General features: G+C 43.6%; 4 protein-coding genes across 7 annotated transcripts in view; 2 read left to right on the top strand and 2 right to left on the bottom strand.

Moving 5' to 3' along the window:
- The first annotated feature begins 314 nt into the window (after window positions 1-314).
- On the top strand, window positions 315-63,704 carry gjc1 (gap junction protein gamma 1). Its single transcript, XM_056407420.1, has 2 exons — window positions 315-682; window positions 59,234-63,704. The coding sequence occupies exon 2, from the start codon at window positions 59,288-59,290 to the stop codon at window positions 60,740-60,742; it is 1,455 nt and encodes a 484-aa protein (XP_056263395.1). The 5' UTR covers window positions 315-682; window positions 59,234-59,287; the 3' UTR covers window positions 60,743-63,704.
- A 12,261-nt stretch (window positions 63,705-75,965) lies between these two features.
- st8sia6 (ST8 alpha-N-acetyl-neuraminide alpha-2,8-sialyltransferase 6) lies at window positions 75,966-89,202 on the bottom strand. The gene is made up of 7 exons (XM_056407647.1): window positions 88,563-89,202; window positions 83,421-83,495; window positions 83,239-83,313; window positions 82,082-82,226; window positions 77,656-77,768; window positions 77,456-77,548; window positions 75,966-77,376 (listed from the first exon to the last, which is right to left on the bottom strand). Exons 1-7 carry the CDS (start codon window positions 88,655-88,657, stop codon window positions 76,899-76,901), a joined length of 1,074 nt encoding a protein of 357 aa, XP_056263622.1. The 5' UTR covers window positions 88,658-89,202; the 3' UTR covers window positions 75,966-76,898.
- A 7,499-nt stretch (window positions 89,203-96,701) lies between these two features.
- Window positions 96,702-99,684, bottom strand: rpl19 (ribosomal protein L19). Its single transcript, XM_056407264.1, is given in 5 exon segments — window positions 96,702-96,900; window positions 97,317-97,427; window positions 98,378-98,498; window positions 98,620-98,742; window positions 99,260-99,684. Coding segments are annotated over 5 exon segments (588 nt in total). The 5' UTR covers window positions 99,366-99,684; the 3' UTR covers window positions 96,702-96,773.
- Window positions 99,685-104,494: 4,810 nt separating this feature from the next.
- cacnb1 (calcium channel, voltage-dependent, beta 1 subunit) overlaps window positions 104,495-121,896 on the top strand; it is a 28,039-nt gene continuing 10,637 nt past the window's right edge. For 3 of the 4 annotated variants that reach the window (XM_056407404.1, XM_056407403.1, XM_056407402.1), the window contains exons 1-2: window positions 104,495-104,717; window positions 110,160-110,246. In XM_056407404.1, the coding sequence (XP_056263379.1) occupies window positions 104,628-104,717; window positions 110,160-110,246 (177 nt within the window). In that variant the 5' untranslated portion in view covers window positions 104,495-104,627. Of the gene's footprint in view, window positions 104,718-110,159; window positions 110,247-116,361; window positions 116,651-121,896 lie in introns of those variants that run through there. The other variant, XM_056407405.1, reaches the window with a different exon arrangement.

Raw genomic sequence — 121,896 nt, 5'->3', positions numbered from 1 at the left:
CCCGTCGAGCCAGCGTCAGGCGGTGTGCGGCACACGTCGGAGAGCCCGGTCCAGATAAATACTAGACAAAGACACACCGCTGGATGTGGGTGGACCTCCAGCAATCAACAGATCGGAAACTCCACTGTCCACTCCTCCTGCGGGGAGGAACACGATGAGGAATCCGAAAGACAATACCGGAGCCAACTGGCCCATGTGAGCGATATGTAGGACCACATTGAGCTAGTCGCGGCGGTATGGTCAATAGCTCTCAATATTTGGTTGCAATTATCCGATACAAATGCTGCTGGCAGCGGCGTCGGTTCAGCCCCTGCCAAAATGACCAGACTATTGTTTAGCTTATTTGTAACGGAATGGGCCCGCGGGAATTTTGGCACCGGTTTTACGCAGCAGACCACTTAGTTTAACCGACGTAGCTCGACTGAAGACAGAATAGTGAGACTGCTATGGACAAAGAATGCGTCCACCTCTTCTATTGATGCTATGAGATATACAAATATATTAATAAAATAAAATAAAAGACCTCTGTGGAAAGACCGTGCTGGTTCCCCCCGAGAAGCGGAGCCGATAATCAACGGTGGGATTCAAGTTTGGACCTCATCAAGTCCAAAAACGACCACCCCCTCCCCTAAAAAAAAGGACCATCCTACATATTAAAGCATCTTCACAGACTCGCATAGCGGTAAGATATTCTCCTTTAATTCGTGATATTGTAATGATTTCCTATGCCTGTTCATAATGTGCCAGTTTCTAACCCAATGGACCCCCTGGTGAGGGGTTTTGGGGGTCATGGGCGCACTATAACGCGCAGACGACGGTTGCATCTTTGTGATCCATTTGTGTTTGAATGTGCACTGGAGTTGTCTTCTTCCTTTGTAGCACGTTGTCCAGGGCCAAGCTGTGAGCAACACGAGAGCAACTTCTCTCTAACGTGCTCTGGTGAAGCTGAGGCGAGCCGCGCGTAGAAGCTGATCATTTGGAGTCCCCGTGTAAACCTGCACACCGGCTCCAAATGAAATGCAATTTTAGCCTCAAAAAGCGATGCTAATCGAGTTTATAGACTGAACCGCCGTGTCTCGTGATCTTTTGTTCTCACATCATTTCAGCATGAGCGTGGTGTAGATGAGCGGGTTTCACTCCGGGGTTCGGTTAATCCTGAAGGGGATGTTCAAATTAGTGCAAGTACATGCAGACTGTATCATGACATCATTGGCAAACTCTGGAGATTCATTAGTGCTGAATATATTTCACAAGTTTAGAAAAGCTTTGCCAACAATGCCTTTGTATCTGTGTAGTAATGTGTAGTGAACAGTGCTGTCTTGATTATCAACAGCTACAGAGCTGCATTCTTTAAAATAGGATGACACAAGTGGAGCTTATTAAATGGTAAACGGTGTTTGGTCAACAGAATACCTTCAACTAAATATTTGCCAAAAGAATATAATACCAAATTTCTACAATTACCGTTCACGTTAACGATTTTGCCCAATCAATAAAAAAATAAAAAAATTGCAATTAAAAACAGTTCAGATTTGACTTATCCGTGAGGGTGCTGTTACCCATGGTGCTCTTGCTCTAAACGCGTTTTACCTCTCTTCCAGCAGAATGTGCGAACAAAGGCGTTGACACAAACCCCTGCTTCAGTGATTATCTCATCTATTTTTAAGTCAGTATATCAAAACAAACACTCCCACCACTCGGTGTCGTTAACCTGGTCAGCACCGGGCATTATTCACAATGATGAAAACTGTTATTCTGGACGCCTTTGAAATATATGCCACGTTGGTTTCTTTGTGAAGCGTTTGTCAACGCCACAGCAGCAATGGCTCAAATATGAGCCCCCGTAATGAGTCCCCCCCCCCCCCCCTGTGCTTTCAAAAACCGTCTCTATATGTTAAGTCATAGTGATGAGTTTGGAATATTGCCAGCGGAGAGAGCTGGGTGCTAGTGACTGATGCTTGCTTTGCATTTGGATGGATGATGGGCATTTATTCAGAATGCATTTGTTGGTAAGCTGCCAGTAGAAGCATATCTACCTCCATTTGCCCTCTATTCCTTCTTGATTTTCATCCAGTAAGTGCAGTTTGGCATTCTACAGCCTTACATGTAGATTTAAATATTTTCTTCTGTATGTGAAGCTATATTTTAGCCGGGCAGTCCATCTCTGTCAACCGATACCTCGCCCACCTTGTTATCCCAGCATCCCCCCCACAAACCATTATTTCACTCCCTGTGGATTGGAGAAGGAACTTGTACCCATATGTGAGATGAGGAAGTCAAGAGGAGAGAGGAGATAGGAAAGAGGAGAGAGATGAGGAGCATATTCTGTGTGGCAGCAATGAAATGCCCCATCACTTCAGTTATAATCATGAACAATGTGCTGCTGTCTTTTTTTCATTTAAAATGCATAGCGTTTTCTGTATTATTACACTCTTGGAAAGAAACATTACTGCTACCCAAAAAAAAAACATAACTTGGCACATAAGCAATAAATTGTGCATGGCTGCTCATCAGAAGATGTCCTAGAAATGTTTTGCTTTTCAGCTGGCTGGTGAATTGATTTATAACACATTCAATAGCACATATGCAGTCTGACACTAAAATATTGCAGCTGTGTTTCTTCTAAAAGAGGTAATCCAAGCAAAGGCACCCCAAAATGTCTTTGTGTCTATGTTGTGCATAACAAACACTGACAATGCTTCAACTATTCAGCAAAGTCTTGACTTACACATTGCATTGTGAAAGTATTTAGCCCGTGAACTCACAACCTGCAAAATATGCACGTAAAATGTAAAGTAGGGGTGAAGGAAGTATTCAGCTGCTACACTTAAAGAAGCAATACTGTAATCTAAAATGCCAAAGAAGTACACGATTACAATACTCCATTAGCTTGAAGTCCTGTATTTGGGACTACAGATGAAAAATAGCCTCTTGGCTAACTCTGGCACATTTACTGAAATGTTTTTATTAATGTGCACTGATTATTAAATAAAACCAGTAATAATAATCAAAATGTTGTTTTTAATACAATACATGCGTTTATACAAAAATGCCTCCTGTAGTTTTTTAATATTATTTAATGTTCACTACTGATGCAGTCAGTATAGCACAGTAACAGGCAGATCAGAACTAGCACTAGGAATTCGCTGGAAAGTTTGGCGGTGACACACAAGACAATCTGGCTGAGGACAAGTGGAAGTGAGGGATCTAAATAGTGAGGGACTAATGAGGGGATTGGCTGCAGGTGAGAAGGGCGTGAGGACCAGGTGAAGGAAATGAGGGACAATCAGGTGAATATGACAGGATCTGGAATGACAGGAGGATGCATTTAGCTAGGAAGGTGGGGAATTCGTGACAATCTTGATCTGTAAAGTACCGAATGCTTTTATGAAATGTAATGACCAGAACTTAATGAGCAGCCCACTTGACTCAATGCATATATTCACATTGTACAGAGAAGCGCACTCTTCAGCAGGTTCCATCACAATAAATTCATATCATGAAGGAATCCGCTTCCTTTCATCATTCTAGGCCTGATGCAGCGCTCGATAACAAGCTTTATGATGCCTTGGTTTAAATACCATATTGAATTCTTAATGTATTAAAATAAAAGGAAAGTCAATATAGCCATATACTGTAGAATTTATTATTCTGTTCCCGTTTCAATCCACAGTTAAAAGCTTGAATAATATTCCTCGGGTTTGTAATCGATAAGTGTAGATTAAATTAAAAGTGCAGAAGATTTGTTTGCAACCCTTCAGAGTTTTGTAGAGAGCTTCATGGTTTCATCTCGCACATGGAAATATGAATGGAAATAAAACGGGTTCTTATTGTCACATCAAGACAGAATTTTAATATCAGGTTAAACTGCGGTGTTTGTTCCAAATCATTCAAGATATGATCAATAAGCAAGCTGTGCCACTCTCACCCAGATGTTCACAATACAGTAAAATACAGTATTTACCAGAATCAGTCGTGTGATAGTTTTAAATCCTCGTTCCCTCCATTAAAATACCTTTAATCTCTAAACATCACCAGAATATTATGTGTATCAAATTATCAATGCTGTTATTCTAATGTTTTTATGTTAATCACTTGCAATTAAGTCAGGCATTCATAATTATCATAATTGTCCAGTGAAATGTCTGCGGGATGTCTTCAAGTCGATTACATGCTTTATAGGCAGCTATTTTGAATAATTGGAGTAATTCACTTCCTGTTTTTCCCAATTATTCCCTTCAGAATGTGTGATGTGGAGCCAGTACAGTAAGAGGTAACTTTTACGATTTTAGTCACTCCATCAAAAACATACCCACTTGTATATGAGGAGCAGATGTTCTGCAGCACAAACAGTCAACATGCTATCGTACCGGCGACAACAACAACAAAGTATATGCAAGTGTTGGGTAACTGCAGTGATGAGGATGAGTTGAGAGAGGCAGAGATGGTAGGAGATCCTTTACCAGCCTTCCCGAACTGGCTTTGTGCGACATGAAATATCAAAGGTATTAAGTCTATATCTTGTTTAGCAGACGTGAGGAAACGGCCAGCCTTAATCCTCCGAGTGCAGCACGCAGAGGCGAAACTGCATCTTCATGCCTGCCAACTAGTCTGGATTCCCTCGGCTTGACACTGTGTACTCTACTTTGCATTTTTCTGGTTGCCAGTTCCTGTAAACGACATTAAAGTAAATGCAGAGGGAAGGTGCCCCGCTCTCTCCGTGATTACCGGGTGATTAGACTTGTTCGAGGTCATCAAATGCTGCCACGTTTACTCCCCGCGTGTAGATTTCCTTTCTTTTAAATGTTGGTTCAGCCCTCAAAAAAGTACAGTTTGTGATTTATGACGTGATGGACCTATTTCTGTAATGTGTAATTGGTAATTTTCTGGGAGAATAGCTTCATCGAGAAGATTGAGTGAATAAAGTGAAATATGTTCCACAACGTTGGTTTGAAAATAATTAGTGGTGTTCTGAGATGTGTCCGAGTGTTAAGATTAAAACTGTCATTAAATTATAAAATGATGAGCTTCGCAGTGGGAAATTATAATGGATTTTACCCTCATTTATTCTCCTGTTGAAGACATATTGAAGAATCTGTTATGTATTATAGCTGACTGTGTGGTTTTAAGTACAGGAGTACAGTTGGGCGTGCTGTGAGTTCTCCACGCCAGATATTTAAAGGGAGATTCCAGATAGCGGAGGTTGGCGGGGCGCCGCTGTGTCGTGCTCTCTGTGACTCACAATGACTCCCCGGGAACGCGAACCTCGCAGTCGGCCTGATCCTTCGCTAAACAGACGCGTTTCCAGTTGTGCCGGTGCACGTGTTGCGGTGACGCAGCAGCAGTTGAGTCTTTAATTTCCTAAAAATAGACGAGAAGTGTGTGATTTTCGCTAACAAGGAAACCGCCTTGATTAATGTCACCTGTGTACTACCGCTGATGCATGTGCATAGTGACGCAGCATGTTGGGCCACATTACATTTCAATGTTATATTCTACTTTCACACATTTAAGTTGTCCTCAAAGTAAGAGCACACACACTTACATTTGGTTTATTTACCGTAGAGATGATTTTATAGCTGTTTTTATATCAGTGTCAAATAGATTATTTGGAAAGATAAGGAATCTAAAGATGTTACTTTGGTTAGTGAGAAGCTTTAATTTACATTTAAAAAAATGTAGATTGATATTTTCTAGACCAGGGGTGTCAAATTCATTTCCACTGTGGGCCACATGAGCATCATGGCTGCCCTCAAAGGGGTGAAACTGAAACACTCGATAAATGACTCGAACATGCTGTTAAATAACTCTCTTTGCATTTGGTTATTGTTTATTTGACTGTAGAAATATTTTACATCAGAAAATGTCTCTGATATTATAACATAAATCCATTTAATTTGAAACCTTCAAAATAAAAGCATGGGATATTTTTCTTCAATTTCCTTAAGAAAAGGTGATCATGTGTCTTTTAAGCCGCCAGGGGCCACATAAAATGATGTGGCGGGCCGAATTCGGACCGCGGGCCTTGTGTTTGACACCTGTGTTCTAGACTAAACAAGTATTAGAAACAATAATAGAGAGATGAATTGATAATGAGAACAATTATTTGTTTCTAAAACAAGTTTACTTTCAACCTTTCTGCCATATTATGTGAAAGTATCACATGATTGAAACTCCTACTTTAAACATTTTCATTGTTCATTGCCAACAATCTAAAAACTGTAAAAACTAATATTCTATGAAACAGAGAACAAGCAGAACTTCCTTACTTGAGAGAAGATGTAAGCAGCAGAGTCACGTGCAGTAAGAGCAAAATATAGAGACAGACTGAGAGAACCGCAGAGTGTGGATGAAATGTCACTTCCACCCAGCCTGCGCTCATGAAGACATACGGGCGGGCTAAGTGGAAACAGTCTCAGGCTCCTTCCCGACGGGAATGTCACTATAACATACCAGGATCAGCTCAGACAGTATGTATCCCTGTGTGCCTGGAAACACACACACACACACACACACACACACACCAATGCACTGAGCCCTGCACGTACAGAGATGTTTACGCTCGTCAGTGTTGAACATGCATATTCAAACTGATATGTCATTCTCGTGGATCTGCGCATGCCGACACATTTACATACGAGCTGGGCCGCTGTGGGCCGGGCTGTGATTCGGGGTGACAGGTCTCATGCCGCTTCCCTCGGGTCACGGGAGCGGCGGACTCGCAGCGTGACAGGGATGAAGCCAGAGAGAAGCCTTTCATTCACTGTCAGCCTCCAATGACACAACCTTGCTCTTTGTTCCAGTCACATTCCTGGGCTCAGCGGCGGGGAGCTAACCGTGTGCTCGTGGGACTCGTGCTGCGGCGTTTGTTATGAATCACGGCGCGCAAGCTAACGTGGAAGAAATGGCAAATTTGATTGAAAATTGATGCAGTGACTTATTGCTGGCAAGCAAGCAGCAGCTGGTGTGCATGGCCTTGTGGACGGTGGAGTGAGCGCCGGTCGGCAGGTAGAGGGTGACAAGCAGACAGGTTATTGATTAAATCAAGAGCCCAGGCTGATTCGTTTCTCTGTTGGGCATTTTCCAATATTTCATGAAATGTTCCCGATAAAAACAATGAATCATCCGTCATGATTACCAGAGCCCAATTTGACGGATTCAAATAGCTTGTTGTGTTTGAACAAAAGTCCAAATCCCAAGGACTTTCAATCAACTATGAATGGCAGAGAAAATGATGTAATCCTTACATTCTGACTTTAAAAAGAACGTGTGATGTATGAAACTGGATTATTCCACCAATCGTTTCAGCGTTATTAAAAATATCAGGTCTGTTTTACTGATCACTTCAATATTACTCGTCCTTTTGCACATTAGCAGCAGCAGCAGCAGCAGCTGTAAATAGCATCACAACCTGAGACAATAAATATAATGAACTGCTCTGTTCTAATACAGAAGAAACACATCTCTTATTGTGCAGAACTCCCCCAATGGGTCACAAGTAACTCTCGACTTAAACTCCATTACATCCACTTGAGGTCCTGGGAGATGATGGAGCCCAGGAAGCGGTAGGACTCCACAGCGCGACGGGGAGTCACACAGGATGAGAGGGCGGGTGGGGCTGCATTCCTCCTGAAATCCACAACCATCTCCACTGTCTTCAGAGCGTTGAGCTCCAGGTTGTTCTGGCTGCACCAGGTCACCAGGTGGTCAGTCTCCCACCTGTAGGCGGTCTCGCCCCGCCAGAGATGAGTCCAATGAGGGTGGTGTCATCCGCGAACTTTAGGAGCTTGACGGACTGGTGACTGGAGGTGCAGCTGTTGGTGTACGGGGAGGACAGCAGAGGGAGAGAACACAGCCTTGGGGAACCCGTGCTGGTGGTCCGGGAGCCTGAGACGTGTTTCCCCAGCCTCACGTGCTGCTTCCTGTCGGTCAGGAAGTCTGTGATCCACCTGCAGGTGGAGTCGGGCACGTGCAGCTGGGAGAGCTTGTCCTGCAGCAGGGACGGGATGATGGAATTGAAGGCAGAGCTGAAGTCCACAAACAGGATCCTGGCGAAGGTTCCTCGGGAGTCCAGATGCTGGAGGATGTAGTGAAGGGCCATGTTGACTGCATCGTCTGCAGACCTGTTGGCTCTGTAGGCGAACTGCAGGGGGTCCAGGAGTGGGTCGGTGATGGTCTTGAGGTGTGACAGGACCAAGCGTTCAAAGGACTTCATGACCACAGAGGTCAGGGCGACGGGCCTGTAGTCATTGAGTCCTGTGATCTTGGGTTTTTTGGGGACGGGGATGATGGTGGAGGCCTTGAAGCAGGCTGGAACGTGGCATGTCTCCAGGGAGGTGTTGAAGATGTCGGTGAACACCGGAGACAGCTGGTCAGCACAGTGCTTCAGGGTGGAGGGGGAGACGGAGTCCGGGCCCGCTGCTTTGCGGGGGTTCTGCTTTTTAAACAGCCTGTTGACTGCTCTCTCCAGGATGACGAGGGGCGTCGCTGAGTTGATGGAGGGTGCTCCAGAGGTGTGAGCCCCTGATGGGCTGGGGGAGGGTGGGCTGATGGTCTGTGGCTTGTTGGTGGGGCTGTGGGGGATGGTCTCAGGACTGCTCCATTGTCTTTCAAAGCGGCAGTAGAACTCATTTAGCTCGTCTGCCAGAAGCACATTGTTCATGGAGTGGGGTGATTTGGGCTTGTAGTTGGTGATCTGCCTGAGCCCTCTCCAGACAGAAGCAGAGTCGTTTGCTGAGAGCTGCTGTTGCAGTTTCTCAGAGTACAGTCGTTTAGCATCTCTCACCGCCTTGCTAAACCTGTATTTGGACTCTGTGTACAGGTCCTTGTCCCCACTCCTGAATGCCTGGTCCTTCTGCAGTCTTAGCTTCCTGAGCTCCGCTGTGAACCAGGGTTTGTCGTTGTTATAACTCACCCTGGAGCTGGATGGAATACAGCTGTCCTCACAGAAGCTGATGTAGGAAGTTACAGCCTCTGTGTACTCATCCAGGCTGTTGGTAGCAGTCCTGAAGACATCCCAGTCAGTACAGTCAAAGCACGCCCCGAGATCCTCCAGAGCCTCACTGGTCCACTTCTTGAACTTCCTCACCACAGGTTTGCAGAGCTTTAGTCTCTGCCTGTATGAGGGAATCAGATGAACCATGACGTGGTCAGAGTTTCCCAGTGCAGCTCGAGGGACGGCGTGATAGGCCCTGCTGATTGTTGTGTAGCAGTGGTCCAGAATGCTCTTCTCTGGTAGGGCATTTAATTAACTGTCTATATTTAGGAGTTCGTGGCTGAGGTTTCCTTTGTTAAAATCCCGAGTACAATAACTAAAGAGTCCGGGAAGGTCCGCCCACACGCCGTATCTGTTCAGCGAGGTCTGTTGTGCCTCGTTCACGTTCCCGCGGCGGCATGTAAACTCCGCCAGGATGAATGAAGCGAACTCACGGGGAGTAGAAGGGTTTGCAGTGGATGATAAAGATTCCAGGTCCGGCGAACAGTGCTGTAGAATCACCGTTACGTCGTTGCACCAGCCGTTGTTGAGGAAAAAGCAGATTCCTCCACCCTTTTTTACCGGAGAGCTCCGTGACCCGGTCCGCCGAACAGCTGGAAGCCAGCGAGCTGGAGCGCAGAGTCTGGTATCGAGCCACTAAGCCATGATTCCGTGAAACACAGAACGGAGGATGAGGAGAAGTCTCTGTCTCTCCCCCCCAGCAGCTGGAGTGCGTCCTGTTTGTTGCGCAGTCGGCGGACGTTGGAGAAATATGCCCGCAGCGCTGTACGAGATCCCGTTTCCGTAGCCGTAAGCGCTCCCGAACGTTTCCTCTCCGCCGGCGTTTCACCACGTGGCGAAGGTGAGCACACCTTTACAAAATGTCCATCTACAACTTTAAAAGAACGTGTGATGTATGAAACTGGATTATTCCACCAATCGTTTCAGCGTTATTAAAAATATCAGGTCTGTTTTACTGATCACTTCAATATTACTCGTCCTTTTGCACATTAGCAGCAGCAGCAGCAGCAGCTGTAAATAGCATCACAACCTGAGACAATAAATATAATGAACTGCTCTGTTCTAATACAGAAGAAACACATCTCTTATTGTGCAGAACTCCCCCAATGGGTCACAAGTAACTCTCGACTTAAACTCCATTACATCCAACAACAACTGGGTAAAACAGAGGAAGTAAAAATATGAACGTTAAAAAGTCATCATTGACTATACTCGCTTTAGGAACCAGTCATCTTCTCAAGGCCATGTTTCCACTGCAGATAGTACCCGATAGAACCTGGTAGAACCTGATAGAACCTTATAGAACATGATAGAACCTGATATAACCCAATAGAACCTGATAGAACCTGATAGAATATGATAGAACATGATAGAACCTGATAGAACATGATAGAACATGACAGAACATGATAGAACCTGATAGTACCTGATAGTACCCGATAGAACCTGATAGAACCCAATAGAACATGATAGAACCTGATATAACCCGATATAACATGAAAGAACATGATATAACTTGATAGTACCTGATAGAAACCAATAGAACACGATAGAACCTGATAGAACCCGATAGAACATGATAGTACCCGATATAACTTGATAGTACCTGATAGAAACCAATAGAACATGATAGAACACGATAGAACCTGATAGAACCCGATAGAACATGATAGTACCTGATAGAACCTGATAGAATCTTATATAATCTTATAGAACCTGATAGTACCTGATATAACCTGATAGTACCTGATAATACCTGATAGAACCCGATAGAACATGATAGAACATGATAGTACCTGATAGAACCTGATAGAATCTTATAGAACCTGATAGTACCTGATATAACCTTACAGAACATGATAGTACCTGATAATACCTGATATAACCTGATAGAACCTTATAGAATATTATATAACCTGATAGTACCTGATAGAACCCGATAGAACATGATATAATCTGCCCTGGATGTCCTGTAATGTGCTTGTGATGATTCTCTCTGACCAATCAGTGCTTCTATTGACCATCTACAACTTGTTCTAAAAGAAACACAAACATGACGATGTCAACACAAACATGACGATGTTAACGTGTCACGAACTAAACTGGACTGCTTGGTGGAAATGTTCCAGACGTGACATCCCACCACCTCTCCTAAAGGCTCCAGTAACTTGTTTCTTTTCTTTCCAGGTGGTAATAGTTGGAGCCATTCCTACAAACAGCTCGTTGTAACCGAGTCCCCCTTGACGAGCTCAATACACCCCGTCACACCCCCGTCAGTGGGTCAACCAGCCAGCACGGCTGACCTCATCAGTCAGAGTCGTGATGTCATTCAAGTTTAAATCCTGAGCACCAATTACATGGGGGATATGTTTGAGACGACACCCAAAAGATAAAATTCAGGCCCCAAATACTCTGACTGGTTTCAACTAAACACCCAGAGTCACCTTTATTCTCTGAACACACACACGTTGGAGTGATCAGCAGAGGGACCGGGAGGGGGTCTGTGCCACAGCGCTGCAGACGGCAATGTGCGAGCGCTCGCGCCTGATTGGCCCAGCTGGGGTAGCCATGCTCCGGGCGACGTCCTGCTGTCACTCGGCGAAAAAAACCAGAGCTGCCAGGTTCAAGGACCGAGGCAGACACCCTGTCACCGCTTTGACACACTCACACACACAAGGAGACATTTTTAGGGGTATTTTTGTCGTAACAATTCGCCATAACAATATAAAAATGTCCATGTGTCTGATTTCCTCAGTGCTGTCCCCCCCTCTTTCTCCCTCCCTGCCACTGCATGCAACAATGCAAACGGTCCCAACTTCCATTGGGTCCCAGAGCTAATTATTTCGGTCATGATAAATGCATTTGAGTGTGAGCATTTCTTTTCCAGTACAACATAAGAATTTGTGTTTTTTAGACTGTAGAATATTTTCTCTCTCTCTGAAAGCACTATCTGCGATGTTATTTCCACCTTTGCTAACATTAAGTGATGAACCCTGTGAACAGCTCGGTCTATTTCGTGAGTGTGCTGTGTTTTGAAACTTTACGCTGTGAACCAGGTGGCTCTTTAAATGTCGTAGAGAATCGGCTAAAAAGCAAATACAAGGGGTAACTAATAAAAAGTTAGAAAAAGACGGGCTAGCACCGGGTTATTTTTAGCTGCTGTTCCATATACAACATGTTCCTCCAGGCTCTGGGATGCTCTCGGGTCATTTTCAGTGTTTATTTCGTCTCTTATGGAAACCTCATACCACTAGATTTAGTGCTGGAGCTTTACTGAAGCTTTGCAAAGGTTTTGAGGATTTGTTGCAGGAAGAAACTGAATTAATGTTTGATCTAGGTTTTAAATGTACAAAAATACCCCTAAATATATTCATGAGCTCATATTTCACCAAAAAGATCATAGTGACCGGTGTTATCGTTCAAATAAGAGATACTTTTCTGAAATACTGTTGGACTAAGATGGTACAATAATAACAGAATATCTGTGCTTCAATATCCGATCATTTCAGCTTTGAGGAAGTTACTTTTATTCCAAACAAATTGATACTTTCTGAATGCTGGTCACTGAAATAATAAGCTGAGACGATTGATGAGAGCAACAGTTAATAGTAAGAACATGTATTGATTGCAGCTTCTCTTCAGTCAGATATAACTAACTAATGTTTTTGCAACATTGACAATATTAACAAAAGATTCATTAAGACAATAGACAAATGAATTAATGAAAGAACTAATATTTCCGTCTCTAGTTTACCATTAAAATGAGTTCATCTTAACAAATGTTTTACTTTGAAATTGAACTCCTCTGCCATATATTGTAAAATCCCATCAGGGATCATGAGTGACCCCATTACTGTGTGGACTGGATACAATGGAACAACAGCGAATGCAAAGACCATCAAAAACTTGAAAAATATTTACTTAAAATATCGTTTTATAGAAAGGTTTATTGCTGATGGATTTACATAATTCAATTACATTTCAAATACAGAGGTTTCTGATGAAGTCCCCATACATACAACATGTCCGCTTCCTCTTGTCTCCATATTTTTGGGCAACAAAACCACAAAGCAGCGACTTCCTTTTGCTTTTCTCTCTCCGGTTACATCAGCAACACATGATTTGTCTCGTAGGACAGTCCTGTCCTGTCCTCTGCGTCTTCTCCGGGAGTCATGTTTAAACAAAGTAACATTCACACATGAGTGGATCTCCATGGCCACGAGGCCTCAGGACCGGATGGTACTACGTGATGGGGAGGAAAAAGCCCAAAGCAGCACACACATGCTCTCGTGCCTCTAGTGTAGCCTTGATGATCGCCTCACGGTCTACCACTTTGAAACCCTCCAACTAAAACAGAGGAAGAAGAAGAAAACACAAAAGATTCATTTGACATAAATGCTTACGGCATGACTTTAAATAGCTCAGTGCTGTTTGGGTTTATTGTTGGACTGGGCCTTTGCTGCACAGTCTTGAATGCAGTTTGCCCGGAGTCGAGGGAACCGAGCGTCTCCCCTAAAGAAACCCTCAGACAGGTCGTTTACATAAAGACTACATAAAAAACGAGTGTTCTGAGAATGATAATGACTTTGTGATCGTCTGTGCCGGCCGCAGGGGAGAGCAGCGGCAGCTTCCTGGGCTGGCAGTGTGTTTGTCTCTGGATCTCATCACTGCTCTCTTACCCCCGTAAGCGTCAGCCCACCTCTCTTTCTCACCCTCAGGGCAGACACACAACGCCCCCCCCCCCCCCCCCCCCCCCGACGTCCGGGGACCTTTCTCGTGCGTTAACGCGGATGATTTATTCGTATTCCTTCTGTCTTGCTTAAGATCTTCTAATTGGCAACACACCGAGCAGGATCACAGCAGTTTGGGTTTTATACTACCGTAAACACTCAATGTGCAGCTGCTTGGTCAGAGTACAACAGACACAACTAGAACGGGCACTCGGTAGAGCGCATACCTTCGCATATCACAAGATTGGGCATTGAATTATGAACATTTTGGCATTAGTTGCATGCCAATTGGACACAAATGTAGCGTGCTATGGTAAAAAAAAGATGTTGACCTTTCCATGACCTTGACCTTTGACCCGATTGATCCCAAAATCTAATCAAATGGTCCCCGGATAATAACCAATCATCCCACCAAATTTCATGCCATTCAAGAAGATTTGACCTGTTCATGACCTTTGACCTTGACCTTTGACCCGATTGATCCCAAAATCTAATCAACTGGTCCCCGGATAATTACCAATCATCCCACCAAATTCCATGCGATTCGGTTCAATACTTTTTGAGTTCTGCGAATAACACGCATACAAATAAATAAATACACGGCGATCAAAACATAACCTTCTGCATTTTCAATGCGAAGGTAATAAAGGTGCAGCGCAACCAAATGAGGTCTTCATAAAGAAGTTGGACAAATATAAAAGCGCGATCTGATTTCATGCAATTAGTTTGACACAGCGGCAGTGGGCTACCTTGTTGAGTTGGCGGTTTGCAGCTCGTCATCCGACAGCTCGCCGCTGCTTCTTCTTGTTACATGACTTTGTCTCATTCTTGATAAACCACGGGGACGACCACGGGGACCAATGCATCGCATTTCTTCTGGCTGCTTCACCATTCCCCCTCTTGTTTCATTTATTTTTCTTCATTGCTTTGAAGATTTCTTCTTGAAAACACATCTGTGTGTGCTTTAAGCTTACATGGCAGAGATGAGGCAGTAAAATACGTAACAAAGGGAGCAAGGCCTCTCGTTTGGCTGAAGTGATTTGCACCTGAGAAGGGCGTGGCCTATCCAGGCAGGAGTGCTTGTATATGGTATATGGACCTGTACTTGTCATCATTCACCCATTCACACACATTCATAAATTGTCAGGAGGGGCTCAGGTTCCACCTGCCCATCAGGACTTACTAACATGCACACACACATTCACACACCGTAGGTACACCTATAGGCACAGCACTGTGTGGTCTCTACTGGGATGTATTTTGTTTTATATACTCTACAAGAAGGCGGCCTGAAGGAAATTGCATCAGGAAACAATCGATTTATGGAGTCTGTACTCTCGGCTTAGAGAACGAGGTTGAGATTTCGTATCTGTGTCAGCACAATCACATCTTTGGGCAACCAGACCAGTCAGTTGACATGGCAAATGTGATTGGATGATACAATTTGCATTGGAGCCAGTGTCGCCGTAGGCGAGGACATATTGCCGGGGAGGGACTCTTCCTGTCAGTCGGTTTCCTCCTCGGCTCCTCCAGCGTTCTCGTGCCTTTTCAATCTCGTCTTCGCTCCCTTTCTCTGCATCCGTTACGGTTTTGGAGGGAATTTGATTGCTCAGTTCCGTTTACATTCACTCACCATCTGCTGAACTTGGCTGCGACTGTGAATCAATTCTTAATGTTGGCAACTTTGCATTCACTTGCCGCCTCAATTTCTCGGCGCTTCCATTTCATCTTTTGCGATTTATCGTCGCTGGCACGTTTTGATCCCTAAACACGAAACACAAGTCTCAATAAAGAACGGTTCATGGAGACGACACTAAGAAAGAAAGAGCCCGGGTGTTTCCGAATAACAAACATTGACAGAGCAGAAAACAACGGCAGCAGCATGCGACATATTCTTTGGAGCAGTTGTGTTGCATCACATTATGGATTTATATTGAAAGTTCATGGTCGCAGATGATAAAGTAGGACATGTCTTCTCTTTAATTAGTGCAGTTACTGCATGTGAATAATAACCGTGTTTTTTTTTAGTTCGGGTTATTATTCATTTTGTGGCACACAAAATAATTTAAACTTTAAGATGCACTGATCCAACTTGTTCAATGTTTCTATACTGATGCTGATACCTGGGCTTATTGATTACCAATCTGATACCAGTGTTTTATTAATAAGCGTGTATGCCTGTGGGGAAGAAGAGACTAGGATCATTATTTTAGGTAACATGAGGAAACATCAGGCATGACTCAAACATTGATTTCTTCACGTTACAAAACAAAATGTAGGCTAACAAATAAATGCTTTATAATATTTATTGTTTATATACATTGCTAACGGAGCATTCTGATAATTGGAGGATGAGCTCAAAAGAAGAGTGCGCAGCCATGCAGCTCTGTGAGGCTTAATGCCAACACATTAGAACACTAACATTCTCACAATGACAATGCGATCATGCTGAATGTCCACCACGTTCATAGCTCATGTTCATTGTCAGAGTGATAACGCTTTCCAATTAGCACAAAACACATAGTACAACTGAGGCTAATGAAAATGTCTTTGGTCATAAATTAAAGTATGGACAAATTGAAATATTGACCTGATGATGATGCGAGATGAAAAGTGAAGGGATCACCAGTATTACAGTTCATCCTGAGGGGACATGCGCATTAGACCATGAGTTGGCAGCATGGTTATTGTCTGCCTGGCACCGTTATCCATTTCCCGCTTGATTTCCACCTATTAATCCGTCATTTAAACTGGCATGCATGTTGCTATGCGGCGACTCTGTGTGCATCACTTGGAAGTATTTTGGGATGGACTCTGTATGAACTCTTACTCTTGTCATTTGATAAACCTTGGCCCTTCCTGTAGCTGGGCTCTTCAATCGGCGTTACTCCTTAAGGCGAGCACAGTGACAGTGGAGTGATGGCGTCCATGGTGCAGTCAGATGAAAGTGAATGATGGCTGACGGACGCTATGCACAGAGAGTGAGATATTACCCAGAAGTAAAATAGCTCGGGAGATCCTTGTCCCCCGTTATTCATGGCCGGATATGAATATAAAAGATGTCCTGTGGGTTTGTCAGAAGAAACAGGGTCAGGGGCTGCCAACAACACATTTGTATTTTTAGTTATTTTGATTGGGTGACCCACAACCTGGAATAATCCGCTAAAACATTCTAACAGCAACGAGTGATGAACCTCAAGGCCACGAAGATACAGCGGATATAAATAGAAGATCATGTTGAACGGACGATGTTGTGTACATTTGAGGTCTTATGTCTCAGCGAAGCAAGAAATCAATGTGTCAGGCCCGCGAGAGGGAATTCTTTCCAGGTTTGACTTTTTAGATTCTTGAACTTCTTTATGATATTCCTGTTAACCTTATTTTGACTAGTTGCATGTTATAGTTTCTCTCAAAAAAGCAGATGTCAATATCAATGTCAATATTCCCATGAATGTGTAGTCACAAGGGTTTTAGTTAAACATAAATATATATTTCCAAACACTTAAATGTCTCTCACATAGTTATTACAGTGTAATATGTTCTTGAGGCGAACGCATTATTATTTGTTCTTTATATGTTTTACATTAAAATACATCTTTGACTTCTAAAGCGTTGTTTAAAAAAAAAGCGTAGTTGTTTCTTTAAGCGTATGGTTTTTTTCCCCGTCGAATCTAAATAAAACCTTAATTAGAGTAGCTCTGTGCATCGTGACCGTGCATGTCCATGTGTTACATAGAATAGACGTCCCGCCTCTTCCTCTACAAGCTCAGCCATAGTCATCTCAGCAATCCGTCACTGGGATGGCGAGGATGTCTCTACTTATCGAGAGTAAACATATCCAACTGCGGCCGACGGTGGCATTTGGCGTCGGTGTGCTCTCCTTCCTGGCAGCGCGTGTGTGTGTGCGTATGTGTGTGTGTGTGTGCGTGTGAATATTGAAGTCAGTGGTTGCCCCTCTAAGATGTCTGATTTCAACAGCCCTGCTGCCGCCGGGCAAAAGCCACTTTTTGTTACACAATGCTAATTAATTGAAGCAGGAAGTCATGCGTGTCTCGAAGTGATTGACTCATCGCCACACCCTAAAAAGATGTCCACAAATCACGATGCTTTAAGTGCCAATGTCACGCCAGCTACAGGGGGGAAGTTAAGCTATTAATGTATTTCAGGTGACAAGAATGGGACAACTTTAATGGGCCAGCTGTTAATCAGTCACTCATTAGTGTTGTTGCATTGCTTTACATCCTCAGGGGCCTGTTGGGCATTCACGTACTATTAATACCTCCCTTAAAGTCTGTTTGTCATCTGTGTGGTGAGCGTTGACTTTGTCCGCCCTGACAAAGCAGACGGGGGGTGAGCGTCGTTGGCAGGTCTCTGGTCATCTTTGGCCCGAGACAATGCGCTTCACGGGAAAGCCGGGCTTCTGCACAGGAGCGGGCTAATGCTCTTATGTTCCCCTTCATCTCCTCTTCCTCGGTCCCGCTTCGGCTCGATTAACCCATTTGTCTTTTCGCCGTGCCTCCCAGCGCCTCTCCTCTCAGGTCAATTCCAGCTGAGCTCGGAGAGCCATTATTGATGGCCCGTCGTAAATCACCAATCTAATCAGCTCCTGCACACATCAGCTGGCTGGGAAGTACATCTGAGCACAATCAATCAACCTCATCTATAAATGGAGAAATTGTGCCTTTTTGTGTGTGTGCATGTCGTAATTGACCTTTGTGTTGAAGTCTGTAAATCTTTTGCTGTGTTGGAGGTTGTTGGTTCTGCCCGCTGCTTTTGTTTCACATTATTCTGCCTCTCACTTAAGACTACGGGCTAGATGTTGTGTGTGCACCGGCCTACAGGAACACAACATGTCATTTTAAAAAGTGTATTTAATTTCTTGTCGTTGAAATTAAACATTATCAATTCACTCTGACTAAACAACCCTTATTTGGTTAAAGCTGAAGCTAAATTGTCTGCAGCATAACTTGTTTTACAACTTCAGGATAAGAGCTAGTGTTCAGGATAAGATGCGATCTGATGGGAGAGTGGAGTTATTTATTAAAGGGCATTATTTTTAGGCATTCTGGCCTTTACTGGACAGAAAAGGCAGACAGGAAACAGGGGATAAGATAAGGAAGTATGACAAGCTACAAAGGTCCACAACTGGGACACCATGGTGCTCAGAAACCTGTAATAAAGACCAACGTTAAGAGGGTTGAGGGCAATCATTGTTCTTCTTCAAGTAGATAGGAAATCCTAATTGAATGTTGCTTCATCACCTTCTGCTATTTCTAACTTTTTTCTAGTACGGCAATGAAAAATCTTTGTTTAGAGAAAAATGTGTGACCTCTGAAAGAAAGGTTTACATTTTGGACACTACACTTCCCATAAAAGTGAAAGAAAAAAAAGTCGACACAGTTGTCTCAAACACTCTGAGCTGCTCAGTACAGCTGCGTCTCTGTTTGGAAACCTCGGTTTGCTTCTCAGTGGCTGCCATGGACACTCAAAACAGAACTCCACGTAAACTCCTGTCCCTGTGCAAAGCTACGCCTTCTGGCTTTGTGAGACAGGAAAAGGTAAAAATGGTACTTGAGTTAAATATCTATACAGTTTCCGGGGGCTTCTGGAGTTGAACAAAAATACATTTGGGAGAGCAGAGTTGACCTGGGTATAATCAAATACCACTGAGCTACACCCCATTGCAAGATGATAATCATACGATTATATAAAGGATTGTTTTACCTAACTAAATTTAAAAAAGAGGTCACAAACTGGGGAAGTTTTAACCTTGGGACCCCTTGGATCGGTGCTTTCCAAGGAGTCATAGGGGTCACAGGGGTCACAGTACAGGAGTCCCTGGACAAAAACTATTTGTTTGTTTTTGGTTGAAAAAAACAAAAAATTCTCAGCTTTCATTTTGAAGACGTTCTGCTTTTCTTTGATTTGATTGTACACTTAATATATTTGCGTTTCAGACTGTTGGTCGGACAAAAAATAGCAATTTGAAGACATCCCTTTGGGCTTTAGGAAATTATGACGGATATGTTTGACTATTTCCTGACATTCTATGAATCAAATGATCAATTGAGATGATGATCACAAGAAAATATGCACACGCTTCAGTAATCAAGGTCAAACCTGTAATTGATGTCGTCATCAGGTGTTGTGGTGCGTGTGGTTCTATAGCTGGTTACTGGCCCAGAGGCGTCGTCTGTATGTACATTACCGCCAGCTTGGAATGAACCATTATTCCCATCCAGTGGCATGTGGTGTAATTGATGTGTAAGGAGCGTCTATCCTGTTGGCCCTTCGTGGATGATGATGAGGAAGTGAAGGTTTTGGAGAGGGGGATGGGGACAGAGAACAGTAGCGGGAGCGGAATGAGGGAATGAGGGAGGTTAGCAGAAGGGTGAGGGTGTGCTGGGATTTGTGGGGGCGGGTAGCTAGAGTCCACAGGGAGGAAGGTGGGGGATGGTGAGGAAGGATAGTATACTGTGCCGAGTCCCCCCTCCCCCCCCCGCTTTCTGATATTCTAATATCTCTATACTGTGGCTCGCTGGCTTGCGAGCTACTCCATTTTCTCCCCCTCCGTGGCAGCTTACGGATGGGGGTGTTGCGTGAGAGCTTTGTCTCTGCACAGCACTTGGTACCATGGGCGGAAACAGGGCTCTCCATTCATGCACTCTCGCTAATTCTGTCTCATTAGACTGTGGGCGCCAACGCGTGCTCATCTCCCTTTGTGTGTTTAGGTGTAAACGCATGCCTGTTTGATTCTATAGTGTGAGAGTCGATTGCTCCGCTTGCAGGGTTTCCCTCTGTGACATATGTGTGCGTCAGGCAGAGGTCAGCATCTGCATCCATGCTCTTTTTTTCTTCTTCTTTTTCTCCCCGTGTCACGCACAGAGGACAACAAAGGATAGGACTTTGTATTAAAGAAGGAGGGAGGGGACTACCCTCTCCAAATCCAGCCGAGATTTTCCTGCCCTCTGTTGTGAAATCGACACACGCTTTGCCGGCCGCGTTACCCTTGTGATCGCATCGTGTTCGCCAAAAAAAGCTCCTAATGTGTGCGACCCTTATTTATTTTTTGTAGCCTGCTCTGACTCCTTGACCCGGCACCGTGTTTTTTTACTTTTCACTTCATAGAAATGTTGAATTGCAACACACTGAGGGGGAACGCGTGTGTTTGAAACGCACCATCAGCGCTCCCATGGAGTCATCTCTCATCAGCACTCTGCTCTTTGTATCCGTCTCACAGACAACAGAATGGCCCCTACAGTGTAGACTGAGGCTGGGAGCTGCAGCTGCTGCACACACTGAACACAGGCAAGGGAGAGAACTCCCCCTGCTACTCTACACACACACACACACACACACACATATATATATATATATATATATATATATATATATATATACAAAGAGAGAGAGAGAGCTGCTCCTCCCTGTTTTTCTGATGTTGTGCTTTAATAGCAAGACTGATGCCATTTAAATCTTTCGCTTCCTCTCACTCGATGCAAATCCAGCTGCAGAAGTGGGTTACCAAAGTCCTTTACGAACACGAGGACAGTGACTGCATCGGGCCTACACAGCCAGTTCAACTCCATTCAAGGTCTGCAAAATAATTAGAATTATAATAAATACATACTGCCATATCAAGATGAATGTGTTTCCCATTTCCACTTTCAGAATTACAATCAACAGATTAACATTTCATAACTCACACGACGCTGCAACATTTGTATTGACCGGGGGTGTGTTTAGTTGTCATGGTTTCATGTGTGCAGGGGTTTACTTTACTATTGTACTTCTTATTTCAATACATTTACTTGAAATAGGTCTTTCATATTTAGATCGCATAATAAGCCTTCCAGACCTTATTAAATATGATGTAATGTCAAAGATTAAATGGTGAGGTACATAAAGAAGATATATTTCAGTTTAGCTGAAGATTAGGGTGATGGGTTTCATTAAATATGTATTTAAAAGTTTTGCTTGGTTTGTTCAAATATCAAAGCCTACTTTAATGAACTTCTGTTTACTGAGTCTGCATGTTTGTTTACTTGTATAACCACTTCTTTTGTTCCTTCCGACTATGTAAACACACCTCCTTCAGGCATGAACTTGAATCACAATGAGCCAATTATAAAATACACCATTTTATATAATAGACCACTTTGGCTTAAAATATGATGTGCAGAAGTTTTATCATTCTGTTATCACTACTTTAGATTAAAGTAGATACATTAAAAGATCTTAGTAAATGTTCCGCATGGTGAATCATGTCAGCAGTATTATAAGATATAAACCATCCGATAAAAAAAAAAAAAAATGCACACATATACATATACATATACATACAGGACTGTCTCAGAAAATTAGAATATGAGTTTCTTTTTTTCTTAATTTGCAAAAAAAAAAAAATGTCATGCATTCTGGATTCATTACAAATCAACTGAAATATTGCAAGCCTTTTATTCTGATTTATTGCTGATTATGGCTTACAGTTTAAGAAAACTCAAATATCCTATCTCTAAATATTAGAATATCATGAAAAAGTATACTAGTAGGGTATTAAACAAATCACTTGAATTGTCTAATTAACTCGAAACACCTGCAAGGGTTTCCTGAGCCTTGACAAACACTCAGCTGTTATAAATCTTTTTTTTTACTTGGTCTGAGGAAATATTAAAATTTTATGAGATAGGATTTTAGAGTTTTCTTAAGCTGTAAACCATAATCAGCAATATTAAAAGAATAAAAGGCTTGCAATATTTCAGTTGATTTGTAATGAATCCAGAATGCATGACATTTTTGTTTTTTTAATTGCATTACAGAAAATAAAGAACTTTATCACAATATTCTAATTTTCTGAGACAGTCCTGTATACATGAACTAAATCAAATGTATACTCTCCAATTCCCATCCCCCGTTTCACAGCACAAACAGATACAGGAGATTCATTTTGAAACCTGCAGTGGCATTGATACATATTTGGGATGTTATTTAAAGAAACCTTCATCCGACTTCCGCCTGCCAGGCTTTTCAGCTCCTGCGGTATTAAAGATAGTCATCCCTAATCCCGTGTGTGCCGTACGGCTCGTCAGACGAAGGCTGACAGTTGACAGTGCTGTGAGATTTGTTGCACATATTATTAGCTCGATAATAAGGTCTTAGAAGACCCTGAAAGAGAGAGAGAGCAGCACACGCGGTGCATCCAGGTGTGTGATATTTAACAGCAGCAGCCGCCTCCAGAGCCGACCTGTCGGACTCAGAGGGGTGAACACTGTCATGAAACACTGACCGCTGCCCTGGAAATGTGAATGGTATTAATAAAAAGAGTAACACACATGTACAGTAGCTTGTGTGCGCACACATTCAGAGGTTTAAACAAGAACACACACGCGCGCACACACACACTCTGCCCTCTAAACCTGCAGCTTAAGGCAAAAGGTGTTCTGCACATGCACCAACACATGTAGACACCTCCACACGTCGAATACACTCCGTCTCTGCCTGGAGACACAACAAGAAACATCGAGCTCTGAATCACTCTCAGCCAGACTCACACCCACGCACAAACACACACACACACACAAATACACACATTTATAAACGCACAAACACACACACACACACACACAAATACACACATTTATAAACGCACAAGCACACACACAGACGCGCGCACACATACACTTGTAAACGCACAAACACACACACACACACAAATACACACATTTATAAATGCACAAACACACACACAGACGCGCTCACACACACACACATTTGTAAACGCACAAACACACACACACACAAATACACACATTTATAAACGCACAAACACACACACATACACACATTTATAAATGCACAAACACACACACGCGTACACACATTTGTGAAAGCACAAACACACACACACATTTGTAAATGCACAAACACACACACACACACACAAATACAAACAATTATAAACACACAAACACACACAGACAAATACACACATTAATAAACACACAAACACACACACACACACACACATAAATAACACACATTTATAAACGTACAACACAAGAACATTTTGCTTCACCGATACCCTTTAACTTTCTTATGGGACACATTTCTATCTAATTCATTATATATTGTGTTTGCTTTTCAAGTCAACACAAACTGCCTTCCTTCACACACAGATCCTCCGGCTCCTCCTCTTCCTGCCCTCCCTCCCTCAGCTCCTTCCTCCTCTTCCTCCTTCCTTCTCTAATGAGTCTGAGCGTGCAGGTGAGCCTGAGCCTGAGGAGATTAGGGCCTGCGAGTGTGTACATGTGTCTCTTGGCATGCACGATGGTGAATGATAAAACACACACACGCTCATCGAGACGCACAACCATCAACTCGGGTTAACTCGTCTCCTCGCTGCTAATTAGACATGAGAGTCATAAGTTATGGACTTTTTATGGCAAAGTACGAAATAAAGTGCGGCTCAGTCCCACTGCTGTCTAGACATCTGGCTCTGTGTCGCTATTCATTATAAGGGGTTCAAACGAAAAGGTTAGGAAATAAAAATAAACGCATAAACTAATAATGAGACATTTTATAAAAATATGTTTGATTAATTCTGTCTGTGCAGAAATAGTGTGCAAGAAAATGTTAATCCTTGTCAATGAAGGGGCATCCAGGTGATCCTCTTGATCTACAGTCTAACGCTCTGCAGCTGATGCTATGTAATAACTTCTTAACCCTCCTGTCGCCTTCGGGTCATTTTGACTCGATTAAATATTTCACCCTCCTGTCGCCTTCGGGTCATTTTGACCCGATTCAATGTTTCACCCTCCTGTTACCTTTATATTTACTAACATATTTTACCCTTTGGGTTCAATTTGACGCCAGCAATTAAAACCTCCAGAAAATTATTAGAATTAATATTGTTTTCCAAGTTTAAGTGTGAGGCACTTTATGTTTGTTTGTTGACTACCGAAAGAACACCGACATTAAACATTGAATGGGGTCAAATTAATCCTAAAGCGACACAAGGGTGTAATATTGATTCGGGTCAAATTGACCCTAAGGCAACACAAGGGTTAAAGCTGTTTTATTAAGCTCTCTTTGTAAATTATAATCCATATAATGTTCTTATGACTGGCCAAAGTAAAACATATCTATTGTCACTAGTTTGCTGACCACTGAGCGATTGCTCGACAGACAGAGTGCGTGCATATCGTGTGTGCACTATGTCGATCTATATAAGTGATAATGCATCAAACAGTACAAGATTAAAAAATAACTATTGAAGAATAACTTTTTTATACATGAAAATACAACTGAAAATGCAGTCTATACAATGATTTTTGATTAGATTAGATTATAATTTAAGCGATTTAAAAAAAACAAATGTACAATACAATAAAATAGCAGGGCATATTACATTTAAGAATTTTGATAATAAAGGAAATGAAAAAGTAAAAAATAAAATGAAAATGAAAGTGTAGACAGTGTATTTTAAAGTATACGGTGACAGCGGTGCAAGGTTTATTGATGATCAATTTGAGGAGGATTTGGCCAGAGGTGATTTATTATAAAGTCGAATAGCAGGAATGTTCTCCTGCATCTATCCTATAATTCAAAGTTGAATTCAATTTCAAAAACGTTCATGGGCTCCAGAGTTATGACACTAAACAAAACCATGCTCCATCTTTACTTACAGAATATTTGTATATATTATATATACAGTAATATTTCTTAAATGGAGGCATAGCTATGACTGTACAGGATGTGTCTCTTCAACAGAAGAGAAACCCACCAGAGTGTTTCAGCACTTATCTATAACCACAGTAACAACATAAGATAATATTGTCTTTTGTTTAATGTACCGAGGTGAGATACACGGCTCCTTTAATCATATTTTACAGAGTCAGTAGTCAGATAATTAAACATAGGAGACGTAGTTATATGGAAAATTGTAAGATAAAACCAGCATGTTGTGAATCTAAAGGAAACACGTTATGTGAAGTTTAAAGCTGTGGCTTTGATGGCGTGCGTTGTTCACTAAACGTGCGTCAGTGTGGGGCACCTGAAGTTGAACTGAGCTATAACCACTATAGTTTAGCTATGTTATTTTAACACTAAATTGAGTGACTGAGTCAAAGGGATAACTTTTCCTCTCCACCTATCTGTATTTGTGGGTCAACCATATGTGAATATGTGTGTTTGATAACGACCCTGTACCGTCATCCACCCCATGCTGATTAATAATTTCCATGCTAATAACGAAACAGAAAGTAACAAGGCCCCTGTGGAAACATTAAACGTCTAGATACAACCTTTGTGCTGTTAATTGCAGCCTGAGATCTATGGATAGTTACGTCGTGGCGGTCGTGGCCACAAATTAATCTAGCAGAAATCTGAGTCCCCGTTCTGTCAGAACCTCAAGACATACAACACAAAACAATTACAATAATGAGATGCTAATGAAAAACAAAATGTATAATTAATGAATTCATCTGTTTCTACAATTTTGTTAACCTCTGTTTATTTATTTCTGCATTTCTGTGTCCATATGTTATTGAGGTAATCTCGTTCTTACGCTGGATTGGTCAATTAGGGAGCCAGACAGAAGCAAATGATTCCTAGCAAATCTTCCCTGAAGACGACGTCATAAAACAAGCTAGCAGTGCACAATATATTGAATTAAACTGCAACACCGAGGAGCGCTAATGCACCGGGTTCACCTCCGCCGGCGTCACATAACTTGACACCCAGACACCCTGTGGACGGTAGGTTTCTTTTGGGAACAGTTTTTAACGTCGACGCTCTGATGTAGACTAGATTAATATCACCGGGGATGAGCGATTTATTAATTTGTGCTTTGCATTTGATTATAGCCGATAGTCCAAGGCTTCCTCTGTCTCTTTAACTTCTGAGCCCACTTCAACGTGACTGTACATGAATCAGCATCAGTATTAAGGCAGGAGACCCAAATCAATCATACTCTGGTTACCAATCCTTAGACAAAGGTAAAGACCTCCCACCTGACAGCATACAGACAAAGATAGATAGAAATTAATAAATGTAGGTGAACAAAAATGTAGGAAAAATATATATTTATTTCTTTATGTGCTGTTTGCATCCATGAATTAATTTATCCAATTCCATAATATTTAAGCATTTATTTATTCTTTAATTTTTTAATTTCAGCATTGCATTTAGAAGTGATTTATTTATTCTTGTATTCATTCATACATTTATTCATGCATTTATTTATTGAATTATCCTCCATAAGTACCAACGCAGCCACAGTTGTGAAACTACGTCTGAGTGTGGTCTAAAAGTCTCCATGTTTCCGTCCCAGCCAGACACAACACACATTTCACTTCAGTTAATTAAACTAATAAATCCCCCTCTGGCTGCGGCACTAATCAGCCGCAGTGATTACACGGTACGAAATAAAATGATCGGATACATGCTGTTTAACTTGCCGTAAGCATATTGCATCTCTATTGATTCAATGAGGTAATTGTGTTCTGAGGCAACAGTTTGTGCAGATACTCCAGAAGATGATCGATAAAGTTCACATTAATGTCGCCTTACATTAATGTGAACTTTATGTTAATCAGGCTGATGTATTCATTCTGGCTCATGAATATTCTGCTTGTGAAACGTGTTTGACCACAATAACAACATCGTGCAGCGCTTCCACACAATGTTGACATCTAGAGGTTAAATATGGGATCACAGCATTGATTCCTCCTCATTCAGACTCAGGCGTTGATTTGGTCTTTCTCATCTCCACCGAGAGCAATATCAAAATGTGGAACTCTCATATTCTCTTTCAAGTATTTCATTATGCGTTTACATGCCTTGGTAATAACAATAATAACCTGACACTATTTTACATTTCATCTGATGCTTTTATCCAAAGCGACTTACAATCCTGTTACATTCATACACCGTAGACACAGTTACAGCAACTCAGGGTTAAGTGTCTTGCTCAAGGACACACCGACTAGGGTGGGGATTGAACCACCAACCCCTTGATTGATCGACGGCCCTGCTAACCACTGACCCACAACCGCCTTTTGGGTTTGTGACTATATTACCTATTGTGGATGTTGTTCATTTCTTTACTGTTTATTTTAACTAAAGATAGCATATATTTAAAACCCTCTCCACTCCACCCTGATTTCCTAGAGACACATTTAGTTGTTTTAGGAAGGACAGGGAGGAGGACACGACTGTAGCGGGAGCTCAAGAGTCTTGTATTTGGATATCAAAAGTTTTGATCAATAACCAAATGTTCTTCTCGTGATCTATATCACCTGATTGTGATCTTGCTTTTCACGCCTGATGAGAGAGTAAAGAACATAGTCAGCTGTTGGCCTCAATCCTTCCACCTCCGACAGAACAAGTTGTTTTTCATCGGTCAGTGAAAGAACTTATTGACCTTCTGTTAGGATCTGGAGTTTGTGTCTCGTTTTGTGTCTCGTTTTGTGTCTTGTTTTGAAGTCCTTGTGTCGTCTGTCTCCCTGTAATTGTCTGCCCTGGCCCTGATTGTTTCCTTCTGTGTGATTGCTGGCCCCGCCCTCATTGTGTTCACCTGTGTCTCGTTCCCCATTGTCCAATCACCTCCACCTGCCTGTGCATGTAAACCCTGTTCGTCTCATTCCCAGTGTGGCTTCGTACTGTTTGGTCCGCGTTTTTGTCGTTCCTGTCTGGTCTGTGATTTTTGTAATTAAATAGTTTGTGCAGTAATGTCGGCGTTTGGGTCCTCTCTTGCTGCGACAACCGTGACACCACATGACAGAACGAAGCCACCCATAATGGACCCAGCCTTCAGTTTCCGCTGTACGGTTCCTGCCTGGCCAGCTAACGCTCATGATCTTCTCGAGGAGATGTGGGAGTCCCTCCAGGCCCTGCAGTCAATGTTGGCGGTTCCTGTCCCCGATGTTCGGGTTCGAGTCCCCGGTGTTCTGCCACCGGCTCCAGTCCACGATGTTCCAGTCCCCGGTGTGCTGTCACCGGCTCCGGTCCACGATCTTCTGGTTCCAGTCCCCGGTGTTCCGTCACCGGCTCCTTTCCCCGATGTTCCGGTTCGAGTCCCCGGTGTTCCGTCACCGGTTACTGTCCCCGAGGTTCAAGTCCCCGGTGTTCTGCCGCGGCTCCAGTCCCTGATGTTCCGTCACCGGCTCCAGTCCACGATGTTCTGGTTTCAGTCCCCGGTGTTCCGTCACCGGCTCCAGTCCACGATGTTCTGGTTCCAGTCCCCGGTGTGCCGTCACCGGCTCCGGTCCACGATCTTCTGGTTCCAGTCCCCGGTGTTCCGTCACCGGCTCCGGTCCACGATGTTCTGGCTCCTGTCCCCGGTGTTCTGCCGCCGCCTCCAGCCCCCGATGTTCCAGTCCCCGGAGTTCCATCACCGGTTCCAGTCTACGTTGTTCTAGTTCTAGTCCCCGGTGTTCCGTCACCGGCTCCTGTCCACGATGTTCCAGTCCCCGGTGTTCCGCTGCTGGCTCCAGCCCCCGATGTTCCAGCCCCCGATGTTCCAGTCCCCGGTATTCCGCCTCCGTTCCGCCCGGCCCCGGTTCTCCCCATCCCGCCTCCGTCCCGGTCAGTCACAGTTCCCCGTGTTCCGTCCCGTCCATCCCCGGTTCCCCGTGTTCCGTCTCGTCCATCCCCGGTTCCCCGTGAGCCGTCCCGTCCAGCCCCGGTTCCCCATGTCTCGTCGCCTGGTCCTGGTCCCACAGAGCCCCCATCCCCAGACCCCGGTACCCCTGGGACTTCCTCTCCTGAGCCCGGTCCCCTAGGTGATCGTCCTGCGGCCCGCCCCCCGGACTGCTTCTACAGCCTTGGACCCTCCTCCGGCTCCCCTCCACCCACCCGTGTGGAACGCTTGGGACGTCTGGAATTCGTCCCTTGAGGGGGGGGGGGGTACTGTTAGGATCTGGAGTTTGTGTCTCGTTTTGTGTCTTGTTTTGAAGTCCTTGTGTCGTCTGTCTCCCTGTGATTGTCTGCCCTGGCCCTGATTGTTTCCTTCTGTGTGATTGCTGGTCCCGCCCTCATTGTGTTCACCTGTGTCTCGTTCCCCATTGCTGGCTGTCGAGGTGGTGCCCAGCGAATAATGTGGGCTACGTAGACAACTGGAAGACTTTCTGGGGAAAACCTGATCTGATGAGGAGAGACGGCATTCATCCCACGTTGGACGGAGCGCGTCTCATTTCTGCGAATATGACCAAGTTGATCACCGGACTTAATCTATGACAACCCAGGGTTCAGATCAGGAACCGGGAGCAGAGTTGTAGTTTAACACCCTTCTCTGCTCTTCCATTCGAGCAGTTACCCACCCTTGACTTTAGAGTAGAGACTGTGTCTGTCCCACGGCCACTTCAATTAAATAAATCAAAAGTAAGCAGAAGAGGAGTCGTACACAATAACCTTATACAAGTTAACACAATTATTTCAGCAGTGCAACAAAATAGGTCTATTAAATGTGGTCTCCTAAATATTCGATCTCTGTCATCTAAAGCTGTGTTACTGAATGATTTAATATCAGATAATCACATTGATTTATGTTGCCTAACTGAAACCTGGCTGAGCCATGAAGAATATGTCTGCCTGAATGAATCGACTCTCCAAGTCATATTAATACTCACATTCCTCGAGGCACCGGTCGAGGAGGTGGAGTAGCAGCCATCTTTGAATCGAGCCTATTAATTAATCCTCAACCAAAATTACACTACACCTCATTTGAAAGCCTTGTTCTTAGTCTTTCACATCCAACCTGGAAAACACTACAGCCAATTCGATTTGTGATTCTGTACCCGCCACCAGGTCCATATTCAGAGTTTATATCTGAATTCTCAGAATTTATATCAAGTTTGGTTCTTAAAACCGATAAAGTTATTATTGTTGGAGATTTTAATATCCATGTGGATGTTGATAATGATTGCCTTAGTGCTGCATTCATCTCCTTGTTGGACTCGATTGGCTTCTGTCAGAGAGTACAGAAACCCACTCACAGCTTTGGCCACACGCTTGATCTTGTTCTTACTTATGGCGTTGACATTGAGCATTTGAACGTCTTCCCACAGAATCCTCTTCTGTCAGACCACAACCTCATAACTTTTGAATTTATACTACCGGAGTGTACTCCGTTAGTCAAAAGTTTCTACACTAGATGTCTAACTGATAGTGCTGTAGCTAAATTTAAAGAAGCGATTCCTTATGTATTTGATTCGATACCACGTCTCAATATAACAGAGGACTCCTGGTCTAACTTTAGTCCGTCCCAGATTGATCATCTTGTTGACAGTGCCATAGGCTCTCTGAGAATGACACTGGACTCGATAGCCCTTCTGAAGAAGAAGACACTGAGGAAGAGGAGGTTTGCTCCTGGTATAACCTCAGACCCGCAAACTGAAGCAACGTCACGAAAGCTTGAACACATATGGCGCTCAACTAATCTCAAGAATCCCGCTTAGTTTGGCGAGATAGTCTTAAAACATATAAGAAGGCCCTCCGTAATGCCAGAGCAGCCTATTACTCATCAATAATAGAAAAATAAAACAACCCCAGGTTTCTCTTCAGCACTGTAGCCAGGCTGACAGAGAGTCACAGCTCTGTGGAGCCGAGCATTCCTATAAACCTTAGTGGTAATGACTTTATGAACTTCTTTAATGAAAAGATTTTAACTATTAGGACAAGATTAATAATCTCTTGCCCATAACCAGTGCCAATCTGTCCTCAAGTGGAATGGCCTTGGAAACCGCTGTATGCCCTGGTGTATATTTGAGGATTTTCTCCTATCAACCGTGACCAATTATTTTCAACGGTTTCTACTTGAACACGCCTACCTGTCTCTTGGACCCCATCCCGACGAGGCTGCTTAAAGACGTTTTGCCTTTAATTGGCGGCTCTATTAGATATTATCAATGTGTCTCTGCTAACAGGCCACGTACCACACTCCTTCAAGGTGGCTGTTATTAAACCTCTCCTGAAGAAGCCCACTCTGGATCCAGAGGTATTGGCTAACTACAGACCGATCTCTAACCTCCCTTCCTCTCCAAGATCCTTGAGAAAGTGGTCGCAAATCAGTTGTGCGACTTTCTACATCATAATAGTTTATTTGAGAAATTTCAATCAGGATTTAGAAAACACCACAGCACCGAGACGGCACTGGTGAAAATTACAAATGACCTCTTAATGGCAGCAGATAAAGGACTCCTCTCTGTCCTGGTCTTGTTAGACCTTAGTGCTGCATTCGACACCATTGACCATGACATCCTGTTACAGAGACTGGAGCAGTCGATTGGCATTTCAGGCACGGCACTAATTTGGTTTAAATCCTATTTATCAGATCGATCTCAGTTTGTATTTGTAAACGATGACGCCTCGATAACCACCAACGTTAATCACGGAGTTCCACAAGGTTCTGTGCTTGGACCAATTTTATTTACCTTATACATGCTTCCTTTGGGCAATATTATCAGGAAACACTCCATAAACTTTCATTGTTATGCAGATGACACTCAACTATATTTATCGATAAAACCAGAGGAGAGCAACCAACTCTGTAAAATTCAAGCATGTCTTAAAGACATAAAACATGGATGACCTGCAACTTCTTGATGTTAAACTCAGACAAAACCAAGTAATTTTAATCGGCCCTGAGCACCTCAGAGATCAATTATCTGGTGATGTGGATTCTGTAGACGGCATTGCCCTGGCATCCAACACCACTGTAAAGAATCTTGGCGTTATCTTTGATCGGGACTTGTCCTTTAACTCCCACGTAAAGCAAATCTCAAGGACTGCATTCTTTCATCTACGTAATATTTCAAAAATCAGGCACATCTTGTCTCAAAAAGATGCAGAAAAATTGGTTCACGCGTTCGTTACTTCGAGACTGGATTACTGCAACTCCTTATTAGCAGGCTGCTCTAATAAATCTCTTAGGTCCCTCCAGTTGATCCAGAATGCTGCAGCTCGTGTTCTCACTAAAACTAAGAAAAGAGATCACATCACTCCTGCACTAGCTGCTCTGCACTGGCTCCCAGTAAAATCAAGAATCACTTTTAAAATTCTTCTCTTAACCTACAAAGCCTTGATTGGTGATGCTCCATCATATCTTAAGGAGCTTGTCGTACCATATTGCCCCACTAGAGAGCTACGCTCACTAAATGCGGGACTACTTGTAGTTCCTAGAGTCTTAAAAGTAGAATGGGAGCCAGAGCCTTTAGTTATCAAGCTCCTCTTTATGGAACCAGCTTCCAATTTCAGTCCGGGAGGCAGACACAGTCACCTCGCTTAAGAGTAGACTTAAGACCTTCCTCTTGACAGAGTTTATAGTTAGGGCTGAATCAGGTTTGCCCTGGTCCAGCCCCTTGATATGCTGCTATAGGCTTATAGCTGCCGAGGGACGTTTTAGGATGCACTGAGTACCTATCTCCTCTTTTTCTCTCCTTAAGGATGAATTTTCATCTCTCAATCACACGTTACTAACTCTGCTTTCTCCCGAAGTCCTTTTGACTTTACGTCTCATGGGGTCATCGGACCCTATGAGACGGCATAGATCCCATCTGCCTGATGGATCGTCTGGGTCGTGGAATTCCTGCTCATGACTACGCCACTGTCCTGTTGAGACTCCGCCCACTCCTCCTCCCCACCGCCATCTGCCTGATGGATCGTGGAGGTCTCCATCGTGGAATATGCCTACTATGAACTATTCATACACTCTGTCATATTCATTGAATGTATTTTAACTCTAAATCTGTCCTTCTGTACACATTACATCTATTGCATCTGTCCATCCTAGGAGAGGGATCCTCCTCTGTTGCTCTCCTGCAGGTTTCTTCCCTTTTTTTCCCCCCTGAAGGGTTATTTGGGAGTTTTTCCTGGTCCGATGTGAGGTTTTGGGGCAGGGATGTCTATGTGTACAGATTGTAAAGCACTCCGAGACAAATTTGTAATTTGTGAAATTGGGCTATACAAATAAACTGAATTGAATTGAATTGTTCTATCACCTCCACCTGCCTGTGCATGTAAACCCTGTTCGTCTCATTCCCAGTGTGGCTTTGTGCTGTTTGGTCGGCGTTTTTGTCGTTCTGGTCTGGTCTGATTTTTGTAATTAAATAGTTTGTGCAGTAATGTCGGCGTTTGGGTCCTCTCTTGCTGCGACAACCGTGACACCACATGACAACTTCAGTGCCGTCTCACTGAGTCTGCTCACACACGATCCACGCTGTAAACAAGAGAGGCAGCCAAAGTCAAACAGGAGACCTCTTGACCTGCTGTCAAATGTTTAGCCAGCGACTTCCACCAGTGGGATGTATTCAGGCCAAAAGGGTCCAGACCCGACCCGAGCACCAGAACCGTCTCCTGCTCCCTGGTTGCTCTCTCCACGCTGGGCGGCGGGCCCACATGCTATGTGTCTATAAACAACACGCGTATCCTATCGTCCCACGGTTGATCCTGAGCTAAATCCACAAAGTTCAACAAATACATCAGGAGGCTCCGGCTAACGTGTTGTTCATGTCGTTTTATCTCTGTTGCCGCTTGATTATTTACACCAAACACATAGTTTACAGTCACAGCGACTCGTGTGACTCTGTGCAGGGTCACTCTCGGACTAAACGAGGAGGAGATGTGGAACTCACGGGGAGATTTCACACGAAATAATGTTTCAACTCTTTCATCAGTGAACACATCAGGCAGCGCTCACATTGATTCTTCAGTTCAGCAGGAACTAGTCTAAACGAGAACATAGCGCTAATAACTCAACAGCTTATTATTACCTTCGCATTGAAAATGCGGAAGGTTATGTTTTGATCGCCGTGTATTTATTTATTACCTTCGCATTGAAAATGCGGAAGGTTATGTTTTGATTGCCGTGTATTTATTTATTTATATATTTATTTATTACCTTCGCATTGAAAATGCGGAAGGTTATGTTTTGATGGCTGTGTATATATTTACCTTCGCATTGAAAATGCGGAAGGTTATGTTTTGATCACCGTGTATTTATTTATTTATCTATTTGTATGTGTGTTATTCGCAGAACTCAAAAAGTATTGAACCGAATCACATGAAATTTGGTGGGATGATTGTTTATTATCCGGGGACCAGTTGATTAGATTTTGGGATCGATCGGGTCAAAGGTCAAGGTCAAAGGTCATGAACAGGTCAAAATCTTCTTGAATCGCATGAAATTTGGTGGGATAATTGGTGATTATCCAGGGACCATTTGATTAGATTTTGGGATCAATCGGGTCAAAGGTCAAGGTCATGGAAAGGTCAAAATCTTTTTTTTTACCATAGCACGATACATTTTTGTCCAATTGGCATGCAACTAATGCCAAAATGTTCATAATTCAATGCTCAATCTTGTGATATGCGAAGGTATGCGCTCTACCGAGTGCCCATTCTAGTTATTTATTTATTTGTATGCGTGTTATTCGCATAACAAAAAAAGTTTAAAACCGAATCGCATGAAATTTTGTGGGATGGTTGGTTATTATCCGGGGACCATTTGATTAGATTTTGGGATCAATCAGGTCAAAGGTCAAGGTCATGAAAAGGTAATGAAAAGGTCAACATCTTCTTGAATAGCATGACATTTGGTGGGATGATTGGTTATTATCCGGGGACCATTTGATTAGATTTTGGGATCAATCGGGTCAAAGGTCAAGGTCATGAAAAGGTCAACATCTTCTTGAATTGCATGAAATTTGGTGGGATGATTGGTTATTATCCGGGGACCATTTGATTAGATTTTGGGATCAATCGGGTCAAAGGTCAAGGTCAAGGTCATGGATAGGTCAAAATCTTCTTTTTACCATAGCACGGTCAATTGTTATCCAATTGGCATGCAACTAATGCCAAAATGTTCATAATTCAATGCCCAATCTTGTGATATGCGAAGGTATGAGCTCAACCGAGTGCCCATTCTAGTTATCATGTGTATCAGGCTGAGACCCGGCTGCTGTGGACTATTCACAGCACACTCTGTCACCAGTGATGTGGAGGAGAGTTCCTCTAGAGCAGGGGTGCTCAATACGTCGATCGCGATCGACCGGTCGATCGCGGCGACCTGCCAGTCGATCGCGGCGTAGTATTGGTAGATCGCATGACATTAAAAAAAATTGGCCCGCCCCCCTGTCACTTTCTCTATAGCGTCACATTACAGCAGAAGCACGTCATTTCTGTCTCTACGTGTTGCGTTAACAGTCCTCTGCCCGCCGTCTCGTGCGCCGCGGAGCTCCCGACACCGGTTTGCGCGCATCGGGACGGAGCAAAGAAAGAGTCACTAGCACACCCCCCCCCCCCCATCCCCCCCGTCAACAACTCTTCTCGGCTCGCACGCGGCAGGTGAGCACACTTACTTGCCCCCCCCCCCCCCCCCCCCCGTCGGTCGATCGCCTTGACTTGGTCACATAATAAGTAGCTCGCATGCTGAAAAAGTGTGAGCACCCCTGCTCTAGAGCTCCTCTAGAGCTCCTCTAGGGCTCATCTAGAGCTCCTTTAGGGCTCCTCTAGAACTCCTCTAGAAATACTCTAGAACTCCTCTAGGGCTTCTCTAGAACTCCTCTAGAACTCATCTAGAGCTCCTCTAAAACGCCTCTAGAACTCCTCTAGAGCTCCTCTAGGGCTCCTCTAGAACTCCTCTAGAACGTCTCTAGAACTCCTCTAGGGCTCCTCTAGAGCGCCCGGTGGATCAGACCGGGGGGACGGGATGTCACATGTTGGGAATGAAAGTCCTTCCTCGGGAGAGTTTCCCCAGAGGTCCGTCAACAAAATTAAGCTGAATCGATGGTTCCAGTTACAATAAAAATCATTTATATAAAGAGTATAGCAAACACAATTACACATTGAGTAACGCTTTGAAGTCCTACAAAGTGTGTTTCATGAAACATCTCTCAGCACATCCTCGTCTGTGCTCTGTTCCACGCTTCGTGAGAAAAGCTTCTCAGCCTTCTCCTCGTCCTGCTCCTCTTCCCACCCTCCTTCCCACTCTTCTTCCTGCTGCTCTTCCTCCTCCTTGTTTTGCTCCTCTTCCTGCTCCTCTTCCTGCTCCTCTTTCTGCTCCTCTTTCTGCTCCTCTTCCTGTTCCTCACTCTTCTTCCTGCTCTTCTTCCTGCTCCTCTTCAGACGGTCCTTACGTGTCCAGTTTCATTCTTCATCCCCTTCTTTATGAACCTCACATTCCTGAGTTTGTCTTCTCTTACAGCCCCACTGGTCATTATCTGCCTTTCAAATCACATCATACATTCAAATGACTCTATTTGCATTCAATGTTTTTCACTTGTTATAGTTGCATAATACATGATGCGCTCTTTACCTGATCTAATTCATTAATACGTTCAATGTTACTTCTTTAACACAATTGCATCCGTTCAGTGCTACTTCCTTGTAATACCTAATAGCTGCGACTATGAGCGCTATTTAAACTTCTCACACACAACACTGAGTGGTTGACGTGAACTTGATCTCAGGGGAGGAAGTGTTTTAAAAGGGTGGTCGTTTTAAAGTTAGAGTTAATTCAGTCCTCGGAAAGTTGACCATCAAGAAGTTGCCATTTAAATTCACATTTCCGGTGGTGAACTTCACATGTTGAGGCTGTGTTGTCGTCCATGAAGACGCTCTTCTTCCAAGCATGTGAAACATCTCCATGAAATCCCCATTTCATCATGAGGCTGTTGCGTCAGGCATAGTGCACATTCATATCAACCCGTCAGTCTTCAACTCGGGAAAAGAGAAATTGCTGGTGCGGCTCGAGTGAAACTGTAATGTGGAAAGGAAATGACAAGACGTCTGATGAATCTGTCACTTAAACCTTCTTAAAACTTATTTGATGTTTACATGGATGATACACTGTCAAATGAGCCAAATGAGTTTATTTTATGCAGACGGGCTGAAGGATTATGGGAGTTAAGAAACAACAATCTCCTCAATTCATCTATGAGGCGTCTGTTTAATGACATGCGGCTACACACATCATTTTAAAAGCTCTTTAACCCTTGTGTTGCCTTAGGGTCATTTTGACCCGAATCAATATTACACCCTCCCCCCGCCTTAGGATTAATTTGACCCCATTCAATGTTTAATGTCGGTGTTCTTTCGGTAGTCAACAAACAAACATAAAGTGCCTCACACTTAAACTTGGAAAACAATATTAATTCTAATAATTTTCTGGAGGTTTTAATTGCTGGCGTCAAATTGAACCCAAAGGGTAAAATATGTTAGTAAATATAAAGGTAACAGGAGGGTGAAACATTGAATCGGGTCAAAATGACCCAAAGGCGGGGGGAGGGTGTAATATTGATTCGGGTCAAAATGACCCTAAGGCAACACAAGGGTTAAATGCACTCAAAATATAAAATATGTCCGGCACAACATAAGAGGAGTGTTGATAATTTGGTTCGGATGTGTTACGAGACGTGAGGATTTTTTGCAACATGCTCTGACGTGATCCTCACGCTGTCAGACATATCACGCTGTATGTTTTCTGTGTAATCTCATGACACACGCATGCATGCAATCATGTCAGTGTCAGAAATACACGAGGGCAAAGGGCAGAACTGCCCCAAAGAAATATAATATTGCCCCTGATATCACGAGGAGAGGGGCAGAAAATGCCCCCAGAATTTCATCTAATAATTACGATAATTTAATAGCGTTTAGTTTTTCTTCTTTATTTTGTCTGTCCTTTTTAATAACAATAAATAACTACAAAGAAATAAGAATACAATTGAATATGATTGTGTGACTTGTGTTTTGTTTGTGTTTGGTTCAAAAACACTTTGAATCTGTAGGCTACTGCCTAATAGTCTTATTATTGCAATTGTTATGACAATTGCTCATACACTGCAAGCCTAAATAAGTATATTTAGTATTTGTGAACAAAGGTTAAATGTTATTTCAGAAGTTTCAAAAAGTGCGCCCAATTTCTTTTTAAATGCCCCGCGATTAGTCAGTGGGGGCAAAAATTGTCCCATAAAAAATATGAACATGTTCTACTCTGAATCATGTTAATACTGAAGGAGCAGAAGCCCAGACTTATGCACATCGGTAACGTTGTACCCAGGGAGGTTAATATATACCACAGTTAGTTCTGCTCTAAATATTATAAGCCAATAATACAAATCAGAAAGAGCCTAAATATCACCTTTTCATACGTGTAATCTGAGAACTTCTCAGTGGTCAGCAGGCGACACAAACTCATCTCTACTGGTTGAGAATATTCAATGAGACCCGCTCAGAAATGCATGATGAAGGATAGAGAGTTTATTTTACAGTGCCAGAGGAAACTGATTGAAAATTCTGGTCTAATATAATATGTTATAATAATAATATCTATTATCGCTGTGACGAAGCCAGTAGATCCTCTCACGTGTCCACCAGCCACAGCTTGGAGACATCTAATATATATATATATATTAACAGTCTCTCTAGTGCTGAAGACAGAAGAGATGATGAGTTGGCACCGCTCTGAAAAGTCTGTTAAGAGTTACTGGGAGGAGCTACAGCATTATTGTTTATATAAAGTAAAACTGCCAACCATAACCATTAGCAGTAGTGCTCGGTATAATTTAATATTAATAACACTGTTGCGGGTCCCCAAGGCCATGCTCCTAGTTCCATACAGGATGTGTCGTAACTGTCAGAATATTTTAGCTGTTAGTATATGAGATAAATTCACTTAACCGCTATGTAAAAGCGAAATGTCTTTTTCTATGGTTCAAAACTTTTTAATCAAAACTTTTTGGGGAAATTGGCCAGTGTACATAAATAATTAAATGTATTTAGTTTTGATGTCTGGCTTGAATATACTTCATGTGTATCTTTTACTGGCTGAGTCTGCAAAGACGACCTCGACAGTGGCATATACAAACACACACACACTCAGATTTAAAAAAGGCTTACATAGCGGTTTAGTGATTATTATTCAGAAGGTAGAGCCTGAACGCAAGGGGGGGGGGGGGGGGTACCCAGGCCAGAACTGAGCTGATGACTTTTTATTTTGTTGTCAAAGAACTCATAGCAAGATAGAAAAAGACCTTTAGTATGTTATTTTTCTTTAGTACGCATGTCATAGCCACATGTGCAGCAACATTATCATCACATCGTTTAACAGTTTAGCTCCACACCTTCCTTTTTGTATTAGTTGTTTTCATCCTGTCATGTCATTCCAGATCCTGCTTCCCATCTCGTCAATCCAACTCCCCTCACCTGCCTCTGATCACTCCCTCGTTAGTCCCTCATTCCCTTCACCTGGTCCTCACTCCCTTCTCACCTGCAGCCCATCCCCTCATTAGTCCCTCACTATTTAGCTCCCTCACTTCCACTTGTCCTCTGCCAGATTGTCTTGTGTTTTTCCGACCAAGCCCTCGAGCGTTCCATAGTTTGATTATTCTGTCTGTTCCGATCTTGACGACGCTTTCAGTAAAGAATCTTTATTTGAATTATCTGTCTCCTGAGTCGTGCATTTGGGTCCACCCTAATCCCGTCGTGACACATCGAGGACAGCTTTCTATATACATCTGTATTGCTGAAGAAATGCCCCATGAAATGCTCACATCTAAAGGAGATGTGTACATACAATTATTCAAGCTTATTACCAAGATGAAAAACATACATTTCACCACATATTGAATTTCATATTCATCAAAACCAAACGGAAAAGTTGCAAAATCTGTCCATTAAAGAGAAACATGCTTATCGAAAGCCGTGGACTTTGAGCGACATGATGTGAATTCGAAATGGATTTATACTCTCTGATTTCTCAGCACATGAAATGGGAAATTTGGCGAGAGCAATTGGGCCGCTGAGAGGAGAGAGATAAGAAAAGAGGCTGAGAGGGCGGGCAGTATTATCTTGAGCAACCACCGCTGGTGACTGGATTTTGGACAATATCAAACCAACAACTTTTATTGTTGGTAGCGCTGCATGATTATGACTGTGAGGGGCTTTGGGGAGGGAGTGATGGAGAGGAGGGCGAGCAGCTGAAATCGACGGGGAGGATTACGGTTCCCATATCTCTGCAGGGTGGTTGACATCAAACACTCTGAAGGGCCAGGGTCCGCTGATTATTTAGACCTTTCACAACTTTTATCTCAAAGAGTTCAAAGTGTGAACTAGTTAGTTTATTTGATGGTGGTCAGATCACTGGCCCTCTTACTACCACAGCATCTACTGGGCATTGATTATTTCCTGTGCTTTGACGCATTGTGCTTGGTATGAAACTCGTGGCCACTGGATTTATGAGGCAGATACTGAAAACTGGTAATACAAATGTTTTTGTTCCATTCGGTAAAGTTCTCATAACACTCAATGAATTATGCTCTGACAATAGGTCCATTGTCGTCCTCCATACCCGCCTCCTCCCACATTCCCTCCCGCTGCACTAAACGTGGGTCATCGATGTCTTCACCAAACTGCTAGTTCAACAGCTGTGAGGACTAACAATTTTCAATGCGAAGGTAATGTTACATGTTCATAAACAAGGGGGCAATTATAATCATAAGAAATTGAGAAGTCAACGTGAGATTTGTTTTAATGGCCGAATCACAGATGAATCAGTTGTGTCTGAAGGAGACGGTTTCTGCTCCTGGATCTGCTTTATAATCTTTTACAATCACATTAAAACACTGCGAGACATAAGTGAGAATTATGATGGTGAAGAAGCAATGTGACACCAATCCGTTACTGACACATTCAGGGGGTGTGGGGTGTGGGGGGGGGGGGGGGTGTTAGTATGCTTCACTTAATTACAGTTTATCCTGAAGCAATGAATCTAATATCCTTACATGTACTCATTAGAGCTTTTCTCCTATCATTTACAGTAGGTTCATTATCTCGACCGCCCGTGGACTGCGTTTTATAATATCATTTTGTTCGTGCGTGGATATGCGTGTATGTGTGTGTGTTCATACATGGATCTGCATACATCAAAGCCAAGCAGAAAGGCTACGAGCAAAGATTTTACATTTTAGTATAGTGGAAATTAGACAATGAATTAAACCTTTTTATAATCATACCACATAAATCCATAATATTTTTCATTCTTTTGTTTAAAATTAATATTTAACTCTTATTATCATTATTCACACAATTACAACATTCATTCACACGCAGTCGTCTCCTGCACGGGTCGGGGTTGGTCCCGTGGTGGATTCGTTCCCCTGGTGTCCCTCCCCGGGCCCCGGGCCCTGGGCCCTGTAGTCGTAGCTCTGTGTCCACACGATGAGTCAGTACTGAGAAAGAGGAGCGCCTCAGCTCACCCCAACGCCGCGTCCGTCATAGCGCGCTCCGTTTGTGTACGGGGACATTGTGCGTGCTCTTTGAGGCTGTTGTACGTCTGTGGATCCGTCGATGGGATGTACCTGGATGTGAGACTTGAGGGATTGAAGTGAATGAGGAGATTCCTCCCGTGACGCTGACTGTATGTGTGACTGTCTGATTGAATCAGCACGTGAGTTTGTAGTTTGAAGAGTTCACCCCTCATGAACTGATCTTGTACTGTTCTGTTTAGAGAAACTGATGAAACAATGAAACAACTAGAACGGGCACTCGGTAGAGCGCATACCTTCGCATATCACAAGATTGGGCATTGAATTATGAACATTTTGGCATTAGTTGCATGCCAATTGGATAAAAATGTTCCGCGCCATGGAGATGTTGACCATTTCATCAGTGGCGGCTGGTGAATTTTTTTGGGGGGGGGGGCGCAGTTGGGCGACGCGGTTTAAATAGCACTCAACAATGAGAAGAAAAGAGGTTTTGAGTAGAATATTGCAAAAAAACAAAGCTTTATTTCAAGAACACAGCGTGCTCAACACTGTCCAATAACAACTATCAACACACTGTAACTTTGGGCATGAGAGGTTCAGAGCAGCTTTAAGAAACATTGGGTTGGGTTTCAGAGGTTTGCAAAATAAAAGAGTTTCACCCTCACATGAAAGAGGTTCAGAGCAGATGTTACAGATGTGGAACGGGCATGGAAGAAGTCGGCTCAGATGGTGGATTTTCCCAGCACTTATTTATTCTGCAGAAGACAACAGAACACACACATTTGCCTTCTGATCTGTCTCTGCACTTCCACTTCACTCAGCAATATAAAACCATTGTCCATGGAAGACAGGACCACATTAAATCTAAATAATAACAATTCTCATCAAAACCATGACATGTACCATACAAGGGAAAACAGAGACCCCTAATGGACAAAATAAATAACTACATGAGCTAGAGTCATTTCAGCAGAAACAGCGAAAATTCTAACTTTGAACAAAAGGGAAACACATACCTGCAGAAGACAACAGAACACACACATTTGCCTTCTGATCTGTCTCTGCACTTCCACTTCCTAGACACGCAAAACAACACAATTTACACAAGGAAAATATACGTCGGGGCGACCGGATGTAGCTAAACAAACGGTGCCAAAGTGGCTCAATGAGACCGCCACCAAACGTATATGTTGACGGTCTAAATGACACGACAGCTGGACGCCGTGATCGTATTAGCGACCATTACTGTATGTAACATAAACGGTTAATTTGTATTAAAGAATATAGCCAAAATAGTGCAACATCGTTTTTCACTCAACTCACCCTCAGCAATATAAAACCATTGTGAGCAGGGTTGCCAGGTCTGTGTGACAAAACCAGCCCAATGGCCAATCAAAACCAGCCCAATATCAGAACTCAAAATATGCCTGTGCCAAACCATATACACTGCTTTTAAAGTCCAACAGCATTGCTATCATTGCCAAATGTATTGTAATATCTACAAAGTAACACCAAATGTTTAGTATGCCAGCATTAAAAGCCGTTTCCCCAAAACAGTTATTTCACCTAGGTCCTAAAATGGCCTTGTGTAATTAGATATAGTATATTATCATGAATAAAATGTGTGTATGTGCTGATCTGGAGTCAGTTTGGTAGGATTTGGGTATGAATACATTATTTCATTTAAAATATGGATTTTTATTTCAAGATATTCATGTAATTTGCATGCAAAATAGGTCAACCCGAACCAACGGACAAAAAATTCAACCCGCGGCAACACTTCAAAAGTAGCCCGATTCCGCAGGAAAACCGCGGACCTGGCAACACTGCTCTATGGGCTGAGGGAACATACGGGTCTCTGATCTGCCGAATAGTCCAATCACGTGACCAGTGGCCATGGCGCACATTTTTGTGACCCAAGATTCACGTTTCATCCGCCAATGAGAAGCCGTCCTTGCCGAAACGACTGAAATGTTTTCTCGCTGCCGTACACACACATTGGGCCGGTGTCCCGAAAAAGGGGAGGGGCTTCGCTCCGTGATAAGGGCGATATATTATATTTTTTCACATTAACTTAAGTGGTTGTTGACAGGTTGACGGTCTCCCACACACATTTAGAGCGTCAACACGGTATATTTACCTTCGCATTGAAAATGCCGGAAGGTTATGTTTTGATCGCCGTGTATTTATTTATTTATTTATTTATTTGTATGCGTGTTATTCGCAAAACTCAAAAAGTATTGAACCGAATCGCATGAAATTTGCTGGGATGATTGTTTATTATCCGGGGACCAGTTGATTAGATTTTGGGATCGATCGGGTCAAAGGTCAAAGGTCATGAACAGGTCAAAATGTTCTTGAATCGCATGAAATTTGGTGGGATGATTGGTTATTATCCGGGGACCATTTGATTAGATTTTGGGATCAATCGGGTCAAAGGTCAAGGTCAAGGTCATGGAAAGGTCAAACTCTTTTTTTACCATAGCACGATACATTTTTGTCCAATTGGCATGCAACTAATGCCAAAATGTTCATAATTCAATGCCCAATCTTGTGATATGCGAAGGTATGCGCTCTACCGAGTGCCCATTCTAGTTACTATTTAAATGATTTGGCATATAATGTTTTTTGACAAGATTTTTTTTTTTCCTTTTTTTTTTTTTTTCATCTCAAAATGTTAAGAGGGGCGGCGCCTTAGCGCCCCCTATGGACGCACCGCCACTGCTTTTCATGACCTTTGACCCGATCGATCCCAAAATCGAATCAAATGGTCCCCGGATAATAACCAATCATCCCACCAAATTTCATGCGATTCGGTTTAATACTTTTTGACTTGTGCGAATAACACGCAAGCACGCGCACATACAAATAAATAAATACACGGCGATCAAAACATAACCTTCCGCATTTTCAATGCGAAGGTAATTAGATAATGAAAACATTGGATACACAAACAAGACCCCTAGAGCAGATGGTGAGAGAGCCATTGATCCTCGATGGCATTCCCTCAGAAGTCTCCTGTTATATCAAATCACAGGGACACTGAAGGGGTTTTCCTTGTTTCTGGCTATAAAAAGTCTGGTGTGCTTTTTGATGTTTTCGAGTGTGACAGGTTTTCCACCAATGTGCTGTTCTTCGTCTCTCCAGCATAACGGACTGGACGACTGCCTGCTTTGTCTGTGTGCTGCTATTCGGAGGTTGACTCACGACAGTAACATAATGCACAGAGTCAGCTTCTTACCCCTATCTGCCCCAGTAGCTCCCGCAGACATACATTGGATGAGAAAGCAAGTGCCACGTTATATGTGGCTCGGGTAGCAGGAGGATTGGGCTGCCGTGGTCCTGGGATGGAGCGTCCCTCGTGGTCAGCAGGGAGCGGGACAGTTCTACAGAGTCAAGGCTTCATCTTTATCTTGTGAATGTGAAGGATTGTTTTTGGCTGGTTCTCTAGCTACAAACACATGTTAAACTAGAACGGGCACTCGGTAGAGCGCATACCTTCGCATATCACAAGATTGGGCATTGAATTATGAACATTTTGGCATTAGTTGCATGCCAATTGGACAAAAATGTATCGTGCTATGGTAAAAAAAAGATTTTGACCTTTCCATGACCTTGACCTTGACCTTTGACCCGATTGATCCCAAAATCTAATCAAATGGTCCCCGGATAATAATCAATCATCCCACCAAATTCCATGTGATTCAAGAAGATTTGACCTGTTCATGACCTTTGACCTTGACCGTTGACCCGATCAATCCCAAAATCTAATCAACTGGTCCCCGGATAATAAACAATCATCCCACCAAATTTCATGCGATTCGGTTCAATACTTTTTGAGTTCTGCGAAAGATTTTGACCTGTTCATGACCTTTGACCTTGACCTTTGACCCGATCGATCCCAAAATCTAATCAACTGGTCCCCGGATAATAAACAATCATCCCATCAAATTTCATGCGATTCGGTTCAATACTTTTTGAGTTTTGCGAATAACACGCATACAAATAAATAAATAAATACACGGCGATCAAAACATAACCTTCCGCATTTTCAATGCGAAGGTAATAACTCTTAATTATGTTGTTCTTTGGATAATCAGAACCAGATGCATTCATAAACAATGTGGTTTAAAGAATAAGGTTGAACTGCTTTGATTTGCTGCTTTTATGGAATGTTTTCATTTTGAGTGTGTGTGGGGGGAGGGGGGGGGGGTTGCACGCCTTCTACATTTCTTTCATATGTTAACATAGTTTTCATGTGTGTTTTTATGTTCTCGTGATGTTTACACTGAGTGACATGTTCAAATCCAGGTTTTCATGTTTTTGTCTCTTTGGCTCAAATGGAAATATTCATTATATCAGCATATTTATTTGTAGATATATTTGTATTTTTTGGTAAAAACGTGGATATATATTATAATTGAGATGCATTGTGGGTCATTGTGGTGTTTTTAATTTCATAATATTTTTTTATTGAGTAAAACCTGCCAAATAGTTTTCAAAGACATATATTTGTTTCAAGTTTCAAGTTTCAAGTTTCAAGTTTTTATTGTCACATCCCCTTTTATACAAGTATAATCGGTTCGTGAAATTCTTATGTGCAAAACACCCGACAGCAGTAGCAGACTAAAAAAAGAATAAGAATGAGAATAAACTATACAATATCCACACAAAAAAAAGAAGAAAGTATTAACAATATATATATAAAACAATGTAATAGAATATACATCATGGCAATATATATATATAAAACAATGTAATAAAATATACACTTTTTGAGACTATATATATATATATGTATATACATACAATATATATATACAATATATATATATATAAACAATGTAATAAAATATACACCATGGCCATAGATATTCACAGAATATGTTCTGGTGTGTAGTGTTAATGAGGGTCTCAGTCCTTGTTCAGCAGCCTGATGGCCTGACTGAAGAAGCTGTCCCTCAGTCTGTTTGTGCGGCACTTGATACTGCGGTATCGCCTGCCTGACGGTAGAAGGGTGAACAGTTTGTGGCCGGGGTGGTTATTGTCTTTCATCATCCGTTTGGCCCTGGCCACGCACCGCTTGGTGTATATGTCCAGGATGGAGGGAAGCTCACCTCCAACGATATACTGTGCCGACCGCACCACCCTCTGTAGTGCCCTACGCTCCAGGGCGGTGCAGTTCCCGTACCAGACGGTGATGCAACATGTCAGAACACTCTCGATGGTACTGGTGTAGAATGTTCTGAGGATGCGGGGGGCCATGTTGAATTTCCTCAGTCGCCTAAGGAAATACAGGCGTTGTTGGGCCCTTTTCACCACGTGAGTGGTGTGCGTGGTCCATGTGAGGTCCTCGGAGATGTGCACGCCGAGGAACTTGAAGCTGCTGACCTCTCTACTGCAACTCCGTCTATGGAGATGGGGTGTGCTCTCCTCTCCGCTTCCTGTAGTCCACGATCAGCTCCTTGGTCTTCTTGACGTTGAGGACGAGGCTGTTCTCCTGGCACCACTGTACCAGTGATCCAACCTCCTCCCTGTAGGCTGTCTCGTCGTCGTCGGTGATCAGCCCCAACACTGTTGTGTCGCTAGCAAACTTGATGATGACGTTGGAGCTGTGCATGGCCGTGCAGTCGTGGGTGTACAGGCAGTAGAGGAGAGGGCTCAACACGCATCCCTGAGGGGCTCCCGTGTTGAGGGTCAGCGGCTCTGAGGTGGTACTGCCCATCCTCACCACCTGGCGGCGGCCCGACAGGAAGTCCAGTATCCAGCTGCACATGGTAGAGTGCAGGCCTAGACCTCTGAGCTTGGTGTCGAGCTTGGCGGGAACAATAGTGTTGAACGCTGAGCTGTAGTCCACAACCAGCATTCGCACACAACAGTTCCTCCCCTCCAGGTGGGAAAGGGCGGTGTGAAGTGCCATGGCAATTGCGTTGTCGGTGGATCTGTTTTGACGATATGCAAATTGCCATGGGTCCAGCGTGGCAGGCAACATGGAACAAATGAAGTCCTTGACCAACCTCTCGAAGCATTTACTGACAATCGAGGTGAGGGCTACGGGTCTCCAGTCATTCAGGCAGGTTACCTTGGGGTGTTTGGGGACAGGCACAATGGTGGACATCTTGAAGCTCTCAGGAACAACAGCCTGGGACAGGGAGAGGTTGAAGATGTCTGCGAAGACTCCTGCCAACTGGTCTGCACATGCTCTGAGGGCGCTCCCGGGATGTGGTCGGGACCTGCCGCCTTCCGGATGTCCACCCGCTTGAAGGCTCTGCGCACGTCAGCCTCTGAGATGATCAGCAGGCTGGTCTCCTCGGCGGCGCTGCCTTCGGCGGGCTGCCGCTCACGCCGAACCGAGCAAAGAATGTATTTAGCTCGCCTGGGAGGGAGGTAGAGGAGTTCTCTTCACCGCTGGTTCTCCTCTGAAGTCCGTGATTGTCTGTAGCCCTTCCACACACCTCTCACGTCATGGCTCTTGAGCTTTTCCTCCACCTTGTTCCTGAACTCCCGCTTGGCAGAGCCGATGGTCTTACGGAGGTCGAGCGGGCTCTTTGTATTCCGCCATATTCCCGAGTCAAAGGCGGTGTTACGCGTCGGAGTGCAGCGCGAACATCGCCATTTATCCACGGTTTCTGGTTGGGATAAATCCGAACCGACTTGGTAGGAACAACGTCATCTATGCATTTCTTGATGAACCCGGTGACTGAGGACGCGTACTCACTGACGTTGTTGTCCGACGCGACCCTGAACATATCCCAGTCAGCACGCTCAAAACAGTCCTGTAGCATAGACTCCGATTGGTCCGACCAGCGTTGCACTTCCTTCACAGCGATTGGTTGCTGCTTAAGCCTCTGCCTGTAGGCGGGAGTAGTTGGATGGAGCGGTGGTCCGATTTGCGAACGGTGGGCGGAGGAGGGCTTTGTATCCATCCCGGAAGGGAGTGTAGCAGTGGTCGAGAATCCGCTCCCCTCGTGTTGCTTTTATGTGTTGGTAGAACTTGGAGAACTTTCTTCAGGTTCGCTTTGTTGAAGTCCCCGCCACAATGAAAGCAGCCTCGGGTGTGCCGACTCCTGCTCGCCGATCGCCCGTAGAGTTCCTTCAGCGCTATGTCCGTGTTAGCTTGAGGCGGAATGTACACAGCAGTTACGGTGACTGCTGTAAACTCCTGTAGCCAGAATGGTCGACACATGAGCATTAGGTACTCCAGGTCCGGGGAACAGAACGACTTGAGAGTATGTACATGACTTTGGTTGCACCAAGATCTGTTTATCATGAGACATACCCCTCCACGATCTTTACCAGAGAGAGTCTTTGTTCTGTCCGCGGTGGACGGAAAATCCTGCCGCTCGATGGCTGAGTCGGTAACCTCCTCCGACATCCATGTCTCCGTAAGGCAGATGATGCAGTTGTCCTTAGTTTCCGGTGGAATTGAATACGAGCCTGTAGCTCGCATAGCTTATTGTCCAAAGACTGTACATTTGCCAGTAAAATGGTGGGTAGTGGGGGTCGATTGGCTCGACGTCTCAGCCTAACCAGCACGCCAGCTCGCTTCCCCCTCCGTCGGCGACGTTTGCGTGAGATCGCGCCTAAAATGGACGGAGATAGTTCCGCTACTGTTCCTGGCGGGACGTCCGAGTAAGAGTTGAAAAACTCTGGTAGGCGGCGAGCAACTGCCGATCCAATCTCCAGAAGTGTGCATCTGTCGTACGTTAACTGGCTGCTAACGTTTTGTGCAAAAATAGTCGCAATAAGAAGAATAAATAACAGGAACTTTTATTACCTTCGCATTGAAAATGCAGAAGGTTATGTTTTGATCGCCGTGTATTTATTTATTTATTTGTATGCGTGTTATTCGCATAACAAAAAAAGTTTTAAACCGAATTGCATGAAATTTGGTGGGATCATTGGTTATTATCCGGGGACCATTTGATTCGATTTTGGGATCGATCGGGTCAAAGGTCAAGGTCAAGGTCATGAAAAGGTAAAAATCTTCTTGAATCGCATGAAATTTGGTGGGATGATTGGTTATTATCCGGGGACCATTTGATTAGATTTTGGGATCAATCGGGTCAAAGGTCATGGAAAGGTCAAAATCTTTTTTTTCCCATAGCACGATACATTTTTGTCCAATTGGCATGCAACTAATGCCAAAATGTTCATAATTCAATGCCCAATCTTGTGATATGCGAAGGTATGCGCTCTACTGAGTGCCCATTCTAGTCTTTAAAAAAATGAGGAAAACAAATCCTGTGCTTTTATTTTGAAGTCAAACACAAGGTCCGCGGGCCAGATGTTGCACGCCACGCCCGTGGCGGCTTGAAAGACAAGATCGTCTTTTCATTAAAAAAATGTAAGAAAAAAAAATCCTGTGCTTTTATTTTGAAGTAAAACACAAGGCCCACGGGCCGGATGCTGCACGCCACGCCTGCGTCGGCTTGAAAGACATGATTGCCTTTTCTTAAAATAAAATGGAGAAAAAAAATCCTGTGCATTTATTTTGAAGGGACATTTTTCTGCAGTGATCATGTGATCAAGTGTCGCAAGTCTGAAAAGTTGTCCTTCGTTACAACAAGTCATATGACACTTCAAGTTGACCTTTGATCTTGAAACAGAATAGAATAGAATGTTGTGACATCACGATGATGTCACATCAAAGCCACTTTTCTGTGGGGAAACCTCTATATAGAGACCCAACTGCCCAAGGCACATCTTCAATCTTTTTTTTCTCCCGATCTTCACGGCAAGTTATTACTGACAACCAGCGCCAAAGTCATTAATACACCACAACCGTCTTGTTAAAGACTCATCACAGAAACCTTTTCTTCATGGATTGCGGAAATAACGAAAGACACGGCGGCCAGCAACGTCCTCAGGGCCGTCCTCAGGACAATCAACAAGACCTTCCACAGGACCATCCTCAAGAACTTCCTCAGGAACATCCTCAAGAACTTCCTCAGGAACATCCTCAAGAACCTCCTCAGGAACATCCTCAAGAACTTCTTCAAGGCCGTCCTCGGCGCCGTGGACAAGGCCATCGTCAGAGGAGTCATCAGCGCCGTCTTAAGGACCATCAACAAGGCCGTCCTCAGGAACATCCTCAGGAGCATCCTCAGGAACATCCTCAGGAACATCCTCAGGAACAATCTCAGGGCCATCCTCAAGAACTTCTTCAGGAACCTCCTCAAAGTCAATATCAATCTTGGGAATTTCCATTGTCTCACGAACATATAGCCCATCTGAAATGGGTTATTTTTCGTTCTGAAGATGAAATCCAGAGTCTTAAGATGCGTCTCGATGAGAAAACTGAGACAATTCACTTTCTCAAGGAAGAGAACGAACATCTCTTTGAGAAGTCCCAAAGCTCAGAGACACTGGAAGAAAAGATCCAGACACTTGAAAGCCAAAACCAGGCCTTGCAGAACAAATGTGAGGCTCTTGAACAAAGGACTATCCTGACAGGAGATTATTGGGAGACAACAATACAGAATTTGCTCTCAGAACGCCTTGCTATGACGGAAAAGTTTGAGGAAAAGTTGGAGGAGCAGCTCGCCGAGACAAAGCGGTTGGAACTGGAAAATCAGGTCCTGACTCAGAAACAACAGAACCACGAGTCAGAGACCGAGCAGGTCCAGCAGCTCACAGCCCAAAACAAGATGCTGGAGGACGTCAGTCTCCAGCTCAAGAAGAAGAATCTAGGCTTCTTTGGGAGAAAGATGCAGGACAGAGACACAGAGTTGGACAAGATGAAGAATAAGATGGAGGTGAAGCAGAATAAGATGGAGGCGAAGCAGAATAAGAAAAAAGGGAAGCAAGTGGTTGTGGAAAACCAAGAGGAGGAGACGGTGAGTGTTATTCCAGCCCGATGCACACAAGCGTGTGACCTGGAAAGAAAGAACTGCGAGATACTGACAGTTAAGCCCAGAGTTCACTTAAGCCAACTGGAAGAGAAGATCCTCAATCTCACTGAGACAATTGAGGCCCAAAAGCAGCTGCTCAGCCAGAGCAACCAGTCCTGGCAGGACAAATATGACGCTCTTGAAGAGAAGAGCGCCCTGACGGAAAATGGCTTGGCGACGAGAATTAAGAATTTGCTCTCAGAATGCAAAGCTGTGGAGGAAAAGTGTCAGGAGCAGATCGACACGGCAGAGCGGTTGGAGCTGGAGAAGCAGGTCCTGGTTCAGAAACAACAAAGCCACGAGTCAGAGATCCAGCAGCTCACAGACGAAAGACATATCCTGGAGGATGTCTGTCTCCGGCTCAAGAGGAGGACTCTAGGCTGCTTTGGGAGAAAGATGAAGGACAGAGACACAGAGCTGGACAAGATGAAGAATAAGATGAAGGGAGGAGAATAAAAAGTGGTTAGTCTCGTGATAGACAGAAGGTGCTACCTTGATGGAGGTAGATCCTCCATCAGTGTGGAAATGACAGTGTGTGAAACAAAGCGCTGTTCATGGGAAGACTCCCAGGCTCTGGTAGCCAATGTTGATGTGTCCTTGGGCAAGACACTCGACTCCAAATTGCCCCCGTAGTTGATCTACGGTTTGTGAATGTAGTCCTGATGGGCAGGTGCTGCGCTGATGGAGGTAGATCCTCCATCCGTCACTTACACACTGATGGAGGTAGATCCTCCATCAGTGTGTAAGTGACAGTGTGAAACAAAGCGCTGTTCATGGGAAGACTCCCGGGCTCTGGTAGCCAATGTTGATGTGTCCTTGGGCAAAACACTCAACTCCAAATTGCCCCCGTAGCTGCGGCCGACTCCCTTTCCCCGTGGGAGCCGGCCACAGCGCCGATGGGTCACGGGAGTCGGTCCCAGCGGCGACTCGTTCCCCGTGACCCGCCGGCGCTGCGGCCGACTCCCTTTCCCCGTGACCCGCCGGCGCTGCGGCAGACTCCCGTTCCCCGTGGGAGCCGGCCGCAGCGCCGACGGGTCACGGGAGTCGGTCCCAGCGGCGACTCATTCCCCGTGACCCGTCGGCGCTGCGGCCGACTCCCGTTCCCCGTCGGGAGCCGGCCGCAGTGCCGACGGGTCACGGGTCAAGGGAGTTGGTCCCAGTGCCGACTCGTTCCCCGTAACCTGTCAGTCATCCGTCAGAGCGAAGGCCGACTCCCTTTCCCCGTGACCCGAAGGCGCTGCGGCCGACTCCCATTCCCCGTCGGGAGCCGGCCGCAGCGGCGACGGGTCACGGGTCAAGGGAGTTGGTCCAAGTGCCGACTCGTAACCTGTCGGTCATCCGTCAGCGCGAAGGCCGACTCCCGTTCCCCGTCGGGAGCCGGTTCCAGCGCCGACGGGTCACGGGAAACAGGGGTCGGCCATTGCCCCTGTAGTTGTACTACGGTTTGTGAATGTAGTCCTGATAGGCAGGTGCTGCGCTGATGGAGGTAGATCCTCCATCAGTGTGTGAATGACAAACACTATTCATTCAACATTCAGTGGGTTTTATTACCCAGGTGCTCAGATCCCCCCCCCCCCCCCCCCCAATACAAAATTCAAAATTAGTTAAATATATTTAATATTAAAACAATTGATTCATCCAAGTGGGTTTTTTTAACCTGGTGCTCAGGTTTTTCCACACAAAGAAAAATCAATTGTTTTAATTCTAAATATGTTTAACCAAGTGGGGTTTATTAACCTGGAGCTCAGGTTTTCCCACAAAATCCCAAATTCAAATTCCAAATTCAAATACAAAATTCTAAATTATTACAATGTATTTACTATTAAAACAATTGATTAATCCAAGTGTTTTTTTTAACCTGGTGCTCAGGTTTTTCCACAAAAAAAAAATCTCCTCCGTGAACCGCCACCTTAACGTGGTGGAGGAGTTTGAGAGGCTCGTGATCCTGGGAGCGCCGACGGGTCACGGGGAACAGGGGTCGGCCATTGCCCCTGTAGTTGTACTACGGTTTGTGAATATAGTCCTGATAGGCAGGTGATGCGCTGATGGAGGTAGATCCTCCATCAGTGTGTGAATAACAAACGCTATTCATTCAACATTCAGTGGGTTTTATTACCCAGGTGCTCAGATTTCCCCCCCCCCCCAAATACAAAATTCTAAATTAGTTAAATATATTTACTATTAAAACAATTGATTAATCCAAGTGGGTTTTTTAACCTGGTGCTCAGGTTTTTCCACACACAAAAAATCTATTGTTTTCATACTAAATATGTTTCACCAAGTGGGTTTTATTACCCAGGTGCTCAGATCCCCCCCCCCCCCAAAAATACAAAATTCAAAATTAGTTAAATACATTTACTATTAAAACAATTGATTAATCCAAGTGTTTTTTTTTAACCAGGTGCTCAGGTTTTTCCACACACAAAAAATCAATTGTTTTAATACTAAATATATTTAACCAAGTGGGTTCTATAAACCTGGTGCTCAGGTTTTTCCCCACAAAAAAATTAATTCAAAATTAGTTAAATATATTTTCTATTAAAACAATTGATTAATTCAACAAAAAAAATTAACCTGGTGCTCAGGTTTTTCCACAAAATTCAAAATTATTACAATTTATTTACAATTAAAACAATTGATTAATCCATGTGGGTTTTTTAAACCTGGTGCTCAGGTTTTTCCACACAAAGAAAATCTATTGTTTTAATACTAAATATGTTTAACCAAGTGGGTTTTATTAACCTGGAGCTCAGGTTTCCCCACAAAATCCAAAATTCAAATACAAAATTCAAAATTATTACAATTTATTTACTATTAAAACAATTGATTTATCCAAGTGGTTTTTTTAACCTGGTGCTCAGGTTTTTCCACACAAAAAAAATCTCCTCCGTGAACCGCCACCTTAACGTGGTGGAGGAGTTTGAGAGGCTCGTGATCCTGGGAGCTGCGTTGTCCGGGGCATTAGCCCCTGGTAAACAGGTCTCACGGGAGAGCCTAGACTAAGAGCGGTTTATGTGCATCATTTACATATTAATAATATTAGTAGTTGTGAATGACGGTTTATGTGTTCAATTCAATTTATTTACAATCTGTACACATAGACATTCAATTCAATTCAATTCAGTTTATTTGTATAGCCCAATTTCACAAATTACAAATTTGTCTCAGAGTGCTTTACAATCTGTACACATAGACATCCCTGCCCCAAAACCTCGCATCGGATCAGGAAAAACTCCCAAATAACCCTTCAGGGGGAAAAAAAGGGAAGAAACCTCCAGGAGAGCAACAGAGGAGGATCCCTCTCCAGGATGGACAGATGCAATAGATGTAATGTGTACAGAAGGACAGATTTAGAGTTTAAATACATTCAATGAATGTGACAGAGTGTATGAATAGTTCATAGTAGGCATATTCCACGATGGAGACCTCCACGATCCATCAGGCAGATGGCGGTGGGGAGGAGGAGTGGGCGGAGTCTCAACAGTGGGCGGAGTCTCAACAGGACAGTGGCGTAGTCAGGAGCAGGAATTCCAGGACCCAGACCTCGATGATCCATCAGGCAGATATGATGACCCCATGAGACGTGAAGATACATCCCTGTATCCATATGTAAGCAACTTCTTCGATTATAACATGAATCCATTCAATTAGAAATTAAACCCACATTACTGTATCAAAGATCAAACGCACATTATTACACCAACTTTGTTCCAAAAAAAGTTTCACAGTGGAGAATAAGAACATGTGTGACAGATGTGGTCTGGGGCAGTGGTTTTCAACTGGTCTGGGTCAGTGGTTTTCTGCTGCTCGAAAGTTACCTTCAAAATAAAAGCACAGTATCTTTTGCTTACATTTCTTTTTGCCCAGGCAAAGGTTATCGTATGTCTTTAAAGTCGACGGGGGGGCCACATAAAATGACGTGGAGGCCAGACTAGGCTCGCGGCCCTTGTGTTTGACCCTTGTGCTCTAGATCACAGGTGTCAAACACATGGTCCGCGGGCCGGATGCTGCCCACCACGCCCGCGGCGGCTTAAAAGACTTGATCGCCTTTTCTTTCAAGACAAAAATTGTAAGAAAAAAAATCCTGTGCTTTTATTTTGAAGTCAAACACAAGGCCCGCGGGCCGGATGTTGCACGCCACGCCCGCAGTGGCTTGAAAAACATGATCGCATTTTCTTAAAAAGAATTTAATAAAAAAAATCCTGTGCTTTTATTTTGAAGAATTAAAATCCTGTGCTTTTATTTTGAAGTCAAACACAAGGCCCGCAGGGCCGGATGCTGCACGCCACGCATGCGGCGGCTTGAAAGTCATGATCGCCTTTTCTTAAAATAAAATGTAAGAAAAGAAATCCTGTGCTTTTATTTTGAAGTCAAACACAAGGCCCGCAGGGCCGAATGCTGCCCGCCACGCACGCGGCGGCTTGAAAGACATGATCGCCTTTTCTTAAAGCCCCATTATGTAGTTTTCCCCTTTTAGCGCCCCCTTCAGTTTTTGAGGTATTTAACGTTTACTTCAGTGTCGTAAATACCAAGTTACGATAGATGCAGCCCGGTAGAAGCAATCCGGTGACTGTTCCTATTTTGGATTTATACCAACGGGCGGGATCACTAATAGAAGACTGCGCAGGAACACTGTGAACTGGGCCCAGCACCTACCGGACTAGGGTGAAGTAGCGCGGGGATTGAACGCGGCGCCTCGCCACGTTTCCGCCTGGTCGGTCAGCTGTTTGCCGGCTTTTGGGGGGAGGGGGGGGGGGGGTGCGTGCAGTCATTACCTTCGCATTGAAAATGCCGGAAGGTTATGTTTTGATCGCCGTGTATTCATTTATTTATTTATTTATTTATTTGTATGCGTGTTATTCGCAAAACTCAAAAAGTATTGAACCGAATCGCATGAAATTTGGTGGGATGATTGTTTATTATCCGGGGACCAGTTGATGAGATTTTGGGATCGATCGGGTCAAAGATCAAAGGTCAAAGGTCATGAACAGGTCAAAATCTTTTGCAGAACTCAAAAAGTATTGAACCGAATCGCATGAAATTTGGTGGGATGATTGTTTATTATCCGGGGACCAGTTGATTAGATTTTGGGATCGATCGGGTCAAAGGTCAAAGGTCATGAACAGGTCAAAATCTTTCGCAGAACTCAAACAGTATTGAACCGAATCGCATGAAATTTGGTGGGATGATTGTTTATTTTCCGGGGACCAGTTGATTAGATTTTGGGATCGATCGGGTCAAAGGTCAAGGTCAAAGGTCATGAACAGGTCAAAATGTTCTTGAATTGCATGAAATTTGGTGGGATGATTGGTTATTATCCGGGGACCATTTGATTAGATTTTGGGATCAATCGGGTCAAAGGTCAAGGTCAAGGTCATGGAAAGGTCAACATCTTTTTTTTACCATAGCACGATACATTTTTGTCCAATTGGCATGCAACTAATGCCAACATTTTCATAATTCAATGCCCAATCTTGTGATATGCGAAGGTATGCGCTCTACCGAGTGCCCATTCTAGTTTATTTATTTATTTATTTGTATGCGTGTTATTCGCAGAACTCAAAAAGTATTGAACCGAATCGCATGAAATTTGGTGGGATGATTGGTTATTATCCGGGGACCAGTTGATTAGATTTTGGGATTGATCGGGTCAAAGGTCAAGGTCAAAGGTCATGAACAGGTCAAAAATATTCTTGAATCGCATGAAATTTGGTGGGATGATTGGTTATTATCCGGGGACCATTTGATTCGATTTTGGGATCAATCGGGTCAAAGGTCAAGGTCAAGGTCATGGAAAGGTCAAAATCTTTTTTTTCCCATAGGACGATACATTTGTGTCCAATTGGCATGCAACTAATGCCAAAATGTTCATAATTCAATGCCCAATCTTGTGATATGCGAAGGTATGCGCTCTACCGAGTGCCCATTCTAGTTAAAGAAATGCAATGATGTAATGCTGGAAAAGTCGGACGGAGCGCGACCATGGAAGGACACGTTGCCTGCGTGTGCCTGTGGCAGCCTCTCCCTGCGCACTCACACATGTCGGTCACAGACGCTCACAGCGGGCGCTCTCACAAGGACCCCCCCCCCTCGCCTCGTCTGATTGTGTGCAGTAACGGCCACGTACTGTATGTGGGAGATACGCATAGTGGAGTGTGTATGTGCACACACACACACACACAAAGGATTCCTGACATCTCGCTCCTTTGTCCCAGCCATGTCCTTATATGGTCAGAGTGATCAATATGACACATGTTTCATCGCAAGCCTTCCACAAACATTCCCGCCCTCTCTGCTCCTACTGGAGACACGAAGCAGAGGACGGGGGGCTCCTGCTCGTTTCCTCGGCTACATTTCCCCTCTCGCTCTGAATAAGCTCTGAACCCGCTTGGTGAGGATCTCGTCCCTGGAAGCCCTTAAAACCCCAAACTAAGCTCGCATTCACGGTCGGATTTCCCTCTCAGTCGAGCTGACAATGAGCCATGCGCTATTGCAGCTTCATAAAAGGGGAAAGTTCAGTGGAGGTGTCATATTTATCCCCCAAAGCCACCCTGAGGGACGGAGGTGTTTGGGTTCCGCTCCACCGCCTGAGCTAATGTGGGTCTGCTATCCAACGGGTTGAGCCCGGCCACCTGCTGGTTCTCCTGGTTTGGATCGACTGCCTGGAGCCCAGACCTAACCTACATAGGCAGCATGCCCCTCTTTCTAGACTGCACTCAGATGCACACACACACACACACAACACACACACGCACATGCACACACACACATGCACAAGGCTATTTACCTCCCAACCAGTACAAACCAGTCAATTTAGTACAATCCTGGAAACTGCACCTCACACATAAGAAGGCTCACGAAGAGGATTTATTCTTAAAAACGAGATGGCTGTTAAATAAAGTGAGTGTGTATTTGGCGATAGCAAATTCCCTATTTGGATTATTTTCGACTCCTTCTCAGTGCTCGATGGCGGTTCTTAATCCCAGGATCCTCTTTCCTCGCCGTTTGGTCTTCTAATTCCCTAAAAAGCCCAAACTTGACAGCAACCTCACCGTGGCATTGTGCTCCAAATTCAGCGTGGGTGCATTTGGGCTACAAAAAGCAACATTTCAAATGAATACTTCAGCATCGTGATTGGCTCAGAGAGGAACACTTATTCTAATTAAGGCAATTATCAATAAGTCAGCCCTTTTTCTATTGTGCGACTGAATCTGCATGAACTAATGTTATTTCCACAGGAATAAAAGGTCTCAAATAAACCTGCTGTACTTGCTTTTGATCAAGTTCTGAAATGTGCATTTATTATTATTCATCTGACACGTCTTCTTTCATCTCCCCCTTTCCTTTCTCCAGAGTCTGTGAACAGGGGAGAGAGGGACACTGTCTGCCCCACTGTCCAGCGACACCATGAGCTGGAGCTTCCTCACGCGGCTGCTGGAGGAGATCCACAACCACTCCACCTTCGTGGGGAAGCTGTGGCTCACCGTGCTCATCATCTTCCGGATCGTGCTCACGGCGGTCGGGGGAGAGTCCATCTACTACGACGAGCAGAGCAAGTTCGTCTGCAACTCGGGCCAGCCGGGCTGCGAGAACGTCTGCTACGACGCCTTCGCGCCTCTCTCTCACGTTCGCTTTTGGGTCTTCCAGATCATCCTAGTGGCGATGCCCTCTCTCATGTACTTGGGCTATGCCGTCAACAAGATCGCGCGAGTCGATGAATCCAAAGGAGGGGCTGGCGCCGCCGCGGTTAGAACGGGGGGAGGAGGAGGCTACACGCACAGGAGGCCCAGGAAGATCTGCTTCGGAGAGCGGCAGCACCGGGGCATCGAGGAGACCGAGGAGGACCAAGAGGACGACCCCATGATCTACGAGGTGCCGGAGGTCGAGCCCCCGAAAAGGCCGCGGGATCCGCTGCAACCCGCACCCAAACCCAAAACCCGGCACGATGGCCGCAAACGTATACGAGACGAGGGGCTGATGCGGGTCTACGTTTTGCAGCTGGTGATTCGCACGCTGCTCGAAGCCGGCTTCCTTGCAGGCCAGTATTTGCTGTACGGGTTTCACGTGACGCCCGTGTTCGTGTGCGCGAGGCTCCCGTGTCCCCACAGCGTCGACTGCTTCGTGTCGCGGCCGACGGAGAAGACGATCTTCCTGCGCATCATGTACGGCGTCACCGTCCTTTGCCTCGCGCTCAACATCTGGGAGATGCTCCACCTGGGGATCGGTGCCGTTTGTGACATTCTGCGCCGCCGCCGCCGCCCGCCCCGGGAGGACGAGCACCAGTTGGGATTGCTGAGCGCCAACGGAGGCGTGGAGGGGTCGGTCGGCGGGACGGGGCCCGAGGCGAGCTCTGAGGGAGGGCTGGGGGAAGACGGGGCCGCGGACTACGTCGGGTACCCCTTCTCGTGGAACACGCCGTCGGCTCCGCCCGGCTACAACATCGTGGTGAAGCCGGAGCAGATGCCCTACACGGACCTGAGCAACGCCAAGATGGCATGCAAGCAGAACCGGGCCAACATCGCCCAGGAGGAGCAGCAGCAGTTTGGCAGCAATGAGGAGAACTTCCCCACCGGAGGGGAGGCCCGTGTGGCCCTGAACAAGGACTTGATCCAGCAAGCTCACGAGCAACTGGAAGCGGCCATCCAGGCCTACAGCCAGCAGCACCGGGCGGAGGAGCAGCTCGGGGACGACCAGGAGGACAAGCCCCAGAGTAACATCATCCAGCCTCATCCGCAGCCTCAGCCTCAGAAAGAGCGCAAGCATCGATTCAAACACGGGAAAGGAGGCAACAGCGCAGGAGGAAGTAGCAGCAACAGCAGCAGCAGCAAATCCGGAGAGGGTAAGCCCTCCGTGTGGATTTAAACCCAGGAACAGGGACGTGTATCGAAACCGGGAATACATTACAGACTGGATGACGAGTTGTTGCAAACCACTGTGCCTTAAATAATCCTGCCAGCTGGTGAAGACGTGTTTGTGTAGCAAGGTGTGTAAAAACAGACGTGATAACGCAGCTGACAATTTGTTTTGTTCGGGCTTTCACTGTTTAACTTAAAAACATCGCACCGACACAATCTGAAGAGGCTACAGTCTGTTGTTTACATGTCTCGTTCTCCTCGGCAGATTATTGACCTCTGTTGTCTTTGCGTTCGTCCTCTTCTTAGGGATTTGAACTTTACTGAAAATGACTGAATGATAATGAGTTCCGTTGCAGATCAGATCGATCCCAGATTTCACTAAACTAATTGTCTGGCCGCTCCTCCGCAAAAACACCATCTCCTTTAATACATCGGCGTCCCAATCCTTCGGACGTACAGCATCATAATTCAGCAAGGCAAGCGGATGCCATGACACCAGTGTGTCATGGCGAGCTGAAGCAATGACGCCGTACTGTAATGGCGTTATCGAGGAACACCACTACAGTGCTCATGCAACAAAATGGCAGCGCCTCGAGCAATGACTTTCTAACGCAGCGAGAGCATCACCTTCCTGAAGGCTGCGTCCTGTCAGTCGTGCTCCGTGTCTGCTCTCTCTCCGGTGTAGAGTTCCCTGCGTTATGTTGCCGTGACTTGACATTTGACAGTGCGTTTGTAGTTTCCTGTGTTTTTTCGGCTATTTTATCCGGTGTGCATCTGAAATTTCCTGCGAAAAAACAGTGTTCTTTTTTGAACAAGGTGCAAAAGCAATCCAGTTGTTAAGCGTTCCTCCTAAAGGTCTCAGTCTGTGCTCTGGCTCTTCATGGCTATTGAACAAGGTTACTCTGCACTCCACTGCCGTCTGCTCTGCCTTGGAGCTGACCGCCCCCTGGCGGTGTCTCCTTAGGAAAAGGGGGCGTCCTCTATTGGGGAGTAGATACCAGAGGAAAAGGCTTCCTGCATCCAGCAACATCGTAACCAGCTTTAGAGTTACTTTTCTATTGACGGGCCTTGTGTCAAGAGACTTGCGTCAGTCGAGTCTTCTCAGCGCTACGGTTCCAGTGTCAGATGTACAAGACTGCAATATGTCCACGTTGTAATGGAAAAGGTTTGAAGCCATTACTATAATACCGTGAGACTAAACAATGTTTGTGTGATGCAAGTGTCAGTTGCCAAGTGTTCATGCGAGGCTGCCCTGAAGTCTGGTTGTTTGTGGCCATGCTTCTCCAACTGTGGACGAATACCCACGTGAGACCAACCCTTTTGTAAAAGGCACGTGATTTTGTATTACAGTAAGTGTTTTGCTTTTTGGAACAGGATTTTCAATTCCAAACTGGAGTTGATTTTTATGTTTGAGCCAAGTGTTAAATATGGAAACACAATTTGACTTTTTTCAAGAATTCCTTTTTTTTGTGTAAAATAAAGAAAAAGAAAGCTTTTTTTATATTTAATTTGGTGTATGGATATGTACGTGTATTGTGTTTTACATTGCCTTCCAATTGTAAAAAAAAATTGAAATATGACATCGTATATTTTTGTAATATGTCGGCTACAGTGACTTATTGATGTAATGAAAAAAAGCCAGACTGTTCCTTGTATGTTAAAGTGTCAGTATCTAATGTATGTCGCAAACCTCTGGGCTATGTCTTTCTCTTTTTTAAGTGTTACTCCTTTTCCAACATTGTTCTGAGATCTGCTGAACAGCCATGTGCATGGACACAAACAAAAGAATATGAAGTGCCAAATTATTCAAACCATTCCAAGCTTTGCCCAACAGCGGATTTCCGAACAAGCATGATGGCGTTTTGAAGCGGAGCGAATCTGAAAACCAGGACATTGTATTCTTGATTTCATAAAGTGCAGGAAACTGAACTTACTGGACCAACACTCACGTGAAGCTGTGAGGCTGGACTCTGTGAGGATACGACAGGATGCTCGAGGAGAAAGCGTCTTTCCGATTGGTCCGTTCACCACTTGGCTCCACATGCCTGCAGCAGACAGTCATACATCACAAGAAGTGCTTCAGTCAGCTGCTCCCCAGAGCAGCGGTCGCCTCCGTCTCCAGTGCTGACGCCTCTCCCTCCCCATAAGCCACGGGGTCACTCAGAGTTCCCCAGTCGGGGACAGTGTCCTCCCCTGGAGGCCAATCAGCCCTCATTTCATTCTTACGCAGTGAACAACGTTCCTCAACTAAAGTATTGACTGCATTGTGTTGAAGAGAAGGACACAAACTGAAGTACAATGGATGACAGGCAGCTGGAGATGCTTTGCAGATGGAGCCAGCTGGAGCCACGAGAGAGTGAGGAAGGGGCCTTTTGAGGAGGTGCCATGACTGGCAGCTTGGCTTCACATCTCCAAAACTATTCTAGGTTGTGACTTTTTTTTCTATTTGGTGATTGAGAAAGCAAGAGGATAAGGTCGAAAGAAAAAAGTGTACTCGATGAACCGAGATGGCTTTTACGGCTACCTGTATGAGGGTGTGTTCCCCTCTGCATATTGTCGTTGTCCTTTTGAAAAGCAGGCGTCTCCAAAATGTCACTAAAAAACCGTACGATCAAGTCGGTACTGAGGCACATACGTGTGCCAATGTGTTTTTACTGCTGTGCAGCATGTTGGTATATTTCGGGAATGTTAAATCTTTGTGAAAGTGGCATTGATTTTGTAAGGCTTTTTAAGCTGAAAGATATTACCATATTACTTGATTTCTTTTGCTAGGTATCAAAAAAAATAAGACAACATAAAATAATCTTCATTTTAGAGATGTTTCACTTGATATTGAGATAGGCATTTGAATACCTTTAAAAGACACATCTTGGAAGGGACAGCCATTTAAATATCCCTCATACCTGGCAGCTGAATGAATTACACGTGAAACACAGCGGTTGTATCAGACGTCTTTTGTGGGTCTATTTATCAGGGATACCACAATGCCCACCCTGTCTGTCTCTGTAAAAATAATGTGATCAGAAGAAAGGCTAATGTTTCCTTGATGTTTTTTAATGGTCACCAATGCGGATGTGGCAATAAAACCAGTGGTATTACAAACTCTGATTCATACAAGCATTTGTGTATTTGTGTGTTTTCTATGTCTTTTGTAAAATGTCCATTTCTTTGAGTGCCATTCTGGTATCCTTTGGCAAAGATTTTTTTTCATATTCTTTGTTGAAAATATTTGCATGTGAAAAGACCTATTTTCCTAAAAAAATAAATCAGAATCGCATATTGAATCTCGTTTCCGCATTTTTTTTTGTTTGGGCTCCGAGAACAAAAAATAATAAAATAAATGTAAAAAACTCTGGAGATGTTGAGTACTGCGCTGTTATTGTTGTCAGCGTGAGATATGCAGCGTTTGATTTTGATTGGTGGGGAGCCCGGTCTCCGCAGCGCTATCAGCAGAATTACACACACGCTGACGTTGTGTCACGGGGACAACGCAGGAGACCGAAGAGATGTCACTTCAGCTCATGTTCGTCGTGTCATTATGTTTGACACTTTGGAAGTTTGTTCACTGACAGATGAACTTCAGCTTGTGATGAGAGAACAGCGGAGGCTGTGAATGACATTAATGCCTTGCCAGGAACAGAAAGAGTACTTGAATACTTGAATTAAATATTACTTAAATAATCTACTTCAATAAAATTAAGTAAAAAATGACTTTTTTTAAAAGGGGAACAAGACAAGAAGACATTTAGGACACAAATTAAAGGCAACGTCTCGCCCACACAACACACCACAGAGCCGTATGTCCAAACTAACAATACATTCAATGTTTACAGATGTCCCTTTGCAGCCGATATGCAACTGACTCAATTTTGTCCGTCTCACACATGCCGTCCTTCACTGAAGCGTTAGGAGGGACCCCACTGCATTTCTTGTCTTTTCTTGCCCCGCCTGATGTTCAGGAACCCTTCCTGCATGGGGTCATGTATGAATGGGAGAAGGGATAATATTCAGGAGATCTGTAAATCATTTCTCTACCTCAAAGCCCTGCTTATTGTTGCTGTATAGTGAATAAAAGCAGAAACATTGCATGGACGAGCACATAAAGGGTCTGTCTGGAGCATCAACTGATGACATTAAACAACAGTCTTCCTCAGTTGGGCCTTACTAGAGTTAACAAGAAAACATAACATAACCTAAATAAACCAGTCCACTCAGCCTCTCTGTCCCACTGTGCTCTTCAAAGGTTTCTCAGCATGTCCAGTTGGATGAAGCTCTGCTGTCGGTCCCATCAGGGATGGCGGTCCAACACTAGAAAGTCCTCACACTGCTCAAAGGCCCAAGTCAGCGTGGGAGCGTCCAGCAGAGCTCTTGAGTCTTGAGCATGTCAGCCGGACTCAGCGTGCCTCTGCTGGTGTGTTTGATTGAGGCATCCGAGCGCACTGTTGGAGCGTTAACCAGCGATGAACTAAGGTAGATGCAACCAAAGTTAAAGTACATTAACGCCATCACCCATCATGAGGTCATCATTTAGTACCCCCAACAACCACTGACACTGATGGCGTTTTATCATTATTCGATAACAGATTAGATTAAAATGTAGTGAAGCACAATCTTTGACAACAACAATAGTCAAAGTAAAATGACTAACATTTGGAAATAATCCCAAAAGGACATTGTGCAAGCGACAAGAATTAATATAATTTTCTTCTTCCATCGCTGTGCATTACGAGCGCACTGTTTGTTACAATTAGCCAGTAAATAAACTTATTATAATAACAAACTATCCTTGATAATGCCATAACGTATTCAATCAAGTGTTTTCAGCTTTGTCCCTGTCATCATTAAAGAGTTCACAAATACTTCAAGAGTAGACGACAACAAATTATTTTATGTTTTTCCCAGGACGAGAGAGTGGGAATGATCAGCTAGTCGTACAACAAGGCCACTGGGGAGATGAGCAATGTCTTGGATGGCTACTTAAACAAACACTTCTTCCCATTTTTGGCCTAATTATCCGGTTGTACTAACCCTTTCCAGATGCATGCTACCATTGTGGATTTGGGGACAGGGAAAGAGGAGAAGGATACAGACTGCTTCAGTACTTTTCAAGGCTTCCCTGGTTAGTTCTTTCAAATATTCTGTGATAGCATCGTCCAGATGTTTCCACGTATGGTCAACTCAGAAACTGTGGGATGCCTTGAGGCACTGCAAGCAGGAGAAACGTCGCAGCTGCATTGTATACGGATATAAAAATATGGAGAAATAAAAAAGAAATATTATCATGGGGTTAATGATAATTCGAAGAGGATGTTTCACACGCCCCAGTTTTAAATGGAAATGTAGTTGTGTGTGGATGTAGCGTAAGAATATCTCCTTGAAGTAATAAAATCCCACGGATACCTATCCCTACCTAAAGGCCACCGTAGTTCTCTGATGCGCTTGGTAAGCGACGGGTGGGTAGACGGTCATTTTGTTGGTTGCAATCTGCAACATCATCACTTTGCCACAACATCTCCACACTGTTGCTTTAAGGGAGACCTACACATTTTTTTTACGTCCTTTTTTTGTATTATTTGAAATAGCAAACTCTTTAAAGTAGTGTTTTGTCAAAGAGAGGCTATATGAATATTTATAGTTGTATTCCTAATTACCTTCCGACTGTAAATACAAATAGAAAGTGGAAAAAGCTTTCTTCCCTTGCAAATCATTCTTTACAACAGGATCATGTTGAGAGATGGACTGCAGAGGCATGAGGTGCTGAAGTGGCTCCAGACTCCATTTCAGCTCTATTTGTTTAGTCTCTCTTTCCCTCTGGATTACTGCCTCTAATGTGATATTACATGACATATGGGAGAGGTTTTCCTTTAGGGCTTTCTGCCATAAAGTTTTTATTTGAAACATAACCAGGTTTTTTGCCAAAATCTATTGAGTTTCATGATGATCATGGAAAAAAACCATTGAAAAAGTGTGTATTAAATTCAGGCACGTGCACAGATAGAGCCCTAGTGGTGCTCAAGCACCAGCCCCTTTGCCCTGGATGAGAAAAGTGCCCTTTTTCCTGGAGACACATTTTTTTCATTCATCCGTATTTCAGAATAAAAGTTACTCTCTCTGTCATCAAGTCCCCCAAAATGTGTTTTAATATCCGACGGGGCATTTATTTGAGTTATTGTGAGAATTTCGCCCCGACCCGCTCCGCGGCGCTCACGAGCCCCCCTCCCCCCGCCGCGCTCCTCCCTCCTCCTCCTCCTCCTCCTCCACTTCCTCCTCCGCGCAGTGCTCCTCGCGCCACGAAACGGATGCACCTCCTTCTCCTCTGACCCGCAGCACCAGACAAACAAATCATGACGGTGTTTGTCCCCTGACGTTGTTTTGTGATAAATCAACCACAACATTAGCGCTGCTGAAAACATGACGTCACAACTGGTCCGACGTTTCCTAAAAAAATAAATAAACAAAAACTCATGAAATCCGTGATTTCAAAGCCTCGTCAAGCTGTTTACTGACGTTAGTTATGTTTAGAGAATAGAGAGAGGGAGAGAGAGAAGAGAGAGGAGAGAGAGAAAAGAGAGAGAGAGAGAGTTCTTATTCGTTCTATTTAACGGGCTAGTCTAGGATTTGCGTGGCCAGACTGAAAAATAAATCATAAGGCCTCTCTTGTTCAGAGGGCCGGGCCAAATGTGGAGGTGGGCCGTATCCGGCCCGCGGGCCTTAGTTTGAGGACCACTGCTCTTGGCTGTTGATGTCTATCAATATCGCTCATTTTGAAAATGACGAAGAGGGCACACGGATCCGTATCAGACCAGCGAGGAGGGCAATACGTGGCTGGCATGACGCCCATTAGCCAATCAGAACGCTTGTACTGTTGTTGCTATATAATAATTCATCTTTATTCATAAAGAAAATTTAAGCTAGTGGTCTGATGCTGCCAGAGGAGACGCAGGTCGAGGACAGCATCATCAGTGTATTGCTGCTAATGCTTCAACTCTGTCAGAATTTTTTTGGCATTGGGTGCCCTTTTTGGGTTGAGCACCTGCCCCCCGAAATGTCTGTGCACGTGCCTGATTAAATTACTTACCTGTACTTTTGATCTGTGCCTTTCACCTAGTTTATATTTGTGGCCCTCTGTATATTTCGTATTTTGGATCTTTGTTTCTTGAAATCAGAGCATAATGAGTGATGAGATGCAGGTGTGCTCAATCAGCCAGCAGCAGAAGGGGAGAGGGAGTTGCCACGCACACAGCCCCACTGGCGCACGTGCGCGTGCACACAAACACACCCACACACACAGAGGGAGAAAGCCAAAACGTGGGACAGAGAGAGGCTAATACTTGGTGAAAGAAAACCAGCGTCGTGGTCGTGAACGTGACCGTCTCTCTGGTCTGTTCACAACTTGGCTCCACATGTCTGTTCAACAGGCCAGCCTGCAGCAGACAGTCATACATCACAAGAAGTGCTTCAGTCAGCTGCTCCCCAGAGCAGCGGTCGCCTCCGTCTCCAGTGCTGACGCCTCTCCCTCCCATAAGCCACGGGGTCACTCAGAGTTCCCCAGTCGGGGACAGTGTCCTCCCCTGGAGGCCAATCAGCCCTCATTTCATTCTTACGCAGTGAACAACGTTCCTCAACTAAAGTATTGACTGCATTGTGTTGAAGAGAAGGACACAAACTGAAGTACAATGGATGACAGGCAGCTGGAGATGCTTTGCAGATTGAGCCACTAGAGGGCGACTTCCTGTCAAAAGAGGGAGCACTGGAGAGTGAGGAAGGGGCATTTTCAGGCGATTTGCCCAGAGTCTGCATGAATAGAAACGTTGTCTAAAATGTCCCAAACTATTCTAGTTCATGTGGCCCGGGGGAAAGAAAGGATGTCAAGCAGCTATCCAGCTCAAGGGAGTTACCATGTTATATATCTGTGTTGCCCTGTTCCCTTTTGTTTCCCTGTAAAATCATCATCCAGATTCCAGATGTTTGGTTGTCTCCATCGCTGTGGGATGCCATGCAGCAGGACACACATAAGAAACTTAGTGATGTGCAGAAATGTATAGGCTACATCTAAAATGGAAAATATGAGGCTAAATAATGAACTGAAATATGATATACATAATATAATAAATATCTAGATTAATGCATTTAAAATGCACTACACCAGCATATGTTTTAAATTAGGTTTACATGCTATGTAAGGTCTAAAAAAAGAGAATAAATGGAGGTATACATATAAAAGTGCCAAAGCTGCGTTGAATATGGTAATAGAAATATGGGGACATAAAACAGAAATATTATCATGGATTTATAGATAAAGTGTAAAATAAAGACAATCAATCGAGGAATGCATTTACAAGCTCTCTGTTTAAGTATGCTAATAATCAATGGGGCATATGGTGTTCCAGTCAAATATGTGGTTTGTAACAGCATACTTAATTTTAATGATCAATCTTGGCACGAACGGACACTTAAGACACTAAATCATGTAAGTTGAGTCGTCTGGGGAAAAGCTTTGGTTGACGAGGAAATGCGGCTCCATCCACTAATTACATACAAAAAACTTTTTCTGATCAATATTTATTTGCTGATTCATTTTATTTCATATTCCCTTTCACCTCGATGTTACAGGAAAAAAAGAAAAATAATTACATGATTCTAAAACTGGCTCAAGACAAAAATCACTGTTAACACTTTATAAGTCTCACCATGAAAGGCAGTACTCCCCGTTAAACAAGAGCCACCCAAGTCCTGATGCAAATGTTACTTCCAAACCAAAGGTTATTATATTCCCCCAAAGTGCACAATTCCTAATCATTATATCACCTTACATTAAATTATTCATTTACATAAGCTTAAAAATGGTTGGTTTCCATTGTACCATATGAGATTTACCTCGTGTTTGCATCACATCCAGTTATCAATGACCTGAAGTGAGAAGTAGTTTCCAGTTATTATCTTCCATAACCAGCACAATTGTGTGATTACAGTGTGTGAGTACAATACATTTACCCTCAATAGTTCCTAGAATATTGTTCTACGTGGTTAAATGTGCTACGCGCTTTTTAACAAATAAATGTCAAAAGAATCTTTACATTCATTGTGCAGCTTCATTAAATGTTAAAGTGTTTTAGTCCGACAATATTCACGATTGGTGATTGAGAAAGCAAGAGGATAAGGTCGAAAGAAAAAAGTGTACTCGATGAACCGAGATGGCTTTTACGGCTACCTGTATGAGGGTGTGTTCCCCTCTGCATATTGTCGCTGTCCTTTTGAAAACCAGGCGTCTCCAAAATGTCACTAAAAAACCGTACGATCAAGTCGGTACTGAGGCACATACGTGTGCCAATGTGTTTTTACTGCTGTGCAGCATGTTGGTATATTTCGGGAATGTTAAATCTTTGTGAAAGTGGCATTGATTTTGTAAGGCTTTTTAAGCTGAAAGATATTACCATATTACTTGATTTCTTTTGCTAGGTATCAAAAAAAATAAGACAACATAAAATAATCTTCATTTTAGAGATGTTTCACTTGATATTGAGATAGGCATTTGAATACCTTTAAAAGACACATCTTGGAAGGGACAGCCATTTAAATATCCCTCATACCTGGCAGCTGAATGAATTACACGTGAAACACAGCGGTTGTATCAGACGTCTTTTGTGGGTCTATTTATCAGGGATACCACAATGCCCACCCTGTCTGTCTCTGTAAAAAATAATGTGATCAGAAGAAAGGCTAATGTTTCCCTTGATGTTTTTTTAATGGTCACCAATGCGGGATGTGGCAATAAAACCAGTGGTATTACAAACTCTGATTCATACAAGCATTTGTGTATTTGTGTGTTTTCTATGTCTTTTGTAAAATGTCCATTTCTTTGAGTGCCATTCTGGTATCCTTTGGCAAAGATTTTTTTTCATATTCTTTGTTGAAAATATTTGCATGTGAAAAGACCTATTTTCCTAAAAAAATAAATCAGAATCGCATATTGAATCTCGTTTCCGCATTTTTTTTTGTTTGGGCTCCGAGAACAAAAAATAATAAAATAAATGTAAAAAACTCTGGAGATGTTGAGTACTGCGCTGTTATTGTTGTCAGCGTGAGATATGCAGCGTTTGATTTTGATTGGTGGGGAGCCCGGTCTCCGCAGCGCTATCAGCAGAATTACACACACGCTGACGTTGTGTCACGGGGACAACGCAGGAGACCGAAGAGATGTCACTTCAGCTCATGTTCGTCGTGTCATTATGTTTGACACTTTGGAAGTTTGTTCGCTGACGGATGAACTTCAGCTTGTGATGAGAGAACAGCGGAGGCTGTGAATGACATTAATGCCTTGCCAGGAACAGAAAGAGTACTTGAATACTTGAATTAAATATTACTTAAATAATCTACTTCAATAAAAGTAAGTAAAAAATGACTTTTTTTTGAAGGGGAACAAGACAAGAAGACATTTAGGACACAAATTAAAGGCAACGTCTCGCCCACACAACACACCACAGAGCCGTATGTCCAAACTAACAATACATTCAATGTTTACAGATGTCCCTTTGCAGCCGATATGCAACTGACTCAATTATGTCCGTCTCACACATGCCGTCCTTCACTGAAGCGTTAGGAGGGACCCCACTGCATTTCTTGTCTTTTTCTTGGCCCGCCTGATGTTCAGGAACCCTTCCTGCATGGGGTCATGTATGAATGGGAGAAGGGATAATATTCAGGAGATCTGTAAATCATTTCTCTACCTCAAAGCCCTGCTTATTGTTGCTGTATAGTGAATAAAAGCAGAAACATTGCATGGACGAGCACATAAAGGGTCTGTCTGGAGCATCAACTGATGACATTAAACAACAGTCTTCCTCAGTTGGGCCTTACTAGAGTTAACAAGAAAACATAACATAACCTAAATAAACCAGTCCACTCAGCCTCTCTGTCCCACTGTGCTCTTCAAAGGTTTCTCAGCATGTCCAGTTGGATGAAGCTCTGCTGTCGGTCCCATCAGGGATGGCGGTCCAACACTAGAAAGTCCTCACACTGCTCAAAGGCCCAAGTCAGTGGGGCGTGGCGCCCAGCAGAGCTCTTGAGTCTTGAGCATGTCAGCCGGACTCAGCGTGCCTCTGCTGGTGTGTTTGATTGAGGCATCCGAGCGCACTGTTGAGCGTTAACCAGGGATGAACTAAGGTAGATGCAACCAAAGTTAAAGTACATTAACGCCATCACCCATCATGAGGTCATCATTTAGTACCCCCAACAACCACTGACGGCGTTTTATCATTACTCGATAACAGATTAGATTAAAATGTAGTGAAGCACAATCTTTGACAACAACAATAGTCAAAGTAAAATGACTAACATTTGGAAATAATCCCAAAAGGACATTGTGCAGCGACAAGAATTAATGTAATTTTCTACTTCCATCGCTGTGCATTACGAGCACACTGTTTGTTACAATTAGCCAGTAAATAAACTTATTATAATAACAAACTATCCTTGATAATGCCATAACGTATTCAATCAAGTGTTTTCAGCTTTGTCCCTGTCATCATTAAAGAGTTCACAAATACTTCAAGAGTAGACGACAACAAATTATTTTATGTTTTTCCCAGGACGAGAGAGTGGGAATGATCAGCTAGTCGTACAACAAGGCCACTGGGGAGATGAGCAATGTCTTGGATGGCTACTTAAACAAACACTTCTTCCCATTTTTGGCCTAATTATCCGGTTGTACTAACCCTTTCCAGATGCATGCTACCATTGTGGATTTGGGGACAGGGAAAGAGGAGAAGGATACAGACTGCTTCAGTACTTTTCAAGGCTTCCCTGGTTAGTTCTTTCAAATATTCTGTGATAGCATCGTCCAGATGTTTCCACGTATGGTCAACTCAGAAACTGTGGGATGCCTTGAGGCACTGCAAGCAGGAGAAACGTCGCAGCTGCATTGTATACGGATATAAAAATATGGAGAAATAAAAAAGAAATATTATCATGGGGTTAATGATAATTCGAAGAGGATGTTTCATTACCCAGTTTTAAATGGAAATGTAGTTGTGTGTGGATGTAGCGTAAGAGTATCTCTTTGAAGTAATAAAATCCCACGGATACCTATCCCTACCTAAAGGCCACCGTAGTTCTCTGATGCGCTTGGTAAGCGACGGGTGGGTAGACGGTCATTTTGTTGGTTGCAATCTGCAACATCATCACTTTGCCACAACATCTCCACACTGTTGCTTTAAGGGAGACCTACACATTTTTTTAACGTCCTTTTTTTGTATTATTTGAAATAGCAAACTCTTTAAAGTAGTGTTTTGTCAAAGAGAGGCTATATGAATATTTATAGTTGTATTCCTAATTACCTTCCGACTGTAAATACAAATAGAAAGTGGAAAAAGCTTTCTTCCCTTGCAAATCATTCTTTACAACAGGATCATGTTGAGAGATGGACTGCAGAGGCATGAGGTGCTGAAGTGGCTCCAGACTCCATTTCAGCTCTATTTGTTTAGTCTCTCTTTCCCTCTGGATTACTGCCTCTAATGTGATATTACATGACATATGGGAGAGGTTTTCCTTTAGGGCTTTCTGCCATAAAGTTTTTATTTGAAACATAACCAGGTTTTTTGCCAAAATCTATTGAGTTTCATGATGATCATGGAAAAAAACCATTGAAAAAGTGTGTATTAAATTCAGGCACGTGCACAGATAGAGCCCTAGTGGTGCTCAAGCACCAGCCCCTTTGCCCTGGATGAGAAAAGTGCCCTTTTTCCTGGAGACACATTTTTTTCATTCATCCGTATTTCAGAATAAAAGTTACTCTCTCTGTCATCAAGTCCCCCCAAATGTGTTTTAATATCCGACGGGGCATTTATTTGAGTTATTGTGAGAATTTCACCCCGACCTGCTCCGCGGTGCTCACGAGGCCCTCCCCCCTCCTCCTCCTCCTCCTCCTCCTCCTCCTCACAGTGCTCCTCGCGCCACCAAACGGCTGCACCTCCTTCTCCTCTGACCCGCAGCACCAGACAAACAAATCATGACGGCGTTTGTCCCCTGACGTTGTTTTGTGATAAATCAACCACAACATTAGCGCTGCTGAAAACATGACGTCACAACTGGTCCGACGTTTCCTAAAAAAATAAATAAACAAAAACTCATGAAATCCGTGATTTCAAAGCCTCGTCAAGCTGTTTACTGACGTTAGTTATGTTTAGAGAATAGAGAGAGGGAGAGAGAGAAGAGAGAGGAGAGAGAGAAAAGAGAGAGAGAGAGAGTTCTTATTCGTTCTATTTAACGGGCTAGTCTAGGATTTGCGTGGCCAGACTGAAAAATAAATCATAAGGCCTCTCTTGTTCAGAGGGCCGGGCCAAATGTGGAGGTGGGCCGTATCCGGCCCGCGGGCCTTAGTTTGAGGACCACTGCTCTTGGCTGTTGATGTCTATCAATATCGCTCATTTTGAAAATGACGTAAGAGGGCAATACGGATCCGTATCAGACCAGCGAGGAGGGCAATACGTGGCTGGCATGACGCCCATTAGCCAATCAGAACGCTTGTACTGTTGTTGCTATATAATAATTCATCTTTATTCATAAAGAAAATTTAAGCTAGTGGTCTGATGCTGCCAGAGGAGACGCAGGTCGAGGACAGCATCATCAGTGTATTGCTGCTAATGCTTCAACTCTGTCAGAATTTTTTTTTGGCATTGGGTGCCCTTTTTTTTGGGTTGAGCACCTGCCCCCCGAAATGTCTGTGCACGTGCCTGATTAAATTACTTACCTGTACTTTTGATCTGTGCCTTTCACCTAGTTTATATTTGTGGCCCTCTGTATATTTCGTATTTTGGATCTTTGTTTCTTGAAATCAGAGCATAATGAGTGATGAGATGCAGGTGTGCTCAATCAGCCAGCAGCAGAAGGGGGAGAGGGGAGTTGCCACGCACACAGCCCCACCGGCGCACGTGCGCGTGCACACAAACACACACCCACACACACAGAGGGAGAAAGCCAAAACGTGGGACAGAGAGAGGCTAATACTTGGTGAAAGAAAACCAGCGTCGTGGTCGTGAACGTGACCGTCTCTCTGGTCTGTTCACAACTTGGCTCCACATGTCTGTTCAACAGGCCAGCCTGCAGCAGACAGTCATACATCACAAGAAGTGCTTCAGTCAGCTGCTCCCCAGAGCAGCGGTCGCCTCCGTCTCCAGTGCTGACGCCTCTCCCTCCCATAAGCCACGGGGTCACTCAGAGTTCCCCAGTCGGGGACAGTGTCCTCCCCTGGAGGCCAATCAGCCCTCATTTCATTCTTACGCAGTGAACAACGTTCCTCAACTAAAGTATTGACTGCATTGTGTTGAAGAGAAGGACACAAACTGAAGTACAATGGATGACAGGCAGCTGGAGATGCTTTGCAGATTGAGCCACTAGAGGGCGACTTCCTGTCAAAAGAGGGAGCACTGGAGAGTGAGGAAGGGGCATTTTCAGGCGATTTGCCCAGAGTCTGCATGAATAGAAACGTTGTCTAAAATGTCCCAAACTATTCTAGTTCATGTGGCCCGGGGGAAAGAAAGGATGTCAAGCAGCTATCCAGCTCAAGGGAGTTACCATGTTATATATCTGTGTTGCCCTGTTCCCTTTTGTTTCCCTGTAAAATCATCATCCAGATTCCAGATGTTTGGTTGTCTCCATCGCTGTGGGATGCCATGCAGCAGGACACACATAAGAAACTTAGTGATGTGCAGAAATGTATAGGCTACATCTAAAATGGAAAATATGAGGCTAAATAATGAACTGAAATATGATATACATAATATAATAAATATCTAGATTAATGCATTTAAAATGCACTACACCAGCATATGTTTTAAATTAGGTTTACATGCTATGTAAGGTCTAAAAAAAGAGAATAAATGGAGGTATACATATAAAAGTGCCAAAGCTGCGTTGAATATGGTAATAGAAATATGGGGACATAAAACAGAAATATTATCATGGATTTATAGATAAAGTGTAAAATAAAGACAATCAATCGAGGAATGCATTTACAAGCTCTCTGTTTAAGTATGCTAATAATCAATGGGGCATATGGTGTTCCAGTCAAATATGTGGTTTGTAACAGCATACTTAATTTTAATGATCAATCTTGGCACGAACGGACACTTAAGACACTAAATCATGTAAGTTGAGTCGTCTGGGGAAAAGCTTTGGTTGACGAGGAAATGCGGCTCCATCCACTAATTACATACAAAAAACTTTTTCTGATCAATATTTATTTGCTGATTCATTTTATTTCATATTCCCTTTCACCTCGATGTTACAGGAAAAAAAGAAAAATAATTACATGATTCTAAAACTGGCTCAAGACAAAAATCACTGTTAACACTTTATAAGTCTCACCATGAAAGGCAGTACTCCCCGTTAAACAAGAGCCACCCAAGTCCTGATGCAAATGTTACTTCCAAACCAAAGGTTATTATATTCCCCCAAAGTGCACAATTCCTAATCATTATATCACCTTACATTAAATTATTCATTTACATAAGCTTAAAAATGGTTGGTTTCCATTGTACCATATGAGATTTACCTCGTGTTTGCATCACATCCAGTTATCAATGACCTGAAGTGAGAAGTAGTTTCCAGTTATTATCTTCCATAACCAGCACAATTGTGTGATTACAGTGTGTGAGTACAATACATTTACCCTCAATAGTTCCTAGAATATTGTTCTACGTGGTTAAATGTGCTACGCGCTTTTTAACAAATAAATGTCAAAAGAATCTTTACATTCATTGTGCAGCTTCATTAAATGTTAAAGTGTTTTAGTCCGACAATATTCACGTAAAGGAGGTATTCCAATTTCTTCAAAATACATTCAGTTTGATCCAAAAGAAGGCACTACAATGTCGACTCCCACAAGGGATTCCCATTTATATCAAAATAACTCCCTCCAGACTCCAGCTGGAATATTTGTATTAATAAATACAGTTTAGATCCATCGCAACGCTATCATGTTTACAGTTTTTAAATTGTTGCATTTTGATTTTAGTGCAAATGTCTTTGCTGTTCACTGTTAGTCCAAGCCTTCACCTTAAGTGGACACATTTCATCAGCCCAAAACTATCTGTCCATTCATTCAAAATAATATGAAAGACTGCAACTGGGCTACAAACAAGGCACTTAGCTCCTCGTTCTGGGAATTATGTTTCACCTGGTTGACAATCTCCCAGGTGAAGCCTGAGCACCCCCTGACTGTGCAGCTTCAACAACAATTCAAACTCAGCTGGCATGGCATGGAATACCTTTTTAGGTTGTCTATCATCGTAGTAGTGGTTAGTCAGGGCTTGGAGTCCATGTGGGTGATTGCTGAAGGGCCAGAACCCGTACAGATGCACATTGGCACATTGTTCCAGCGCCATGCTGGCCATGATCAGACCGGAGCTGGGCCGGAGTGCTCGGAGGCCTTGGGATTGCCAGAAGAGGGCCAGATTCTTGAGATACTCTGGGTTTAAGAATAAAGTCTGTGTGCGCCTCTCAAAGTCCTCAATGGTGTAGACAGCCCGCAAGCACACAGCAGTGTTGAAGCCGAACGAGAAGGCGGGAAGGAGCAACAGGGCGTTGCCATAGGTACGCAGACTCTCCACAAACGGACGCCGACGCCCCATCAGAGCCCCGTATCTGAAAATAAACACTAGATGTCAAGCAACGTGACAAAAAGGGAACATTTTAAGGGGCAGTGATTCATCCTTTCGCTCACTTCTCCATGAGGATGCTTGGATTTGCTGTGACAAGGTCAGTCTTGATGCCCACATGTTTCTCATAGCCTTTGTCCAAGGGAGGTAGGTTGCATCTGAAGAAGCGACAAAGAAGATGTAGGGATTGTTATTTAGTATTTGCACAGAGATGAGTTTAATTCTGTTGATTAAGATTCTCCACTCCACCGGACACCTTTCTCACCTGATCACAAACTGAGCTGAATCGATTCTCTTTCCACAGGTACTGTTGGTCAGGATGCCACCGTTCCCAACAACAGCACATGTGTCCCATTTTTTGTTTTGTAACGGATGCTCCTGGAATCAACATCAGGAGAACATTTTTTTAAAAACATTTAAACTGATGTACTGTGTCAAAAAGCCATTTTAGGGGAGGGGGATCTTGAGCTGGATCTCTTTTGCATTGTACCTGCATGTGTGTATTTATTCATTGCATTTGCTAATGAACAAGATTATGGTTCTTTCCTTCTCTGGTTGCGTGGCATCAGAGTTTTTCTATATCTATTCTTTATATTTTGCAATCTAAAAAGGTATAAAATCAGCCTTACATTTCAAATACAATTTGACATTTGACATAAATGGAGGCAACTATAAATCTTTTTCCAGATTGCAACCTACACTACGCATGAGTTTTTTTTATATAAACCTAGATGCCCCTGGTAAACGCTAATGTACTAACAGGTGGTCCATCTGACTTTACCCACTATGATGATTATTATATTGACCGAAATGTGTATATTAACCTTCAGGAAATATAACACTAGGGTTAAAGTTGTAAACTGAAAACTCAGACAACACCAAGACCTGATGACACCTTGGTAGATACCTGTCCACCTCTCGCTAGCTACGCCTTAAAGCACACTCTACTTTCCATGTGGACTTACGACCTGTAGGGACAAGCATCGCAGTCGGGTGCTATGTAGACTGGGCAGCAGGGGCCTGTGAGAGCCAATCGTTGGCAGCATAGACTAGCTTTAGGGAACGTCACCTCACTAGCAGGGAAAGAGCCAGAGCTGGTGCATGAGGTGGAGCGATACCAGCGAGATATAGTTGGGCTCACCTCCATGCACACGACTGGCTCTGGAACTAAGCTCCTGGAGAGGGGTTGGACTTTGTCCTTTGCTGGAACGGCTTGCCCAATCTGAACCCCAGCTGTGTTTCGTTATTAGACTTCTGTGCTAGCCACGGTTTGTCCATTAAGAACACCATGTTCAAGCATAAGGTGGCTCATAAGTGTACCTGGTACCAGAACACCTGAGGCCAGAGATCAATGATCGACTTTGTAATCATATCATCTGATCAGCAGCCAAATGTCTTGACCTGGTGGTGTTCAGTTGGATCAGATGGCGGAGGAGATGGCTAGAAAAACCTGGGAAGCCCAAATGTGTAGTGCGGGTGAACTGGGAACGTCTGACGGAGGATAATGTCCAGGAGATCTTAAACTCATACCTCCGGAAGAACTCCTCACACATCCTGAGGGAGGTTGGGGACATGGAATCAAAGTGGACCATGTTCAAATCCTCTATTTGTCGTGTGATGGCAAAGTTTGGACCCAAGCGCAGCAGGAAGAGTTTCCAAAAACAAAGTTTATTCAATTGGATCGAGCAGGAACATGGACAAAAACCGGACAGGAACCAAAACAATCAGACAGAGAACAAGCAGGAAGACCCAAACTAAATACACTGGGGAACGAGACACAGGTGGAAACAATCAGTGCGTGGCTGGATTGAAACAGACAATCACAGGGAAGGAAGCGCAGGAAAACAGAGGAAACAAGATAGGGACTTCAAAATAAAACAGGAAACACTCCAGATCAAAACACTATTGTGGACGCAGCCGCTAGGAGCTGTGATCGGAAGGTCATCGGTGCCTGTCGTGGCAGCAACCCGAGAACCCGGTGGTGGACACCGGGGGTGAGGGAATCCATCAAGCTGAAGAAGGAGGCCTTAAAGGGCCTGGTTGGTCCAGGGGTCAAAGCTCGGGAATGGGAGGAGTCCAGGGAGGCCATGGAGAAGGACTTTCACTTGGCCTCAAGGAGGTTCTCGGAAATCATCCGCCAGCCCAGGAAGGGAAAGCAGAGCCTACCCGAGGCTGGGGGCAGCGCCTGAAGGGGGGGAGGGAGGGGGGTCACACCCATATCCCTGGCGGAGGTTGTCAAAAAACTGAGATCTGCCCTGAGATGCTGATGGCGCTGGACATTTTTGGACAGTCTTAGCTGACACCTTTTCAAAGTTGCATGGGGGGACAGTGCCCATGGGCTGGCAGACCGGGGAGGTAGTTGCCATTTTCCAAAAGGGGGACTGGTGGATTGCTCCCTTCAGGTGAGGACAGAGTGCCTAAACCAAGCGAAGAAGTTTAAGTATTTCGAGGTCTTGTTCACAATTTTGGGATTGATGGAGCGGGACAGGCGGATCGGTGCGGCTGTAGCAGTACAACAGGGGCTGCATCGTCTCATGGTCAGTCTACGTTCCAACCCTCACCTTTGGTCACGAACTCTGACGAAAGGACGAGGTCGCAGATACAAGTGGTCAAAATGAGTTTCCTCTGTAGGGCGGCCGAGCTCAGTCTTTAGAGAGAGGGTTAGGAGCTCGGACATCAGGAGGGAACTTGGGGTCGAGCGCTACTAAGGTGTCCCAATCCCATATTTTAACCAGTCGGCTTTTAGAATAATTTGACATAAGTCACAATCTTGTGGGTTGGATTCTTGACTTTTTAACTAATAGGACGTAAAGAGTGAGGGTAAATGAAATTCTGTTGGACCAAGTTTGCTCCTCCACTGGCTCCCCACAGGGATGTGTGCTTTCACCCCTCTTATTCATCTTCTACACAAATATGTGTCAGACCAAGTATGAAAATAATAAATATATATTTTGAGACGATGAGACCAGCCACGACTTTGTGAAGTGGTGGTGTGAGGAGTCCTATCTTCAATTAAACACATCCAAAACTAAACATGTGATAATACGATTTTAGAAAACATGAGGTCATATCCAAGAAGGGTCAGACAGTGTGAAATCCTAAAAATATCTTGGGACAATTATTAACCCAAAACTGAAGTTTGATGCAAACTGTGAATCCGTGTGCGAAAAGGGACACCAGCATTCCCGCCCTTTGCAAAGGAAATTTCAGCTTCTTCCTTCTCGACGGAGGGATTTAGTACCACGGTGTAGAAAAAAGCGGTAGAAAAAAAACACGCTTTGTTCCAGCAGCCATCATTCAGGTGAACAAATTAGAATAATAACAGTGCACTGATTTTTGGCTGTGTGTACTTTCATCATCGTGTCTGTCTTTTTGTCTGTGTTGATTGTAATGTTTGTCGGGATGAATGCCTCACCACCCATTGTCTACCTTCGGGTACAAATGAAGTAACCTGAACCTGATCCCTGCTCTCCAACCGCTAAATCCTATTTCAGCATATATCATGCTTAAGTGGGTTGGCGAACAATAATTAAATAATAATGAATTAACTCGTCTTTTCTCACATTGTGTGTATGATAGTCTCTATTGACTTTTGATGTGTTCATTCTTTTCATTTTTATACCGCTTTGCTTCAAAAACGATGTTGTCTTGTGTGATGTAGAGTTAATATAGCTGAGGCCTAAAGAGTAAGAATTGTGGCCGTAGTGACGATATACAAATCTTTTTTTCGCAAGATTCTGAAGCAGCACTGCGCTCTAGCGACGACGTCACAGCTCTAAGGTCCCCCACACACACTCATTGAAAACTGGAAGACGAGCTGAAAAACACACAAAACTAAAACGGGGACAGTTAAATAACTATAAGAGCTATCAAAAGAAGCTGAATTATAACGTTATAGCTAACAATTTTCTCAAAATTTTTCTCAATTGTATCTTTAGCTGAATGTATGCCGATATTGTAAGGTTTTAAAGTTGAACAAATTTAAGCGGATTTGAAGATTTCCACCATTGGATCCCATTCATTATTTATTCCATAAAAGAATTAATCATTTGAAAAGATAAAAAATATTAGAAAATATACAGTAATAGGTGAAGGCTATGTGAACATAACACAAATTAAATAGCTGAATTTGCTGAAAATATGAAGATACTGTAAGGTTTTTAAAGTTGAAGATTTTCTCCATAGTAACTGATGAATTAAAAATAACATAACAGGATTTAAATATACAAAAAATTGAAACATTTGAAACATGAAAGGTCATACCAATCTAATCCTGAAGAAGCTGAATTTTTTTAATATTTAAATGGTTTAAATAGCTGAATATATGAAGGACTAGAAGAGGGACGAAAAAGGTACGGAAGAAATATAATAAAAAGAAGTTGATATAAAGAAGACAAGAACAATAGTTGGACTGCTGAAGCATTCCAACTAATAAAGTGCAGCACCCGGTAGAACCGACTAACTCCATCTCAGGAAGGTGTCTGTTCTGAATTTTGTGCCCCTCACCAAAAAAATTGTGGTGTGTAGTTGTGTGTGTCAAAGAACAAACATGTGAGGAGACACATGACCTTTGGCAGAGCTTGCAAGAGCAGAGCAGTGATGTAATGTCTGTGGTAAATCATGAGAGGAATCAAGACACCACCCAAGCAGCAGATGTAGTGCTAAATATTCATGAATGACAAACAACATACCTTTGCAAAGGTGCTGAATATCTCCGGGGTCACCTGGAGGATCTTCTTCTTTTCTCCGTCGTACACAAGCTTTGCTCCCACCGGAGTGTTGGCCTGGGTAATGATGGCCTTGTCAGAGCCGTGGCACTTGTTGCTCAGCTGAGCTCTGTGGAACCACAAAGACTTTGTTAAATAACATAGAGGGCGGTCTGGAGTCTGCCAAATTCAGCAGGAGCTCATTGAATTGAAAACGTTTCTTCTTTCATATAAGGATTCTGATTTGATAAGAAGAGCTGAGTGAACGCAGTCTTGGGTTCTTTCAGTGAAGTCCTTCATCATAACTCGCATGACCCTCAGACATGTTATATTTAGAGTGCGTTAGACGCCAGCCTGCAAGTTCTTCTGTTTTTATAAACATTTCTACTTCCACTTCTCCTTCTGTGACTGAAAATTACGTTCTTTCTTACCATATAAAAAGAACAAAGCATTCTACATAGATTTTGTTTTGTGGATTTTGTGAAAATTAAAATGACGAATCAGAAACATTTTATTCACTTAGTGTTCTGTGTTGTTCTGACAGCTCCCTAAAACTGAGACCTCGAAGGATTTCCTGTTTTTCATGGCTATTATAACTAAAAGGTGTTTGTTTTTTTAGACTGGATTTAGGCCCCATTCAATGTTTAATGTCGGTGTTCTTTCGGGTCAATTTGACCCCAGGCTGTTTTTCACTGTGTCAAACATATAAGAAATATCAACTTGTTAATATATTTAAAGGGCTATTTAGGTAGTCAACAAACAAACATAAAGTACCTCACACTTAAACTTGGGAAACAATATTAATTCTAATAATTTTCTGGAGGTTTTAATTGCTGGGGTCAAATTGACCCCGGGGGTAAAATATGTCAGTAGATATAAAGGTAACAGGAGGGTTAAACATTGAATGGGGTCAAATTGACCCTAAGGTAACAGGAGGGTTAAGAAGTGGAGCAATTACGGTGTCTTGTCTGTATGTGGAGGAGTTTTGATTTAGTTTTTGATTATATCAAAGAGCAATTGGACTGCTGCAGCTAAAGATATTTTGTTGTACTTTTAAATCATATTATTCCCCGAACCGTGTTAATATATAATGTACAGTTCCTGCACCACGGACAGTTTGAGAGGTTTTCCTTTTCTCTTACCTGAACTTTTGGTAATTGTCCTCCTGCTTCTTCCAGGTTTTAGAGTAATGCTTTAAAACTTTGTTGATGACTTCCCTGTGACGCACACCCACACAAATACACAAACAAGGGTGTGATTCAGGTTGCGCTGACATGTCTTAAAAGCATAAATAATAAAAGTTGGTGATGGTGTTGGCTCTCACCTGCAGCCTTTACAAATGTCAGTGGGCGGAGGGGCACTTTCCTTTTGAGGAGGTGGTCTTTCAGGGTCCACATTGCTGTGGCACAAACGAGAGAGACACAGGACAGGTGAGTCAAAGGCTGAAGTCAGAGAAAACTCTGAATGAAGCTGTATTATTCGGTTCCATACCACACATGTGCATTACATGAAGCAATCCCAACCAAGTCAACACCTTATTGATCTTCAATGCTGAAGTGGTGCCGCATGGAGTTTTTCCGACTTCAATAAACACTGAAGCAAATAAAACAATCATCCCAAGTTCTGCAGTCAGAGATTGAGAGCAGTGTTGAACTGGTCAGCTTCACTCGCCGTACAAGAAAAAACAGTGTACAAATTCACCTTTTTCTGCTGAGCTGCGTTTGAGCAGGCGACGTGTGGCAGGTATGTGTGACGTAATATCTGTGATCCGTGGGAGATTATGTGTATTCTCTTCTCTTCCTGTTCATACGTTTTAGAGAAGGTTTGAAGATTATTATGAGATCAAATCTCTGATAGAATCCAGTTTAACTTCAGGTGGTATGGTTGCCCCTCATTTTTCAGTTTCAATACATCTCCAGGTTTCAGTGTGAGGGTGTCTGTCATTGCTGTTTGCAAAAAAGAATTTCCTTTGAAAGGCGAGTTACGCTTTTCAAATGAATTTCTAGTGTCTTCACTCGTAGATATTCTCAGCATTGTGCAATAAATCCTAACATTGGCACACAGGTACACACAGATATACACAGATATACACAGATACACACATATACGCACAGATACGCACATATACACACATATACGCACATATACGCACAGATACACACAGATACCCACAGATACACACATTAGGCACCTTTTAGGCATGTATATCACAAAACAGGCAGAACAAGAGAGATGTTTAATCTCAGCAACATTTAAAATAGAAGTGCGCTATACACTACTTTTGAATTAATTATTGGATTTTGCGTATATAAATGCGATTAATCGTGATTAATCAGGGAAATCATGCGATTAATCGCGATTAAAAATGTGAATCGTTACCCAGCCCTAATACACACAGATATACACAGATACACACATATACACACAGATATACACAGATACACACATATATACACACAGATACACACATATACACACATATATATGCACAGATATACACAGATACACACAAATACACACAGATACCAGTGGTGTATAAAGTACCCAAAAGTCATACTTGAGTAAAAGTAAAGATACTTGACTGGAAAATTACTCAAGTAAAAGTAAAAGTCACCTATGAGAATACTACTTGAGTAAAAGTATTAAAGTATCTGATTTTTTTGTACTTAAGTATCAAAAGTAATTTTCTGATATTAAATGTACTTAAGTATTGAAAGTAAAAGTAAATGCTGTTAATAAAAAAACAAGGTCAGAATTTTGAGAATGATGAAGTTTATTTGTTTGGGTGCTGTGGCCGCCATGAACAAGGAGTTCATACTCCTTGTTCATGGATGAACTTAACAATATATGAATACTATGAAATTACTAAAATATAAAAACACGATTAACACAGAAAAAAGCAGAACCAAAAGTAACAACCAGAATCATCACTTTAAAGTGAAAAATTTATTGTTCATCTTCAAAAGAAGTTGATTTTAAAAATGGACAGATTTCAGTGTCGCTCTTCTTGGACTGAAGACGAGTCCTGCGATGCTGAAGAGCCGTTCACATGGTGCAGGTAGAGTGTGTCTAGCTTCACAGGCCCTGATGCAGGTAGAGTGTGTCTAGCTTCACAGGCCCTGATGCAGGTAGAGTGTGTCTAGCTTCACAGGCCCTGATGGTGCAGGTAGAGTGTGTCTAGCTTCACAGGCCCTGGTGCAGGTAGAGTGTGTCTAGCTTCACAGGCCCTGGTGCAGGTAGAGTGTGTCTAGCTTCACAGGCCCTGGTGCAGGTAGAGTGTGTCTAGCTTCACAGGCCCTGGTGCAGGTAGAGTGTGTCTAGCTTCACAGGCCCTGGTGCAGGTAGAGTGTGTCTAGCTTCACAGACAGCAGCACAGTTGGGAAGCATTTCAGCAAGTCAACGTGATCCACGTCTCCATCCAGCCGTTTGCTGCTGTCACGCGCTTGAGATGATGAAGAAGAAGTCCTCTTCATCAGATGAACTGGACCTGGTGGCATCACATAGCTGCAGGGAGGGTTCTTCCATGTGCTGCTTGATGTTGTCCATTCCTGAAATAAAGTGAGAGTATTATAGACATGATAGAATTAATAACACTTCCTAACATGTCATGACCCCAACCTAAAGTTTTGTACAAAATAGTTTGTTTTAATTTGAGGTTTATACATTTAGTTTCATGCACTGTCCGTGCTTCCAGAGTTGATTTGTGAATATGTACTTGTATCTCTGTCGTTAAACACAACAACAGACCCAAATCAATATCGTCGCCATTACTGGACCGTCACTGATAATATTAATACAAATCATAATAATAATGATGTAATGATTAGCATTATATTATAGCTAAGACGACTCAAATCAACAAATTCTCACAACTGTCAACACTTCTTCAGCTCATTAACTCGCTAGAGATCCGTCTGCTGCACTAACGATAATTGTCTCATTTAATTGACGATAGCTAGCGAACGTTAGCCTAACATACAACATGCGTAGGACAATCAGACACCTGCCTCCCCCTCTCCTGCCAAAGATATAACTTACTACAATCCTGAGGGCAACACTGCTAGATATCTTAACAGGTTTATGATAAACATTAACGTTGCGGCTCATGGGATTAATCTTAATTTACCTCAATGTGTTTCCTGAGGTTGGTGAGCTGTTGAAGGCAATATCTCCGTAGCTTTCGGTCGGCATAAGAGGCACTTCATCCGGTAGGAAGAAACTTTCACTCCGACAAAAGAAAAGAGTTCGCCCAAACATGGCCACGGACGTTGATCTTGGTCCCCGTGGTTGTTCGAGTAGCTTCCATTGCTGCTCCACATGAAATGAGTCGTATCTGTAGCCGCTCGCTCGCTAGTATCCTGGGCATCACTGGGAAGAGAAAACACGCGGCAAGGACCACTGATGCCCAACCTGGTGCTCGTGCTGCGTTCAGGTGCGCTGCGGTGTGTTCCACAACAGTCCCCGATGTGCTGCGTTCAGGTGCGCTGCGGTGTGTTCCACAACCAGTAGGGGCGAGATCCCCCTAGCGACGCTGGCACTCAGTGGCACCTCAGTGGCAAGTCTGTGGCAAGTGCCGCTCGGTGCCAGTACTCAGCGACAACTCACTGGCACCTCACTGGCACCTCACTGGCAACTCACTGGCACCTCAGTGGCAAGTCTGTGGCAAGTGCCACAGACTTGCATAGATAATGTATTTTTTTAGACTTACTTAAAATATGCAATACGATATTGCTGTACAATACTGCTGTACTATATTGAATATTGTTTTGCTACTACTACGTTTCACTTCGTAATATATAACACTTATATACCATGATATGTATAATGTACCCGCCTTTCTTTAATAATAAAAATATATAATTATTTTTTACCATGTCATACTGTTATACCTCCATGAAATTCTCCTTTGAGGAGATGCCACTGTTAGTCTAAAGTTTAAGCACTGGCACTCAGTGACACTTGCCGGCACTTGCCATCAGTTGCCAGCAGTTGCCAGCAGTTGCCAGCAGATGCCACTACTAGTCAAAAAGTGCCACTACTAGTTAAAAAGTGCCACTACTAGTTAAAAAGTGCCACTACTAGTCAAAAAGTGCCAGCAGACGGAGGGTCGGCCGCAGTGACGAGTCTGCGACGATTTAGTGACAAGCTTCACTGAAGTGCCCGGACAGCGGAAGAAATCACTTTCATGATCACAGAATGGAGGAGCTGTGGTGTTCAGGTGCGCTGTGGTGTGTTCCACAACAGTCCCCGATGTGCTGCGTTCAGGTGCGCTGCGGTGTGTTCCACCACAGTCCCCGATGTGCTGCGTTCAGGTGCGCTGCGGTGTGTTCCACAACAGTCCCCGATGTTTGTCTCATGATATTATTTGTTTCCGTGGTAACGAGTAACGATACTGTTTCAGGGGAAATGTATCGGAGTCAAAGTACAAGTTTTCATTGCAAAATGTAGTGAAGTAAAAGTAAAAGTAAACAGAAATATAAGTAGTAAAATAAAGTACAGATACCCAAAAAAACTACTTAAGTAAAGTAACGAAGTACTTCTACTTCGTTACTATACACCACTGACAGATACACACATATACACACATATATACGCACAGATACACACAGATACGCACAGATACACACAGATACGCACATATACGCACATATATGCACAGATACACACAAATACACACATATACACACATATACTCACAGATACACACATATACACACAAATACACACAGATACACACATATACACACAGATACGCACAGATACACACATATGTACGCACAGATACACTACGACCAGCGCCGCCGCTCCCATAGCACAATACGCGCTGTGCGTAGTGCACAAAAGTCCTGAGGGGGCTCCACAAAATAGGCAACTAAAAAAATCCTCATAGTTATAATAATTATAATGCCGATATTATTTCAGTCTAGAAATATTAGGCACCTTTTAGGCATGTATATCACAAAACAGGCAGAACAAGAGAGATGTTTAATCTCAGCAACATTTAAAATAGAAGTGCGCTATACACTACTTTTGAATTAATTATTGGATTTTGCGTATATAAATGCGATTAATCGTGATTAATCAGGGAAATCATGCGATTAATCGCGATTAAAAATGTTAATCGTTGCCCAGCCCTAATACACACAGATACACACAGATACACACATATACACACATATACGCACAGATATACACAGATACACACATCAGAGTCATCATACACAAACCACATCTGCCATCCGTTGTGCCTTTTCGACATGAGTGGAAAAACTGCCAAAGTGAAACTAAAAGCTGAAGCATTCTTCTATTTCTGCCATGTTTCATCCTCCTGCTCCACCCAGGGGAAACCCCACAGGATGCTGCCTGATCTCAGGCTCCACGATTACACCTCCAGCGCCCGAATACACACATCCAAAGAATTGAAGACAGCGCTGCGTGGTTGGGAAAGGTATAGCTGCACACTTACTTGTTGTCGGCCATGTACCAGATGAGAGTGGTCAGCAGGCTCCCCAGAAAGAAGAGAGTGATCACCAAAGAGAAGAATGATAGCAGTCCCCTCATTCCTCTCACTTCCTGCTAACTTCACCCGGAGGCCCCCTCACCTTCTGCCTCGCTCTCTGCTTGCTCAACACTCACTCGTCATCTGCTTTCTGCCCCCGTTTTCAGATTTCCTCCCCACTCTTTGGCTCAACCTCCACCTCACACTCTCTCTCTCTCTCGCTCACTCTCTCTCTTTCTCTCCCTCTAGAGTGTTAATCTTTTGCCTCTCTGCTTTTTAGTGTTTTCTTTTACCTCGCTGACCTCCTGCTCACAACCTTCCTGTCTGCTAGGTTTGACTCAGGGTTTCTCTCCCTCCTTGGGTGAGGAGTAGCATGCCTCTCCTTTAGCTGCTTCTTGTTCAGGCAAGTTATCTGTCTCTTGCACCTTGTTCTTGCTGTACTTGTTCTTTCTTCTAGTCTTGTCGGTTTCCAGTTCAAGTGAGACACATCCGGTCTTGTGGTGCTGATCCACATTCTTTAACCCTTGTCACGTCTCTTTGATCCACTCATCTTCTTTCCTCTTTTTCTCATGTGTTCGGCCAGACAAACTCACAATCCTACTTTCCACCGTTGTCCCAAAGCTCCCTTCTGTTCTCCGCCCCCAAACCCAGAGCCCCAGCCTTCCCTCGCTCCTTTCCCCTCCCTCCTCCGGCCATCCTCCGCCCACATCCCTTAACCCCCTCTCCCTGTTGCACAAGAAGGGAGGCAGTAACATGAGTGCCGAGTACTGAATTAGCTTCGAGTTTGCATGTTGACTAGTGTGTGTGTGTGTGCGTGCGTGTCTGTTTGTGTGCGCAGGAAACACGTTCAAAGCCAATGAGTGACAAATAAATCAAGGTGCAGGAGCTTCCTATCTTATCGGAGCGATCCCCACATTCTTACCTACACACACAAGCTTCTTTTATTCCAATGTCAAACGTTACAAGCCGTACCGTCTGATATCCTCTCACTGAAACAAAAGCGTGTAGTTCTCAGTTTGGGAGGTAGTGGGAGCGAGTTGGAGGTTGGGGGGCCAAAGGAAGGGAAGTCTCCCCTCAGCTAAGATGGGATAGTGCTTCGAGCAGGGCAGCACCGTCGGCTGTATCAACAGGTTACTACCCGAACAGCCGGCGGAAATGAGAGCAGCAGAAAATCAGAGGGAGTCAGAGAGAGACAAAAAGCAGAAAGAGGTGGGGAGTTAGTGCCCATGCAAAGGAGACATTTGTTGCTTTCATTAGGGGAGGTCTGCGTTGCTAGCCGTGTGATGAAAGGGAAATACATTAGGAGGTGAAGCTCAAGTAGGATTATGGTAAAATACGTTGTGCCTACAGGATGTATTTTAAATAAACACCCACTAACAGATGACCACTCCCTGTTCGACGGCACACGGCCCTCCTAAGTTGAGATCCCAGTGGAAAACTCCCCACTGAGCTCCATGCAATAAGGTAGTAATGCCTAGTTACAGAAATCCAAAACAAAAGAGCTCTTGGAAGGTTTTTATTTTGGCAAACCTCGGGGTGTGCAGAGAGCTCGTGTATGAGGCTGCTTTGCAGTGAGCAGACAGAAGGAGTAATCAATAAAGAAGGGTTAGCATCTAACTAAATCAGCCCGAGAGCACCACTGAGACCGAGGGCTGTTAAGGAAAGTAAAAGCTACACTTTAACCTGCTCTTTAGCTCAAACTCACACATTGCGTAATGGTTCCCTGAATGATGAGCCGATCTGGTGAGTCCAGCGAGCAGCTCGGCCTCTCGTGTTGAATGTGTGACGTGTTTGCTGTACAGATGTCTCCCGTCACAGAGTGCATGTCCAACACGACGGAACCATCTGGGTGATTGTAAATGTTTAATGTTAAATATAATCTGTCGGTCTGCGCACAAATCTCCTCTAAACCACTCTGAGAAATGAAGGTGCTAAGTGGAAATATGTAGGGTTCTTTGGCTTGTCCGCATGGGGGAACACCTTTTGGGTTTCTGGTCTCATTTTTATCATTATTATTATTTTGATAAAGTTTTCATTTGAAACTTTTCAGAGGACTGATCTTGAGCTAAACTGTAAGTGTTGTACCTTTTAATGATCAATGAATGGTTCCACCCAGAGGTAATGTTCATACCCTCAACACCTTCTAAAGACTTCATTCTAAACTCACTCTGATTGCGTCTTCCATATTTATTTATCAGATATTCACACCTCAAACTCATCGCTGGCTAATGTGGTTTAGCGAGAATGAATCCAGAACTTTATCTGAAACATCTCTCCGCAGGAGAAAATTAAATATGAATGGCTCGTCTCCACCAGCAGGTCACGAGCTCGTCCTGTATCCCAACAAACTCACTCTTGAGAAAGAGGCCCCGTGGAGAAAATACATACATCCATATTCTATCATGCATCATGAGACACACAGAGGAATGCGGAGAGAAAATTTAAAAAAAAGTGTTCTCCAGCATCGAAGCTCCATGATAATAACGGGGCTGTAGGCCAGAAGAAGGAAGCCACTGCCCCGGAATAATTGCAGCGTGTCGCAGAAGAAGTACAGCAACAGACACCTAGCGTCTCTGGCGCTCTGTTAAATCACATGTCCAGACCTCTCATCAGGTTTCCTCTCATCATAGGCCATCCCGATGCCTTCCACGCACACCAGTCGGTCATTAGCCTATTACAGACAATGCAATTTCCAACCAAAGACTCCGCAAGCTATTTAACCGCATTAAACCCAAAGAAGGGATTTTTCAAGCTGACGTTCATAACCTTGTAACACGGGAGGATTCTCAGCGGTGTGCAGCTCGTGTGTGCCTGTAGGAAGCCACTGTCGCTCAGCATGGATGAATCATACTGGAATTAGTAACATGATGGATAAGAGTGAAATTAGGAGCTAACTTTTTGTGATCGATCAGGGGAGATTACGGTTGGGGCAAAGTTCTTTGCATGTTTTGGTTGAGATTTGAGTACTTTATTTGGATGAATTTGCATAGTTCTGGATAACCGTGTGTGTGTGGAATTGAGGTGCAGTGGGCAAGAAGCTGCAGGGGGAACACATTACTTCCTCTAAAGACCCCATGTGACATCATCACAAGGCACACGGAAAGACAAAGGTCCCCATTGTCACCCAAACAGCTCCCAATGAATCTGTACTCCCCCTCCTCCACCTTTCGGCAGTTATTGGGCGGCGGCTCTTCTGTAACGCAAATTGCCGGGTCATGAATACGGTAAATCACACGAGAGACAGAGGAGGAACCAGACTCGCCTTTATCTAGGGGATGGAGGTTCCCGTGGAAGCACAGCGAGCAAGGACAAAAAAAAGAATAGAAGTTAACTATCACTTGGTTCCATGCGGTCTGAACCCGGCCTGCTGCCTGTGGGTACCACCACAGAACAGGTTGTACAGTGACCAAGCGCTGAAACGTGACAGGGGCCACCGCGCTGAATTCAAGCGAGACAGACGACTAATCAGACGAATGAATCAGCAAGACCAGAAAATTGTTATGGAAACATCTGTGTTGTTCCGTCTCTCCCAGTGGTGTGAAAAAAAAGGATTATTGGAAGAGGGCCAAAATTGCACAATGTTTTTGAGTTGGCCAGAGGCTGAGAATTAAAAATATATCAAGGGTTCTGGAACTAGATTACGAGGAGACAAATGTGGCCAGCAGACACACAGCGTGCACAACTCTGTAGACCACACACACACACACACACACACACACACACACATCGTTCACACATGCTGCAGTGGCTGCAATGGACAAGAGATATATTAAATTCAGTTTATTTTGTATAGCCCAAGATCAAAAATTACAAATTTGCCTCAGAAGGCTTTACAATCTGTACACATCGACATCCTTGACCTTTGACCTCACATCGGATCAGGAAAAACTACCAAGAAATAGAAAAAACACTTTCACAGGGGAAAAAAGGGAAGAACCCTTCAGGAGAGCAACAGAGGAGGATCCCTCTCCATGATGGACAGGTGCAAACTCAAACAAATTACAAATGAATCCTCAGTACTTAGTAGGGGATTACTGCTGATTGTGTGTCTAGAGAAATATGTAAATTGACACATTTAAATACAGGATGTGAAAAGTAATGTTCTGCTGATCTGAGAGTTCCTCAGTGATACCAAGTTCAGCAGCACATGGGCATAACTGCCTGTGATTCAGCAGTTAGATAAGCATGTTTTTGTTTGTGGAAGAAAACCCCTCAACAGTACGAACCAGCAGCAAAGAGATTATAAGTCGACCGGCTCTGTGCACTTTGAGTCTGGCCTTTTCTTTTCCAAAGCAAGATCGGTCAACCAAAATATATTTTAGGGTTAACGGAATGGGCAGAAACATGAGAAACTAGAATGGGCACTCGGTAGAGCGCATACCTTCGCATATCACAAGATTGGGCATTGAATTATGAACATTTTGGCATTAGTTGCATGCCAATTGGACAAAAATGTATCGTGCTATGGTAAAAAAAGAGTTTGACCTTTCCATGACCTTGACCTTTGACCCGATTGATCCCAAAATCTAATCAAATGGTCCCCGGATAATAACCAATCATCCCACCAAATTTCATGCGATTCAAGAACATTTTGACCTGTTCATGACCTTTGACCTTTGACCCGATCGATCCCAAAATCTAGTCAACTGGTCCCCGGATAATAAACAATCATCCCACCAAATTTCATGCGATTCGGTTCAATACTTTTGAGTTCTGCGAAAGATTTTGACCTGTTCATGACCTTTGACCTTTGACCCGATCGATCCCAAAATCTAATCAACTGGTCCCCGGATAATAAACAATCATCCCACCAAATTTCATGCGATTCGGTTCAATACTTTTTGAGTTCTGCGAAAGATTTTGACCTGTTCATGACCTTTGACCTTTGACCCGATCGATCCCAAAATCTAATCAACTGGTCCCCGGATAATAAACAATCATCCCACCAAATTTCATGTGATTCGGTTCAATACTTTTTGAGTTTTGCGAATAACACGCATACAAATAAATAAATAAATAAATAAATAAATAAATACACGGCGATCAAAACATAACCTTCTGGCATTTTCAATGCGAAGGTAACTACGATGGCATAAAACGCACGTGTAAACAAGAGCATCAATGTAAGTTCATGCCATCTTTTCACTTACATGTCCTACATGTGTGTCTGTCCCTTTTAAACATGTTCCACAACATATCTGCGACTCATGTATCACTTCTTTTTTGTAACACATGTCCACGTGAGCCACGCTGAGGTTCCTCACCTGGGAGTCAAGATACATCTGAGGGGTCACCAGATGATTAAAGTGATAAAGAAAAAACAATATACTTTACTTACATCGCTCTAGTTTCGGCATTCAATCTTGTAACAGACGTTCAACTCTTCAGGCCTCTAAATCCAATAAATGATGTAATAAATGAACTTGTAGATTATTAGCTAATGAGTCGATAAGGGAATCGGCTTCAAAGTCATTACCAGCTATATGGAAAACAAAAGATGCCAAATGCCGTCTTGTTCCACCAATGAGAGCATTTTTTCCCCCTGGTTAACGTCATCGGAAATTAAATATCTGTTGGTAATAACGTTGGAGTATTTTCCTATGCTCTTCAGTCTGCTTCAACCCATGACAACTGTCATGTGGCTTAACTCTAAATCCTCCGACCTCATAGGCTACGATCAGAATGTTCCTCTCATTAGCTCCTGACTGGACACGCATCGGTTCCAGCAGCTCAGTCACCTGACGCAGTGATCTGGTTTCGCTTTCTTCAGCTGGGGGCCCTTAAATGGTCTCCTCCCACCTCACTCCCCATGACTGTGACTGGTGAGTGGCTTCACGGGGAGGTGTGATGGAGGAGGCGGGCCTGCAGGGGGCAGCAACGAGGTCATGTGGTGGAGGAACAGCTGATCCTGGTGCATTCCAGAGCCGCTAAGCAGGAGGCCTGGTACCCTCATGAGGCCTGGTGCCCTCATGCCTGCTTGAACTGCTGCCTGCGTGTCTCATGAGCGCTCGTAAAACCAAAACACATAACTGACACACAGCGTGCACAGAAATGTAGGCCACACTCAGACATGTAACGACAGTCATGTAATGTGCACATCCTGCCTTGGAGCCCTCCATTTCAACATATTACAAATGAATCCTTAGTAGCCTGAATGGATAGGATTATTGCTGATTGTGTGTATAATACATATGCAAATTGACATTTTTAAAATGTTTTTTCAGAACCTCAGAATATTTTACGTGAACGCTGGAAGTGAAAAGTAATTGTGTGCTGCCGCATCTCTTCGGTCCTTGTCGTTGCAAATGGTTACAAGTGCAGCAGCATCTCCCAAGACAATAACTGGTGGAAATGCATCAGTTAGATGATCGGCTAGTGCTAAACGTCTTCCTTCTGTGGAAGAAAACCATACATTGGTGTTGAAATATATCAGATTTTGGGGATCACCACTGAGAAGTCTGGTCCAGATAAGATCAAGACACCATTGCTTTGAAAAGGGGCCATAAAACAATGAATTAACGGATACAAGGGCCTTAATGTGTTTGATCATCTTAAACATGTGAGCTCGGGGCCACTGGAGGTCCTCAGTGTCCAGATAGGAGGTTAACAAGGGATGTTCATTCCTCAGAGAGCAGGAAATTGAATGATCAGAATCATATATATATATATATATATATATATATATAGAAATGATTATTATTTTATATGGTCTGATAGAAAACTTCTCTGGTGAATCAGAAGGTGAAACATGTTACTAGAGGCCGTGTTACAAAGACAGCATTCAAACTAAATTTAATATTACAAATTAAAGAAAGATGATGTCCGAAATTCAATTTCCACTGGTTCTGTTTGCACTCTTTTTAAGATAGATCCACTGCCAAAAAATTATTGTATTCAATTTGTTAAGTCATTTTTTCCTCAAACATGGTCTTTGTTCCAAGAGTTTGTGCACTGATGATGAAATCACATCACATTCAATGCCTTATTTTACCCGAGGTGCTACATTAGCTCCCAGACTTAAAGGGAGACATTTGTTTTTGTGTTTAGTTTGAAAGCAGACACTTCCAAATGTCACCAGAGGTTAAAGCATGACTTGTCTTTCTCTCAGGAAACAGTCACCTGTTCTCCCAACTCAACACCCACCAGCTTGTTCTGCTTTCCACCAGCAGACGGCAGCCGAGGGCCGCTTTACGTCACCCAGAGCAGTGGGGGGGGGGAATACTCTATTACTTCAGGAAAAGTAGCAATACTACATTTATACAAATGTGTAAAAGTCCTTTATTGAAGTAAAATTACTTTATATTTATTCCAACTTATGTATTGATTGTATATCAATATGAATCTGCAAAGTAACTCGTCACTAAAGGTATCAAACTTAGTGGAGTAAAACATATTCCGGTAGTTGCAATACATCAGTTCCCAAAAAAGTTAAATGTTTTAACAACCTGCCTGCTCTTTGAACTCCATGTACATTTGGCTATAAATCAAATGTATCTCATCTATTTTTTCAGCATGAGGGGATGGCAGGGTAGAATGAGAATTACAGTAATTAATAGTCCTGAGCTGCTTTTTAAATAATAAAATGAAGACTATTCCACAAAGCAGTTCATACTTGTTGGCCTGCATACTGTTTACTTATTCCGTTGCAACATATTAAAAAGGTGCAGTTGGACCATTTCAATCACAATTTTACGGTTCAATCAATGAAGATTTGATATTGCCTGGGGAATAGACAACGTATATATAATGTACTTATACTGGTCTCCAGCTACAACTGGTATTTAACACAATGTCTCAAATGACAAATGAGGTCATTGGTAGTGATGAAGTACATAAAATAGTCTCCTGGATCTCAGCCTTAGTGTTCCAGCTCATTATTCACCGTCTCCCATTAGTGGAGTTTGGTTCTCTCAGCGAAAACGTTCTCAGGCTCCGCCCACTAGCGTAGCACCAACAAGTAAACAAACCAAAGTATAGACACGGCATTAATTTAGTGGAGCAATTAGCAGCAGGTGACTCGTGATCACGACTCAAGCTACTTTTTATTCACGGCTCATAAATACTACGGTATTCCCTTCATGAGGAAAGAAGCGACACAAGGCCATCACTGTCTTTATGTGCACTTTTATTGTCAGCACTTGACATGTGGAGGCGTCAGGCAGGGTCGACATAACCAGATCACTTCTTGGACATCTCCTCCTCCAAGGCCAGGGTCTTGATGAACTCCTCCTTCTTGACCAGGAGGCGCTCCTCTCTGCGCTTGCGGGCCTCCTTTGTCTTTGTGCGCCGAGCCTCGGCCTGATCGCTGTAGGAGAGGCAGACCGGTGTTATCATGTGCAGCCAAAAACAAATCCAATGCATGCGCACTGGTTTCAAATATATGCCGAGTTAGGATTGTTCTGGTCGTTGCGTTTTCAGTGGACTGGAGTAATCCACCTGACAATAAAGACAACATAGCGCTAGATAAAAACCATTTTTCTCTGAAGTAACCATGTGAAAGCTTTTACAGTGTACGTAAACGCACCAACACACAATGGAGAGTAGAGCAAGAGTTAACCTTCAAGTAATGATTACGAGATATACTTATCAACTATTTCTCTCGAACATGGGAAACCATGTTATGGACTAGAAAGAAAAAGTGCCAGACTCAAACCCGCTCTCAGGATGAACTGCCCCTTTTCTAAACAAACTAAATACAACTGAAGCTGGGTCCAAACTTACGAGAGGAGCTTCTTGCGAGCCTTGTCTGCCTTCAACTTGTGGATGTGTTCCATGAGGATGCGCTTATTCTTGAACACATTACCTTTGGCTCTCAGATAGAGGCTGTGATACCTGAGAGTCAGCAGAGGGGGGGAAAGCATTGAAATAGTATTATCATACACAAAGCTGCTCAGACACCAGATCTGGTCAGTGTGCCAGTGTGTAACAATAACCTTTACTGAGCTCTAATCCAGATTTAAATATGTCTCCAGGAGGTCTGGTTAGTGTGAAACAAGCCCAGGGTGGAAACTACAAATTAACCAGTATTAAAAACTGTAAATATAGGGTTACAAGACAAATAACATGACCAGAACTAGAATGGGCACTCGGTAGAGCGCATACCTTCGCATATCACAAGATTGGGCATTGAATTATGAACATGTTGCATTAGTTGCATGCCAATTGGACAAAAATGTATCGTGCTAAGGTAAAAAAAGTTTGACCTTTCCATGACCTTGACCTTTGACCCGATTGATCCCAAAATCTAATCAAATGGCCCCCGGATAATAACCAATCATCCCACCAAATTTCATGCGATTCAAGAACATTTTGACCTGTTCATGACCTTTGACCCGATCGATCCCAAAATCTAATCAACTGGTCCCCTGATAATAAACAATCATCCCACCAAATTTCATGCGATTCGGTTCAATACTTTTTGAGTTCTGCGAAAGATTTTGACCTGTTCATGACCTTTGACCTTGACCTTTGACCCGATCGATCCCAAAATCTAATCAACTGGTCCCCGGATAATAAAAAATTTCATGCGATTCGGTTCAATACTTTTTGAGTTTTGCGAATAACACGCATACAAATAAATAAATAAATACACGCCGATCAAAACATAACCTTCCGGCATTTTCAATGCGAAGGTAAAAATAGCTTTATTAAAAGGCTTGTATAAAAAAAAGACGCACATTTCAGAAACGTTTAGCCAACACTAATATTATAACAAAATGTGCATTAGAAAAACAAGACAGGCCACATCAATAAGAGCAGAAGTGACGGTGTCATGAACCTACATGTGCCTGTCGATCTTTTTGGCCTCCCTGTAGCGACGCAGCAGACGGCGCAGGATCCGCATGCGGCGCATCCAGCATAACTTCTCTGGCATACGAGCGTTGGCTGTACCCTTTCTCTAACCTGGGAAAAGGAAGAAGTAATGCATGTCAACTCTCCTGAAGGTATCGATCGTCATCACCCATGTAGTCAGACTCGGATCAGCGCTGCATCGTAGCCATCTTTACACGAGAACTGAACTCACCAACTCCCATGTGTCTTCCCTTGCGACGTGCCAGTGTGTTCTTGCGGCAGCGGGCGCGGGAGTGGACAGTTACAGGTTTGCGAATGATGAGACCATCCTTCACCAATTTACGGACCTGCTGACCTGAAGAGAAGAGAGAAGGAAACAAGTGAGCTATAGGGATGCACTGAGCTCTCAACAATGATCTGTTGCAATAAAGCAATATATATTTGTAAAACAGAGAGTTGAGACCTCGCAATATTGCCAATAGACATTTAAGCACACACATGGAGAAAATATGTTAATGTGATTTGAACTATATGTTGCCTGACACAAACATGTATCATGCATGGAGGTTCTTATGAAAGAAACTATTTAGTTATAATAAAATAATATAGGCTTCAGCTAAGTTGGGCGACCACTCTAAGGTCATGTGAGGATATCTTGAGATCAGCTTCTTTTTATTTAAATGTATATTTGTGTTTCTCATCGGCTCACCAAAGCAGATAAGCACACATCAGCTCGACAAGACAGACATTACAAACGTGTCAGTCGACATGATCCTCAGCATCACTTCAAGTAACAAGCTAGTGCACGTTTAACTTATGTTAATTCACACAAACTAACAATAGTTGTCATCTGTATAATCACCGTTACTTACGTGAGTTGGCGTTGGCGATCTCGTTCGTCTCGTTGGGGTCCAGCCAGACCTTCTTCTTGCCGCAGCGCAGGACGCTGGAGGCCAGCCTCTTCTGGAGCCTGAGCATAACGCAGGACACACGCGACCCAGGTTACACACCTCAAGTAAACTGCCACCCTCGACTTCTGCGGGTGTATCAAACGCGCTGCCGCAACGTGTCGCCGTGTTGTCACGACGTGTCAGCGGCGAAACCGCCGTTAGCCGCACAGCTGACGGGTCAAACCGCCGGGGCGGCAACATGGCTTTTCCGTCTGCTACGTGTTACACAGACGCACGTGAACATGTGTTGGGTGTTGTTGGGAATGTTTAATCTTTCATGTAACGATTAAGGAGACACTCGTGTGATTTATTGGCAAGATAGGTGGTTTAAAAACGTTCATCTTAACGGTGAAATGATGACTTATTTTATGCCATCGACTGTGGTCCTACCTCATGGCTGCTACTTCAGTCGGAAAAGGAAGGCTTGGACTTGGTAGACGGACTGGACTCTACCATTATAGAGGAGAGTCCATCTTTTAACACGAAACAGCTCAGTGTTAGCCCAGACCACACCGCACATTATCAATAACACTTATATTTCAAAGTGCTAATATTTTTGAGGAATTAAAGCTAAAACGTATCGGAAATTATACAGACATAAGCGATCTTGAATTTATTTTCAAAGTTTCAATCGCTGTTCCTCCCTCTTAAAATAATGGTACGAACCATTGTGGGTGAATAATTGTTAGGTGCATTCTTCTTTTTAACCACAAGGGTGCGGTGCTGAGACTAGAAACGCCACGGATACCAGACTCGTAAAAAAGAATTCTGTACGTTTTAAAGAATATTTATATTATAAGTGATATATTGCACTGATGACACATTCAAAATGATATTGTAAAAGGTCTAATTTAACCAGTTTGGATGTGTAAACTTTGACGTAAAGCCTTCAAAACATTAAATTCAGCTTCCTTCAACAAAAAAAATAAGATGAAAAATAGAAAAATAAAATACCTAAGTGCAATTAGGTATTCAAACTCAATAAATAAAAACAATAGAGGGTATTATTACAGTATAATTTTGCGTTTTTTCTTCTTCTTCAAATCAATAGCCAGCTGGTTAAATAGCTGCCATTTTTCTATTGTTCCCAAAAAGGATTGTTTGCGTGGCATAATCTGCACCATTTAACCGATAACCGAGACCAGCCTGACCTATAAAAACGAAATCCATTCCAGACCGTCAACAAATACAACATGTATTATAAGTATGACCATTAATGCCAAATGTATTTGTGGGTTGTCTTCTGGCTGTTTGTCGTAAATGCTGTATGTTATCTCTTTACGAATCCAAAGTAATTGTACTTCTATCATACAACTAATGATGCTGTCTCATACAAGAAAGTGGAGAGAAGACATGAGAAAAGTTCAAGTTCCAGAACTATTGCACCCATCCAAAGTGTTTTCATACATTGTAAACTGTAAGCGATGCACTGTGAAATTCAGCCTTTTAAGGGTGTGAAAGACACCCGTAATAACAAATAACTGTTTAAAAACTAACAGTATTAAGTTTAGCACGACTTGACGTCTAAGATATGCAGCTTTGATATAGAGCCTGAAGAAACGTTTTTAAATATTAACACATTATAATTGAGTATTTGAAGCTTTCAAGTGTCTTCTTTTAATGAGGTACTGCACACTTACATCATGTTTTTTAGTTTTAGCTTCAAACAAACTTATGTGACGATACTTTGATGAAACAAGGCAATGCAGGTGTTGAGAAAAGGACATTTCTTATCACAACTCTTTTAAAAAAACAGCATTTCAGATGTGGAAAATTGTCATTTACTGTTTATAATCGGCCCTGAACCTCTCACGGCCAATGCTGACATAGTGGACCGTTTGGGACTTATCTATGTTATGAACCTTATTTTAAAACCTCTAATCAGATGTCACTGAGCAGCTCGTGCCTCACGCATCCACACATCCCCCCCCCACTTTTTCACATTCTTCTGAATAATGCAGTGGATGGAGTGAGGCTCAGACCAGGGGGGGTTGAAGTTACACTTTTTTTTAAATGCACAATAATATGTGGCTATGTATTTTAAAAATAGCCAATTGGTGCATTATCATCTGACATAATACTCGTTATGGTTGCCAGTGCTCTGTTGCATTCGCGGCTCGCCAGCAGAGGCCCGTCACCACAGCAACGCTGCAAGCTCGCAGTGTGGGTACACGAGGACCACTTGTGTGACTTCTTCACCTCAGGTTACCCAGAAATACAAACTGAAATCATCTTCTGCAGACAAAGTACAACCCAAAGTAGCGGATCACCTCCGACCACAGCTTCAGACTCACTGATCTCCTCGCGTATATATACATGCGTATAAACCTTCAGGGGGCTGGACGACATGCCGGACTGCAGGAGGAGGGTCACTAATGTCACTATGTCACTATCCTTTTGTTTCATACCTCTGAGGTTTGGTATCAAAGTCGCTGAAAGCAGCACTGAGCCTGAGGTCTCTCCTTCCCAGTTACTTTGAGCCACTCAGTCCTCCAATGAGCAGGAAGACATTCTCTAGTGGGGTCAGACGGAAACTGAAATCACATTTGTAGGGTCTATTTAATGCTGAACTCAGCAGTTCCTCTAATGCTGTCCTTCACCAGTGTTGTTCATGCATCAGACGTCACTCATCAAATAAAACCCATCTCAAACAGACAAAAACTGTTCAACACGGAGGAGAGAACTAATGAGATGTTGAGAAATATAAGTCTGGACCTTTTTGTATTTCTCCCTTTTTTTCATATTCCATAAGTTAAATTTATTCTACGGCTGTCGTCGCTGCAAAGAAGTCTGTCCATACGCTCAGTTACCTTGAGCGGCAACAAAGAGGATGAAAAACAAGTGAGCAGCCGAGGACAACCGGAAACGCTGTCCTCCTCCGCCGGCTGCACATTTTGTTCTAGGGGGAAGATGTCGACCAGCTGCTGCAGGAGAGTCACGGAGACTCCAGCATCATTTTTAAAGTTCACTGTGATTCTGTTTTTTCATCTTCTTTTTTTGAAGAGGATAACCATCAAGGCTTCGACTGAGGTATTCATCTCACCGGAAGCATGAGCCACAGAGGACGAGCTCGTGGGCGTTTAATTCAACGTCGTGAGATCTCATCCCATCGGCTGATTCAGGTGGACTTGATCAATCGGTATGACGTCATCTCTGCTGTGTGACCTCAGCTTTTCTCTTTTTCACAGACACACATTTAAACATAGTGAGCATCAGCACTTTAGCTTAAACATATAGTTGCTACAGTGAGAAGAAATACACGTAGATATTATTGCCTATGGAGCGATTTAACGGAATTTATCTGCATATTTTTTTCAGCATATCAATTTTCTAAATACTTTTCAAATTAAGAGTTATGAAATACGTAACCAGTTTATAAAACATGATATTATTTGGATTAAAATACCAAAATAAGTAGTTTAAATGTGTTCCACCTTGAGTAACTACAACATTCAAGTCTCCATCCTTCTCTCCGGATGGACTGACGCATCAGATGTCATGTGTACAGATGAACAGCGTTACAGAGTTACAACACATTCAATGAATATGACAGAAATGATGAAATATGATGACCACGATCCAGATCCATGTCAACCACAATCCACCATAATCCATGTGAACAGAAGAAGAGAGGAGGGGCATCAGCAGGGCCAGAAAAAGATCCAGAATAAGTTTGATATTTTATGCTATTTCATATTCTTTTTGCTGCAAGTGCACAGAGCAATCCTTCTTGATGATGTAATCCATATTTCCTTTTTGATGTGAATATACTTATGTTGATATAATCTCTCTTGATCCACCATGCTAGAACATCAGTGGCCCCTGACGACAACCCACCAAGGGGTTTAAACCGTAAATATCTATAATTCCTGCCATGTTTCGGGGCCCCACCCATGGGTCCATAGTATATCAGTTATAGAGCAGGGTCCCTAGAGTTGTTTTAGTTTATTTTAGTTTGCTCAAGGCCACATCAGCATGAGCATCCAGATGCTACACCTCTCTGCTGCTGCAACACTACATTGAACTATAGCTCTTCCCCATCCTGGTGTCTGGACTCCCAGGCGGGGCCCCAGCGGCCTCCATCACCACCGCCGCTCTGTTGTTCTTTCTTAAGTCGATAAGTGAAGGTGGGGTCTGGTCAGTGGGGCGTGGACCTCGGCTCCCAGCTGGAGTCTGTGGAGCGCAACACAAGAGAGAGAAACGACGTCAAGGCAGACACAGCAGGACAGACACAAACCAGAAGTACAATGAATGTGCCTTCAGAATAAGAGCATGACTGTGTGTGAAGGCTGGGATTATTCTTTATTTTGATATTACTGCTATTACGATTAAGATGTTGATACATTTTGCAATAATGAACTTGTAATAAGGAATCGGCCAAAGTAAAGTTGTAATTCATTGTAAAAAATAAAAAAAATTAAAGGAATTCAAGTGTGTTTCCTTCCACATATTATAACTATATGTGTGAAGCTACAGCCAATATTACACAGTGAAATGTACATGTTTATACAGCATATGATGTATGTGTATTAACATGTGTGTGTGTGTTTTAATGTTATTATACAATAAACATAATATCATGTTTTGAGATTGTGATTTCTTTGTCATGTGTGACTGAGGGTGATGTTTTTTTATCTGCCCCATACATTCCTTTTATGCAGTTCTTTGGGTCCCCTAATTTAGTTTGTCTGTTTTTTATTTTATATTTGTATCTTACTATTATATTTGTTATGCCTTGATTCTCTGTAGAGCACTTTGTAAACTTTGTTTTTAAAGGTGCTATATAAATGAAGTTATTATTATTCACACTGCTGGTTCGCAGTTTGCATTCACATGTGCATTGTGCAAAATTATCATAGATAATCATATCGTCTATATATAAGGCCCTGTCCATTGCATAAACATAAGTAGGCTTATGATTTTCTTGTTGTGGTTTTGATAAAAGCGATTGATTACGTCTTTAATATAGTGTGTAACATCACACCCTCCAGGCTGCTACACTATTCAATTGAATTAGCCAAATATCTTAATTTGAAAACACTAACCGGATGTGCCTGTCATCCCGCCGGCTTGACTCCGGCGTTAAAGCCTGGTGCGCCAGTGAGTTACGCTATAGGCTGGAAGGAGGCAGCTGTTGCCATTATTTTACCAGCCAGCTCAGAAACATCAGCGGCTTCACCCTCCTTTTAAAAAATAATAACAAAAATACAAAACAAGAAGAAGACGAGTCTGTCGACACCTTCATAAACACTCGAAACTGAAAATAGATTTTTTAAAAAAGTTAAATCAAATGGTACAGAAAAGTAGTATGTCCAGGACGCCTTCGACCTCAACCCAGGAGATCCAAATGGACATGTTCGACCATCATCCACACACACAGGTAAGACCACGGGAGGAACAGCAGAGACATCATGAGGCGCGCGTGAACTCTCGCGCATTTATTTATTGTAAATGCGGCGACGGGCTTCACTTCTGGAGATGAACAGGTTGTTTCGGCAATTAAGTCTCTGGATGTGCCTCCGGGAGTCTGGCACGCTGCACGGATTCAAGCCGGAATTGGATGTGAATGTCATCCTCCTCCTAAAAGACACATCAGAAATGGATGATGGGTCGTAGTTGTTGGTTGTTCTTTGGGTGTTGATGTATAAATGCCGCCCTGAGAATGTAGTGTCGTCTCCGTATGTGTAACCGTATATGCGAGGATATAATATACCGATTGTTTTTAATGCTCTCCCTCATTGGGTCCTTTGAAAACCACGCCTTTGTTCAATTAATCATTAATTAAGCCAGTATAGATGACACACTACATGTGGACGTGGCTAGCTGGAGGAGAGATGGTAAGGTTTTATTTAAAATGGCACGAATACAAAAATACAGAAAAAAATACAAAATTCGAGGTAAAGTTTTCAAAACCTTTTAACAAAGTAATTATTTTTCTTTCTTTTTTTAAAGATCCGTTTTTTCAATCTGGAGGATTACAATTTTATCCCTGAACTTTCGTTTGGTTTCACTATTTATTGCGGTTACAGTGGCTGTGAGGAAGTGACATGATGCTGTGGGCATGTTTAGTCATAACAGTGTAAACGGATGAACAATAAAGAGGAGCGTATCTAGAACAGCACACCCACACTGAGCGCAGTCATTGTCTCTCTGGAGAAGGGAAAAAAGAAACACCCTGTCATAGACAACCAACGCTTCAAACAATGCCAAGTGCCTTTTTTTACTCCCACTCCTCCCAGCTCCTCTCTCTTCCTGCCCAGCTCTTCACATTCCCCATGCATCCACTCTGAATGCCCCACTATCTCCATCCTGCTCTCAGCATCTCACCTCGCCCGATCTGTTTTTAGAAATCATATCTTTATCTGCTGCGGGGCTCTGGTGAGAAACAGATGGACCCCCTCCTTGTGCCAGGCAGCGAGGGAACGGTGTGTGTGTATGTGTGTGTGTGTGTGTTTCTGTGTGTGTGTGTGTGTGTCACCTCTGATCAATTAGATATAAAGTTCACGCAGACCCGCAGCAGGTCATGCTTGCGTATGTATTTATAACTCTGCCGTGGAGTGACAAGCAGGGATCCGCGTTTCTAATATCCTGGAGGAGACCGTAGAACCGATCCAGAGGGAGGGTCGCTCGGATTAAAGACGTGTGCCTGTTGAACGCCGTCAGATTGTAGATCAGCGGATCCACAATCTGTGGATCTCTGTGAGCAGAACGTCTACACGCTGTGGGCGAAGGAGCGTGTCGTGGTTTACATTTGACATTTTACAGTACCCCACCAAAATCTGGTCAAAGTGCCCACGTTTTATATCATGTTATTTTCACCTCACCACCCTTCACCCTCCACGCTCTTTGCTTTTCTAGTTTAGACCCCCCTGCTCACACACACACACACACACACACACACCACCCTTTTTAATTATACACTTAATCTGGGAGGATGTTTACCAACAGGAAGCCTTCCCTCCCTACTTCCTCTCTGACATTTCCCTGCCCTTTGCTGACAGGAAGTCGGCCCATCATGGCTCCCATCGGAGAGAGACCCCATGAGCGCTTGCGCCCACACACATGACGTTTAATGTAATTGTGAACTCGTGACGGTAGAGGATACGTTTGGTCCTGCCGCCGTCACCAAAACGTCCGATAAAGAAACTTAATTCTGTAACAACGTGGGTCTTATTTGAGGGATTTAGCGATGGTCCATTTGATCTGCTGGGATGTCTGGTGTCCCAGCAACAGCTCGGGCAGGGCCAACATCCACAGGCTAATCCGGTTATCTAAGTCACCTGTTTGCAAATGAAAGGGAAGGTGAACATATTGATTTCTTACACTATCTTTCGTCAACGTTCAGGTTTTGCAGAGTTTCTTCCTTCTATAGCGCTTTGGATCATTTAACTCATGTCTCTGTGGTTCAGACTATATAACTGAACTCTGTTTCGACAGATATGGGCAGGGGACAGTGCTTAAAAATCAGTTCTCAGTCAGAACTCATGAAATCCTTTTAAAACATACAGTGAGAGACATTTTTACAACACGGCGTGTATTTATTGCACAAGATTTATCGGAGTTAAGCAGCTTGATGGAGGCAGAAACACAACATAGCTTAAAGCGACCGCTTTTACACGCTGGCACACAATCTTCTTCCCGAGGAGGTCGGGATTCAGAAAACAGAGAATGGTGAGAGTCTGCAATGATTTTGGTTGCTTGTTTCATGGCCGCCTGCATGTTCAGGTCTTTAGCTGGTTGGTTCTGGCAAACCGGCCTGTTTACAACCTGCTGGAGTCATGTTGCTCCCTCTTAGCTGGTTACATTAGGATGCTGAGTAAGACTCCATTGACACCAGAGCTGTGTCTGGACATCCGGTCTGGATGAGGTGAAACATGTTCATGCAAGTGCAGAATGGATGGCAGTCAGAATGTGATTGGATTGGCTTGTTGACATCTGGAGGAGGTCTGGTTCACATGTGATCAGATCGTTGCCAGGTGTCAATGGGATCTTTACCTACCGGCTACATTCCTAAAGTATATATTTACTATTGATCGAGTCTGTCCTAAATCAATAGGTGTCCATGAAGACATTGAAACACATGTGTGCTGTAATCATTCCCCGTGTTCCGACTGGCCGTTACAAGATCCCTTCCGAATACACGGTACAAAACCTTCAGTGTGAAGCTTATACGAGCGATTTTATGAGCATTTTAGTTTAAAATGTAATCTTTGCGTTTAGCTGTCGAACTGCATTGAATTGTTAATAACAAGGATGTTTGCACAGAATGAGCACGGTTGGTTTGGCTCCCCCATCACGTCCATTGAGGGAGCATAAGGGTTGGGGGGCTGAGGGGCGGGGCCATGGGAGGCGTCTGACAGGCCACTCCCACATGACAGTATTGTGAGCAGGTGTGTGGAGCCACACATGTGGAGCTGATCTCCTCTTCATGGGAGAATAAAGGACAATCAGGAAAGTGAAGAGTGAGAACATCTCTTCCCTTCAAGTTTCCAGGGTAAACCGTTGTTGTATTTTGAACCGTTAAGTTCAGCCAGCGGCTCGCTAAGGTTGTTCTTATTCTTATTGTGGGAGAAGGTCTGTTTTGTTTTTAAGACATTTTTCCTTCCACAAACACAATCCCATTCCGGATACTTTTATTGTCACAATTTAGTACATTTCTATCGATATAGTTACAACGTTAGAAAAGCAACGTTTAAGTCAAACCTGGCGCTGCCTTATACATTAGATAGATAGATAGATAGATATATACTTTATTAATCCCCAAGGGGAAATTTGTCGTGACAGTAGCAGCAACGCACAAGAATAAAAACAAAACACAAAATATAAGAAACAGGGATGAAAGATATAGAAGTATACAAGTAAAATAAAAGTAAAATACAAAACAAAACAAAATATATATGTAAATATACAACACACATGCATACACAACACTGACAGATCAAATCAAATACAAAAAAATAATATTAAATAGACAGAGTGCAAAAAGCAAAGTGCAAAAAGCAAAGTGTGTGTATGAGTGCAGAGCAAATGAAATGAAATGTGTGTGTAGTGAAAAACTTCCTCACAATGAGGCTCAGAGCTTATAATTAAAGATGGTCGGGGATCGGTACTTGGTATTGGTTGATACCCAAAGCCCAGGTATCGGTATCATAACTGAAAAGGTCGGACTGGTGCATCCCTAGATATTTATTTTAGGTGTAATAGATGTCTTTACCTTAAAAGAATACCCTGATATGTGGTCGAAAATGTTTCCATATCTTTTTTTTCTTCTTGTACATGTTTTACATGTTATACACATCTTATATTATGTTTATACATAGTCATCAGCGCACATGGCATTTTCTAAAAAACCCTGATTGTTTGACAACCTTTTCAGTACACAGGCTGTTCTCATACTTAAACCAATGGCATTTGTTTAAATCCCACACAACCAATGTGTATTATACGTCACGTAATCGTGACCCAGGAAGTAGTGAGACCGACAACGTCCTTCAGGGACCGAACCGAGTGGTTTTCTGAGAAGACGGATGTTTATTTTGAAAAGTCTGTACGCAAACAAGTGGAACTGAACATGCGTTGCTCCACATTTGCATGACAACACGTGTAATTCAGAATAACTTTGTGCAAGGTTACGTTGCAGTCGACTAGAAACCTTTGACAGCAGTGATGTCATCTATTTAGTATCGGTTGGACTTAACCCCCAAGTACAGCTGCTCAGTTCCATCTTATCTCAAGCATCATCGCCTCAAGTAAACATTAAAAGCCAGTAACTACTTGGAGAGGTTTGCGTACAACCCCGTAGTTGTTGGTTACATCTCAGTTGGTTTATGTTCATCCCATCTTTTGTTTTTGTTGCCCGCCAGGAGGTTCAAAAAGTATTCACGCAAACAGCTCAAAACCGATTTGTCTTTTTATCGGTTAACCCTGGAAACCTCTCGGCCAGCGGTGTGTTTTCATGTGTCGTCCGTAATGCTTGTTTAAAGGCAGGCAGTCAGTCTCAGGGCATCGGCCGGCTCTCGATGTGGAAGTGATAATGGAACACTTTGCCGAGGAGGCATCACTGTTGCCGAGATATGTTAGCGGTCACGGAATCCTTCCCGTTGAGCCGAGAACAACCGCACACGGACCCGCGGACAGGTTGGAAGCAGCTGCTCGGTCGTATCCGATGTTTACAGAGGCGTACCGGATGGGTCTGCAGGTTAGAGCTTTGGGAGCTCGGTCGGTTTATCAAACGCACAGTTGTGGATCAACCGGTCCCAGCTGGGGTTGAGTCCACCCTGGAGAGGCCGCATTCTGTACGTTAATGTCGGACCTTTATTTCTAAGCATTATCTCAGCAGTTCGCAGCTCAGTTGTTATAACAACACAGTCGGCCTCCTAATGAGCCTTCTGCAAAATGTGATTAGTCGGCATTGTGTAACCATGGCAATGTGGGCAGGGTGGTCTCGTAATGCAATGTGTGGCCTCTGCTCAACCCGTATAGGTGCCGTTTGCTCGGGGTCTGCCAATCAGATTACACGGCCCAGTCTGCATCAGGACATGACGACGAGTAATGAAGGCTTCTGGACGCACTGGACACATTTACTCTGGTCCACTTCCTCCCCAGACTGGGACTGGAGCTGCTTGATCTCTGCTTCCGTCTGACTGCCTGATCATATTCAGAAGCTTTTACAAATGCTACGCCAAATGTTAAATGCTGTCATGGTTTCTTTTGAGATATGCCACGATAAATTATTATGGAGCAACTCAATTTTAACAGTTTGTGTTTTTCTCCTTCTTTCCAATCTCTCCTCTTCCTCACCCTCCGACCTCTTCATCTCCAGGGGAAGTACGGCAAGAGGAAGAGCCGATTCAAGCGCTCGGACGGAAGCACCTCCTCTGACACCACCTCGAACAGCTTTGTCCGACAGGTAACATTTTACACGTAATCCTTCCCCCAGACCGCTAATCCAGGTGCTAGACTGAGTCTCGGCTTCATTTTGTTGAATGAAAACTCATACGAATGTTTAATGGAGTCAAAATGAGGTCTTTCGACGCAGGATATTACGCCGCTCCGTGTAGATGGCAGTTTAATCATTATTTATGACTTTTAATTTCTCTCAAATCTAACTTTTACATCAGCTGAAACGATTGGATAATAAAACGATGAGCAGATCACCATGAAGAGAATCATTTTGATCATTGATTAATTGGACATTGCAAAAAATCCACGAGCAAATCTTCGATATGAGGTTTACATTCTGAGTGTAATGCACACTGAAGGTTTTACTCGCGTATCCTTCTCTCTCTTGACCTGTGTGTTTGTCACAGGAACATATTGTGCTGTATCTCACACACTGAAATGGCGTTGATAGCATCCCCGGTAACAACAGCAAAACCCCGGTGACTACAGCGACACAGCTTGCTCTATTGTCACAGAGTTGGAGCTGAGAGACATCAGCACAGACTCCTCCGGAGACTCAGACGGTAATTATTCGTCCCCAGGTGTCAGACTCTGGTCTGAAGGTGAAGATGCATCCGATTGGCTCCGTCGGAAAGAACTCATAAGACCTGTCAGTAGTCCAGCATCATCTGTTGGGGCTAAGAACGGGTCAAGAAGACTCTCTCGGTCACACAGAAACACTTCCTCTCCTCCGGGAGTTTCGGTGGCCGGGGGTCACGCCGGCGACCCCGCGCCGCGGTCCTGTCTGGACATGACATTTCTCCAAGTCACGCCGTGTGGCAGGTAAATGAGTCCGTGTGTCTGAACTCTTCATTTGTGAGAGGAAATGATTTGCCCCTTCGCCGGATGACATTAACCTGTTTAGTACGGGGTGTTTGCTTGAAACAAAATGAAAAATGAAGGGGAAAAAAGAATCCAATTGCTGTTGGTGAACACGGAGCTGAACTCTCATGTGGTTTCTAAAGGTTAGCTGCATCCTCGCCTCCACACATCACCCTTCCCGCCGCCTTGTCCTTCATTAACTCTGGGACTCTGCCTGCTGGAGGACCACGTGAACCGAGGCCTGCAGGTCAGGCGGGATTCATAATCACTGGCACCGTATGAGGAGCTCGTTACCCGAAGTCAGGATGATTTGACGTACCCTCGGACTAACGTCCTCTCCTGTCGCGTGCTGTTGCTGCACGCCGTTTCCCTCAGCAAGGAGCTGCCGTTTTAAACACTTAGAAATGCTGCACGTAAACCAAAAATGGATTTAGTAACTAATGAAGTATCTGAGTGTTACGTTAACAGGAACGCAATATCTCGAACCATTTTAGGATTTAAAAACGGGCTTTCGTCAGACAAAAGGATGCGTTCGGGCGCCTTATGGGTTTTGGTCATATCGCCTTTTTTAGCCTCCCCTTGAACAACGCAAAGCAGAGCCCTGTATAGGCTTTACAGTCTCACACACACCTACGCAAGTGCAGCCTCATTCACCACACACACACACACACACATACAAATACACAAGAGCCACAATCAGCCAACGGTAGAGCTGGCTGTTACACTCGGCCTGGTTTCCACGGCAACCGGGCCACTGAATCTCCCTCTGTGCAGGCACAGTGGGATGGAGAGACGAAGGAGAGGATGTTTAGATGGGTTTGTGTGTGTGTGTGTGTGTGTGTGGGGGTGGGGGGGTGGGGTGGGGGCAGCCTACATGTTTGTGCAATGCTGGTCTGTCTGTTGAGTTTAACAAAAACACGTTTTCCGTCAGAGACAGTCTGCTACCGCTGCATACAATAGGTAGCATGTATGCTGTTGTTGTTGTGTATGTTGTGTGTGTGTGTGGGGGGGGGGGGGGACGACAACGTTTTTTCACATTTTAAATATTTGCAATCTTAGCAATTGCATGTATACATCGCAAAGTGCTTTACACATGTCAACATTCACCCATTCACACACTCGTGACAGAAGCTGCCGTACAAGGTGCCAACTGCTCGTCTAATCTAATCGTCACACACACAAATGTGGTCGAGGCGGCTGATACACTCGGCCTGGTTTCCATGGCAGCTTTCGGCAGTATTTGGGGGTTCGGTATCTTGCCCAAAGATACTTCGACATGCAGAGAAGCCGATGATCGAACTGCCCATCTTCTGATTTAGAAGGCGGCTCTACCTCCTGAGTCACAGCTGCCCTTTAGGATTTATAATAAACGACGTTGTGTACATGTAGCCTTTTTTAGTCTCCTTTGAACAACCCAAAGCATACTTCTGTACAGGATTTACAGTCTCACACACACCTACGTAAGTGCAGACTCACTCCACACACACACACACACACACACACACACATATACATATACTGCATATGCTCATACACAACACTGTAGCATCATGACATAAAATCTAATTAGAGCGTCGGTCATGTTGCGTTTATAATGAAAGTATTTTAACATACAACATTTGTACGTGTCTATCCATAGTTTTAGACATAGTAAAAACAGACATAGTTAAGCAGAGTACCATGCATCCCATAAACACCCAGCTGCATTACTCAGTTAGAACACGCACACACACACATATCAAGAAGATATCATCATTAAGAAACACAGAGTATACACTCATGTAATCTGGCAGAGAGTTTTTATAAGACCAGAAAGATAAACAGAAAATGTACGATATACAAAGCAACACTTTCTTGGTGCTCTTTTCTAAATATGTATTATAAATGGGATTACTTTTGGTGTGATTGGGTAGCTATCTTAAGCTATATTACAATAATTAAAACCATTAAAAAATATGAACATAATATGAGGGATTCATCCAGCAGAATGCCAATACATTGTGTAGTATTTCAATAACTTATATCTTAAGTCATAAAATACAGTTAAAAATCCCTTATTTAAGACCAAAAAATTAAATTATAGCTAGTTGTACATAAACCAAGTAGACAGCTTGTGTCATCTGAAAATACAATCTGAATCAGTGTGCCTGAGACTTTGGGAAGGTAATTAATACTTCAAAGATTATAAGGGCAACCGGATTGAGCTTTGTGATAAGAGAATTTACCCTTTGCAGACTGGCCAGTGGCCAGCTCGGACCAGGGTCCTGCCTCGATTGCCAGGTGGTGTTATTGATCACATTCACACTGCGATCTGTAGACGTTAGCTTCTATCTTTATTTGGTTGTACCTGTTTTTGCTGGTTAATCAGTTTTAACATCCTGGATATATCCTTAAAATGCATATTGTGGACCCTTCTGCTTCTCTTCTCGCCGTTAGTGCCAGTGTTGGCTCAGTGGTAGCTCTGACAGCTTGATGGAGCAGCAGCAGGGGGCGGAGCTTAGTGAAGGGTCAGTTGGCTCCTTTATAGGATACCAACTGCTGTCTATCTGGTGAAACTGTGCATTGTTTCATATTCAAAGATGTAAAAGCTGCCGAAGAAGAATATGATAATTAACTGTTTCAAATGCCTTCTATGTGTCTGGAAACAAATCCTTTAGTGTGTTCCTTCCTATCTATAGCTTTGTATTTGATTTGAGATATTTGTTGCACGTTTTTTCCCTTTTCTCAAGTTAAAAAGGTGTTAAATAGATATTAAGCAGTGTTAATTACAAGGGGTTTTCACTCTTACGTCTAACATTTTTATTTTGTTGCCATTGTCAACCCCTCCTCACCCCTCAATTGCGTCACAGACCCGATTGTGTCTTGGTTTAGCTGCATCTGTGAAAGGTGTCGAAGGTCTCGGTGTCGTGTCAGTTCTGACGTGTGACTCCCAGCAGAGCCCCAGTGGCTGCTGGGTTTGACTGCTGGTGGGCTTCACTGGTGTGTCTGCTGGCAGCTCTCCATGTATTCCCCTTCCCCAGCTGGGTGTGTGTCATCAGGTCTTTCTCCAAGAGAGGCGGTCAGGTGTGTGGCCATGGAGGAGCCCCTTTCATTGTGTCAGAGGTCGCCCTCTAGTGGACACACTCAAACAACACCCTGTAGACCGCCCTCTTTCTGCCTTTTTATTTGTCCCAATTCCATACAATGTGCTCATTACCTTCGCATTGAAAATGCGGAAGGTTATGTTTTGATCGCCGTGTATTTATTTATTTATTTGTATGCGTGTTATTCGCAAAACTCAAAAAGTATTGAACCGAATCGCATAAAATTTGGTGGGATGATTGGTTATTATCCGGGGACCAGTTGATTAGATTTTGGGATCGATCGGGTCAAAGTTCAAAGGTCATGAACAGGTCAAAATCTTCTTGAATCGCATGAAATTTGGTGGGATGATTGGTTATTATCCGGGGACCATTTGATTAGATTTTGGGATCAATCAGGTCAAAGGTCAAGGTCATGGAAAGGTCAACATCTTTTTTTTACCATAACACGATACATTTTTGTCCAATTGGCATGCAACTAATGCCAAAATGTTCATAATTCAATGCCCAATCTTGTGATATGTGAAGGTATGCGCTCTACCGAGTGCCCGTTCTAGTTTTTCATAGAATACACCTTTTGCAGTCAGTACGAAATAAATAAATACCTAATTGGTGCATGTGTACACCTAATAATCCCTCCTTGAATTAAAAACAAATCGCATTAATTTAGTTTATTATTTGAATGATCCAATCTAGATTCTTATCATATATTATTCAGATATTATGTGTTGACAGAGGTCACTGCGTGTTAGCGCTGCGTGATGTGCAAATCAAGTTATTCAAAAAGGTTATTTCAATTGTAACGTAGATCACCGCTGGCTGTACTGGCTGCCGGACATCGCAACATTCCCTTGAACTGTGACGTGAGAGAATTTCTCTTTGTGTGTGAGCTGTGCAGCGATGGACGTGAACAGTGTGTGTCGCTAGCACCAGTTAGCCAGCCGTCTGCAGTGATCTCTACACAAACGGTGCGGATGAGTTAGTAAACACACTTCCAGGTCCTGCCCTGTTTGGGTCTAATTAGGGTCTTGTGGGCATAACAAATATGGATATGGTATTTTTTTTGTTATTTTCCACTACCGTTCAAAAGTTTGGGGTCACTTAGAAATGTCTTTATTTTTCAAAGAAAAGCACTGTTTTTTCAATAAAGATAACATTAATCAAAAATACACACTATACATTGTTAATGTGGTAAATGACTATTCTAGGTGGAAACGTCTGGTTTCTAATGAAATATCTCCATAGGTGTATAGAGGCCCATTTCCATCAACGATCACTCCAGTGTTCTAATGGTACATTGTGTTTGCTAATCGCCTTAGAAGACTAATGTCTGATTAGAAAACCCTTGTGCAATTATGTTAGCACAGCTGAAAACAGTTATGCTGGTGATATAAGCTGTACAACTGGCCTTCCTTTGAGCTTGAAGTTTGCAGAACAAAATTAATACTTCAAATATTAATCATTATTTCTAACCTTGTCAATGTCTTGACTATATTTTCTATTCAATTTTCAATTCATTTGATAAATAAAAGTGAGTTTTCATGGAAGACACGAAATTGTCTGGATGACCCCAAACTTTTGAACGGTAGTGTACATTTTCCAAGGAAAATGAGTCCTTGGTCCGGATAGTTTTATAACTTAAGGCTTGTTTGGATTCAAGGCTGCACTGAGAGTACAGCGTCTCCTATAAATAAAACTGACCCGTTGAGTGTGGAAGACATTTTGAAGTCAATTCTGAGGAGCCGTTCATTCGACATTGGAATCTGAATCATTGGATGATCATGGCCAACACCTCACCCTAATCCCTCCTCCGATACCCTGAGGGGCGAGAGGCGGAGAGAGGGACTGGGAGGAATGAAGCAAAGCCAGAGAAGGGAGGGGGGTTTCCCCGGTCACTGCCCCAGTCCTCTCCCACGTCATCAGGGCATTGAATGGCTGACGGCTGCATACCGAGCCTCCTTCTGGGTCTCAGTGCGTTCGTGTCCCTGTTTCTGCCCCGGCCCGGGCTAAATATATTTCCCCACTTTGCAAATGTAGCACAAGTCCTGCAACCCGACCCCCAGTCAGCTTCAGCTCCCTTCCTCGACACAAGGTTCACGTTCCTCTGGGTTGTGGAGGTGGGGTGTGTGTGTGTGTGTGTGTGTGTGTGTGAAGGGGTTGAGGGTTAAGAGAGCGCTCTCCTAGTCGCATACACAGGGCACTCTTTTCTGGCTCTCTCTCCTATCATATACATCACACACACACACACACACACACACATACACACACTGACAAACACACACATGTATTCTTCTGCACTTGTCAAGCTAACAGACAGATCACACTGGTAGCTGCTGTCTCTCTCTCTCTCACACACACACACACACACACACACACCTCTGTCTGTGGACTCCGGCGTTGCCCCCTTGGTTTGCCTCGGTGTGGCGAGCGTGGCAAACGAGGCATGGAGCGGATTCAAAGGCCCGTCATGGTAAGGAGGCTCTGGATAAGCGTTTGGCTGCGTTTGACTGAACTGGGGGAAGTTTCATGTGCGAGTTTCTCCGTCAGCGTGTGGATCCGGATCGAGTTTCGAAACCCCAGCAGACGCTCTGGCTCTGAGATATGACAGGAGAATGCAAGTCGCCGCCCGTGTCCCGATGGCGACTTACCTCCTGGTCCGCGGCTCTCTTCGCTCTCCTCGGTGTGATTCCATTTTGGGCCGGGCCACAGCTGCTGGGAAGGCACTGTGTTTTTAATTAGACTCCCAGTCCCACCGGTTGCCTCTGCTGCTATGTGCGCCGCCGGCCCGGCACTGTGGCCATTTCAGGGGGCTCCTTCCACTGCGGCCCCCCGGTCACAAAGGGGCCTGGGCTGGATCCTCGTTTAACTTTTGATCGAGCTTGGCTGTGTTTCCTTTGCTATTGCACATTTTGAATGTGTTGGCTTTCCCTTGTCTTTTTGCAATTATTGCATTTCAGGTTAATTCGATTTTATTTTCATTGGAAGTATATTGTGATGATTGGGGCTACAGATAGCAATTGTTTTTCTATTCATCTGTCAGTTCAGTAAAGTGACATAAATATCAGTGGGAAGTTCACAGATTCCAAAGTGAAGTCTTCAGATTGCTTGTTACGTCTCACCCAAAGATATTAAATTTATAATGCCGTAAATCAAAGGAAACCAGCAAATACTAACTGTGTGTATTTGTTTGATACATCGCCTTGAACAATCAAGCGATTATTAAAATTGTTGATTGGCTATTGATGGGGTAATCAGTCCAGCATTGTGATGATTAGATCACATGATTGTTTATCACGCGCTTGCTCCATGGCATCCACTTAATGATTGTTTCATTATCAATACATCTGACAATTATGTCAATACAATATCACAAAAAGTGTCATCAGCACTTTCCCAGAGCATTTGAAAAAAAAACAGCAAATATTCACTTTGAAAATAAATTATAAATCAAAAACAAATCTATAATTTAGAGCTGATTGATTAATTACTTCAGCTCCCATTCTGCAAGGTAAGGCACGATTTTAACCTTTTTAAATACACACCGATATTGTTGTATAATCAAGTCTGGAAGAATATTCAGTGTTCACTGCCAGATTCGTACTCTTTGATAAGATAACTTTAAAAATAAAAAAAGTATTGAGGCGATGTTATTGGAGAGCTCCTTGTGTTAACGCGACATTAAATGACATGATATCGGTCTCTCTTTTGCTCGTTAGTGAATTTCTATTGAATTCAGTCCCTGAGTCATCTGGGTCGTCATCTCCACTCTGTCCCGCTGGTTGCCATGACGCGGCTGTGACTGAATAAAGGAGTTTGGCCATTTACAGCCACCGGGCCTCAGTGACTGAGGCTGTGCTTTGGGATTCCTCCGTGTGTAGCCTCCGTCTGACGTGTTTCTCCTTTACTTACCCTTTGATTCACACGTTTCTTTCTCTGCTCCTGTCTTCACTGAACTAATCTCAGATGTGATACAGTTAGACCTCAACAGATGAGATGGTGTTTTCTTCTCTGACATATTTGATGACATGGGGCACAAGGAGACTCTGAGATAAAGCAAATAAGATAATAATATTGAATTATTTTGCTTTTCCTTTATTTTTATCACGTCATCTGAGCTGATGAATATATATTTAATATCTTCCTAATGAGGGGTTCACACTCTCAGATGGTTATCTCTTCTTTCTGTGACAGCGCTGTCGTTACGGCGGCAGCATATTGAAATCTTTGACCTCTGCCCTGTTATCTATCACAAGAACAGGAAGACACAGAGGTGATGGTTTCCTTTGTTTTATAAAGAGCTTAAAGAGGAGGAAACTAATCCAATTGTCGTGCTGGTTCAGTATTTACATGATCATGTATACGCAGCTGTGTGTGAGATCATTCTTAATTCATCCAACTCCCTTTTTTTCTTCAAATTTCCTCTTTTTCTTGAAACCATTTTTAATGGTTCCATTGCAACTAATTTCTCTTCTGCAGGTTGACTCTTTTCAACACTCATTATTCAAAGCACTTCTCTCTTGCTGGCCCGCCCTCACTCCTTATTCCATTACTCCCCCTACGCTCTGTCGCTCTCTTTTCCCCCCCGTCCGTTTATCCGATATCAAAAGCGAAGGAGGTGCATATTCATCACAGCGGCATCCATCGTGAAGAAAATGGAGAGCGAACAGTCGGTTCATTTTCAGGACGATTACTGAGCTTCACCTCCTGCACCTGTCTTGGGTTTTGCTCTTGTTTAACCTTCTGTGGTCCGACAATACGGATCAGTTTGGATTTTATTAAATGTAGAGAACATTTTGAGTTTGGTAGTCTTGTTAAACGTGGATAATTCATTTTGAGGGAAAATGAAACTCCCCAAAGGCCTAATGTTTATGTTGATGTATTGCTGTGGTATCCTCCAGGCTTTGAGCTCACAGCTGTATCTCATTGATCGTACGATGTTGATTTCCCTTCAGGGTATTTTATTTACCATTTGATGCCTATATCTTCGGTCTACCTCCTTCCAGATGCCGCTCTCACCGGCTGCCTGTGTTAAGCTGCGGAGATGGTTACTATGACACTGCTGGGGTCTCTAGTCTGGCACCGCCAATAGGAACGAAGCTCCGCCATCAGGTGGCCTGTAGCTATTTTGAACAGGAGCCGTATGTGAAGTGAAGCAAGCAGCTAAATTAGAGACGCAACCCAGTGACATGAGGGGAGAATAAGAAGAGAGGGAAGGAAGGAGAGCGTCAGAAAGAAAAGGTGGAGGGCGTGTGTTCAGCCGCTCGCTCCGTCGATCAACACGTTCTGAGAGCAGAGAAAGGGTGCAGAGAGGTTGTTGATCAGTCGCTATTTTGTTGACTCTCCAATTGTTCACTGCACCTTTTTTGAAATATATAAAATGTTTCCTATCGTGTCTGTCGCCATGAATCCTGCATCCTTAATCCTTCCATCTTCCTTCTTCCCTGACTGACTCTCCCTCTGGTTGTGTGTGACGTGAATCAACTGGATGAGTGACTCACAAAAGCGTTTGTCCACACACACACACACACACACACACACACACACACAGCAAGAGTAATCCCTCCCACTCCCTCTCTCTACATCGTGCTGCGTCACCGACCTGTTGTAGTGAGCCACTCGGATAGTTCCAGACGTCATATTGGTTTTTTTCTTCTTTCTTTTTTTCTCCACTAAAAACGTTCCCGTGGGTTCCCCATGAGGGTGTGTTAACCTCCACTCAGCCAGTGCCCCGTGTTGGGATGCACTTGTATGATTTAGAAGATGACTCACGGCTGGTAAGTGGGAGGCGGCTGTTATCGTCCTCATTAGATGCTGCATGCCACTCACGGGATTATTCCTCCTACCTGAGTGGGATGCGGGCGCATCGCCGCAAGCGTTTGAGTTGGAGTGAATGAAACAGGAAGTGGGGACGGTTTGTTTTTATTGGTTTGTGGATGCCAGAGGATGCGGGGAGTAGATAGCCGTCGCCTTGGCAACAGGGAGTGTCCACAATTAGCGGCGACTCTCGGTGCGACAGGTGGTTGAGCTAGAATCAACATTTGTGTTTGCGTTTCGTTTGAAATCATAGAGAGACGTGGGGACGTCGAGGAGCAGTAACACACACACACACACACACACACACAGACTGCGCCGCAATGATGCCTCACTCTGAGACATGGTTTCTCTCTCTCTGGATATATTTAGACCTTCAGGTGCACTTGGTGATTATCATAAGGAATGCCACCAAGGACTCTATCATTCACTTCTTTGTCATCCTTTTTTTTAAAGAACATCATTTTTGCTTTTTACTGTCATTGAGCAGCACGCTGCAATAGAAAGATGGGATAAAGTGTTTGGGACCGTCAACAAAGGTCCCTCGGAAAAACCAAACCCGGGATGTTGTCGTTATATATGGTGTATTAACCACAAGGCCACCGGGACGTCTCACTTTTGATCTTTTAAAATAAGAAGCATTGAAAACTATTCAGACTACAGCAAGTTGGCAGCAAGAAGCCGTGAGTTCAGAGCAGGGCTGGGTATCAGATCTCCGTACTTAAGCGTACCGCACTGATTTAGTTTAGCATCAAAGTGTTTACCTATCCTTTCATGAGCAATCGTTTCAGTTTTTCTAGTTTTAAGATTTTATTTCCGATTTTTCTTCACTTCTGATGCAATGAGCCGGCTGATTGACAAATTTCCCCTTGGGGATTAATAAAGTATATATCTATATCTATCTATCTCTATCATTTTGTGAAATCCAAAAAGGGGTTGAAACATTACAATGCATTATTTCTATACATTAATCTTCCAAACTAAGCTATCAAAAATTAAACAATATCGAAACCGTTAAAACAAAAAGCAGCCTCGGTCCAGAGATGTTTGCCATCCTCAGTGAGTGCACTCGTTGTCAGACGACTCATGTGAAGGGAATTGTTCATCATCGTTACATACGGCGTATGTCATCTTTGTGCATTCTCACCTCTATTTTAAAATCCCACACCTAGTGACTCACTTCTTCTGCCTGGCACATTCAGCTGTCCGCATTCTCGTCAGCACCTCCTACAATGCGCCAGGCAGCTTGTCAGCAGAAAGAAGAAAAAAACACAGCAAGAAGAGAATAAGTGGGATTGTTATATAAGTTGAACACTCAAGCACTTCAGAAGTTCAGGCTGCCTCCCTCACTGTACAGTATGCCGGCGCCGCGGGCCCACAGGAGGAGGCTCTGGTTTTTATTGTGGTATGGGTGTCTGGATGAGGGTCAGCAGCAGAGTCAAGTTACCGCGCATGAGTGTTGGAAACTGTAGCCCCTTCATGAGAAATGTATACCCTTCCTAATATTATGAACAGTCCTCAGGACACTTTTTTGTCTCTCTCCTTCTGTCTGTCCCTACTTGACACACCTACACAGCAAATCTGCCGTACCCGTGCGGAAAGACTCGACGCCTCGGACTCACTGAAGCTGCGCAGTGGAAAAGTCGGCTTGTTATGCATCCTCTGCACGTCGAGTCAAACCGCCCGCTTTCACGCAACGTGAAGGCCGAGGCCCCTTCTGTGTCGATAGGTTACGCGCTTCTCGAGGCAGTCGTGGCATTTTGACCGCAAATAAATTGAGCGGTAGAGCCACGAGCGCTCTTCAGACGAGGAAAGTGAATTTGAAACGAGACGAAGAAAACAGGAAACCTAAAGATGAAGACGGGTTGTGGACAGCGGACATTCAAACATACTGTATACCCAGAT

This window comes from Pseudoliparis swirei, chromosome 23, assembly GCF_029220125.1.
Source record: "Pseudoliparis swirei isolate HS2019 ecotype Mariana Trench chromosome 23, NWPU_hadal_v1, whole genome shotgun sequence".
In the NCBI taxonomy this organism is placed as follows: Eukaryota; Metazoa; Chordata; class Actinopteri; order Perciformes; family Liparidae; genus Pseudoliparis; species Pseudoliparis swirei.
The sequence above is the reverse complement of the archived record's forward strand: the minus strand, read 5'-3'. Positions and strand labels throughout refer to the sequence as shown.

Bases quoted from the DNA above. Each gene is read 5' to 3' on its own strand.
- gjc1 (XM_056407420.1), top strand. From the start codon at position 59,288: ATGAGCTGGAGCTTCCTCACGCGGCTGCTGGAGGAGATCCACAACCAC.
- st8sia6 (XM_056407647.1), bottom strand. From the start codon at position 88,657: ATGAGGGGACTGCTATCATTCTTCTCTTTGGTGATCACTCTCTTCTTT. The intron at 83,496-88,562 runs GTAAGTGTGCAG...TTTGTGCCACAG, and splicing joins TGGTACATGGCCGACAACAA to CAATGTGGACCCTGAAAGAC. The intron at 77,769-82,081 runs GTATGTTGTTTG...TGTTGATTCCAG, and splicing joins TATTCAGCACCTTTGCAAAG to GAGCATCCGTTACAAAACAA.